Below are 142,370 nucleotides of genomic sequence, written 5' to 3'. Positions count from 1 at the left end.
CATGGTGCTAACTTGGGAGCCAAGTGAAAGATTCCGCGCTCTATTCCTACTGAGCAGCAAAATGGCGCAATGTTCTCGCTGCGACGGCACTGGGATGATCGGAAAATTCAAATGCCCCGGCTGCAATGGCGAAGGAGTAATCCCTAACGAGTGACGCGGGAGTAACGATGTGCTTTCGGGAACTGTGTCTTAGCAAATAATTTTCTGTCTGCATTATGGACACCGCGTGTTCGCAATCGATACTGCCCCTACGAAATATGACCTGCCCCTGATTAATCCGGTTGATCGGAACATGGCTAGGGATAAATAAAGCGGAACTATATTAGTCGCTAAGGACGACACGCATTTGTGCGTGGGAGAACGCGGTAAGAGCGACTCTGGCGATGAGGCAGCCCGTCTCTCCGAAATTAAAATGAGTACGAAGTACGAAGTAGTGAAGGCGGGCTGTACAGATTCTCTGGGGCTGTACTACTACCTTGCACCAGTAGCCAATCCCGTGCTGCCCAGGCCGGCCGCACACAGTAATGCGCCATAGCCTTCTACCTCTTTTTAGGATGGGCAGCACGGGATTGGCTACTGGTGCAAGGTAGTAGTATAGCCCCAGAGAATCTATACAGCCCACCTAGCACTACGTCCGTACTCATAAAAAATATAGTAAGTCCTCTCCATGGACCCTGGAACGTCCAACAGCGGTTACTGGGAAATCAGCAATTTTCCAAGAAGCGAATCAGAGAGTACCAGAAACCGCCCAACGCAGCAACCATCAGGAGTCTATAGGTAACCGCCGAGGCACACTCCCGGAATCATTCCAAAAAAAAAAATTAAGGGAATCCTAGAAACGTAGGGGCGTGCACGAGAAAGTGGAGCTCCTTCTCCCCGGTTTTGTGGGGAGCTAAAGTTAGACTACTGCAGCCACAAGGCTGCCGCCCAATGTTGCACCTGACGTGTCATTGAACCAGCTAACCATCTTCGAGTTTCACATGTAGCACATGAGCTTGAATAACTTGTCGCCGCGAACGGCGATGCAACTGTTTGTAGCGACGATGGCGCGCCGCCAGCGCGTGGACGCGCTTGTGCGGGGTCAGGGAGACTAGCTGGCTGGCACAGATTTTTCTCAATGACGCTCGCTGGCAGAGCCCGAGACAGCTATCCAACCTATCCCTTTAAGAGGTGCGAAGGCTGCAAGTAGGTACCTCTTAGGGATCTCAGCCACTCAGAACCGCTCGCTTAGTCTCGCAAGGGCTGAAAACGAAGGGTAAGGGTCATTTTCAAGTCTGTCCTCACTAGCTAAAATAGGGCGGAAATACCCTCTTCAATCAAAACCTGGGTTGTCCGCCAGATACTTGGTTTCGCTAGGCAGCAGCTTCCAACCCCATCGCCTCTTTTGCTCAATCCTCTGACGCATGACGTTGTCGAAAGCTTCTTTTCCACGACGTGCTAGATACTCTTCGTCGGAAAGCCCGACACCCGCCGGTTGTCGAGACCTGAAAGGGATGTTCCTGAGGTACGCGAGGACGGCGGGGGAGACAGGTCTGGTTTGTCTGTTGCAATAAGTCTCCAACCATGTAACGTTGTCATGCAATGGTCTTACAGCTGATTTCCATCCCAACGATATACTTGTACTTTCACATCTTGAGAATGCGTAGGCCCAGTGTCCAGAAGGAAGTAACATCGATTTCCGTCAACGGCGAATTGACCGGACGAATGAAAGGTGTCATAACGGTCATCTTGATTCCGTCCCCATTCGTGTTTGCAAATGATCTTCGCAATTTCTTTATCGCGGTATCGAGGTTCGCCAGGGATCCGTTGTGAATAGCATTTTACGACTATTCGGCTAGCCATGATAATTCCGAGGTTGAGGTTGACTCGTATGTCAACGCTGTAGGGATGACGTCTTCTACAAATATATATAGGGAAGGAAGTTACTAATCACGTCACATGATGCTGTGGAGATAGACCGAGGATTGCCCAGGGATTCGGTACATCCCTCAATGCAGGGGAAGCAGAGGGGTGACGGGCCCCACTAATTAGATACACATTACGCAGCGCGAGGCATTAGTAAGCCCTTCTGTACCGATTTGTACAAGCCTGAATCGCTAGGACTTGGGGGCTTTAAATTCAGCTTAGAGTCGGGAGGGGATTTGGCTGACATTAAAGCTCCCCTAGTAGTGGTATTTACTAGTTTATTTAGTATTCTTATATGTTATCTTTTTACTCCTACTATTAAAAGAGATTAGTAGGGCTAAGATAATAGAACCTGTAATGTTTTTACTGCCTAGAGATACATAGTAGTTGACGAGTAGCAACTGAAAAAAGTTGGTTACCTACGTAGCTATTCAAATGTACCATATTGTTACGATTACATAGTGTAATGGGTTGGCCCCCAAAGGCAAGTCGCACGTACTAGCAAAAGGGAACAGAATTAACAAGTTGCCGGCTTGTCAACTGACCACCAAAGGCTTCCAGCTCCGTGAGACTCGCCCCATGTTCACCCTCTGTTGCCGTCACGTAGTCGCACGCGTACCGCACACACACGCACCTTGCCATGACATTGTTATGCCCTCAATGCGCGGCGTTCTTATTGGATACGGCCCTTGCAAGTAACCTCTGCTCTAAAAGGATAACATGCAGCTAAGGATCCGAGTCCGGCGGGGTAATATACGCGCATTCCTGGCACTTTCCAGCATCCTCAACATGACGAGCTGTTATATTGGGGCATTGATCGAGGCCACCGTCGTCACACGCAGCCCATCCAGCAAAAATAATGTGGCCACAGCCACGGTAATCCCTCCACAGTTGGATACACATCTTTTAAGTGGTTAGCTGATGACATCTAAGACTAGTTAGGATGCAGTACTTGCCCTGTCACGTGAAGTTTTGGTGAAAAGTATTTAGAAGCAGGGCTGGACCGCGGGGTTGAACAGAGCAGGGCGCGGTCCCATGGATGGACTATGAACACTCTGTGCGCTTCCATTCAAATCAACGAGAGCCCAGACCTTTAAGTATTCCTTTTGCCAGCTGAGAACGCATCGTGTAATGTCTTGGATACATGCCAGGCAGCTCCTAGGTGGAAGCCCGGAATCCTTTGATGCGGCCTCAATGCAAATTTGCATTGTCTTTGCTGAGGATGCTGTGTCGGGTCCGTACAGTCAGCCTGGCACATGGCTGGTGCAAGATTGTGCCCACCACAAATTTGCATTTTTGAGATGTGGGGTCGGGCCGTACCCGTGTGTGTACGAAAGCACTTTTGTGCGCAGTCAGATTGCAACACACAGCACTGAGTCAACCAATTCGGCGATCATCGGCGCTGCCGTCGGCCAGTGATGCGATGCGGGCCCGTGGTTCGACCGTGGACGCCTTCCGTCCTCATCCGGTAGATGACTGGCAATTCCACAAGTGCCCGACGAGGTGCCAGCTACAAATAAAACGCACTGCCGGAACGACCAGAACTCTTGCTGTCTCGGATTAGCAACTCAAGTTTCCAACAAACAATAATTAGGCCTACTTTTATTTAGACCCGCCTCGTGGATACCTCTCCGTGTTTGTTATCGCCAAGATGAACGGCACGGTCAATGCAACCCCTCCCTGGGTCTGGGATACTCAGCCGCCATACCGTCCATTGACTCTACCGAATTTCTCGCCTGGTATTTCAGGCGTAACGGCCGCACAGCTCTTGGCCTTCTGTTTGAACAGCTACACGCCATTAGTTTGCCTCTTTGAGCTGTTTTCCTTTCCCAGAACATACGTCAGTTACCTACTATTGTGGCTAGAGGAGCATTTCAGTCAGTTTTCACGTCCTCAGATATTGGCCGTCCTCAGCTGATACCCTTGCAGCCTCCACAGTTCATATTAAGGGGTCAGACGAGGCGTACGACATGGTTCTGACCTAGCTTTCGACTCATGGGCTGGAGAATGCACCTCGCTCGACCATCGCTCGAGCAGGCTTCAAGAGAGACATCCCAGACGCGCTTCACGGCGACGTCAAAAAGCCACTTACCTTTTCTCCTTGGAACGGGAGTTTTCTATTCTGGTTCCGAAAGCACTTGCTCTCCTACCAAACCGAGCTCAAAGACGCGGGATTTTACAAAGAGGAGGAGATCTCCATCACTTACGTCGGCCGATCATGCGGGATACTAACGGAATTCCTTGGCAAATGTCGCAACGAATACTTGCATCAAGTCAGGAACAAGACCACGATATTCGAAAACCGCGGCGATAGTTGGAAAAAGATCGCGACGAAAAAGATCAGGCCACTGTCGACTATCATCGTCAGCGAGAAGCAAAAGCAACAGCTAGTTGCTAACGTGAAGAGTTTCCTGGATCCCGAAACGCGAAACTGGTTCGCCAAGCGCACGATTCCTTATCGAAAAGGCTATTTGTTGCATGGTCCCCCAGGAACAGGAAAATCTAGTTTCAGTTTGTCCGTGGCTGGCGAGCTCGATGTCGACATATACATTGTCGGCATGCCTAGTGTGAACGACCGCACGTTGAAAGACCTCTTCGCCGACCTTCCACAAAAATGCGTTGTTCTGCTGGAGGACATAGACGCTGTTGGAATGGAGCGCTCACCAGATTCTGCTGATTCTGACGAGTCTCAAAAGTCAAAAACTGGGGTCACGATGTCAGGACTCTTGAACACCCTTGATGGCGTGGCTTCGCAAGAGGGCCGAGTTCTCATCATGACAACGAACCACATTGAGAAGCTCGACGAGGCGCTTATTCGCCCCGGTCGCGTGGACAAGAAAGTTGAATTCCAATACGCTGACGCCGCCATGACTTCCCAGCTCTTTGGGTTCATATTTCAGCAAGACGCTGGAGAAGATGGCAGTAGCAACGATTCGGCGGCTTGCGACCTTGCTGCAGATTTCGCCACGAAGGTGCCGGAGCTTGAGTTCAGTCCAGCCGAGATTTTGTCGCATCTACTACAATATAGGAAGTCGCCGACTGCCGCCGTAGAGCATGCCGAGGAATGGGTTGCAACAATGCGACGCGAAAAGGTGCGCCTACCCAACAAGGCAGCATCCCGACTACACCTTGAGGGGTCGACGTGCAACAGCGAAATGGCGTCTGTCCAGAGACGACCAGCTTTTGATGATGGCCAGGACAACGAGACTAAGTCCGGCTTGGGATTTTCCAACACTCCGCCAAGTTCACCTACGCAGGAATCAACTGGAAACATTTCTGCCTCGTCTCAACGCGGCGGTCTGGCCCTTTCGGCCGTTGGAGAACTCCGCGACGAACTTGCAGTTCAAGGCCCAAGCCATCGACATCTAAATCCCGAAATTTTGAACTCGATCTCGAGCGTACCTACCCACGAGTGCGCTCCTTGCAAGACACGCGCATATCAAGAGCCAGGGTCGCCGCAGCAATCTTTGAGTTCAAGGGACGACTTGGACGAGCCACCATCTCCTCGCCCGCTTCTTGCACCATCCCCCGAGCCAGCATCGTCGTCTGAGGTAAAGAGGACCACCAAAGATGTATCACAAGGCCCTGCAGAGCATCGACAGCGGAGATCAATGTATAACTGGCAGGTGACGAGTCGGCCTATCTCTCCAAGTAAGCTGGCGTGGTGGCAGAACCACGACAAAACCCAATTGAGTGACAGGGGTGCAGCCCACAGTTTGGGGGCAAATGTTCCAGCTGAAGTGAGTTGTGCGTCCTTCCTGTCATGTCCACACCGCTAACGTAGGCGAACCGCAGTGTATATGCTCTTGCTGCAGGAACAGTTCCTTGTGTGGTGATGAAGCCAACAATAGATGGCATCATATTGCAGTAGACAAGACGGCATTTCAGATGATGCGATGAGCGGCAGGCTTGGCAGAGTGATGATCAGTTCGAAACCGCGTGGCTTTGCGATTCGTTCTTTTGGTCTCGTGGGTCCATAATAAGTGAGCTCCTGCAAGAGAAGTCCGCCAGTGTACTGCGCTGCAGTTGTTGCAAGACGGTCTGCTTTCCCCTTGGAATCCACGTGCCCGGAGCACTTCTCAATTGAATGCATTACAAAAGTGTCCTACGGCCCCATAAGTCTGCCAGCAGAAGCATCCGAATGGCTGCGTAGAGATATTGCATGGGCGAGCCGCAATTCGACGAAAAGCAGCCAGCACGATTGTCCGCTTCTATACGTTGTCGCGCCGAAGCCTCGTCGGCGCCCTGTCCGCAGCCTTTTGTTTCTAATAAGTTTATCCCGTCGATGAGAGCGACCGCGAGGCAGGTTATGGCATAGGGCGCTAGAGGGCGCTGTTTCGGATCTAGGTACATTCATCATCCAATGCCCACGAGCTGTGATGAGAATTGCTGTCGAGCCTCGCATCCCAAATTTGACGATGCTGCGAGCGTTGCCCGGTGTACATTGCGCGGCATGGCGCTGATCAGTGACGAAATGAATAGATGCTCTTGTGTGTGTGCAATGGTCATATCAGCGCGACAAGTTGGAAGGATTCAACATCTAGACAAGGCCGCTGTGACCCTCGGAATCTACCACATCGGAGCAATATTCTTAGCGCATTCTACAGTTATGACGGTACATGATGATGAAAGAGGGCAATTGGGTTAAAGATTTTAGGGGGCCACGGGCGCTTCATATAGGCGCCCGTCGGCGAACGTTGTGCTGACCCAACTCCCGAGTTGTGTCGGCACAACCCTGAATAATTGGCCAGCTGTCGCACACATGGCCTGCGTCACAGACTTCGGCGCGCTGGCAACAGCACCAGCCGCGTCCATTCTACCGTCCCCAAGATGGGCCGTGGGCAGCGCCACCATCGTGCGTTAATCACTAAAACGTTAGCGAACATGCCAGCTCACGCTAGGGCGTTCGCCGCCTGGGTGTCACGGGTACTCTCCCCACTGTGTCCAGGAGCCCGAGCAAGGCCGGGGGCCGTGTCGCGGGGGCCAGGCCTCTGGCATGCCTTTTGAATCTTCGGGAAGGATTCTTACAATGTGCCATGTTGCAATTGCTGAAACGGGCTTGCGCTCCTTTCGAGATTTACGTGCCCGGCACCTTTCTCAAAGGAATGCATTGCGAAAGGGTGTTCCCAAACTGCTCAAGCTTGCCAACAGAGCTGATATGTTCTTCTTCGTGACATTCAAATGGCTGCTTAGTCTCGGATGGCCAAGACATGGGCGTGTAGAGACGCAATTCGAGGAAGAGGAGCAAGTACGATTGCGCACGTTTAGTGTTATTGCGAAGAAGCATTCTCGACGATATGTCCGGTATGGTCCTGGCAGGTTATCTAGTTAGCGAGGCTGGCGAGATGCCGGGTCGTTGTCGCCCGTTGAACTCAGGTAGCTGCGACGGCGGCGACTGCAGGCATTAGCAAACGGGCGGGAGTTCCTCGTCCTCTTGGCTTGCAGACCGGGGTTCCACAGCAACCCGTCGCGACGATGCGCGGTGGTGTGTCATGACCTGATTGGTCTGAGTTTATGTTGTTGGTCCAAGGTCAGGTCTCATGGTCCGGGTAGCTGCACGGTGGCTGGATGATGATGCTGCATCAGCAAGCATTGACAAAATGTCTGAGTTGGCCAGCAGCAGAAATGGTTCGCCCAATGCCTGCCATCCAAGCTCATGAACGAAGGCACCGGTATTACACCGCCTACCCCATTGGACACATCTGCTTTGATGGGTTTAGCCACGCCTGGATGACCTAAATCGGACCTTGTGTTTGCCTTGTTCTTCTGACTTCGTAATGTGACGAGGCTCATCCGATTCCGAATGCACAAGTCCTTTAAGGCATCAAAGGCTAATTCAGCAGTTTCGTAGGTCGTGTTCCAAAGCGGACTGTCAGAAGGAAAGATCACCTCCCATGGTTGCCCATTCCAGTGCTCAGAATCGCGCAAATCGTCTTGATCAAAATCACTGGATTCATCAGTGGAGTCAACCGGTAGGGATTCGCGGGGTTCAGGCAGTCTTAGAGGAGGCGCTAGAGGCGGCGCTGGAGAAGCCATAGCCATAGCTTCAGTTGTTGCATTGACGGTCGTCATTGAGGACAATTTTTGCGAGCTACTCGGGGGGTTGAGGGCAGGAGAGGGGGCCTACTAGGTACGTACTCAACCCCCCGAGTACTTGCAGCCACACGAACGGTTCGGAGTATTAGATTTTCCGGCCGACCGGCGTCAACACGGGCAAGGCGCTTCGCGCCTATTCCCAGACACGGTCCCCAACCCCAAACAATGACTACCAGCTCCCTTCACGTCTCCGCAAATGATTTGGAGACACGGGCCCGGGCTTCCTCGACGAGATGAACAAAGAAGAACCAAAGCCCGTTGAGGGAAGTCCTATCCGGACTGAACTTGCTGCCTTTCGCGCCTCGTTTAATTCGGTTTGCAAAGATAGAGACATCTCCTGCAGCCTAGATACCCTGAGTCAGCTTAGCAATACAGGTAAGGCGGACTGCCCACGTCAGCGGACCCTTTTGACTGTTGCAGACCTTCGGCGGCTTTCTCTCAATCTTTTGGTTGCGCTGCAGAATCTCCCAGCCGCCAGCCTGGTACCTTCTAGGACGGGACGTGGGACTCTCGAAAGCGACCTCCGAAGACTCCTTTCTGCTAAGTCAGCCCACCTAAAGTCCGGCACACCCCAACACCGGCACTCTCTATAACACCATCGCGTCGTTAAATACATTACATTGCAACCGCGTTTTCTCGTGCATCTCTTGCCCTATAATTATAAAATAAATACTATTTACATTAGCAATGCCTCGGCTTTCTAAGTATACCGAAAACCAGCTCTAAGAAGCACTTAAAGCTATTAAAAACGGGATACCTTAGCTTTATGCTAGTCGAAAGTAGGGTATTCTAAGAGGGACCCTCCACACACGTCTTAAAGGGGCTCTGCCTATCAAGGAGGCAAAAGAGGCATATTAGAGGCTTAGCCGAGGGCAGGAAAAACACCTTGCCGACTGGGTTCTTATTACGACCACGGCCACTGGGCCGCTGACGGTCGACCGCGTTAAGCACGTGACACGGTCTAACGGATAAATTGTCGGCACGACTATCTAATAGATATAAGATCGAGGGGATCGTAGAGATCTAAGTAATCTAGGATTAACGAGATCACTACGCTCTATACGATCTAATATTAAGGATTATAGCTATGCCTATAATCTAAGGATAGTGTCACGGGCTGTGCCCGGCTGGTGGACCCGGTTGTACCGGGTCCGGTGGGTCGTGCTCCGGTGGCAACACCGGCCCCGCTCCGCGGACCCAGAAGCTGCGAGAACATTCCGAGAAGGGTAATATAGCTCACTCGAGGCTACGCCTCGAGTTCAGCTTCTTTCCTCCTTAGCTCTAGATAGACAACACCTAGGCACCTGCTTGTTGAATAAACTCCGGGCCAGCCTTTCACATATCTAGAGCTCCTTCTAAATACCGCAAGCTGCAGACTGCTCGTCAGGATGGACCAGCAGAGTGAGAGCCCAAGTCTCCAGCAGCAATGGATTGACCAACGCATTCAAGAAGCGGTCAATGCGACTCTCAGCCCTCTACAGGACCAACTTTCCTTGCTGATGGAGCAACTCGGGCGAGCGCAGCCGCAGAGCGCCGACTTGCAATCGCCGCCAGTGGCACGAGGATTGGGCGAGAGCACGCCTGGCTTGGGCACGCCCTCCCAAAACCTGCGGTACTGGAATGCGGAAACCGTTGCCCAACCCACCCAAGCATGACGGCTCACGGAAGAGCTACTCCGCCTGGGCCAGGCAGATGCGAGACAAGCTGGACCTTGATGCACACTACTACAGTGGAAATCGCGAACTTTGGTACCTCATCAACTCATGTTTGGACGAGCGACCACAGCAAGTGGTCGCTACCTTTTACGCCGCGGGAGGCCCTGGGGGTAGCTACGACCCCCAAGAGTTCATGCGATACCTCGACCGAACCTACCAGGACAGCAACATCCAATCCCGCGCTGCTGCCACGCTGAGAACTATGCGGCAGCGCGAAGACCAACCTCTCGCGTCCTTCCTTCCCCGATTCGAACAGGCATTAGCTGAAGCCGGGGGAGCAGACTGGCCGGACAGTGCAAAGATCGTATTTCTAGAGAACGCAATAAATGCACGCCTCCAAGAGAGTTTGGTCACAGCCGTCCTACCCGACGACTACCAGGGATGGCTTGCGAGAGTTCAGGAAATTGCGGGCAGATAGCCGAAGGATGAGCGCCGCTGCTATCGCTGTGGTCGGACGGATCATCTTATCGTGGACTGCCCAGCCCAGGTGGTCTTTCCTGGCGAAGGGAAGCAACAGCGACCTAAAGCTGCGCGCATGAAGAAGCCCGATGCCGCAGATGATTCGGAATCAACCGCAGCATCCAGTGAGGACGAGTCGGCGGGAAAAGACTAGCCCCGGGCGAAAGCGGGCGCCGGGGCCTGCAAAGGCAGACATCCGGGACTGGGAAGCGTTCAAGCCACGAATGAATAGTCGGACTGTATTAGTCAACGCGCGGGTAAACCGAGGCTATCGAATACGCGCCCTTGTCGACTGTGGATGTGACTGCTATGCCGTGATCGACGAAGCCCTTGTTCGGAAGCTGCGGATACCCTTCGTCGACTCGAAACCACGAGAAATTGGGGATTCTCAGAGTCAGCGAAGAGTGTCATATCCCCAGGGTCGTGGCTGTTGTGGTCGAGACAGCTGGATTTGACGAACGTGTCTTTGCATACGTGATCCCAAGCCTGGGCCAGGACATGTTCCTCGGCCGGCCTTGGATGGAGAGAAATCACGTCGTGTACGATGCTGCCAAGCAGCGAATGTACCATGGGAGGGCAGGTGTGACGATACGCCTCATTGGGCAGGAAGAGCCCGCCAAGATACGCGCGATTCGAAGCGCAAGACTCGTGTCGGCAGCCGTATTCACGGCGGAATGTCGACGCGCAAAGAGACGCAAGAAGTGCAACGCGATCTCGATTCATGCAATCAGTTTGTCGGATATAGAGGGCGCTTCAGCCGAAGCCGCCAGTCGATCCGAGCGAGAAGGTCCCGGCAGAAGTGCTGAAAGAATTCCGCGACCTATTCTCACCAGGAGAGGCAATGAAGCTGCCGCCACATCGACCGGGTGTGGATCATGAAGTCAACCTGCAGCCTGACAAGAACGGCAACGAGCCCCCTTCCGTGGGGCCCACTCTACAACATGTCACGAGAAGAGCTGTTGGTCTTGCGAAAGACCCTGAAAGACCTGCTGGACAGAGGATTCATCCGAGCGAGTAGCTCAGCGGCTGCCGCGCCGGTGCTGTTCGTGCGGAAGCCGAATGGAGGGCTGCGATTTTGTTGCGACTACCGAGCGCTGAATGCAATCACCAAGCGCGACCGATACCCACTGCCCTCATCGCGGAGACCCTGCAGAATCTGGCCAAGGCTAAGTGGTTCACCGTTGGACGTGGTGGCCGCTTTCCATAAGATCCGCATGGCTCCGGGACATGAGGGAAAGACTGCATTTCGCACGAGGTTTGGGCTCTACGAGTGGCTCGTGTGCCCTTTCGGCCTGAGCGGCGCCCCGGCATCATTCCAACGATACATGAACAGTGTATTGCGCGAATGGCTGGACGACTTTGTCACAGCGTACCTGGATGATGTACTGATCTACTCGAGCGGTTCGAAGGCGGATCATGAGGCTAAGGTGCGACGAGTTCTCCAAGCACTCGCCGACGCTGGGCTGCACCTAGACCCAGCGAAGTGCGAGTTTTCGGTACAAGAGGTCAAATACCTTGGGTTCATCGTCAACGCAGGGAAAGGAATCGCCTGCGACCCCGAAAGCAGCGCGCCATCCGCGAATGGGAGGCCCTGACCACGGTGAAGGGTGTCAGAAGCTTTCTGGGCTTCGCCAACTATTACCGGATCTTCATCCCCGACTATGCCAAGATCACGCAGTCTCTGGATGCCCTGCTTAAGAAAGGAACTGCCTTTCATTGGGGACGAGCGGAGAACGAGGCGTTTCAGGAGCTGAAGCGACGATTTTGCGAGTCACCGGTGCTCAAGCAGTGGGACCCGAGCCTCCTGACCTTTTGGAGACGGATTGCTCAGGCTACGCATTGGGAGGCGTCCTGTCGCAGGAAGGCCCAGATGGACGTCGACACGCATGCGCCTTCTTCTCGAAGCGACTTTCGCCAGCGGAGTACAACTATCCCATTCACGACAAGGAGATGCTTGCCATCATGAGATGTCTCGACAACTGGAACGCCGAACTTAGGAGCTGCGGCCCATTTACAATCCTTACCGATCACCGCAACCTGGAGTATTTCATGACACGCCAGAAGCTCACGGAACGGCAGAGCCGTTGGGCAGCCGAATTGTCCCAGTTCGACTTCAAGCTCGAGTATCGACCGGGAAGCGAGGCTGTCGTGCCTGATGCGTTGTCCCGCCGTGAACAAGACAAGCCACAGGGCATTGACGACGAGCGGGAACAAGGAAGAATGATACAGTTGATACCGGATAGTGCCATTCCATCATCGACAAGAGCATGTATCAACGCGATGAGTTCTGACTGTTCAGAGGCATCCACCCTGCCGAAGATGAAGGTCTTCGAGGTAGCGGACCTGCAGCAACTCTGGGACGAAACGGTGGCGAAGGACTCGATATTCCGGGCAGCCTATAAGGCAGTCCGCGATCGCGAGCGTGCCTTCCCGCCCTCGCTGGGCCTGAAGATCCAGATTTCAGAATGTGCGATCGACGCAGGCAAAGGCTGACATTCAGAGACCGTATTTGGGTGCCGGGTGGATCCGGAGAGGAGGGTAACCAGGAGGAAGCTGAGAAAGACCAGTTGAGAACCCGCATTGTGCAGCAGTCGCATGACTCTGTTGCGACCGGTCATCCCGGCAGGGAAGGTACGCTGGCTATTGTGGCTCGGCGATTCTACTGGCCTGGGCAGTCCCAGCTGGTTCGCCGGTACGTAGCCAATTGCGACACCTGCGGCAGAGCACACATCTGGCGCCAGTCGAAAAGGGGATTTCTCAAGCCTCTGCCGATTCCAGATCGACCCCGAAGCCATTTGTCCATGGACTTCATCACAGATCTGCCGCCTACTGGACCGAGCAAGGCAAGGTACCTGTGGGTGATTGTGGACAGACTGACAAAGGCTGTGGCCTGCGAGGTGATAAGCAACATGCAAGCTGAGCAGTGTGCAAACCGTTTTCTCCAGTGTCATTACCGATTTCACGGAATGCCACGGTCCATCGTCAGCGACCGCGGAGCAACTGGCTAAGTAGGTTCTGGAAGAGGTTCTGCCGTCTTGCAGGTGTCACGCAGAAATTGAGCACGGCCTATCATCCTCAGACGGACGGAGGGCCAGAGAGAATGAACCAGGAGATCGAGGCCTACCTGAGAGCCTACGTGTCGTACGTGCAGGACGACTGGGGAGAACTGCTCCTGCCGCGCAGCTGGCACTCAACAATCGTGAATCCGCAGCGACCAAGATCAGCCCCTTTTCGCTGAGCATGGTTACCACGTCGATCCCATCAGCGTCGAGGAATCGGAAGAGCCACCGAGGCATAGAGAGGAAAGCAGAGCTGATAGCCTACTCAGTCGCCTGCAGGAGGTCAATGAGTACATGCAAGCAGTGATGGCCTCTCACAGCAACAACAAGAAGAGGCTGCCAACGCAAAGCGACAGCCTGCGGAGCGATTTGAAGTTGGTGACAAGGTGTGGCTCTCGATGGCAAACTACAGATCGCCACGACCGTGCAAGAAGCTCGACTGGCTGCATCACAAGTACACAGTCACGAAGGTAATTAGTTCGCACGTTGTTGAGCTCGATGTTCGTGGCTCAATTTACCCGCGATTTCATGTTGACCTTTGCGGCGGGCGCATCAAGATCCGGCTCCTGGCCAAAGGTAGATGACGCACAGCCACCACCGGTACAAGATGAGTCCGGCACGAATCTGTGGGATGTCGACGAGATTCTCTGCGCGAGATGGAAGAAGCGGGGACGAGGGGAATTCAGGCAAGCACTAGTGCGATGGACGGGCTACGCAGAGCCGACTTGGGAGCCAGTTGAGTGGTTGCAAGGAACAATTGCGATGAAGGCATTCGAGGACAAGTACGGGCCAATCAAGACCAATGATGGCCCTAGGGAGAGGTACGAGACGCTGGCAGGAACGCAAGAACCCCGCAGACGCCGACCTGGTCGGAGGGGACAAGGGGGGTAATGTCACGGGCTGTGCCCGGCTGGTGGACCCGGTTGTACCGGGTCCGTGTTAGATCCGGTAGAATCCGGGTAGATGCAGCTACGATAGCGTCAGGCTACTAGTGGCAGCGCCAACGGTAGCGCAGACGATAGCGCACCAGGTAGCGCAGCTGATGAGGCCACGAGGACATCTATGAGACAGTTACAGAGATATGACGTGATGGCATGTCATAGGGATTGAGGCCATCGCCCTTTGATATAGGGCTTGGGCAGAGCACCCCCAAATGGGGGACACAGACAGACACACACATCATACCTCACTTCATCCGATCGTACCATTCTTGCTGTGTCCGTGACCTATCCGACGAGAACCTCATCAAGGTTCTGACAATTAAGAGTCTCAATTCTACCAATTGAGTGGAAGAACCCGCATCTGAAAACTAAGCAATTCAATTTTTTTATTAATTTTGGCGATGACTTCATTCGCAAAGACTCCGACTTCTGAAGCCTTCCTCCGGCAGCCCAAGGACTGGTCTCTATGGGACACCAAATTCCAGGCACTTGCCATCGATTACAAGCTCTGGAACTGGTTTCTGGAGTCGAAGGAGCAAGCCTTCTCGAAGAACCACAGCCAACTGCTAATCAAACGGGAGTAACCACTGAGCAGCTGACGCTACTCTCAGGGACACCACCAACGACTGGCGTATGTTCCAGTTCAAGGTCTGAAAGCACGAAAAACAAGAGGAAAGCATCAAAGATCTGCGAGCCTGGGTGGCAAAGACCGTTGATGATCCATATTTTCAGACCTGTTGTCTTCCAGCCAAGTCCTCAAAGACTGGTACGCCAGCCTGAAGAAGCAGGCCAAAGGCAACAAGAAAGAGATGACTCGGGCCTTGCAAAATAGGTATCGAAAGGCGGTTACACCTCTCACCAAACCACCGCAAGACTGGGAAAGCTGGATCCAGTCATGGAAGAACGTGATGCACGAGGGCATCAGAGAGAAGCTCGCGGAAGCGACACACCCAGCTATATGGATCAGAGACTTCTTGAGGCTGTGAAACCTCAATGTTCCGGCTGGGTAACCCAATTCTACCTCTCCGAAAAAGATACTGACGATGATTTTGATATACACACCATGACGAACCATTTCACAAACTATATCGATTCCGAAATGATTCCTTCTACGATTAAGCCTGGCTCCTTCGGCCCAACACTTGACGAGACGAGAGGAAATAGAGGAAGAGGAAGAGGAAGAGGCCGAGATCGAGGCCGGGACAACAGAGATACAAGAGACAGAGATACATACAAGAGGCCTCGAGATGACGAGCCAAGCAGAAGATTCTGCAACCTTTGCGAACAACCAGGCCATACATTCTCGAATTGCTACGCAATCAACCCAGATATAGCCCCAAAGTGGTGGGCTCCAAACGAAGCGGTCGAGAGAAACTCGAAGCTTGAAGAAGTGAAAAGACAAATGGACAGATACCGTGGAAAGAGGCAAGAAAGGGAATTCATGCCAAGCACGAAGCGGGAGCCAGCTTCAACCCCAGCTCCTGCTCAAGATCTAACTCCAGCCTGACTTGGAAGAGCGATGGGGAAGTGCTCCGCTTCATTCGCCATCGCTCATCAACCTGGCCAAGCAGCTTTCTCTGTCGAGTCATATCCGCTGTGCAACTCGGCCCTGCTTGACTCTGCTTCGACCATCCACATCTTCAACCAAATTTCACGATTTCTCAACTTCAGGAGAGCGACAAAAGGCGACTTCCTCTGGGCAGGGAGAGCCAAGTGCCTATTCAAGGCTATGGTGATGTCGACATCAGGATCGAAGGCCCTCAAGGCCCACGCTGTCTACGGCTGACTGATGTCGCGTTTTGCGAAAATTTTGCGTGCAACCTAGTCTCCTACAAAACCCTGAAGAGACACGGCATCTGGTGGGACGAAAGTCCAGGCCAACAGTCGTGCCTTCGAGCTTCAGATTGAGCATCATCGGCCTGGTCAGCCAGGAACACGACCAGTTTGTGCTGGAACACATCCCCAGCGACGTCACTCGAAGGGCATTCTTCAACAGACGAAACAAGTACACTTCGATAACACAACGAAGCCCTCAGAAGGTATCTGCAAAGCTCTGGCACCTGCGGCTCGGGCACCCAGGCCCCAGAGCCATGGAGCACCTCGTGAACTGCTCACGAGGAGTGAAGATCAAAGAATCCTCCGTTGACTGTGATAACTGCGTAATGGGCAAGTTGAGAAAACAGATACGAAGAGAACCCCGCGAAGACTGCAAACCTGGAGAAAGACTCGGAATCGATTTCACGACTTCGAGCCTTACAAGAAGGGATATAACTCGCTGATGCTGGTGACAGACAGAGCAAGCGGGTTTGCCTGGGATTTCTACCTGCAAGACCGCAAACAGAGACTGTCAAGGCTTCGATTGAATACCTTCTGAGCAACCTGAAACATCAATACGAATTTATCACAAAAATCGTCGAGTGCGACAATGAGCTGACTACGGGGAAACCAGAAATTCTCAACTACCTCGTCCACGAGAAGTTCCTCAAGGTCGAGCCATCGGCCCCAAACACCCAATGTCAAAATGGATTGTCCGAACGCTCAGCCGGGACGATCAAAGACAAGGCTCGAGCGATGAGGGGAATGCTTCCAACTCAGCTGTGGACAGAGATTTACAGGCCGCGGTGTATCTCAACAACCGCACCCCAAGATACGGGAAGAAATGGAGATCACCTTACAAAGTGCTCACAGGCAAGAAACCACCCCTCGAACACCTCCGCGCCTACGGGTGCAAGGTTTTCGCCATGACAAGGGTGGCCCAAAAGAAAGAACAACGACTCAAAAGCTCAACCCAAGGGCTTGGATTGGCCATCTCGTCGGGTATTCCTCCTCAAACATCTACAGGGTCTGGATACCTTTGACAGGCGAGGTGATACTCACACGAGACGTCGTTTTCGATGAGGATCAAGTGTTCGATGGAACGCTCCAAAGCCTCGCTGAATCGGTCAGGAAGCCGACCTTGACAAACTGGCAGACACTCACCCAGATTGGCCTCCCAAAGAATGATGAAATTTCTCGCTAATGACAACGCAGGCTCCAGATGAGCCCGTCTTCGATTTCAACGACGACGACGAACAAATGGTCGATCCACCAAACGAGGAACAATTCAATGAAAAATACACTGAGGCACGCTTTGAACTCCTGCCAACGCCTCCAGACTCCTCCGGCTGCTCTCCTTGCAGCCTCAATACAAATGATACAAGACCCTTTGTGGAAAGAAAATCCAGGACAGACCCTGGTGGCAAGAGAGTCATGATGACCTCACAATGCCTGAAACATCACAGAGCTTGACAGATGGGCACCAGGACGGGCTGTCACCCTCCTGTGAGCCAGAACCACATCGTCAAAAGAAAACTCTGCAAGACAGACTTGGGCGTCAGCTTTCCTAGCAGGGACTGTTGCAAACCCCATTTCAAAAGACAAGACAAGTGGGAAGCCTCGAGACAAGGCCTACCTAGAAAGACTCATCTTCAAGAAACAAATCGATCGAAAAGACCTACCGCCTCCCAAAGAGTCACCACGATCTCAAGACACACACTTTCCGCTACATGTTCGAGCAAGCCGAACGAGACCACCTCCAGAGCCACCAGAAAATGGGTTCTTGGAAGGAGGTGGCCTCAACACAATCTCAAATGGAACACAAATTCTTGACTGCATGTGGATTTACGTCCACAAGTACACCAAGCGAGGCAGGCTGGTGAAATGCAAAGCTCGCCTTGTGGTCCGAGGCGACCAAGAACGTCGAAACACCCAAGACACATATGCAGCTACGTTGGCTGGAAGAAGCTTCAGATCACTGATGGCAATTGCGGCAAGATTCGACCTCGAACTGATCCAATACGACGCCGTCAATGCATTTGTGAATGCCAACTTGGACGACGGGATTTACATGCGTATGCCGCCGGGTCACAGGAAACACGGCATAATCTTGAAATTGTTGAAAGCACTCTACGGGCTGCGAAAGTCGCCTCTGTTGTGGCATCGCGAGCTGACCAATACGCTCAAGAAAATTGGCTTCAAGACGGTTCCTCATGAGCCCTGTTGCCTAACCTCGACGGCATATTCGTCTTCTTTTACGTTGATGACATTGTGTTTGCGTTTCGGAAGGAAGACGGACTGAGGGCAAAAGCTCTAACCGACCAACTGCGTTCAAAATATGAACTGACCGGAGGAAACGACCTCCAATGGTTCTTAGGAATCGAAATCATTCGCAACCGTGATCGACGCCTGATTTGGCTGTCACAAGCTTCATACATTGAGAAGATCGGCCGCCTAGCAAACAAACGCAGAATTTTTAACACACCAATGGGGACTGAAGAGCTACTCCCATTTGAAGGCATCGCCACGAACGGAGAAGTAAACTCCTACCAGGTGAAAGCGGGATCTCTCTTGTATGCAGCAGTCATCACAAGGCCAGATGTAGCCTTTGTCGCCTCAAAACTGGCAAACTTCATGTCCAACCCCAGCCCTCAACACCAAGACGCTGCTGACCGAGCAATTTGCTACTTGGTCGAGAGAAAGAATTTGGCCTCAGGCTGGGAGGTGGCGATGATTTTGAAGTGGCAAGCGACTCATCATTTGCTGACAACTCGACCGACCGGAAAAGCTCGCAGGCCTACGCCATGAAGCTGTTTGGAGGTCTCATCGGGTGGCGGGCAAACAAGCAAGATACCGTCACAACCTCGACAACTGAGGCAGAGCTTTTGGCATTGTCACAAACCGCCAAGGAGTCAATATACATGAGCAGGCTGATCGACGAGCTGGGTGTCAAGCTGGATGCCTCACACATTCGGATTCAATGCGACAATAACCAAACAATCCGGCTCGTCAACGCAGAGATCGCAGCGCTGAAGACAAAGCTTCGTCACGTCAACATCCACAACCATTGGCTTCGTCAAGAAGTAGCCAACGGCACGATCGAAGTCACGTATACACCCAGCGCCGAGCTGATGGCCGATGGTTTGACAAAGGCGCTCCAAGGACCTCACTTTGAAGCATTCGTCAAGCAAATGGGCCTCGAAGACGTCACCAGCCTCCTCGCCGGCCGGTCGCTCCCCGAAACAGATGACGAAGAACTCCAAGAACAGATATATGAGGTGTGGCACAAGGAAGATAAGGAATGACCAGCGACGAAATCACGAAGAAGGCGCAATGAGCCGCGAGCGCATCTACAGGCACGATACTCGCCCCGGGAGAGATGATGTTCCGGCCCGAAAGAACAATTCACATACACAATGGCTTTGGACGATTTGGGCGGATCATTGGCAGCTTCCCTCGCGATGCGAGCTCAGCTGGGAGGGTGTGTTAGATCCGGTAGAATCCGGGTAGATGCAGCTACGATAGCGTCAGGCTACTAGTGGCAGCGCCAACGGTAGCGCAGACGATAGCGCACCAGGTAGCGCAGCTGATGAGGCCACGAGGACATCTATGAGACAGTTACAGAGATATGACGTGATGGCATGTCATAGGGATTGAGGCCATCGCCCTTTGATATAGGGCTTGGGCAGAGCACCCCCAAATGGGGGACACAGACAGACACACACATCATACCTCACTTCATCCGATCGTACCATTCTTGCTGTGTCCGTGACCTATCCGACGAGAACCTCATCAAGGTTCTGACAGTCCGGTGGGTCGTGCTCCGGTGGCAACACCGGCCCCGCTCCGCGGACCCAGAAGCTGCGAGAACATTCCGAGAAGGGTAATATAAGCTCGCACTCGAGGCTACGCCTCGAGTTCAGCTTCTTTTCCTCCTTAGCTCTAGATAGACAACACCTAGGCACCTGCTTGTTGAATAAACTCCGGGCCAGCCTTTCACAGATAGTCTCTATAGGTATATATAGCTACCTACTTTTACTCCTTTTAATAGATAGCTCTCTAGCTTTTAATATAATTATTACGATCTCTATTACGATCTTATCTTTAATTCCGATTACTTAATTACCTAGTTATAGTCTACGGTCTATAACCTCTAACTTATTACTAACGTAATATACTTATTATTACTTAGACTACGCCCTATTATATCTATTAATATAAACCCTTTAATAGGTTTATCCCTTAAGAATAATACCGGTCGTTATACGTTAAAAGCTCTTATTTAGTATAATACCGCGTTACTTTAAGTAATATTATAACTATTAATATACCTATATAGTAAGCTAGATTAACTAACTCTAGAGCTACTATATTGCCTTAGGATATAATACGCGAGATTATTACCCTTTAATATAAGGTATAGTTACTTAAGAATAAAGGAAGTAATAAATAAGTTAAGGACCTTAAAGAAGTAGTTAAACTAAAATAGCTAGGACTATTTAATAGTACTTATAGTATACTTTAAGACTTTCTTACCTAACTTAAGGCCTACTATTAGTTTTACCCTATTAAACTCTTAGACCTAGTTAAAAAGGTACTCTATATAGGAAATTATTTATTTAGAATAGTACTTACTTAGTTTAGACCTATTATAAGGGATTTTCTCGATAACTAACTAGTGCGATAAGATAATAAGATAGATAAAGTCTTTGTTAGTTTCTAAGGATTTAAAGAAGCTATTATAAAGGTATTTAGAATAACTAATAAGGAATAAGAAGCTAAATAGAAACTTCGAGAACTTTAATAAAGGATCTTAGTATTAGATTATACTATGAAGTTCTATTAAGTTACCTTAAAACTTAATTAAGATAATAAACCTCTTATATTATAATTCTATAATAAGCTTAAAGAAGAAGTTAAGGATAAGCTTTATAAGGAAAATCGACCTAATAACCTCTTAAACTATATTATTATAGTAGTATAAATTAATAATAGATAGTATATATAACGCTAAGAAAAGAAATAAAGAAAAGGAAATTAAAACCTTTCTTATAAAAATAACTTTAATTAACGCGCTAACTATAAAAAAAGCGCGAAACTCTTATTACCTATGCCTATATAACTAACCTAGGTAAGATAGATTTAGATATAATATAGAAAAGTAAAGAAAAGTATTTTAACTATAAGAAACTTAGATATTACTTTAAAGAATATAGATAACCTTATAAGGAGAAGAAAACCTACTAAGTACTAGCCTTAAAAGGTAAGAAATACCTAAACGCTATTAATAGATAGGAACTAAAGTATAAACTCCTTAGTTAAACTATATACTATAATAACGAATATATAGTATACTTAAGCGATAAGAATAATATTAAATAGTTCTTAAAGCTATTAAAGAAGACCTTTATAATAATATAATAAAGGGATCCTAAAATATAGAAATAAGTTAAATTTATAGAACTAGAATTGTCGCGTATACTATATGCGTTAATTGACGCTGTCGCTTGTATCTGACAGGCGGCCACATCTTTTTCGTGACAGTTATGAGCCCGGGCGGAGGGGTTACCCCTCCGGGAACTTCCCGGTGACTGCGCACGCACTTCTGGCTAGCCTGGCGCGCATTACCCGAAGGCCCGTGGTTCGAGTCCCGCCAGCGCAATTAAGCGCGGTTTCAGCATGGGGCCTGCCTATATAAAAATTCCCGCTGTGGTCTAGGATATCCAGGTATCCCGGGACGAATTGACCCGATATCCCTGAGGGGGTGTGTCGCGTATACTATATGCGTTAATTGACGCTGTCGCTTGTATCTAACAGGCGGCCATATCTTTTTCGTGATAAGAATACCTTTATCTTAAAGGAGTCTCTTAAGACTAAATTAAGAAGAATGGTAAATAATTCTAAGAAGATATATAAAATAAAAATCGATAATAATAATAGGTAGTCTATAAATAATATAATAAAGAAGATATAAATATAGCCCTTATATTTATAAAACTTAAATAATAACCTAAGGAGGAATAATAAAATATCGATAATATAAGCTTTAAAGAATAAGAAATACTTAGAGAAATAAAAGATAAGAACGAACTTATACTACTACCCTTACTATTAAGGGAAAATACTATAATTAAAAAATATACTTTATACTTTAAAGAATTTAAAGAAATACTTAAAATTAGAACTTAATAAATACCTTAAATTCTTATAGAAACCTAATAAGCTATATTAATTTAGTATTAACTAGTACTACCTAAAAGAGACTATACTATAGCTATCGCTATAGTCGATACCTTTATAGCTCTATAATAAGAATAGTAACTATAAAGAGAATTTAAAGATAATCTATAAATACTATTTACTTATAAGTACTATAAGTATATTTTATAGATATTATATATTTACTTAGATTATATAATATACTTTTAGATAAAGGTATAATATAACGCTTTCTTAGTTAGGCTTAAGGGATAAGTACTTTCGAAACCCTATTTAAGTATAAAACTAAACTACTAGAAAATTAATTAACGCTACCTAAACGACTAAGTTATATTATTAAAACCTAATTATAGTACGCTACTTAAATACTATAATAATTATAGTTTATTAATAAGATATCTTTTAAAGATATATAAAATCTATAAATACGCTAAAGTAAAAGAATAGTATAGCGCTACTTACTTTAAGGTATCTAAACTATTAATCTTTTAAAGGTTTATATAATAAGTTAAATATAATAAAAAAGATTATAATAAATATATATACTTAAACTATAGAGTTTATAAATATAAAAAAGTATATTATTATTAAGATTATACTAGTAACCTATTTAGAGGTATCTAGAACTTCGATATTAAATAAGAGGGAAAAACTAAAGTACTTAAAGGAAAACCCTCCCTTCTTTTATAGCTAGTCCGCCCTTATACTAGGTCGCGGTTATAATATATAGGAATCTTACGCCGGCTATCTTAGGTATCGTTATAGTTAGTCGTAATCGTATTAGCCCCGCTATAAAGTAACCTTAGAAAGTAACTCCTTTATATACGCGGGGTATATAGCGTTAATTAGTAGTATAAGCGTTTTTAGTTAATAGTTAATAGTTAATTATATAATTATCTCTAACCTTATCCTATAATAATATCTTCCGGGCTCTACTTTATTTTTCCGCTATTAGGCTTAGCAGGCTATTTTTTATTAATACTAGCCTTTAGCTAGGCCGGTAGTCGGGTTATCGTACTAGCTTTACGCTATACTTATCGAGTTACTAGTATCGGCCCTAGGTTTTTATTTTCCTAGTCGGGGGGCCTATACTAAGGTTAAGGGGAGGTCCTAATAAATTTATTGCTAGGTCTAAGTAGGCGAGGTCCGGGCCGGCCTACTTATAGCGGGGCTAGATTAAGATTTTCCTTATAATAATAGGTTTTACCTTATATAAGGTTATCCTATAAATAATTATTATAACTATAGATTTTTCCTACTATAGGTTTTTCTATTAGTATATACCTAAGGATTCTTTTTCCTAAGAAAGAATAGGTTTTTATTTATCCTATTAAGGTATAAGAATAGTTTTCCTAAATTAGGTTTTTACCCTATATATATACTACTATAAATAAATTAGTAAAGAGTATATAAATCTACTCTTTAAGGGAGGCTATAAGGAACGGTATTCCTACTATAAATAAAGTAGCTATAATATACTCTCCTAATTATATAAGCTAATAAGTAGTATATTAATTATAGATAAAATCCTATCCTATAGACTAAGAATCGCCTGTTATTTTATATATTATTATATATTAAATAGGTTGCCGGTTATTATATAATCGGGAATCGAAGGAATAGAGCTAGCTTAGAATACTAGCTAAGACCTCTTAAGAATACTAGTATAACTAACCTCCTTTAAACATAAATATTAGTAGAACTAAGATACTTTTAGATTTACTCGAGGTATTATAAAGTTTATTAGTCTTAGGGCTATATAGTAGCCTAAATCTAGTCCCGAAAGGTTCTTCTATTTAGCTATAACTATCTATATAAGATAGTATATCCGCTAGTAGATAAAGAGATAATTATTAACTTTAATACCTCTTTTATATATTAATATACTATTAATTAATTCCGTTAAAAATCCTACCTTATACTCCTTCTTTCTATTTATTATATAGTCTTACGTAATTTCTTAATTTCCTAAAAATCCGCCTTTACTTATATACCTTAAGAGGAAGCTATTACTACTTTTACTTCCCTTTATACCCTTACCCTCCTTTTTCTACCTCCTTTCTTCCTTTTTTTATACTAGGTATTTTTAGCTTTCTTAGTCCCTCTTACTAAGGGATATCTCTAAGAACTATAAAATTAAGCTATACTTTGCGATATACCCCTTTAACTATAGCTTACTTTTATAGAAAGGGTAAAGCTAAATAATTAGGCCGGTAAGCGTATAAAGAAGGTCTTAGTCTATACTTATCTTTTACTTAAGAAATCTAGGTTTTAGCCCTAGGCTCTTTTAGACCTACTTTAGAAAAAAGGGGCTTAAGGAGGAAATTAAGTCTTATAAGAAAGGGGGGCTTCTTTAAAGATAAGTCCTTAAAAAGGGGGCCTTTAAGAAAAATAAGTCTTAATTAAGCTAAGGGCCCTCTATTAAGATAAGTCCTAGTTCCTCTTTTTAGCTATAAACGTCTCCTTCCTCTTATATACTATTAGCTCTTCTTATAGACTCTTAAGGTAGGCTTCTAAGGATAGCTTCTCTTAAACGTCTTTTAGCTTAATTTACTATAAAAAGATAGCTAGCTTTTACTTTAATAAGGGCTTTATAAGACTATTAGCTTTTATCGTTATTATTAAAACTTAATAGATAGATATAAGTCCCTTTTAAACTTCTTAATATAATTAATATTAGTAGATATTAATATATTATAGCTAGGTTAATAGCTTACTATTTTCCTTTATAATAATTTATATAGTCTATATATTATTATATTCTATAGCTAATAGGGTCGGAATTTATAGTCGTAAAGATATAAGTAGCTAGCTAAGGAAAATCGCTTTATTTAATACTTTTAAAAGAGCTAGTAGCTTTACCTCTATACTTAAAGTTATAATAGTAGCTTATTTTAAAGCTCTTTAAGTAATAGTTCCTTTAAAAAGGGATATAATATACCCTTATAAGCTTTTTCTATTTAAGGAATTATCTATAAAGGATAAATTATATAAATAAAGGAAGATTTTAGTAGCTAGTTTCCTTTCTTACCTTCCTAGGTATAGACTATATAATCTTATTAAATAGAGATAAAGGATAGCTTAGTCTACTACTTCTTAGTGCTTAGGGCTAGGATTTTAGTTATACTTAGCTAGCTAAGAGACCGTAAAAGAGATATCTAGTTTAGTAAAAATAGCTAGAAAAAAATTAAGGAGCCTACCTTCTATTAATATTAGTATTTCTCTTACTCCTTAGCTTAAAAAGATAGATTAAGTAAAAGCTCTTTATTTAATATAAGTATAAAGGAAGCTTCTTATTAAGGGAATTAAGGAGGAGTTTATAAGCGACCTTATTAATATAGGCGTCTTAGGTAAGCTAGATAGTTTATTAAGACCTATTTTAAAGGATTTAAATCCCTAGGAACTACTTTAGCTCCCTTAGCTTAGTTATCTTATACTTTTATTATAGGCTTTTTATAGCCTCCTTAGTAGTTACTTCTTCCTCTTTTAAGTAGGCCTAGATAATATTATCGATATAGAAAAAGACTATAATTTTACCCTTTTATATTATATACGGTTTCTAAGGGACTTTCTTAAAGCCTAGGGCTTTAAAGGAATCTATTAAATACTATTAGTAAAGAAAGGGTAATCTTTATAGTCTATATAAAGCTTTCCTAAGCTATAAAACCTTTCTTAGTTATTAAAAACTAAGAGGAAGTTATATATAAATAACTTTTTTTAAGGGGGCAGTTAATAAAGGCGTTAATAGTATCTATTTAATTAAGCTTAAGGTCGAATTCTACTACTATAGCTATAAGGGTCCGAAAAAATATCCTTACTAAGGTAGTTACCTTAATAGGTAAATCCCCTTTTTCCTATTAATTCTTATAAATAACTAGCTAAGCCTTATACTTTTAAAGGAAGCTATATTTATTAGTCTTATAAATAAAGACCTACTTATAGCTAAGGACTTATTTTCCTCTTACCTTTTCCTTAAGGACCTCTTTAAAAGACCCTATCTCTTTATATAAGGCTAGATAGTCTTTCTAAGCTTAGAAAAACTAGTTTTTAAAGGGGTATTCTTCTAGCTACTTTAAGTTTACTAGTAGGTCTAGGACGTCTCTTTTATATACCTTCCTTACTAATAGAGACTTAAAAAGCTAGCCTACTATAAATACTTTATAAGAACCGTCTTTTATAGGCATTAGATAAAAGTTAGAAAAATAATTAAAATAAGGGTAAGGTTAGTTTTCTTTAGTAACTATATTAAGCCCTATACCTTTCTTTACTTCTTAAAGTAAGGATAAAAATATAGCTAGGTAATCCTTTAAGAGAGGTGCCTTTCCTACCCCCTTAAAGGTTAAGATAGAAAGACTAATAGAAAAAGCTACTTTTAAATATTTTTTTTATATAAGAGGAGGCTTAGGGAGGTAAGCGTATTCTAGCTTTACTACTTTTTTATAGTCTCCTTTTTTATTTAGATTATTTAATTTAATAGCTTCCTCTTCTTTAAAGTTAGCGTTATCTTTAACTACTTTAATATTAGTTTCTTCTTTAATTTCCTTATTTAGGACCTCTTATTAAGACTATTAAAAAGAGGGGATTTAGATCTTTTAAATTAGCTAACTTTATAAGAGTAAGAGGGGCTATTAATCCCTCTTTCTATTAAAGGAGCTAGATTTATTAAAAATTATATCCTTAGTTAAAATAACCTTTTATAAAAAAGGAATCTAGATCTAAAAGATATTTATAAAACTATAATTAATAAGGTAACTAATAAAGGCTCTAAGATTAAGCTTTCTTTTCTTTTTTCTTTTTAGCTATATATTAGTAGTTATAGTATATACCTTATAGCTATTAATATAAAGGTAAGCTAGTAAGGCCCTCTTTTTTATAAAGAGCTTAAAGGGGGATTTCTAGTTTATTTCTTAGGTAGTCCCTTTAAGGGTCTAGTTTTATAAGTAATAGGCGGTCTTAATAACTTCCCTTTAAAGGTTATATAAAAGCTTTATAGTAAGTCTTTATTAAGGGCTAGCGTATACTTAGTATAGTAGTATAAGGGTAAATAATTATTTATTTAAAGCTAAGGAGAAAAGAGGAAAACTCTATCTTAATCGCGATAGTTATCTATCTTTCTTAGTCCCTAGCTTAACCTATATTTAAGTACTATTTAGCCTAAGTTTAGGTTAAGCTCTACCTATATATAGGTCTACTTTAGCCTAACTTTAGTATAGTCGCTATAGTATAACCTTAGCCTTCTATAGGTATAGCCCGTAATACTACCCTTACTCTCCCCTTCTTATTAATAGTACTCTTATTCCTCTCTTACTACCTTTCTATTATTACTATCCCCTTTTTCTTAGCGCGCGTAGTTACTTCTTTTTACCTTACGCTTACCCTATCCCTTTATATACCGCCCTTTTATACGCCCGTTCTACCTTATCCTTCCCTCCTCTATATATATACCCCTATACCTTACTAACTATACGCGTGCCCCGCCGCGTATAAATACCTCTTTTTTATCCCCTCTCCCTCTTCCTTTCTTTTTCCTCCTTTAAGCTTTACTCCCTCTACGCGCGCGCCCTTACTCTACTTAACTTCTATTACCGCGCCGCGCTATATTATAACTACTATAGGCCCTTATACGCCCGCCGGCTTCTCTACTCTATATAGCGGCGCCCCGCCTCTTAGTACGCCGGGCGACTATACTCTACTACCTTTACGCTAGTCGATACGTCCGCCTATATCTCTTAGTAAGCATAGCGCGACCTATAGTACTATTATATAGCGGCTACCCTATCTCGCTTATATAGGCTAAATAACGTCGCTAAGCGTTAAGATATAATATAGTACCTATTAAAATTAAGCGTCGCTATATACTCGTAATTACTTTATATATACCTATACTAGATTATACTATCTTCCTATTTATTACTCTCCCTTAACTTTATTTAATAAGATACTAATACGATAGTAGTATACTAGGGATATAATCGCTACTACTAATGCCCTCTAAGACTATATATCCTTAAGGACGTTTAATAACTATTAAAGCGACCTTTATATATATACTTTATTCTTCTTTTAACCTTATCTTACTATTTATCTCTAACTATTATTTTAGTATACTAAGCTTACCCGCGCCGCTATATTTATATACTAGGCCTAGATATACCTTAATATCTTAAAGTAATTAAGCGGTAGTTAAGGGGCGTCTATAGTTAGTTAAAATTAAGTCGGTATCCTTAGTATATCTTACTATATCTATATCTTATCTTATTATATCTTACCCTTATCCTTATCCTTATCTATCTTTTATCGCTATCTATCTTATATCTATCCTTTATTTATCCTTTATTATTTTCCTTTAATACTATAGTTTTTTTCTATCCTTTCCTTATTCTTTAATAAGCGTCTCTTATTTCTTACCTCTTTCTCTTTCTCCCCCTTCTATCCTTTATTTCCCCTTCCTTATCTTCCGCCCTCCTCTTTATCCCTTTCTCTCGCCCTTCCTTTATCGTTCTCCCTTATATTTCCCTACTATCTCTTAAATCCTTCTAGGGCTTCCGTCTCCTAGAAGTCGTTTAGTAGGTACTACGATAGGTTTATATACCCTTACTATTTTATAAGTATATATTACTATCTACCCCTCCCCCTTTACTTTTACCGCGCTTACTAAATCTCTTTAATAATATACTTAGGCTTATTATCCTCCTTAATTACTAGTAGCGGTTAGTAGTTATTAACTACCTATCTAAGTAATAGGTTCTCTACTACTTAGTAGAGAAATTCTATATAGAGCCTTTTATATACCCTTCTTAGTATATTAAGCTCTACTATATATAAGCTTACTACCTTTATTATAGTATACTTTTAATATAGCTAGTTAAGCTTCTTATATAGCTAGTTAGTTATATATTTAGCTATATCTACTTATACCTTATTACTTACTTTAAACCTCTCTACTAAGGCTTTTTTTTAGTTTACTATCTCCTCTTATCTTACCTATACCGCGATAATAGCGGTTTATAAGAAGTCGGTTACCTCTCTTATCCTTTAAGCGAGCTCCCTTGCCCCCTTTACTTTTAGCGTTAGCGGCCCCTCCTCCCTTACTATTTAGACCGGCTCGATATCGTATCTATATATTGCGAAGAATAAGCTTATACCCGTTATTAACGCTACGCGGTTATTTAATATAGCTTATATATATAGTAGCTATGCTCCTTAGTCGTCCTAGCTATAGTAGATATATACCTAAAGGTACGCTTATACTTCTTAGTTCGCGCGCTCGGTCGACCTATCTATTTATAGGTAGTATACTAAACTTAACTTTTTTTATACTCCCGTTTATCTATAGAACTCCCTTTAAAAGCTTCCTATTTAGTTCGTCCCTTTATCTAATATAATTAATTAACCTTAGTATCTTATAGAAGTAAAAGTAAGCCTAGAAGAACCTTATTATATATACTACTACCCCTATTATTAATATCGCTTTAAGCGTTACCGCCTTTATTAGCCGGTCTATAATTACTTAAAGGTACTTTACGCTTTATATCCCTATTAGCGGTAGTTTAACTATAAAGTCTATCGATAGGTATATAAATAGTTAGGACGGCGGTAGTAAGGGCTTTAAGAGTCCCTTTTAAAGTTACCTCTATATATACCCCCTTTTATATAGTCTATAGTTCGCGATAAGCCGCTTTACTATCGCTAACTAGCTAGGCTAGAAGAATTCTTAGGCTAGTATTACTAGGGTCCCTTCTCTCCCTAGGTATCCTACCGCTATTAAGTTATATATTTATTAGGCTATCTATACCTAAAGTATATCTTATTCCTTAGCCCCCTCTCTTTTATTATACTTTAGTTTCCTCGGTACCTATAGCCTCTCCTAAAAGCGTAACCGTCTCCTAACGTTAATTATATATTTACTTAGCTATACCTTTTATTACTATTTTAGTGCTAGCGATCTCTCCCCTTTACGTATTACTTAGAATACCGCTTAGTATTCCTTATCTTTCTCTAACGCCTTTATTTATTTCTTCTATAGCTCTTAGTTATTAAATACTAATATAGGGTTAGCTTATTCCTAAGGTATATTTCGGCCTAAGTTTAGGTTAAGTTTTAGTTAGTTATTGCCCTTATTTACTTCTTTCTTAAGTTATCTAATAGGCCCCCCCGCTCCGCCGATATACGCTATCGCGCTTACCCTTCCTCTACCTACCTATAGCGCCGCTACTACTACTTTATCTCGGGCTAAGCGTCCTAGTAAGTCGGCGTATTAGCCCTTAGCGGGGACTAAGTAGCCCCGCGGGTATATAGTTTCTAGAATTATTTAAACTACCCGCCTTATTTCCTTTTTATCTATTTCGCCCGCTAGCCGATCTTACTCTTAGCGGGATAGCGCGTTAGGCACCGCCGCTAGCCTCCTTAGCCGGAACTCTAGTATAAAGTTATAGGATATAAGCTCTATTACCTATTAGCTTTATCTCTTATTTAACTTCTTCTTTATTATAAAGTACCTTAGGTTATTATAGTTAGTTAGTACTATAAAGGTAGGTATATTTTAAAGTTCTACTCCTTAGAAGTCTAAGCACTATATAATTATAAGTATCTCTTTATTATATATTAGGTAGTTATACTCTACTAGGTTTAGTCTCTTTAAGAAGAATCTTACTAAGTATTATATACCGTCTAGCCTTACTTATATTAGCGCCCCCCCTATCGCGTATCTAAAATAGTCCGCCTCTAGGTATATTTCTCTCTTTAAGTTATAGAGTTATAGTACTAGGGCGTTATAAAAGGTATTCTAGATAAACTTAAACGCTACTTAGTACTTATTTATTTACTTAAAGATCGCGCCTTTCTTATAAAGGCCGTCTAAGTATATTAATACCTCTACGTAAAGTAGTATAAAGGCTTAGTAGTAGTTCGCGAAGCTAAGGAAGCTCTAGACTCCTCTTACGTTATAAGGTACCCGCTATATCTATATTACCTAGATCTTTTCTAGGTTATATTAAACCTTGCCCCCTACTTATATAATAAAGCCTAGGTACTTAACCTCCTTTATTATAAAGTCGTACTTCCTTAAGTCTAATATTAAGCCCGCCTTTTATAGCTTTTAGAATACCCTTACTACCTTCTCTTAATAGTCCTAAAAAGACCTTAATAAGTAGATTAAGACGTTATCTATATACGCTATAACGAACTTATATAAGTATTCCCTTAGTACCTTATTAATATATTATTAGAAGGTAGCTAGCGTCCCTATTAAGCTAAATAAGTATACCTACTACTTAAATAATCTAAACCTTATTAAAAAGGCTATCTTAAACTTATAGCCCTTTACTATTTAAATCTTATAGAACGCCGCTATAATATTAAGCTTTATAAACTACTTTACTTTTATAAGTATTTATAGTATCTTTATAATTAAGGGTAGCGCGTACTTATCCCTCTTTATAATCGCGTTTAAAGCCCGGTAATTATAGTAAAATCGTAAGTAACTATTTAACTTTCGGGTAAAGAGTACTAGGGCTACGGCTAAGGAGCTACTTAGGCGGATTAGGTTTACCTTTATTAGCTCGCTTAAGGTCTTCCTTAGCACTAAGAGTTCCTCCCTTAATATATTATAAAGGGGTCCCTATAGTAGGGGGGGCTCTACCCTATCTTTATCTAGTATTAGGTTAATCTTATAGTTTACCCTTAGCCTATATAGGGGTATCTTTAAAGCCTTCTTTAGTATAAAGAGGTCTAGGTATATATCTAGCGCTTACTTTAGGACGTAGTCTACTAGGTCTACTACTATTTTTAGCTAGAGTGCTCTCTTTATATCCTTTATCGTAATCGCCTAGATATCGACTATCCTCTACCTTCCCTTATTATCCCTTACCGCCCTCTCCCTTTAATATTCCGCTATAAATACTACCGCGCTAACGATCTTTACCCCTTAGATTTATTTTACCCTCCTTACTACTTTTAATCTTTATAGGCCTATCTAGATCTTAGCCTTACTATACTAAATCCGATCCCTTACTATATTATATATTACTTAGTTCTTTTTTATCTATAGCCTTCCTAGGAATACGTTATAGCTTAGCCTAAGGACTATATATATAAAGGTCTACTTTATATAGCTATTAATATCTATCTTAAATACTATAATTCCTTTTATTTATAAGGCTAGAGTATTTTTTAAGAATAGCCTTAGTTATCTTCTCCTCCTATTAGCGAGAGGTATCTATAGCTTCTTTACTACCCTCTTACTTACTATAGTATAGTAATTATAGCTAGTATCTATAAGCGTATTAAGTCCCTTTTTCTTATTAATACTTACCCTTAGCGTTACTAAGCTTAGCGTAAGATAGTCCTTTATTAACTTTTAAGCTTCTTACTATTTCTCTTTTACCCTTAGCGCTTAACTTTATACTAAGGTTCCTTTTTTTCTAAGTTATTATTATCCTTAGCGTCCTTCTCTTTTTTTATTACGCTTACCCTTTAAGGTTCCTATCTCCTCTTCTTATAATAAAGCGCGATATATCCTTTAACTCTATAGTTAAAGTATATCTAGTTCTCTAGCTAGCTCTGCCCCTTTTTTTATCTATCTAGGGCGTTAATACCGGTTATTAAGGTATCCCTATCTTTATCCTTCCTTTCTTAAGGGTATATATCCGCTAGTCTCCTTTAGTTTAAAGGGGGTTATCTTATTTACTAGACCCTCTCTAGCTTAGCTACTATTTACGCTACTTAATTAATATAGGCGGCGAAGCTTAATATAGGGAGGTCGACTATAGCTAACGCCTTATAGAGTTAGATTCCTAGAGCCCCCTCTAGGAAGACAATCTAAATATCGTATAGCTAGGACCCGCCTCTAGCCTTAAAGAGTCTCTACTCGAACTTTAAGAGGAACGCTATAAACGTCTAACTTTCCCTTTATTTTATTATTTAGATCGCCGCTACCGTATATAACTAGATATCTACGTTAAAGTAAATTAAGTTAAGGTACTTTAGGAATTCCTTTTAATCGTAGCCCCTCTCCGCCCTTATTCTATAGTATATAGCGACCGTTTATTATAGCCTAGCGTTTAAGTAGTTATAGATAAGGTAGAAGATTTCCCTTAAGCTTAAGAAGAATTCTTTATTAATCTTATACTTCTCCTATATATATCGTGCCTATAAGGTATAGTGCCGTCGTTATCTATTAAATTTTCCTAGGCTTAAGAGAGGCTTTTTATAGCTATTCTTTCTTACTACCTCCCCCTTAGTTATAGGCGTCGCTGCCCCCCCTTATAACGACCGGTATTATTTTTAAGGGATAAACCTATCGAGGGGTTTATATTAGTAGATATAATAGGGCGTGGTCTAAGTAATAATAAGTATATTACGTTAGTAATAAGTCGGAGGTTATAGACCGTAGACTATAACTAGGTAATTAGAATTAAAGATAGAATCGTAATAAAGATCTATATTAAAAGCTATCGAGCTATCTATTTAAAGGAGTATTCTATTCTTTCCTTATATATCTTAAGAGCTTCCTTAGATCGCCGAGAGCACTTAGTAATCCCATCGCTTAGGATCGCTAGGGCGCTAGAGCGATCCTATAATCTAGCCGTAGAGCGTTAAAGCGCTAAAGTAACCTATCGCTCTAAACTTAATTAGCCCGTTAGTCTATTTAATATTCCTTGCTCCCTACGTTACGTGTCCTCGTAATATATACTAGTCCCCGCGGTTTACTAGACCGTAGTCGTAATAGGATACCTCCCCTCCTTTTAGTCTTACCCTTAAGACCTACTACCTTAGCCGCCGTATATAAATATACCCTTATCGCGTCGTGCGTAAGTATATCGTTCCTTATTCTTTTATCTTTTTAGGATATACTACTAATAGTATATCTAGTTATATTTAAAAATCCTATTCTCGTAATTCCGATAAATCGCGTTAACGATCGGAGCTAGTATCCTAGACCGAGATCTATCGTATTAAAATATACCTTGCTCCTATTGTTTTCGGTTAGGCCTAACTTATAAAGTCGGCGAGCGTTTTAATCGGTATTCCGAATATACCTCTATAGGCCGTTCTTATAATAGGTATAATATAGCGTCTGCCTATTTATTTTATCCCTTTCCTTCCTTATTATTCTTTTTTACTAATATTTCTTCTTTTTCTAGTTTATTATATTATAAATTAATAGTAAAAGATTAATTTAAACGAATAGAAAGTAAAAAAAGCGTTAAAGGAAGCGATAGCTCGCTTAGCTCGGATTAGGAAATAGAAGCGTTTCTTAAAAGACTAAAGTAATAAGTTATTTTAGCGGGGTATATAAGCTATTAATAAAGAAGATAGTATAACGCGTTCTTCTTAAGACGAATTAGTTCGTTTATTAAATAAGGAAACTATTACTATTAGCGAGGTTTAATAGTTTAGTGCCTTAGATATATTAGACTAAGATACTATTCTTAATAACCCTATATTTCTAAGTAAGGGTTCGTTTAATAGAACTATCGGAGTAGAGAACTATAGTAGGTTAAGTACTTAAGTAGTTCCTAGGTATTTTCCTTTAGTTTATATCCTTTCTACTTAATAAGGTATTCTTATTACTAACCTTATTTTCTTATATTTAGTATTTATTCTACTTTATATTCTTAATTATCGTTAACTTCGATTTTTTCCTATAGTTTAGCGTTTCGTAGCGCTAGTTTTAATAATAAGATATAAAATATCGGGTATATCCGTATTATTATTAGTAGCGAAAGTTTATAGTTAACTTTTAAAATAGTTTTCTTAACCTTAAATAGTCTAAGTTTCTTAAAATCTAATTTATTACTTAGTCGTTTTATTTTAATATTTCGTCGTATAAGGTAGACTATATCTCCCTCTCGAAAGATTAGTCCCTATAATCTTTTCTAATTATAGTAAGTAGATATTCGTTCTTTAACGAATTAAAGTTCTTATTATATTTCTTTATATAATTTTTATAGCTAATCTACTTATAGTATCGCTTGTTTTACTTATAGTCCTTATTAAGTAACCTTAAATACTTCTAGGTTATATCTATAATTAGCGTATACTAGTAAGAGCTTAGTTATTTCTATAACTAAGCTATTATAAGCTAGTTATACTATTAGTAGCTATTTAACTTAATCGTTTTATTCGTAGCTAATATAGTATCGTAAATATTATTTAAGCGTTTAGTTAAGTCGTTCTATTTATCTATCTATTTATAGGTAATAAGCTATACTAAGCTTATATTTCGTCCTTAATTATACTATAAGAGCTTACTAAAACTTAGCTATAAACGTACTTCCTTTATTAAAGATAATCTTATTTAGTAGTCTATAATTATTAATAATAGTTCGTAGGAATATATATACTAGCTTTTTTATATTACTTACTTCTTTATACGGTAAAAAGTATCTATACTTTATTAATCTATTAGTAATAATAAATATACTATTATACTTAACGTTAGTTATAGGTTCTTTTAATAGTAGTAGCTTTATAATATAGTTAAAAGCTATCGAATCCTATAGTTTCTCTAGTACTAGTAGCGGTTATAATTCTCTATATAGTTTATATCGTTTAGCTTTACTTTATATATAAAGTTTATATTCTTTAATAACTTATTATACTACTTTTTTAAGCTATAGGAAGTTATATTATCGTTTAATCTATTTTATTATTCTTTAGATTCCTTAGTATCTATATATTAAATATTCGTATATATCTTATATAACTTTATCTCGTAATTCTAGTAGTATCTAGATTTTATTTTTATATATTAGAACTTCTAAATATTCTATATTATATCCGTTTAGTACTTTATATTCTTTTATTTATTTTAGGATCTTTTAGTATATTAAGTTATTAAGTTATACTTTAAATATTATATTTAGCTATCGTTAGTAGTAGTTCCCGTTTTCGTTAATTTCTAAGAGCTATCCTTTCGCTATAGGTGCCCCTATATTATAGTTACTTCGTCGACTAAGGGCATTAGCTCGACCGTTTTCTATTCCTTTTCTATAGATTATTTTATAGTCAAATTCTAATAAGTATTTAGCCTGTTAGATCTATCGTCTATTTAACTATTATATTATTATAAAGTATAAGATATTCTTATAATCTATATAGACCTTAACTTTATACTTACTTCTAAGAAGGTAGTATCGAAATTCCTTAAAAGCTTAAATAATTATAAGGAATTCTTTATTATAGATAGGGTAATTAAGTTCTACGCTATATAGCTTTTTTAAATAAAATATAATCGGTCGTAGTCTTCCTTTATTATCTTTTTATCCGATTTATACTCTTAGAGTAAAGTCTAATATATTAGTTTTAAGTTCGATTTATCGTTTTAGATCGAAGGTAGTTAAGACTAGTTCTTATATAATTATAGTTTTAATATATTCGAAAGCTTTATTAGCTTTATCGTCCTATATAAATTCTTTTTCCTTCTTTATTAAGTCGTATAATAGTACTATAATCTTTCCGAAATCTTTAATAAATCGTCGGTAGTAATTTATAAATCCTAGGAAGCTTTATATATCTTTAACGTTCTTTAGCGTTAGCTATTCTTTAACTAAGTTAATCTTATCTTATTATATTTATATCTCTCTTAGTAAGATCGTATATCTAAAGAAGTCTACTTTTTATATATAGAACTTACTTTTCTTTAGTTTAACTAGTAACTTTATATTTTAAAGTATATAGAGTACCTTATAAATATATTCCTTATATTCTTCTAAGGTATCTAAGAAGATTAAGATATTATCTAAGTATACTACTATAAAGATATCTAAGTATTTATATAGGATATTATTAATTATCCGTTAAAAGGTAGCTAGTATATTTATAAGTTTAAATAGTATTACTAGATATTTAAATAGTCCGAATTTCGTTCTAAAGGCTATTATCTATTTATATCCTTTTTTTATATATATTAAGTTATAGGCGCCTTTAAGGTTAAGGGCTATAAACTATTTTTTACTATATAGTCGATCTTATAGTTCTAATATAAGCGGTAATAGTATTCGGTCCTTTATTATAATATCGTTTAAGCGTTTATAGTTAATAACTAGTTATAGTTTACCGTTTTTCTTTAAAATAAATATAACTAAGTAGCTTACTTTAGATATTAACGTTTATATATATCCCTTTTATAGATTCTCGTCGAGGTAGTTATATAGTATTTATAGTTACTTTTCGTTTAAGTTATAGATCTTATAGAACGTCGGCGTTATTCTATCCTTAAGATAAATTTCGTAGTCCTATTAGCTATATTTAAGTAACCCTATCTTAAGTTCTTCCTTAAAGAGTTTATTATATTTCCGGTATTCCTAGGGGATATTCTTTATTCTATCTTATAGGCTTTATTCTTTCTTTTAAGAGCTAGTTTCTCTTAACTTAAGCTCTTTATTAATTTATTTAAGGTCTTTCCTTAAAGTAGTAATAACTCTTTAAATCTTTATATTTATATTATATCCTTTATTCTATTTATATTAGATACTAGGTTATATAGCTATATTAGTTAGTATATAGGTCTTATTAGTCGATTTTATTATATCCGCCGGTTTAGTTATTATTTTCGTTTATATCGCTAAAGCCTATAATAATTTACTTAAATAGGTATCCCTTTTATCCTATTTAGTAGCTAAATTATCGTAAAATTTTACTTTCTTTTAAATCTATTAGTCTTAGAAACTTATATCTTCGTTCTAATATAGCTAGCTAGTTTTCTAGTTAATTAGTAGGTTACTCTCTTATAGCTATAGAAGCCTTAATATAAGGTCGTATTCTTTAATATCTATAATATCGAAGTTAACTTATTCGTCGTAGCCCTAGATATTAATATCGAGGTAATTAATCTCTATATTAATAATTCCGTTATTATAGTTAAAGGCCTCTCCTTCGATATTTATAAGTTTATATAGATCTATCTTATATCTCTATATAAGTTAGTAACGATTAACGACTCTAGGTAAAACGTAATTGCCTATCGCGCTATAATCTAACGGTATATATATATAATATCCCGCGATTTAAATATCTAATACTACTTAGTTACTATAGCTTACTATTGCTATATATAGGGTCCTTAGATCTTATTATATTATACTAGTCTATAGCCCTTTTATAAATAGCGTACCTTGTTTTTTACTTAGTCCTTATTTATTTTATTTAGGTATTCTTCTTTAATTTATTATTAATATTATTTCTTTATATTTTCATCGCGTAGTATTATATTAGGGCTTAAGAGACTAATTTCTTATAGCTAATTAAAGATTTCTTATTTCTCGACGCTATATCGTTTATATTATACTACTTTATAGTTAATTATATACCGTACTTTATAATTCTATTTGTTTTCGTACTAAAGATTGAGTTTTCGTTCTATATCTTTTTATTTTATACGTAGTTCGTCTACGTTAATTTTTCCTTAGTCGAATATAGCTTATAGCCTTTATATATATTACTAGTAATCTTTTAATATACCGTTATATCGTTTATACTATACTTATACTTTTTCGTATTTATAAACTCTATAGTTCGGGTATATATATTTATTATAATCTTCTTTATTATATTTAATTCGTTACGTAAGTCTTTAAAAGATTAATAGTTCGGATACCTTAAAGCGAGTAGCGTTATACTATTCCTCTATTTTAGTATATTTATAGATTTTATATATCTCTGAAAGATATCTCGTTAATAAACTATAATTATCGCGGTATTTAAGTAGCGTATTATAATTAGGTTCTAATAATATAACTTAGTCGTTTAGGTAGTATTAATCGATTTTCTAATAATCTAGTTTTATACTTAGGTAGGGTTTCGAAAGTACTTATCCCTCGAACCTAACTAAGAAGGCGTTATATCGTGCCTTTATCTAGAAGTATATTATATAATCTAGGCAGATATATAATATCTATAAAATATACTTATAGTACTTATAAGTAAGTAGTATTTATAGATTATCTTTAAATTCTCCTTATAGTTACTATTCTCGTTATAGAGCTATAAAGGTATCGACTATAGCGATAGCTATAGCGTAGTCTCCTTTATATAGTACCGGTTAATATTAAATTAATATAGCTTATTAGTTTTCTATAAGAATTTAAGGCGTTTATTAGGTTCTAATTTTAAGTATTTCTTTGAATTCTTCAAAGTATAGAGCGTATTCTTTAATCGTAGTATTCTCCCTTAGTAGCAAGGGTAGTAGTATAAGTTCGTTCTTATCTTCTATTTCTCTAAGTATTTCTTATTCTTTAAAGCTTATATCGTCGATACTTCGTTATTCTTCTTTAAGTAGTTATCTAAGTTTTATAAGTATAAGGGCTATGTTTATATCTTCTTTATTATATTATTTATAGACTACCTATCGTTATTATTAATTTTTACTTTATATATCTTCTTAGAATCGTTTACCGTTCTTCTTAATCTAGTCTTAGGAGACTCCTTTAAGATAGGGGTATTCCGGTTTTATAAATTTAACTTATTTCTATATTTTAAGATCCCTTTATTATATTATTATAAGGGTCTTCTTTAATAGCTTTAGGAACTATCCGGTACCGTTCTTATCGCTTAAGTATACTATATATTCGTCGTTATAGTATATAGTCTAACTAAGGAGTTTATACTTTAGTTCCTATCTATTAGTAGTATTTAGGTATTTCTTACCTTCTAGGGCTAGTACCTAGTAGGTTTTCTTCTCCTTATAAGGTTATCTATATTCTTTAAAGTAATATCTATATTTTCTATAGTTAAAATACTTTCCTTTGCTTTTCTATATTACGTTTAGATCTATCCTACCTAGGTTAGTTATATAGGTATAGGTAATAGGAGTTTCGCGCTTCTTTTTATAGTTAGCGCGTCGGTTAAAATTATTCTTATAAGAAGGGTTCTAGTTTCCTCTTCCTTATTTCTTTTCTTAGCGTCGCGTATACTATCTATTATCGATTCGTATTATTATAGCGATATAGTTTAAGAGGCCGTTAGGTTAATCTTCCTTATAAAGTTCGTCCTTAACTTCTTCCTTAAGTCTATCGTAGAATCGCAATATAAGGGGTTCGTCGTTCTATTTAAGTTTTAAGGTAACTTAATAGAATTTAGTAGTATAGTCCGATACTAAGGTCCTTTATCGGAGTTCTCGAAGTTTCTATTTAGCTTCTCGTTCTTCGTTAGTTATTCTAAATACCTTAGTAATAGCTTCTTTAAATCCTTAGAAACTAGTAAAGACTTTATCTATTTCGCTATTTCGTTATACTAGTTAGTTATCGAGATAGTCCCTTATAATAGGTCTAAACTAAGCGAGTGCTATTCTAGATAAATAATTTCCTATATAAAGTACCTTTTCGACTAGGTTTAAAAGTTTTATTAGGTAGAACCGGTAGTAGGCCTTAAGTTAGGTAAGAAAGTCTTAAAGAGTACTATAAGTACCGTTAAATAGTCTTAGCTACTTTAGTTTAACTACTTCTCTAAGGTCCCTAACTTATCCGTTACTTCCTCTATTCCTAAGTAACTATACCTTATATCGAAGGGTAATAATCTCGCGTATTATATCCTAAGGCGATATAGTAGCTCTAGAATTAGTTAATCTAGCTTACTATATAGGTATATTAATAGTTATAATATTACTTAAAGTAACGCGGTATTATACTAAATAAGAGCTTTTAATATATAACGATTAGTATTATTCTTAAGGGATAAACCTATCGAGGGGTTTATATTAGTAGATATAATAGGGCGTAGTCTAAGTAATAATAAGTATATTATATTAGTAATAAGTTAGAGGTTATAGATTATAGACTATAACTAAGTAATTAAAATTAGAAATAAAATCGTAATAAAGATCTATATTAAAAGCTATTAAGCTATCTATTTAAAGGAGTATTCCGTTCCTTCCTTATATATCTTAAGAGCTTCCCTAGATCGCTAAGAGCACTTAGTAATCCTATCGCCTAGGAGCGCTAGGGCGCTAGAGCGATCCTACGATCTAGCCGTAGAGCGTTAGAGCGCTAAAGTAACCCGTCGCTCTAAACTTAATTAGCCCGTCGGTCCGTTTAATATTCCTTACTCCCTACGTTACGTATCCTCGTAATATATACTGGTCCCCGCGGTTCGCTAGACCGTGGTCGTAATACCCTCGTTGCCCTTAAGAGCGGCATTAAACTACCTACTCCGCCCTTAGCCCCTTCCTATATACCCGTCTATATTAGTTTATCTATCCTTTAGTATATCCTCTTAATCTAGCTAATTAGTTACTATATTTATAGTTAGCTCTATATTACTTAATACCTTATCTCTACCTCTCTTACCTATAGCGAGAGTATCGCTTACTTTATTATTAGCTAGGCGTTTAGCCCTCCTATTACTACTCCTTACTATCCTTAGGCCTATTCTCCCTCCTCTAGGTCGTTAGGATATCTATATTATATCCTTTTAGTCCGATCTCTCTTTAAGCTTTATAGCCTTATTTAAAAGGAGCTTTAGATATATTAAGGGCCGGCGTATACTTAGTATAGTAGTATAAGGCCGAATAATTATTTATCTAAAGCTAAGGAGAAAGGAGGAAAACTCTATCCTAGTCGCGACGGTTATCTATCTTCCTTAGTCCCTAGCTCGACCTATATTTAGGTACTATTTAGCCTAAGTTCGGGTCGAGCTCTGCCTATATATAGGTCTACTTCGGCCCGACTTTAGTACGGTCGCTATAGTATAACCTTAGCCTTTTATAAGCGTAGCCTATAATAGTCTTATTATATAGGTCCTTTTTATTATAGTACCCCTTAATCTTTTTACCCCTTTATTTTAGGCCTAGGTATTTAGTACTAATAAGAGGGGTAAAATACCCTTTTTTAAAGCTAATTTAAAATATCCTTTATAAATAGCTCTTTATTAAACTATATCTTCTTTACCTTATAGCTAAAGTAGGATTTTATTTAGTTAACGAAGTCCTAAAAGGTAAACTAGTTATACTTACTTAAGTAGGTCTATAAGAAATAAGGGAAAACTATCCTTAAAAAAGCGTCTATAAAAAGCATTACCTTAATAAAGCTTTCTTAGTCCTTAGAAATATCGGTTTAGTTAACTTAAATTTCCTTATATAGCTAGTTTAGCTATAAAGGTATTCGCTTAAAAACTTATCTCTTAGTCTTTCCTTAGCTATAGTATTTATATTTAATAGTCTTTAGGCCCTTTATTAATACGCCCTATTATTAGCCTAGCTTATATAAAGCTAAGGGGCTTAGGTAACTAAGTCGTGTATACTAAAAAAGACCGTCTCTTTAGGCTACTAAAAGAAGGTCCTTTATAGTAGACCTATTCCTCCTTTAAGTAAGGAAAGCTAACTTCTTAAAAGATTCCTTTTTAAGGATAGGTTAGAATTTAGAATAAATTAACTGAATTTTTCCTCGATAATCTTAATCGTCTAATCCTTTTAGACTAGCCTTATAGGCTTAGATATTATTTCTTAAAAGATTCCTTCCTCTCTAAGAAAGCGGAAGGAAATTAAGCTTACTAAAAATTAAGGGTAAAAAGCTACCCTTTTTTATCGAAGAATTTATATAGACCTATTAAGTAATTTTATTATAAAATTCACCCTTTTATACCCCTCTATCTATATAGTTAATTCCCTAGTAATAAGATATTCCCTTTATACTTTCTTAAAAGACTAAAACTATAAGAGTATATTATAAATATTATAAGAGTCTTTAACTATTATAAGTTATAGGCTTAGGCTATAGCCTAAGCTATATAGTTATATATAAAGGGCTAGATCCTATATATATATATACGAGCTAGCCGTATATAGGAGAGCTCTATATAGCTTATTAATATTATCTTATAAATAGTACCTATATATACGCCTCTACTTACTCTATAATAATATAAGCTATTAACTAATAGATCTAATAGATATTTCTTTAAAGAGGGCGCCTCCCCCTTAAGTCTTAAGGTATATAAGTAAAAGCGGAATTTTAGGAAATTAAGGAATTACGTAAGACTACGTAATAGAGGGGAAGAAGGAGTATAAGGTAGGATTTTCAACGGAATTTATTAGTAGTATATTAGTATATAGAAGAGGTATTAAAGTTAATAATTCTCTATCTATCTACTAGCGGACATACTATCTTATATAGATAATTATAGCTAAACGGAAGAACCTTTCGGGACTAGATTTAAGCTGCCGTATAGCCCTAAGACTAGGGAATTCCGTGATATCTCGAGTAAATCTAAAAGTGTCTTAGTTCTACTAATATTCGTGTTTAAAGGAGGTTGGTCGTGCCGGTGTTCTTAAGAGGTCTTAGCTAGCATTCTAAGCTAGCTCTAGTCCTTCGATTCCCGATTATACGATAACCGGCAACCCGTTTAATGCATAATAATATATAAAATAACGAGCAGTTCTTACTCTATAAGATACGATTTTATCTATAATTAATATACTACTTATTAGCTTATATAATCGGGAGAGTATATTATAGCTGCTTTATTTATAGTAGGAACACCGTTCCTTATATTAAGGAAGTACTCCGCCCCTCCTTAGATAGATAGGAAGTATTATAGCTATCCTAGAAGCGATTAAAAGCGCGATAGCTAGCGAAAAGGATAAGGTTCTCGCTATACTAAGGGAGCCGTCTACGAGACTAGCTTTAACCCCTACGACCTCCGTAACGCTAGTTACGGCGGCGATACTACTAACGTAGAAGCCGCTCCCTTAGCCGACTTAGGATAGTAAGCTAGAGTCTTTTTACTTCTTCCTTAGCCGGCTATAGATAAAGTTTATAATTAACGAGAAATAGGGCCTAAATAGCTATCGCGATATAGCGTAGTATTCGCTCCTTTATACGCTACCGAAGCCTTAGATATAGCGGATCTCTAGATTCTAGGATAAGGGTGGCCCTAAGGGTAAACGCGACCTATAAGACTTCTTCTAATACCTTATATATACGTTCGGTAACGTATAGGAGCGGGAGAAGGCGTAAGATAAGCTATAGACCCTTAAGTAAAGAGATAGATAAACCTTTAGCGAATTCCTTCTTAATTTTAAAGAAACGCTCTTATAGGTAGCGGGGACTATAGTATAGGAAGATAGCGCGAAGCTTATATAGCTATAGAATTCGATTATACTAGCTCTATAGGAGCTACTTATCCCTATAATTATACCTACTAACTATAGTAAGTATATAAGCCGGTTAATAAAGGTAGCTTAGGGCTATAAGTAGACGCTATATTTCTAGAAGCTCTATAAGCGCACGCTATATAGCGGCGATAGGATTACCGCCCCTCTATAAGATAAATAACCGGCTATTAATATAGACGCGGACACCCTAATATCGGCTACCCGCACGGACCGGGCTAAACGCGGTAAGAAGACGCCGTCGACTACCCCCTATACTGCCCCGCACTTTAAGTAGCGGGCGAAGTAGGTAATAAGCGAGGAAATCGGAAAGAGGAAGGATAACAGCCGCTACCTACTTTAGCGGTAGCTACGGTATATACCTAAAGATATACCTACGCTAACGGCAATAGTAGTAGCTAGATACTAAAGGACGAGGGGGTCTAAGGGGAACGAAGGAAAAGAGAAAGTACTAGGTAGGGCAAGGCAAAAGTAAAGAGGGCTAAAAAGGTATATTAGTAAAAGAGGATATAGAAGAAGATAAAAGAGATACTAATAGAAGAAGATACTATCCGCTAGCTAAGGAGGAAAAGAGACCTCTTTTATAGACCGAATTTTCCCTCCTTCTTCCTTAGATAAATAAGGGCTAAGGGATTATCTAATTAAGAAGAGGGCTAGCTAGAGACTCTACTAAGGACCCTACTAAAGACTTTACTACGCGGGCTATATATATTCTTTAGGGTATAGATGCCCCTATTAAACTACGTTATAGAGTATCTATATACTTTATATTAAAATGCCCCTTCCTTTTAGCTAAGCGGCTTATAATAGTTTAAGTAGCGAAGATAGAACCGCTTCTTATCTTAAACGATAAGGAGGACTCCGCCCCCCTAGGCTTAGAGGGAAAAGAGTAGCTCCGGAGTAAAGATAGGCTCTAAAGCCTTAATTACTAATACTAGTAAAAGAGAAAGAGGAATTATCTGCCTATATAAAAGAAGAGCCTACTTTAATATAGGTTATAATTAATAACTCCTTACTTATTGCCGCCCTTATAAACGAGGGCTACTAGTACTACGCTATAGTTAACGAGGCGCTTATATAAGAGATATAAGTGCTAGTAGAAAAGATCGCTTTAAGGCGAGTAAAGGGCGCCTTAAGCGCGATAGAGGGTACGGTAATTAAAGGCATTATATAGCTAGCTATAGAGGTAGATAGTTACTATAAGCTTATTATAGCCTATATAATCTCTTAACTAGAGTTTCCCTTAATCCTTAGGAAACCTTAGTTATTATATATAAAGTTATACTTAGTTTTATACTAAAGGAAGCTATAGTTTGGGCCTATATAATAGTAGGTCTACTATAACGATGGTTTTATAGGCGTAGGACTAAGCGTATAAGCTTTATACTTAGTATAAGAAGTCCTTACTTTTATTTTTATAGGAACTATACGATAGGTAGAGTAAGGGTAAGGCTAAGTAGCGGCTAATATAGCGGTCTATATAGTTAGCTTAGCGGATATTAATAAGGCCCTTTAAATAAAGAAGCTAAAGTCGCCCTTTAAGCTATAATAGTAAATACTAAAGCGCTTTTATAACCTCCTACCGCTATTTAAGTCCTAAGAACTAGATAAGCTTAACTTATATAAGCTAAGGGTAAACTATAAGATTATACTTTATACTAATAAGAAGAAGTAAGAACTACCTATACTATTTAGACCGCTATATAATATATTATATATAGAGCTACTAGTACTAAAGAAGACGCTAAGGGACCTCCTAGATAAGGGTTTTATATAAGTAAGTAGCTCTAAAGTGAGAGCGCTAGTCTTATTTATATATAAACTAAAGGGCGGGATATAGTTTTATTATAACTATAGGGCTCTAAACGTAATTATAAGGCTAGACCGCTACCCCTTACCCTTAATCTTAGATACGCTTTATAACCTCTTAAAAGCGAAGTAGTTTATAAAGCTAGATATAAAATAGGCGTTTTATAAGGTATAGATCTTAGAGGGTAATAAGTAGAAGACAGCGTTCTATATATACTATAGCTTATTTAAGTAGCTTATAACGCCCTTTAGCCTCTTAGGAGCGCCCGCTACCTTCTAGTATTATATTAATAATATACTTTAAGACTTCCTTAATAAGTTCGCCTTTATATATATAGATAATATCCTTATCTATATAAGTATCTCTTATAAAGACTATATATAGAAAGTATAAAAGGTCCTTAAGCGCCTTTAACTTTATAGGCTTTACCTTAACCTAGATAAGTATAAATTTAAGGTTAAGAGAGTTAAGTACCTAGGCTTTATTATCTATATAAGTATAGGTATATAAGTAGATCCTATAAAGATCTAAGCGATCTAGGACTAAGCGGCCCTAACTATATAAATAGGTATATAGAGCTTCCTTAGGTTTACGAACTATTATAGGATATTTATTAAGGGCTTCTCTTATATTATAAGTCCTTTAAACGAGATTACTAGGAAATAGACCGCTTTTTATTAAGGGCCTATATAGGAAGGAGCGTTTTATACGCCTAAGGACCTATTCTTATAAGCCCTAGTACTACGTTAGTAGGACTTCGACTAGTCTATATTAGTCGAAGTAGATTATAGCGGCTAGGTACTTAAAGGAACGCTCTCTTAAGAGGTAAATAAGTAGAAGTAACTATTAACGTTCTACTCCTATAAGCTAACCTTAATAGAGCGGAATTACGCTATTTATAATAAGGAGATACTAGTAATTATTAGCTACTTTAAGTAATAGTAAGCGGAGCTCTAGAGCTATAAGAGCTTTAAGGTTTTTATAGACTATAGGAACCTTAAGTACTTTATAACCCGCTAGTACCTCTTAGAGCGGTAAGCCTACTAGGTAGAGTATCTCTTATACTTTAACTTCTCGATTAAGTACTAGCTAAGGTAGGACTCTATAGTCTTAGATATACTTTCTTAAAGGGATTAAGACCGGCTAATAAGAGTAGATATTAAGGCCTAGGACCTATAGCTTATCCTATAAGAAGCGCTATAGACTTATATAGGAGCTTCCCTAGTAAAAGAAAGCGCGGCGCTAACGGATAAGCCTTCCCTTATACCTTTACCTTAGCCTAGTAAGGAGGGATAGACCGGCCTAGGAGCGCGTATAGCGTAGGTATTTTAAAATAAGGTCCTTTAGCGCTTATAGGATAGGATATCGTCTTTAGACCGTACCTATAAGAGTATATACCGCGCTATTAAGTCCGGCGCTTAACGCCTTAATCTAAAGCTAAAGCTAAATATATAAGTAGCTAACTATTATATCGACCTATAGGGGTATCTACGTTAGTAAGGGAGACTATAAGAACTAAGCGCGCTATATACTATAGAAGCTAGGGAGAAGGATAGACCGCTAGAGCTAGATAAATAAAACGAGCTCTAAGAGAAGCTAGTCTAGCTTATCTATAACTCTAGTATCGTAGGCTACCTAAGTAGGCAAGGTATAGTAGTAGGCCTTACGAGGGATTTCTACTAGCCCCTCCTATAGTACTACGTTCGCCGCTTCTTCTATAACTATAATATCTATAGCTATATTAAGATTTAAAGTACGTAGCTTAAAGGGCTACTTAAGTAGCTTTTAGTACTTAACTAGTTCTATATATATATATAGATAGACTTTATAACGGACCTCCTACTTATAAAGGGCGGCAACCGCTATATATAGGTAATTAAGGACCGACTTAGTAAGTCTATAGTATTAAAGCTAATACTATCTATAGATATAAAGTCTTACGTAGAGCGCTTTCTATAGTACTAAGCCCGCTTATATAGCTAGCTAGCCTTTATTATAAGTAATAAGGGATCGAATTAAACTATCTGCTTTTAATAGTACTTATACTAGCTACTTTAGATTATATAGCTACTTAGTATAGTATATTACTTATAGACTAATAAAGGGCCTAAGAGGGTTAACTAAGAGGCGTAGGCTTACCTATAAGCTATTATAGCCTATAACTAAGTAAACTAAGACTAGTAGCTCCCCGCGGCCTAACTTACGTTAAATAGTAAACTATATACTAATATTAAGATAGCTCCTTTCTTTATAATATATAGCTTTAAACTACCCTTATTAGTTCCTTTTACTATAGATATAGTAATAAAGTAGTATAGTAATTTATTATTAGAGGGCCGCGCCTCTATATTTATATAAAAGCTATAAGAGACTATAGATTATTACTAATCCGCGATAGCCGCTATAGTATAGGATTAAGAGTAGTACGCTAATAAGACTAGGGCCCTAGTAGATAGGTTTATAGTAAGAGATAAGGTATAGCTAGACCTTTATAACTATAGGTCGGTATAGCTAAAAAAGAAGCTTAACTAGCTATATATAAAGTTTATAGTATAAAGGGTTATTAGCTTATAGGTTATAGAGCTCGATAGTCTCTTAATAGGGGTCTATAATAAGATTAACGTAGACCTCTTTTATAGAGCCTCCTTTAACCTACTACTTAGATAAGAAGTAGCGGACGCTTAACCGCCTATAATTAAGGTAGAGAAAGAGGATAAGTTTAAAGTTAAAGAGATATAAGCTACGCGCTAGAAAAAGGTTAGTAAGAGGAAACGCTAGGAGGTCCTTATTAAGTAGTATAAGTATCTTAACCCTATATAGGAACCTATATATAAGTTTATAAGAACTATAGCCCTTAATAAGTTTAAAGTTTATTTAAAATAATAAATAAAAACGATAAACTAGCGGACTACTAATAATAGCTTAAGCTAGGACTATAAAGTAAGTAAAGTAAAGTAGGTAATTATAATAATATAAGCGTAATAATATAAGCAGAGATAAAAATAGCGTTTATTTTAAGGTAGAGCCCTTAAACTACCTAGACCTACTCCTTATCTTTATTATTGTTTTTATCCTTATCCTCGTTATCCTCCTTTACCTTATTAGCGGCGGCGGCGCTCTTTAAGGCGCTTAGGCGGCCCTTTAAGCCCGCGAGCTAGTTAGTAGTAGCGGCGGCTCTAAGGGCTCCGGGGGTAGAGGGGGCCTAGCTAGTAGTAGCGGCGGGGGCAGTAGCGGGCACGGCTAAAGGGACCGCTAATAGGGCGACGGAGGTAGTATCCTTAGTACTAAGAGAGTTAGTAGCGGAAGTAAAAGAGCTAGAGGAAAAGAACTTACTTAGGGATAAGGCCCTAGCGCTTAAGGGCGTAGAGATTACGGTAGGCGGTAGCGGCGGCGGTAAGGCGCTTCTTAGTAGCCCCTTATACCTACCTATACGCGCTAGCCTTCTAAGCTAACGCTATAGCGAGTAAGATAGGAGGCGCCGCCTTATAAGCGCGGCCGGTATACGCGTATTAGTAATAACTACTACTATAGCGGCGCCTAACTTAGTTAGCGTAAGGGAGCTCTTATAACGTATACCGTATATAGGGGGCTACGTAGGCGGCTCCGGCCTATACTTAGCGTTTATACTTTAAGAAGTTAGCGGAAAATAGCTACTACGCTCGCTAGGTAGTAGACTTATAGGGGTAGTAGAGGTAGAGGTAGGGGTAGAGGGGCCGGGCGTTATAGCCGGCGGCGGGGATAGTATCGTTACCTAGAAGGGCGACGTAAGGGCGGCTAGCGTAGTAGAGGTAGAGGCGGCGGCGGTAGGCGCGGTCGCGGGGGCGCGGGTAGGAGTAGCGGTAGTAGCGGAGCTATCGTTAGCTATACCTAGTATAGCGTCGACGAACGACTCTATATACTCTAAGAAGGAGGAAGTAAGGGAGGGGGAGGTAGATATATCTATCGCAGAAGTTAGTATTATAGATTACGGCCTCCCGCTTTATAAGGCGGAGAACTTACTAATTAAAGTTATTATTATTAAGGCTATTATTACTACTATAGCTATTACTATAAGTATATATTAATAAAGCGGCCTATATAGCTAAGAACGAACTAATACCTTAAGTAAAGTAAAACTTACTTATTATTACTATTACTATAGTTAAAGAAGGAGGAGAAGGAAAGGAAGGAGGAAAGGGGGGATGCCGCCTTATATACCCCTAGGTAGAGGAGGCTACCTAAGGCCGAGGGGACGGGCAACCTAAGGCTTACGTAGGTCCGGGCTAGCTACTAGCTACCTAAGGGTATATATAATAGGTTACGCTCCTATTTAAACGGCTAGCCGGCCGATAAGTATAGAGCCCGGTTCCGGCTACTTAAGCTAATAGGCGCGGGGATAATAGGGCTAGTAGGGCTAGCACGATTAATAGGAAAGGGTAGGGTAGAGCTAGTAGTACGGGCCCTATAATATAGAAGCCGTTAATTAGGTAATACCGCGCCGCGCTTAAGGGAGGGTATTATATAAGAGTCTTTAACTATTATAGGTTATAGGCTTAAGCTATAGCCTAAGCTATATAGTTATATATAAAGGGCCGGATCCTATATATATATATATAGGCTAGCCGCGTATAGGAGAGCTCTATATAGCTTATTAATATTATCCTATAGATAGTACTTACGCGCACGCTTTTACTTACTTTATAATAGATATTAAGGGAAGTACTAGAGTTAAGGATAGCTAATTTTTATAGGGGATAGTTAAAGGGTCTTAATAGGCGGTCTTACTAGTCTATAGGAAAGATAAATACTAGGTTTACTATACTAAAGATTTTCCCTTAAATTTATAGCTTAAATAAAGGTAGCGGTATTAATTACTATTTCTTAGTAACTTAAATCTTATTTATCTTCTTTTATAATAAGGGGTCCTCCTTAAAAGACTATTATATTATTTCTTATAGCTTCTTTAAAAGGTTAAATCCTTTAGGTCGGTTTTCCTTAAAGACTTACTAGTATTATAATAACTAATAGCCTAGGGATTTATAGGCTAGGCAGCCGTTTCTTTTAGTTTTTTATTTCTTTAAGGAATCCTTATCTTAATCTAAAGGTCTACTTAAAAACCCCCCCTTTTACCCCTTATTACTAATTTTAATAAGGTTTAATTTCGACTAGTTCCTTAGTTTTTCGACTAATAGACTAAAAGGTCTATTAAGGGACTAGTTAGGATAGACGGACTAATAGGGCTAGGCCTAGAGTAGTAAGCGGAGCTAGGGCCGGGACTAGGGCAGCCGTTAAAGACAAGGTTAAGGCTCTTAAGGGAGGAGGAGCTAAAAGGGTAGCAGCTATAATAGTAGTAGTAGGGGCTATAGTAATAAAGGCTATAGTAACTATAGGGGCAGTAGGTCGAGCTATCTAGGTCGAGCTATCTAGGTCGAGTGCTAGCCTTAAAAGAATAAGTCTACTTATTATTATACTTTAATAGCTTCTTTATTTAGTTCCTAGCTAGCTTCTTAAAAGATAGTCTAGTAACTATTACTAATAGGCTTTATTAATAGAGATATATCCTATAGCTACTAGCTAGAAAGAGCTTTTATTAAGAAGTATTAGTTAGCTTCCTTAAGGATTTCTTCCTACTTAGCTAACTATAAAGAAGCTAGTAGGTTCCTAGTAGAAAAGGCTCCTAGGTATACTATATAGGTCTTCTTAATACGGTTAGTTATATAGCCCCTCGAGGGAGCTATTAAGGTCTCGAGCTTTAAAAGTATAAGGAACGGTGTTCCTACTATAAATAAAGCAGCTATAATATACTCTCCCGATTATATAAGCTAATAAGTAGTATATTAATTATAGATAAACTCTTATCCTCTAGAGTAAGAATCGCTCGTTATTTTGCATGTTATTATATATTAAACGGGTTGCTAGTTATCGTATAATCGGGAATCGAAGGAATAGAGCTAGCTTAGAATACTAGCTAAGACCTCTTAAGAATACTAGTACGACTAACCTCCTTTAAACACGAATATTAGTAGAACTAAGACACTTCTAGATTTACTCGAGGTATTACGGAAATCCCTAGTCTTAGGGCTATATAGCAGCCTAAATCTAGTCCTAAAAGGTTCTTCCGTTTAGCTATAATTATCTATATAAGATAGCATGTCCGCTAGTAGATAGATAGAGAAATCATTAACTTTAATACCTCTTCTATATACTAATATACTATTAATAAATTCCGTTGAAAATCCTACCTTATACTCCTTCTTCCCCTCTATTACGTAGTCCTATATAATTCCTTAATTTCCTAAAATTCCGCTTTTGCTTATATACCTTTAGAGGTTATAAGCCCGGCTTACTCCTTTTAAGCTAGGAAATTAACTACTTATACCTTTAAAATTCCTTATCGAAATACCCGATTAAAATTCCTTTCGAAAATCCCCCTAACGACTTTTTCTACCTTCCTACGCTCTTAAACTCCCGCCTAGACTTCTCGATCCCTACGAACGAAATAATACCGAATTTATATAAAATAGGTAGATAGAAAGAATATAAATTCTTTAGACTTAAGGGAAATTTAAATTATACTCTTTAGACTATAAGGATAAGAGCTATCCTTACTAAGGAAAAGCTTATCGCTACCTTAGAGTAAGAAAATTATATAAAGACTATAGAAGCTTTATCCTAGATTTTTCTTTAAGTCGAAGATAGCCCTTTAATATAAATTAAGCATTTAATAAATACTAAAGCTGCTTAGGATAAGCTTATAAAGCTATATAATCCGTCGAATTTCTCGTCGAATTATTTGCTTATAAAGTAGCTCTTTAATCTTAGTCCCTCGGGCTCTAATTTAGAGAAATACCTTTATAAGGTAAAAGAAATCTATAAGGATTTAAAATCCCGTAATATAGAAATTCTAGAAGTTATCCTTATAGCATGGATTCTTAATTACCTTAATAAGGAATTTAGAAGCTATATTATAAATATTACGTAGAGCCTTAGGTATAATTCTACGGCGTTTACCTATGAATCCCTAATAGCTAATCTTTTAGACGAAGCTAGAAGAATAGAGGATATAGATAAATCTTCGGAGAAAGCCTTCTTAATATAAAGGAAGCCTTAGAAATCCTATAGAAATTCTATAGATACTCCTTATTATAAGGAATGCAAAAAACCAAGGCATTTTATAGTAAATTACTATAAATTATACCTAAATAAGGCTCCTACTTATTAGGTTTTAAATAAAGAAAAAAAGGACGATAGGACTCGAATTTCTAAGAAGAGAAAATCTTCTTCTTTATCTTCTTCTTTTAGGAAGAAATCCCCTTTTAGTAGTATTTCTACTACTAATAAAAAAAGGAAGGATCGAATTATAGAGCTAGAGTCCGATTCGGACGATAGTAATAAGGTCTTAAATATAGCTTTATAAGAAAATATAGACCTAGATATCGACCTTATAGACCTTTCTAGGGCTCTAACCCTTATATAAACGTCTAAGGATTTAGAGGTAATTTTAACCTCTATAAATACCCCTATAATAGAAGCTAATAAAGACTCTCTTTTAAGACCTTTAGAAGCCTTAATTCCTAGAATAAAGGAATTAGTTTTAAAGGTAAGAGAAGGAGGATTTCCTAGTTATAAGAATAAAAGGATCTTTGATTTTATCTATAATACCGGAGCTACTAGGTATATAGTATCTAATAAGAATTTCCTTATTAACTATAAAGAAATTAAGTCTAAAGTTTGCTAGGGGAAAGCTTCCTTTATATTAGTAAAAGGAAAGGGGGACTTAGTATTTAAGTTCCTGTATAGTAGAAAAGGTATATCCTTCGAGACTGCTTTTATATACCTAAATTAGGGTAAATATACTATCCTAATCTTATTTTAATAATACCTATGCCTTAATAGGAGGAAATAAAGTCCTTTTATTAGATAATAAGGCTAAGGTCCTTACTAAAGGACTTCTTAGAAATAAATTATATTATATTCTTATAGAACCTTTATTAGAAAGCTAATCGATCCTTATTACGTCTTTAAAAGTAAAGGATATAGATTTTTATACTTAGTACTTACGCTTAGGGCATATAAATAGTAGGGCTATTTTAGAAATATTAAAAAGATATAATAAGGATATAAAAATGCCTCTAAAAGAGGAAAATAAAATAAGGTAATACGAAATATATATTAGAGCTAAAGCAACGAATAAGGTTAATAAACAACCTTCGTATAAGTCTTATTTATATTTAGAAAAAATAGTATTAGATATTTAGGGGCTAATTAAAGTGCCTACTTATAATAAATATTACTATTATATTTCTTTCCTAGATATAGGAACCCGATATCTAGAAATATACCTTCTTTAAAAAAAGGGAGAAGCTTTAGATAGGTTCCTAGAATTTAAAAATAGGGTAGAAAATAACCCTAAAAATACTAAGATTAGAGAAGCATTTTCTAATAATACTAAAGAATTTATATATAAAATAAAGCTTTATTACGAAAAGAAGGAATTACCTTTAATTCTAGTCCTCCTAGGACGCCGGAATCTAACGGTAGAATAAAAAGAATAAATCGTACTATATTAGAAAAAGTACGAGCTCTTTTATTTACTACTAGGCTTCCTAAATATCTATAGGGAGAAGCTGTTTTAATAGCTACCTATTTATATAATAGATTACCGTATTCTACGATAGGATTTAAAAGTCCTATAGAAAAGAGGGATAATATAATACTACCCTTTAAGACCTTAAATAAAATTAAGACCTTTAGAAGCCTTATATATTATAAGAATAAAGACCTTAAAGATAAGCTAGATAATAGAGCTTTTAAGGGAATAATAGTAGGCTATTTAGAAAATATATATAAAATCTAGGATTTTTCTAAGAGAAAGATTACTATCTCTAGAGATATTACTATACTAGAAAATAAATTTATAAAAAATCTAGAAATCTCTAGTAGTAATAATACCTTTAATGTTAATTCTATTCTAAATAAAGATAAGCTAGAAAGCTATATCCCTATAAAGGAAGCTACTAAAGAACCTAGAGATAAAAGTCCCTCGCCCTCTATAGAAGAAGAGTCTCTAAATAACGATCCTATTCTTACTACTAGTAAAATAGTAGTAGAACTACCTAAGAAGCCGGAAGGGTTTAATTCTAACTATATCGAATACCCTAACGTTAATTTATTTTTAAACTACGATTTTATAGAGTTAATTCTAGCTAGTATAGAAAATCAGGATCTAAAAATTCTAAAGACCTATAAATAGGCAATAAATAGCGGTAAAATAGTATTTTAGAAAGATACTATAATTAAGGAAATTATCTAGCTAATTAAATATAAAACTTAGGAATTTTCCTACCTCCTTAAGGATAGGGAGGCTATAGGAGGCCGCTAGGTCTATACTATTAAGAAGGATAGTTAAAATAATATAATAAAATATAAAGCCCGTTTCGTAATATAAGGATTTAAGTAGATCTATAGCTTAGATTTCTTAGATACCTTCTCGACTATAGCTAGACCCGAATCTATTAGAATTCTACTTATTTTAGCTATTATCTACGAATTCGAAGCTTTATAAATAGATATAATAAATGCCTTCGTATATACCGATATAGATAGCGAAGTATATATCGATCTTCCTATAGGCTACGAAGAATACGCTCTTAAAGAATATTATTTAAAATATAGATTAGCTTATAGAGCTAAAGGAATTAAATTAACTAAATTCCTAGACCTATATAAAACCGGTTAAATTAAAGCAAAGCTAAAGAAAGCATTATATAGCCTAAAACAAAGTCCTAAGCTCTAGTATAATTATTTAAAAATTATACTAAATAAACTCGGATTTCTTCCTCTTTTAATAGATAAAGGAGTATTTATAAATAAGGACTATAGTATAGCCTTAGCAATTTACGTCGACGACTTTCTTATAGTAGGGCCCTCTAAATCTATAATAGAAGAAATATTATTTAAAGAATTATCTAAATTCCTAGATTTTACTATCTTAGGAGATATAAAAGACTTCTTAGGTCTAAATATTATAATAAACCGAGAAAATAAAGAGCTATATATATCCTAAGAAAATTATACCTTAAATAAATTAAAGGAATTTAATAAAGAAGGTTTAGGAACTTCGAATTTACCTACTATAGTAAGCTTTAAGCTTATAAAAGTAAAGGAATTACCTTTTAAGGAAGATATATTATAATTTTAGAAAGAAATAGGATCTTTATTATACTTAGCCTTATTTACTAGGCTAGATATCTTATATTCTATAATTTCCTAGGCTAGATTCGCGGCTAAGCCCGACTAGACGTATTTTAAGGCTTTAAATATAATTTAGAAATATTTAAATAAATTCCCTAGCCTAAAGATTAAATATAATTGCAATATCCCTTTACCTATCTATATATAAAGGGTTTTACCGACTCTAGCTAGGCGTCGGATTTAACGGACGGAAAATCCTTTTCCGGTTACTATTTTATATATATAATAATATAATAAGCTAGGCTTGCTCTAAGCAGAAAGCCATTGCCCTTTCTACCTACGAAGCAGAGTATATTAGCCTTAGGGAGGCAAATAAAGAAGCTATTTATTTAAATATGCTTTTTAAAAATATTACTAAGGATCTATCTATTAAGATTCCTAATACTATACCTCCTATTTTAACGGATAATACTACTGCTATTAAATTAGTAGAAAATCCGGAATTTTATAAAAGGTCTAAGTATATAAGATTAGCCTATTACTATACTAGAACTAGTATAAGAGAAGGGGAAATTAAAGTTTTTTATATTAAATTAAAAGATAATATAGCTAATATTTTTACGAAGGAATTAAGACCTAGATTACTCTATAAATTTAGAGACGGTCTATCCTTAATATAAGTTCCTAAGCAATTAAAAGGGTTTTAGATATTTCTTATACTTTCTATATCTTCCCCTACTAGGTTTTTCCTTTTAGGTTTCCTAGAGAAATATTTACTAGGTTTTTATCTATTAAGATTTTCCTAGCAATAATAGGTTTTACCTTATATAAGGTTATCCTATAAATAATTATTATAACTATAGAGTTTTCCTACTATAGGTTTTTCTATTAGTATATACCTAAGGATTTTATCCTAAGAAAGAATAGGTTTTTATATATCCTATTAAGGTATAAGAATGGTTTTCCTAAAATTAGGTTTTACCCTATATATATACTACTATAAATAAATCAGTAAAGAGTATATAAATCTACTTTAAGGAGGCTATAAGGAACGGTGTTCCTACTATAAATAAAGCAGCTATAATATACTCTCCCGATTATATAAGCTAATAAGTAGTATATTAATTATAGATAAAATCTTATCCTCTAGAGCAAGAATCGCTCGTTATCTTATATGTTATTATGCATTAAACGGGTTGCCGGTTATCGTATAATCGGGAATCGAAGGAACAGAGCTAGCTTAGAATGCTAGCTAAGACCTCTTAAGAATACCGGCACGACCAACCTCCTTTAAACACGAATATTAGTGGAACCAAGATACTTCTAGATTCACTCGAGGTATCACGGAATTCCCTAGTCTTAGGGCTATACGGCAGCCTAAATCTGGTCCCGAAAGGTTCTTCCGTTCAGCTATAATTGTCTATATAAGACAGCATGTCCGCTGGTAGATAGATAGAGAAATCATTAACTTTAAAACCTCTTCTATATACTAATACACCACTAATAAATTCCGTTGAAAATCCTACCTTATACTCCTTCTTCCCCTCTATTACGTAGCCTTACGTGATTCCTTTATTTCCTAAAATTCCGCTTTTACTTATATACCTTTAGAAAAAGCTACTACCTAAGGGTCTCTTCCTCTTAAAGAGAGATTAGCTTTATAGCACTAACGGATTCTATTATCGCTATATATATAGTAGTTAGTAGCTTTATCTTATAAAGGTATTCCTTATAATAACTCTTATAGTTACCTAAGGTAGTAGAAAAAGCTCTTTACTATATAGAGGTTAGCTTAGAGAAGAGGGAAGCTCCCTCTATAAATTCTATTACCTTAGGATAAAGAGGGGGCTTAAGAGGGTCCTACTTATTAAAGAAAACTAAATTATAGATAGTTCTATTTATACGAGCCTATAGCTCCTTTACCTACTTATCTTAATCTTAAGGCTTTATAAGAATCGTCCTATATATTATAGGGGCGGTAGAGTTAGTTTTTAATATTATTATAAAAGAGAGGGTAGAAAAGTTAGTTAAAAATTAGCTTTTCTAATAAGAAGGGTAAAATAAAGCTATAAGGTATATAAGAAAAGTACCTTTTATAGTAGCTAGAAGGTATAAGAATTCTATTCCTCCTAGGCTTATAACTCTTATAAAGAGAGGTATAAGAAGTATATATAGTAATATATAAAGGTAAAAGTAAAAGTAAAGGGTTAGATAGGTAAGGTAGAGATATTTAATTCTTATAAGGGTAGTAATTATAGTAAGGGAGTAATTATTATATTGCCTTAATTATCCTTCTTTCCTTTATCTAACGCCCTTCTTTATACCTATTTAGTATCTTAATTAATAAAGAAGATCCTACTTAAAGAAGCTACTAATATCCTCTTAACTACTAAGCTTTTTACCGGTTTTTCCCCTCCTTTCTAGCCGTTACCGGTATATCCGTCTTATTTCTCGCTACCTCTATAAGAAGCTATCGCTACTTCTACTTCCCCTTATACCTCTACCCTCCTTTCTATACCTCCTTTCTTCTTTCTTTTATAACGGGTGTTTTTAGCTTCCTTAGTCCCTCTTACTAAGGGATATCTCTAAGAACTATAAAATTAAGCTACGCTTCGCAACACCCTTATTTTAAGATAACCTCCTTAAATAAATAATAAAGTAGCTAAATTTAATATTAAAATAGCCTTATATTTATTAAACTAAACGCTTCTCTACTTATTACCCTACTATTTAAAAGCTAAGGTAGTAAGAGGGTATATTAAGGAGAGTAGGTATAAGATACTATAGTAATACCTAGTAGACTTAATAGTTATATATAAGAAAGCCTACCTAACTAATATAACTCCCTTAGCTTAAGGATATTATATAGGCTTAACTTAGGTATAGGGATATCTTAATACCCTCTTTTAGCTAGCTATATATAGCTACTATACCTTTATAAGCCCCTCCTTTATCTTAATAGATAGACTAAGATATATATTACTAAATTTACCTTTCTATACCCTTATTTCTTTTACTATACTCTTAAGCCCTTACTTAAGAGTAAGGGTATATATTAAGAAATAGCTATAAGAGGCTAGAGCTATACTTAGTAAACTTAATAGCTATATATATAGAAGCTTACTTAATTAATATAACCCCCTTAGCTATAAGATATAATATAGGCCTAACTTAAGTATAGGAATATCTTAATACCCCCTTTAGGCTAGCTATTTATAGTTACTTTATATATATAAGCCCCTCCTTTATTATAATAGATAGACTAAGATATATATTACTAAATTTACCTTTCTATGCCCCTATTTCTTCTACTATGCTCTCAGGCCACTGCTTAAGAGTATCATTCTTTTGCCACGTAAACACTCATCCATTTTAGGACGACGAACTTCCTCCTAAGAGTGACTAATGAGTCCCGGCACGTCTTAGTAACGGCGATCAATTCCTGGGCAGCGCCGCGAGGCTGTGCCTTCATCACGTTGCGGACTCACAAAGAGAAGAGTGGAAAGCTGACGATCACATACGCTTGTGATCGCTCTTGCAAACCCTCAAGCAATTTGGAAGACCGACAGCGACGCACTTCGACACGGGGCACTCGCTGCCAATGCTCATTTTTAGCAAAGCAAAGTCTCGACGGGTCTACATGGACTGTGAAGTATCGTTTAGGCAGCCAATTCGCTGTCCATAATCATGAGCTAAGCTGGCACGAGTCGGCTCACCCGACGCTTCGCAGACTAAGTCCTCAAGATATCGCATTGGTTGGCACCCTTGTCAATGCCGGGGTAGCGCCAAAGGACATCAGAACTTGCATTCGCCAGAACTCAAGCGCTCCCATAGCACAGCAAGACATCTATAATCGCATTGCGGATTACAGACGGCAGCGCAGCGAAGGCCAAAGCTCTATCCACGCCCTTGCTAAACAACTCAATGACGAAGGGTTTATAAGCAAGATACAGCTAGACAAGGACAACCGCGTCACAGCAGTCATATCGCCCATCCAGAGTTACTAGCATACACCAAGAACTACCCGGAGTTGTTTCTCTTGGATTGCACATATCAGACGAACAAGTATTCAATGCCGCACCTCGACTGCGTTGGCGTTGATGCTAGCCAGCAATCCTTCTGTATCGCTTTTGCATTTATTCGCGGCGAAAGCGAGGAGGACTACGGCTGGGCCTTGGACCAGCTTCGATCAACTAAATGCATAGAATGTCCCTTCCTGCTGCAGACTGGGCAATGCCCACTTGACCATCCAATTGGACGTTAAAACCGCCTGTATATCGAGTCGCTCTTCAGGTGGGAACTTGAGCATGCCTCGCATCAAGTCCAGGATTGCCCGTGTCTCATCATCGCCAAACACGCCAGCTGCCTCTCGCCTTCTTCTGTATTTCTGCACAAATTCTTCGAAAGCTCTTTCTAGTGGCGGCCAAATCTCTCTGTCAGTAGTAGGCCGGCGAGGTACTCTGCTTCCGGGATGCATCTCTTCCAAGCCAGGCCTCTCCCATCGTTCTCGCCAGCTTTCTGGAAAACTCTGGTGACCCAGGACATCGATTTGCTGAGCCACTATCTCATCCTCAGTCTCGGATTCGCTGAAGATAAACTTCATGGCCAGAATTTCCCAGATGGCAGTTCCTAGGCTCCAAATGTCTGATGAATATGACAGCGCAGCTTCCGGCTCGAATAGCGCTTCCGGTGCTTTCTTAGCAGTGGGTGTGTTGCAGTTCCTGCCAAGACGCAGTTCTGTAGTCGGGTTGAAGGACTCCCCAAAGTCGCTAAGGACAAGGCCTCGCGCATCTTCGATCGTAAAATCCGGCGCTCTTTTGCCGAGATATAGGGAAGTCACTGCTTGGCTTGGAACATTGGGCGACAACGGCTTACCATCAACGCGCCTAATAGGCACCGTTTCTGGCTCGCCGAATTTTTCTCTAAGTTGTAAGATGGAGAGATTGTTAAAGCTCGGTGAAAGCTTGACTAATGCATTTCGAAGATGAATATCTGCTCCCAAGAGTTAACCTCGCGCAGCTAGGCATTGACAGAGCATAACAAACCTCCATGAACAAAGCCTTTCGAGTGAACAAAGGCAACGGCTACCGCTAGTTTCGCCGCCAGGGCTCGCGCAACGTGAATGGGGAAAAGACGGTTGAACGATGCGTCTTTGATGTTCCCTTGAGCGGGACCAACTGCGTAGCATTTGTGCATGCCATTGGGTCCTCGGACGTCGAACTCGTCCAAGATACTCGGCAAAACATCGTTTGCGGCGATGGACGTAGCTTCACTGACTAGGGGTGGAGTGACTCTAGGCTCTGAGAGGGCGTGCAAAATTGAAGTCTCGCGTCGAAGGAGTGTGGTTTGAGAAATTGCCACCTTGATGGCAACGTAGCGATTGAGTCGACCATCGTGCGCAAGCCAAACAGTCGAGTAACCGCCGTATCCTAGCTTGTCCACAATGCGATACCGAGAGTGCAAGACATCATCAATCATAATGGGATGGTAGCCTCCGGGCTCATACATCTCGAGTCGCTCAACGCCATCGATCCACTCGTACTCGATTGACTTAAGAGGCAGCATTGTCGAGAATCGTGAACGACAACAGATGCTAGCGGGTGCGAATCTAACGAGAGAATAACACGCGAATGAAGGACGAATGGACCTCTCAATCACTTGGCGGAGCATGGTCAGGTCTGGCCAGCTTTTGATCGAAAAAATACAGGTACAGTTTTGAGAGATGCGGGATTGAAGATCGAGGCGGCGAAAACACGCTTCCGCGCCAACTTGCCGAGATTCGGCTTACTCATCAAAGTCATACAAAGTTGGACCCTGTGGAAGAAGGAAGGCACAGTCACACCTGACTGGTACGTGAGAAGAGTATTGCTATTTGTACACACACCTATCTCTATTCGTACAAACGCCCCATTTTTAAGATACGTACTAACGCCAGCCCGCCCCGCCTATTTATACCGCGCCCCCATGGCAGGTAGCGGTACCGCCTAAATGCCCGCGCCCGAGCCCGCCCACACACACACACCACACATACATATAAGATCCTACCTATATTCTATATATATATACTAAATTTAAAGCTATCGCCGCCGCCGCGATGGACCCCCTTCTCTCCCTCCTTAATGCACCTACGCTACCTTAAGGCGATAATAAATCTTACGATGCTAACGAGGAACGCGGAGACACTATCCCGCCCTTGCCGCCGTCTCTAAGCTTCGAAACCTATGATAAGGCGTATAACTTCGTCTAGGGCTTCCTTCGCGAGAACGGTGCCGCCGTCGTTAAGTAGTTAAGCTTATATAAGCGAGATATTAACGAGATCTCCCTTATAACCCTAGTCCTCTTTATATACGATTATAGCCCGCGGCGGGCTTCTACTAGCATAGGGCTATATAAGCCGTCTACCTAGAAGCTTAACTGCCCTTTCCGCCTCGTTATAACGGCCTTATATAACGAGGAAGAAGGAGCTTAGTAGTAGACTTTTCGAGTTACTAAGGGCTACTATAACTACGGGCTATATCTTAATCCCTTAGCGTATAATATTTATCGCCGACGGACTATAATATAGTAAGCTCTTAAGTAGAACCTTTTTTAATATAAAGCGCTGCCGGCTTAAGAGATATTAACTATTTTACGTAAGGCCGAGCCTTCTATATATTACGACCACGGTCTAGCGAACCGCGGGGACTAATATATATTACGAGGTTACGTAACGTAGGGAGCAATTATATAGACTAACTAATTAAGCCAATTACTCTAGCGCTCTAATCTAGGATCGTAGGATCGCTCTAGCGCTCTAGCGCTAGACGACGGGATTACCTAGCGCTCTCAGCGATCTAGGGAAGCTCTCGAGATATATAAAGAAGGAATAAAATACTCCTTTAAATAAATAGCTTAATAGCTTTTAATATTATAATTATTACGATCTCTATTACGATCTTATCTTTAATTCTAATTACTTAATTACTTAGTTATAGTCTATAGTCTATAACCTTTAACTTATTACTAACGTAATATACTTATTATTACTTAAACTACGCCCTATTATATCTATTATATCCTTAATAGGTTTATCCCTTAGGAATAATACTAGTTATTATATATTAAAAGCTCTTATTTAGTATAATACCGCGTTACTTTAAGTAATATTATAACTATTAATATACCTATATAGTATACTAAATTAACTAACTCTAGAGCTATTATATTACCTTACGCGAGATTATTACCCTTTAATATAAGGTATAGTTACTTAGGAATAAAGGAGGTAATAAATAAGTTAGGGACCTTAGAGAAGTAGTTAAACTAAAATAGCTAGGACTATTTAACGGTACTTATAGTATACTTTAAGACTTTCTTACCTAACTTAAGGCCTACTACCGGTTTTATCTTACTAAACTCTTAGACCTAGTTAAAAAGGTACTTTATATAGGAAATTATTTATCTAAAACGGCACTCGCTTAGTTTAAACCTATTATAAGGGACTTTCTCGATAACTAACTAGCGCGATAAGATAACGAGATAGATAAAGTCTTTATTAGTTTCTAAGGATTTAAAGAAGCTATTATAAAGGTATTTAGAATAACTAACGAGGAATAAGAGGCTAAATAGAAACTTTAAGAACTCTAATAAAGGATCTTAATAGCGGATTATACTATAAAGTTCCGTTAAGTTACCTTAAAGCTTAATTAAAACGATAAACCTCTTATATTACGATTCTATAATAGGCTTAAAGAAGAAGTTAAGGACGAGCTTTATAAGGAAAATTAACTTAATAACCTTTTAAACTATATTACTATAATAGTATAAATTAACGATAGATAGTATACGCGACGCTAAGAAAAGAAATAAGGAAGAGGAAACTAAAACCCTTCTTATAAGAATAACTTTAACTAATATATTAACTATAAAAAGAAGCGCGAAACTCTTATTACCTACGCCTATATAACTAACCTAGGTAGGATAGATCTAAATATAATATAAAAAAGTAAAGAAAAGTATTTTAACTATAGGAAACTTAGATATTACTTTAAAGAATATAAATAACCTTATAAGGAGAAGAAAACCTACTAAGTACTAGCCCTAAAAGGTAAGAAATACTTAAACGCTATTAATAGATAGGAACTAAAGTATAAACTCCTTAATTAGACTATATACTATAACGATAAATATATAGTATACCTAAGCGATAAGAATAGTATTAAATAGTTCTTAAAGCTACTAATAAAGACCTTTATAATAATATAACGAAGGGATCTTAAAATATAAAAATAAGTTAAATTTATAGAACTAAAATACCCTTATCTTAAAGGAGTCTCTTAAGACTAGATTAAGAAAAACGGTAAATAATTCTAGGAAGATATATAAAGTAAAAATTAATAATAACGATAGGTAGTTTATAAATAATATAATAAAGAAGATATAGATATAGCCCTTATACTTACGAAACTTAGATAATAACTTAAAGAGGACTAATAAAGTATCGACGATATAAGCTCTAAAGAATAAGAAATACCTAGAGAAATAAAAGATAAGAATAAACTTATACTACTACCCTCGCTACTAAGGGAAAATACTACGATTAGAGAATACGCTCTATACTTTAAAGAATTTAAAGAAATACTTAAAATTAGAACCTAATAAATACCTTAAATTCTTATAGAAAACTAATAAGCTATATTAATTTAATATTAACTAGTACTATATAAAGGAAACTATACTATAGCTATTACTATAGTCGATACCTTTATAGCTCTATAATAAGAATAGTAACTATAAGGAAAATTTAAAGATAATCTATAAATACTACTTACTTATAAGTACTATAAGTATATTTTATAGATATTATACGTCTACTTAGATTATATAATATACTTTTAGATAAAGGCATAATATAATACCTTCCTAGTTAGGTTTAAAGGATAAGTACTTTTAAAACCCTACCTAAGTATAGAACTAAACTACTAGAAAATCGATTAACGCTACTTAAACGACTAAGTTATATTATTAGAACCTAATTATAGTATACTACTTAAATACTATAATAATTATAGATTATTAACGAGATATCTTTTAAAGATATATAAAATCTATAAATACGCTAAAATAAAGGAATAGTATAGCGCTACTCGCTTTAAGGCATCTAAACCCTTAATCTTTTAAAGACTTATATAATAAGTTAAATATAATAAAGAAGATTATAACGAATATATATACTTAAACTATAGAGTTTATAAATATAAAAAAGTATAAGTATAGTATAAATAATATAATAGTATACTAAACGATTATTAGTAATATATATAAAGGCTATAAGCCGTATTTAACTAAGGAAAAATCGATATAGAAATACTATATAAAAAATAGAAAAACGCTAAACGAAAACTTAACCTTTAGTATAAAATAAATAAAATTATAAAGTATAGTATATAATTAACTATAAAGTAGTATAATATAAATCATATAGCGTTAAGAAATAAGAAATCTTTAATTAGCTATAAGAAATTAGTCTCTTAAGCCCTAATATAATACTATATAACGAAAATATAAAGAAACGATATTAATAATAAATTAAAGAAGAATACCTAAATAAAATAAATAAGGACTAAGTAAAAAATAAGGTACGCTATCTATAAAAGGGCTATAGACTAGTATAATATAATAAGATCTAAGGACCCTATATATAGTAATAGTAAGCTATAGCGACTAAATAGTATTAAATATCTAAATCGCGGGATATTATATATATCTACTTTTAGACTATAGCGCGATAGGTAATTACGTTTTACTTAGAGTTATTAATCGTTACTAACTTATATAGAGATATAAGATAGATTTATATAAACTTATAAATATTAAAGGAGAGGCCTTTAACTATAATAATAGAATTATTAATATAGAGATTAATTACCTCGATATTAATATCTAGGGCTATAACGAATAAGTTAACTTTAATATTATAGATATTAAAGAATACGACCTTATATTAAGGCTTCTATAACTATAAGAGAGCAACCTACTAATTAACTAAAGAACTAGCTAGCTATATTAAGATAAAGATATAAGTTTCTAGGACTAGTAGATTTAAGAGAAAGTAAAATTTTATAATAATTTAGCTACTAAATAAAATAAAAGGGATAACTATTTAAGTAAATTATTATAGGCTTTAGCGATATAAATAAAAATAGTAACTAAACTAGCGGATATAATAAAATCGACTAATAAGACCTATATACTAACTAATATAGCTATATAACCTAGTATCTAATATAAATAGGATAAAGGATATAATATAAAGATCTAAAGAGTTATTACTACTTTAAGGAAAGACCTTAAATAAATTAATAAAGAGCTTAAGTTAAGAGAAACTAGCTTTTAAAAGAAAGAATAAAGCCTATAAGATAGAATAAGGAATATCCCTTAAGAATACCGGAAATATAATAAACTCTTTAAGGAAGAACTTAAGATAAGGTTACCTAAATATAGCTAATAAGACTATAAAATTTATCTTAAGGATAGAATAACGCCGACGTTCTATAAAATCTATAACTTAAACGAAAAGTAACTATAAACGCTACGCGACTACCTTAATAAGAATCTATAAAAGGGATATATATAAACGTTAATATCTAAAGTAGGCTACCTAGTTATATTTATTTTAAAGAAAAACGGTAAGCTATAACTAGTTATTAACTATAGACGCTTAAACGATATTATAATAAAGGACTAAATACTATTACCGCTTATATTAGAACTATAAGATCGATTATATAGTAAAAAATAGTTTATAGCCCTTAACCTTAAAGGCGCCTATAACTAAATATATATAAAAAAGGGATATAAATAGATAATAGCCTTTAGAACGAAATTTAGACTATTTAAATATCTAGTAATACTATTTAGACTTATAAATATACTAGCTACCTTTTAATAAATAATTAATAATATCCTATATAAATACTTAGATATTTTTATAGTAGTATACCTAGATAATATCTTAATCTTTTTAGATACTTTAAAAGAATATAAGGAATTCGTTTATAAGGTACTCCGCGTACTTTAAAATATAAAGTTACTAGTTAAACTAAAGAAAAGTAAGTTCTATATATAGGAAGTAGACTTCCTTAGATATATAATCTTATTAAGAGAGATATAAATATAATAAGATAAAATTAACTTAGTTAAAAAATAGCTAACGCTAAAGAATATTAAGGATATATAAAGTTTCCTAGGATTTATAAATTACTACTAATAATTTATTAAAGATTTCGGAAAGATTATAGTACTATTATATAACTTAATAAAGAAGGAAAAAGAATTTATATAGGACGATAAAGCTAACGAAGCTTTTAAATATATTAAGACTATAATTATATAAGAACTAGTCTTAACTACCTTTAATCTAAAATAATAAATCGAACTTAAAACTAATATATTAGACTTTACTTTAGGAGTATAAATCGGATAAAAGGATAATAAAGGAAGACTACGACTAATTATATTTTACTTAAAGAAGCTATATAGCGTAGAACTTAATTACCCTATCTATAATAAAGAATTCCTTATAATTATTTAAGCTTTTAAGGAATTTCGATATTACCTTTTTAAAAGTAAGTATAAAGTTAAGGTCTATATAGATTATAAGAATATCTTATACTCTAATAAACTATGAGACGGCGGATTTACCACCCGTTTGGACGGTCTCTGCCACCAAAGGTGGCGGCCAATTTGCCAGGAATCCAGAGCGAGAACGGACAAATGTATCGCCGGGCTCATCCCTCCAAGTATCTCCGATGTACTTGGCATGTCACCCATCATGCTCAGCCCGCAGAGCCACGCCGGGACGCCTCCGCGGCCCGTTTAAGCTGTGTGCCTTCCGACACCTCTTTCTAGCCTCAAAAGAAGGAGCCACAAAGCGCTCAGAACGGTGGCGTCGCATAGGTCATACTTAAGAAGCTCTTACTCCGCCTCAAATTTTGGTAGCATCTTACCTATTACACAACCAAGCATTACTGTGGAAACTCTTTCCTCTTGCCAGCTCACGGAAAGCCGCATCCCGCTGACTTATACGATCCATTGTCAACCATGACGCGCCGAGCACGCCATTCCGCCATCTCTTACGACTCGGACGCGTCTTACTCCCCCGAGAACGAATTTGACGATGGTGGTCTCTTTGACAAAGTTGAGCCCTTCACTCGGATACGTATGCGGAGGCAACGGATGTAGAGGACTTGAACTTCGATGACGCAGACGGATTCGTCGACGCTGACGTTGAAGACCAAGTCCAGCTCTTCGGTGGCAACGTTCATCCACCTGAGTACTACCGGGAAGCCGTTGAGAAATTCAACGAGACCGCCTACGAAGCTCAAGACTATAGCGACGGTAGTCTACTGCTCCTCGATGCCTGCGACGCACAATGGCGCCAGTACGTCACCAACGACATCATGTCCCTTATGACTCCCAGCCTCTAACATGTAATGGTCCTACCCTCAGGTACTGCGAGGTGCTGGGTTGTGACCCCCAAAAATGTTTGGAGTCTGTCTCCGAGTCCAGCTCCCTGCGGCTTTTGTATAACTTTTTTGACTGGTCCCTCAACCAGAAGGTCGGTAAGGATGGCAGGAAAAGGCGAGGAACGAGGAAGAGCAGCTCTTTGAGCACATACTGGAAAGTCTTCCGACTCGTCTTCGAGAGAGCCACTGGAGACAAACTCGACCCGAAACTAAATCGGCGTATGCACAAGGTACAGCCCGATCCTCCGAATAATAGGTCAAAGGTAACCCTGCAGGTTCTCCGAGACCTCTCCAAAAAACATGACTTGAGCGACCAGAGGCGAGCGAATCGATGCATGACGATCGAAGATCTCAAGGAGCAAATCGAAACGACAATTAGCACGACAAAAAAATCGTTCAGGCTTGGGGAACTTCGGATCCTTGCTGTTCTCTTTCTCCTTCTTCTTGCACCCGCTGGAGCTCGCCCCACATCCATCCTGCGTCTCCGGTTTGGAGACATCCGGCTGCACTGGTGAAAGACCCAGAAGGTGGACCGCATAATATTTTGATTCGCTTCACCTTAGCCTTCACGAAAACGTACCTCGGTGTCAAAGATGCGTAAGGACGCCAGAAACGCCGTGCTTCATCTGCTCGTAGGATATGGCACTGACGCGAATCTAGGAAAACATTTCCTCTTCCAGAGACCTTGGCCGACCCTTCCTTGCTACTCAATCCTCACATCTTCCTGCTAGGCATTCTTTTCCGCCATCGCGCGTTCCGAGCAACAAGTCTCAATTCACCCGCACAGCTTGCCAATCTTGATATCCACCCTGAGGAGCGGAGCTACCTCTGCCGCTCAAGGACGATCTAAAAGACACATATATATTCCGACGGGCTATGAAAACCTTTACCGGCTATGAGCTATCCCAGGACAAGCCTCTTTCTTACCAGATGATTGCACAATGGATCAGAAGGGTTGGCGAAATATTGGGGTTGGAATACCCCACCATCCCCTACAACTTGCGTTATAATGCGGCCAATGAGTTCGATCGAAGTGGTTCGTCAAGTCCTCCAATCACGATAGCCTTGTTGCTTACTCCAGCTTCAGCCGATATCAGCGAGTCGCTGCGAAATCTTGCTCTAGATCACGCCAATTCGAATCCCTTTCAGAAGCACTACCTGGGACGGGAGGTTTGCGCGGATACTTGGGGTATTCTCCGGCGACAAAAACCACAGCAGGCGCTCATAAGGCAGGCCTGCAGCGTCGGCCACTCTATCAGCAAGCGGAGACCCACGGATCTCACAGCTGAACAAATAGCATCCGTGTCTACTGATCCTATCATCAAGCGACTAGAGCAAGACCTTCGGCATCATCGCCCAGGTTCAAAGAAGCACATGGAACTCCGCCGTCGACTGAGGAACGAGAAGCAAAGATTGAAGAGGGTGCTTAAGCAGAAGATTCGAGATGAATGGACTGCAAGACAGGCGGTGGACGACATTGAGGGCAATTGCAAGGTATTGGGTTTGTCAAACAAGCGACTGTGAACACTCCCATTTGTCCTCAGCGACCGGCTCAAAAGCGATTGGTTGAGGCCCTCGCCGCTCCACTTGGCAACACGCTCGAAGGTCAATATCGACGGAGAGACAATGCTATCGCCGCCATCGTAGCTTATTGTATGGTCGAGGAAGGGCAGACGATCCGCGGCGCTCGAGCGTCGGTCGACTCAACTAGGCCTACTCTCATGAACGAACCGCCTATCAACAGCCCTCAACACACGGCTCTGATGTCCACCTTCATTAAGACAGTCACGGACAGGCCTCGAAGATGCTTCATCTGTGTCGGCAAGGCCCTTGATTTGACATCAGATGATGGGGCCGTGGAGGTTCTCATTCGCGAGTTTTACACTCCTGGAGACCTGTCCAAGCACTTCCGACGCAAGCACTTGTCGAATTTACGCGAGGGCGATGAGATTAGATGTTCGATCTGCGATTTGCCACTGGACCATATGGAGCATCTGCGGAACCATGCTCTACGAATACACGGAACAGTGTCCTAAGCTATGCCTTTGACCAATCGAAGTTGTTGGTCTGCAAGGTAGCAAATCGAATGTATCGCTTGGTATCTCCACGGTCAACCTGCATCGCGCGAAATCTATGTGTGTGGCTAAAGCAGTCACCTTGTTCTCAACCAGACTTCCTAATCAGGAGAATATCTTTCTTTTAGTATGAGACAAGGAGAACTTACGTTCCTCGAGCTTCAGCCTTCTAGTTGACGTCCATTTTCGCGCGGTGGTGATAGAGGAACTTTTGCGGTGGAAGTGTTCCAATCGTTCTTACGAGGAATGTCGGAGTGTTAGGCTATTAGGTGTTATCAAGGACCACCTGAAAGATCATTATAAGGCCATGTATCAGGACCTATAGTGACCTCACGTGTATGGCTAATTTGGTGCCCATGGAAGTTACCCAACGGCATAAATAGGACCGTTGGGCCGCACCTTTCTAGATCTTCATAACAACTTGTGTACTTGGCTCCTACCTCTTCCAATGTGTATTGGCGTAATCGTCGTTAAACATTAATTCTGTCTTTCGCTTGAACGGCCGTCGGGCCACCTAAAAATCCACACCTAGATAAAAGACGTGCATGATCGAGCGTCCAGCGTCCTTTGCAACAAACCAATTGTCAAGGACAACCACGTGGGCGGCATCGTATCGGCTCTCAGTCGCGGAAGTGCATCGATCGTCAATGTGACTAGAACACAACGTAACTAAGGAACGAGCATTCTTGAAAAACGTCAATTTGCTCCTCGAATGTTTGCCTGCTCATTACTTCTTACGGCATGATGGAGGTCAATTGGGCTATCGTGGTGCCTTTAACAGTTACCTAGGGGAGGCACGCAGCTATCTTACCTTTTCCCAGCAAGCTAGCGAGCAACCAGTCTGCCATGAAGGGCTGGCCGCGAGAATCCTCCCGAAGCTTCAGGATACACGCTCCTCAGATCTATTCCAGCCGCGCGACAAAGCAATCATGGTCTACCCTTGAAAGTTCACACTATTGTATTTCCATTAACACCACCTGATCCACCTTGAGTAAGTACGTGCCGAACCTGAGCAGGGACTGAGCTACCCTGAGCAGGGGCTGAGCTACCCTGATCTGCCCTGAGCTGCCTGAGCCGCCTGAGCCTGTCCTGAGCTGCCCTGAGCTGCCCTGGGTTGCCCGCTCCGGCGTGTGGAGCATCGAATAAGCCACTGCCAAGCGGTTGAACGAACATTGTACAGCCGCTGCATTTTTCGCTGCCGCAATACTTGTGATATCCTGGCTTACACGCGTCGCCAAGTTGTAGCGTATTTAGGAATCTGGTGTACCAGTCTACGCTTCACAGTCTTCGATGCTGCGCGAAATACATATCGTGTAATTTTTCCGGCCCTTCCATAATCTGCAGATACTCCTCTCATGCTCTTTGAACTCTTCAAATAACAAAAATTCGAGATGCGAAATTACAGTATCACGCATCGAGGAGAAAATTAACTTACCAGTTGGCAGTTGCTTGCCGTAGGTACATCTCAAGGCTTTGACCGTACCGTACTTGCGTTCTGGCGAAAGGTTTCTACCGCCCTGTCAAGATCAAGACGCTCATTCACGGTGCTGCCTAAAAGGCAGCAAGCAGTTCGTAATGCCATATTAGTGATGGATTCGAACCTTCTAGGTGACATCGTCATCTATGCTGTGTGATGGGTTCTAATAGTGTAAATTACAGCTATGTAGTCCTCGTGCGTTCTACATTCGAGCTGAGGAAAGAAGAAGGAAAGGAAAATAGAAGGACAGAAATCCTCCAACAAAATAGACTAAGCCGTTACTGGAGCAACAGTGCTTAGACCGACAAGGCACTGCCTTGTCCAGCAGGGCCTAGCCCGTTACATGCTGCCTAGGTGGCGACATCGCCACTCAGCCCAAAATTCCAAGTATAAGAAGCCAACTTTTCACCATCACTTAGATAGAGAATCAAGAGTCTTTCGTTGCCCGATACACAGGGATCTTCTTCCCGATCGTTGTTCAGTCATCCACACCAACCGTGCCCCTTGTTGTGTGACCCCTGTCTCTTACGATCTGTGACTGACTGACTCACTCTGTTCCGTCCCGCAGGTCCTAACGGCCATCAGGTGCACAGCCTCTGATGCAGCTTGGCGTCACTTGACCAATCATACGCGCAGCCCAGAGTTATTGATGTTCTAAGCTCCAGTTCTCATTGGTCAAAATCGCTTCTACTAAGAGGACAAGATGACGCCATCCAGACGTGCGCCGTCTCTCGAAACATGCATGAAGTTTGTGCAAAAGCCCCTCCCTGCCCGGCTGAATTCTGCCTCCTCCTGGTAAAAGACCAGCTCAAACGGAAATAGTACTGTAGTGTACACTATGTTACATAGTAAGCCAGTCAGGACAATAAAGGAGCACTTCGGCGCTCATTAGCTCCACAGGAGTATGAACTACTCGCGCATGTCCACGACCGTTGCCCACCAGACTTACCTGAGCCTGCTTTTGCCCAATCTAGACGCTATATTCTTGGCTCGGCGGGCGGAGAGCCGGAAAAGCCTATGTCGCAGAAGAAACGAAAAATGTCTTAACCTTCTTCTGGGCGTAGTTCACAAGCACGTTTCAGATCAACAGACAGTGTTGGAGCCGCCAAAAGCGGCAATTCTGGAGGTTGGGGTAGGTAATAGCCCTTGCCGCACCTCGAACGTCATCGCGGTTTGTGCCGTAGTGTCGCTGAAATGCGCCCAAAAGGACGCGGTTTGGTGACGCAAGTTGTGGCCCTGACCATTCTCTCGCATACGTCTCCGAGACCCCACATCTCCCACCCTCGCCTTCACTCTTCTCTCTAGCTCTACTTTAAAGTACTTCTGCACTATCCCGCTTCATCGCGCTCCAACCGAGCTGCTGCCACGAGACCCTCCACTACGCCCACCTTCGGGCCTCCATATGCCTCTAAACGCAGCCATCTCAAGAAGAGGGCGTAGTGCCTGGTACAACGCAAAATCTGGCAGAAAAAGTGCTAAGAGAGGTGGAAGCACACTGTGGCTGCGGCATAGCAGCTCGTAGAACGAAGACGTCAGGTCATTGCTGTGTACATATTGCAACCATCTCGAGAATGTCGGGTGAAGCAGAAGCGCGATTCGGCCGGCAGTGCAATTTCATGGTTAACTAATCCTTTCTGGGCTGTGGCGGCAGCCATCCGAGAACAGGTGGTATGGAATGGTATGGATTTATTCCGCCCGGAGGGAGGTCCCTATAGGGCCTAGACGCTCTGGCTATTGACGGTTCGATACACTGATGCATGACACCCCAAGCCCCACATATCATCTTACGCTGCGCCAACCATTCCACTGTTCGCTTCATGACAGACCTGCTTGAAGGTCAATTTCTCCAAGTGTTCAGCATCCTATTCCCAGCAACTGAAGCGCGATGTGTCGAAGTTGAAGCGTGGTTGTGTTAGTCATTGATGGTGGTTGGTACGCCGATTGTGTTCTCTCATGACGCTGTTCCTGTTGACGGGCGGGAACCCGGGTGTACCCTGTTCGCTCAGGGTGCCTCCAGCCGGCTTCGAACCGACCCTCTGCGACGCAGAGGCTCCAGACGTGTCACCACTACGCCATGGAGGCAGAACAGGTGGTAGGATTGATGACCTGCAGCAAAAGATGCAGGACGCTGCTGACCAACGATCCCCATGTGCAGGGCACCCTTCTTAAACGAATCATCACCTATGCATGGCCCTAAACCAGGACCCCCTTAATCGTTCTATGCGCGATATTTATCTTCCATGTGTCTAGCCGTATTAGGCAAGGGCGCCTCACACCTAGCGGTAACTTAGCATGCGCGTTTCCCCTCTGGAAATGGCGCTGTCGTAAGTCACGATTGGTGAGGCGCACTTACACTATCGACAAACATGTCTGACATAACATAGAGGTGTCGCGAAGCCAGATACTTAGTGTCATCTGAATCATTAGACAGTAGCTCCAACTTTTCGTAACATAAAGTATCCTGAGTATCCGTACCTGGGGTTGCCTCGAGCTAGTGGCGGTGTGTCACACACAATACGAGTCAGGGTAGCTTACAAGTGGGGTCTAAAGACCCCGCCCTTGGGCTAATGATCGGCTGCAGTGAGATCGTGCTCGAACTACCCTGCCAATTAGTTTGGGCCGCCACGACATGACGGGGGACAAAGACGAGACAAGGCAAGACAAAATGTAAAGCGACCCACCTGCGCGCCATCGAGGTCGGCATGACGTCTGCGATGTTGTGTTGCAGCACGTCGGTGCTGTAGTGACCCAAACACCAAACCTTGTTCCTCTACTCCGAGCTCATGCAGACCAGGGCAACCATATGTACATACATATATACATACATAAATACAAGATATATATGCATGTACGTATGCACAAACATGCCTCGGGGCCGGCACGTTAAACCTTGCCATGGACAGCACGTGGCGATCGCGGCCCTGACCACCATCTCGCCGTGACGCCTAAGCCATGTTGTCTTGATACCTCAGGGTCTGACCTCGACTGGCCCCGGGCACGATAGGCGTACCTTACATAAGGAGGCGGTTCCTTTCCACGGGCCCCTACTGCACTTGGCAGCAAAGACAATGCCCCGTCGAATGCTGATACGAATGGCTTGTCAGAGGTGCCGCAAGAAACGAGCAAAGGTCAGTCGATAGCCCACACGAAGCCAAAGCCCAAAGAGCCCCCAGTCGTCTGTCTCATCCCATATCCTGCCTAGCTGGATACTTTCACTGATTGGTTTCTCGCTCTCTAGTGTGATGATGGCCAGGCACCGTGCAAAAGATGCGACGAGGCCGGAGAAGGACGCGTATACGACCACCCGCGACGCAAGTCCAAAGACGATCTACGGGCCGAGATCGATAGTCTACGGCGGTACAACGAGGAGCATGACCGACTACTCCGCGCAATATGTTCAATCAACGACGTCGAAGTCAGCAATGCCTTTATACAATACTTGGTCGAGGGGACCAAGTCTCACCAAGCCATTCTGCAGGAGCTGGCGCACCTGAACGGTGAAAACGGGCGTGGCTCGTCAGATGGAGGTGAACAGGAATCATCGGCGGGCTCTTCCAGCTCCATTCTCGACGAAGCCGTCTGCCCGCACTGCCTGAGCCGACTGCCGTCGCCCACCATGCACCGTTCTGCCTCGGGCTCGAGCGACCTCAGCACACTGACCGAGGCTCCCAAGGCGACTTCGACACCGGCCCTGGCGGCTCCTGTTTCCCGTCATTGCCCTTTGACGATGCATCACACGCGCAAACCGACAGGTGGACGTGCGCCGGGTGTACGGTGGCTTCGGTTCGGCAGATCCTCGACGCCCTCCTCACCTGGGACTACCTCCCTTCTGCCTCATGTGCAAGGACCCCTTCTTCCGAGACTATTGCAGCGGCTCGAGCCGGTACTGCTCCTCTGCCCTGGTAAACGCGCTCATCGCGCTGGCAACCCGGGTGGTCCACGAGATCAGCGACGAAGCGGAGAGCCGGGGCCTGGCTTCAAGTGCGGAAGCAAACCACTTTCGACAAGGCCGAGGCCATTATCCGCAGAACCGGCCCCTCGGCCAACCTCCCAGATATACAGGCCATCGGGATTCTCTCGCTCTACCAGATTACCTGCGGGCGCGAGGCCGAAGCTCAAGCGCTTGCCGACTCCTTTGCCGCTAGGATAGTCAATCTTTGTCCTCAAGAGCCCCTGATGGGCTCCGAGGCCGAGAAGTATGCCAAAGTTTGGGCTACTTCGTACCGCGGCGCCGTGTCCCTGATTCGGTCTGTAAACCGCTTGCAGCCCCTGTTCCCGACTCCTCCGAAGCATAAACTGATGGGATTCCGCACACAGCATACTTCGTCTCACGACGGGCCAAGTCTTCACCATGTCTACGAGTTGCAAGCTACAAGACGACTCAATATTTCTAGACCAATCCGCCTGCAGTGCCGAGTACCTGTTTGGCGGCCAGTGCGGCAGCGGAACTACACCAGGTGAATGCATCAAGTTAGGTATACCCAGGAATTGTATCCAATCAGGAGTCGCACCGTAACACGGCTGCAGACCCTGCCCTGAAAGCACGCGGCTCGCAACTGCGCAGTCTACAGCTCATTCCAGCAAGAGTCTTCCAGCTCACGGAATGGGTGTACAAGCTCCTCTCATCAGCAACCCATACCCCAAACGGACGATTCGACACAGCCGAGGTCATGGCAGTGTATACCGAGTATCTCGATTGGTACGAAGGATTCTTCTCCCTACCCAAAACCGGCGGCAGTGACACCCCCTTTGTACTCTTTATCCAGTGTTGACTTGGTATGAGACATGGACCAAGACATGTTTAGGCAGCACTTACAAGTGGTGAGTCACTGGATAGTGGCACGGACGTGCCACTATGTATATATATGTTGAGAGCTGTCAGACAGAATTGAATAGAAGCAAGTTCAATCGCAACAAGTATGTACACAGACACAAGAACCCGGCTCACAGGACTCGGGAGGGGGCCGAGAGACACAGAGGGGAGAAGAGACAGCATTATCCGGCTGACTGCCCGCATGTAGCATGTACTATCAGTTCTGCCTACTCTGCCTGTTCCGCCCTCTCGCCAACCTTGTCCTGGCTGATTCCGACGTCCGACCCCGCGAAATCTGTCTCCAGGCTGCGGACTCTATCCTCACCCTGTCGCAGTCCTACAGCAGGCTCTTCACCCTTAGACGCGTCTCCCCATTCGTCCCCTATTTTGTTTGTGCCTCTGCCCTTGCATGGTGTTACGGGGTCAGCACTGTTGGCACAGGTGCTGGGCGTAATTGATGTAAATTGAGCTACAAAGAGTGTAAAGGGGAGACGTGTCTACATCGCTCCCTTTAGGAGTCGTGTCCGTGGCGCTCGCACGTGACTAGTCTGGCCATGCCAGATCTACACATCGGGGCGTAGCCCTTACATTAGCCCCTACTCCTCTCTGGCGCTGGTGCCCTTTTCCTGTTCCTGGTCCTCTACAACGATCGTAGGGCCGTCGTCTATAGGGTCTGGTGCCGTTACTATCGACGGGGCGTCGCCATTAGTCCTAGCCCGTAGTGGTCCGCGTATTCTCTTGCCCTGTATCTGCAGCTGTGGTTGTATTCCTTCGACTTGCCCCTGGATTTGGGCCGGCTGTGCTTCCGTTGCCACTCGTCGGTGCTGGTATGGTCCATCGTTTTCGAGAGCCGGGCCGTATCTCTGTTCGTACTTATCCAAGGCCGCTGTCTGTTGCATATTGTCTAAAGAGGTCCAGGTCGGGTCTTGCCAACCTTGCCAGCGTACAAGGACTTCCCGCCTACGGCCGCGGCCGGTTCTCTTCCACCTAGCGCATAGTATTTCCTCTACTACTTGGTGAGCCTCCCCGTCTACTTGGATAGATGGGGGTTGAGCGTCTGTGCGTTGCTGACCAGGCATTGGGTCCGTCCCCGCTCTCCGGAGTTGGTCGACGTGGAACCTATTATAGCAGCCCCTCGGGAGGTCTGCTAGTTCAACCGTGTACGGGTCGAGTACCTTGCTTATCGTATACTTAGCGTGCAGCCAGTCGAACTTCTTCTTAGGTCGCTCTGACGCGTAGTTCCGTAAGTCAAGCCAAACCTTATCGCCTACTTCGAAGCGTTCTGCCGCGTTCCGTCGTCTGTTAGCGAAGCGTTCTTGTTGCTGCGTAGCTGTCGCCATTGATGCTTGGCAGAGGTCCGTAATCTGTTGTAGTTTGGTAACAAATTTCTTTGCCCTGGTTTCTGGCGAATGCTGAGGATACTCTTCCGCATATGCTTCCGTAACGAGGGGAACTGGTGACTTCGGCTCATAGCCGTGTATAGCGAAGAATGGGGACATCCCTATAGAGGTATTGACCCGACCGTTTAACGCCATCTGAGCCGCGGGAACCCACTTATCCCAGTCGTTCTGGTTCTGGTTAATCACGGCGCGGAGGTATGCCTGTACTTCTTGGTTCATCCTCTCAGGGCCTCCGTCGGTTTGGGGGTGGTACGCCGTGCTTAGCTGCTGGTCGATCCCCAGTAACTTGCACATGTGCCTCCAAAAGCGGCCTACCCAATTCGAGCCCCTATCGCTCGTTATAGCGTCGGGCCACCAGTGGTAGCGGGCGAAGCACCATAGAAAACGCTCTGCACATGCTTCCGCTTCCATCGTTGGCATCGGTTCGAGTATAACTTCCTTACTTAGCCGGTCCTTGATAACCCAGAGGCAGCGGTTACCGTTCGCAAGGGAGGTCCGTAATAAAGTCCATCTGTATCTGGCGGAAGAAGCGGTCCGGTACGGGTAGCGGTCTAAGTAGACCCTTTTATGCTCGCGCCATATCTTCGTACGGCCGCAGACATCGCAGTTACGCAAGAAACGTCGGATATGCTGTTGCATTAGCGGCCAGTAGAAGTCCCTGGATACGGCTTCTATCGTCCCTTCCCGTCCCGGGTGGCCTACTACATGGGAGTCATGAACCTTCTGGATTAAGGAGCCCCGTAATTCGTTTAGCGACTCCTGCTCTAGCGGTGCTGCCTTGGCTGCTGCTTCTGTCGTGATCGGTGCGCCTGGCACCCATAAGCGGCCACGTAGTCGTAGGTGCCCCCGAGGATCAATAAAGCACTCGGCGACTTGTACCTTCAGCTTAAGCTTGGGGTCGAGGACCGAGATCCGTTTCGTACCGCGTTATAAACGCTTGTAAAGACTGGATCCTGGTTTGCCGTTTGCTGCCATAATTGTTGTAGCTCTGGGTCGTGGAAAACCGTGTGTTCTTCTTCGCCTTCTCCCGCTTGAGTCGACGTTACTCCGACGTAGGTACGTAGGGCTGCTTCTGGAATAAGCTGCATATCTCGTGCTTCGTGATCCGCTTCGTTTGGTCGGTCCTGTTCGCGGCGAGAGAGCGCGTCTGGCACCACTGCTTCCGTCCCGGACGGTACTGGAGCTGGAAGTTAAAACGCGAGAGATATTCAGCCCAACGTGCCTGCCTTTCCGAGAGCTGTTGGCGCGTCATGAAATACTCGAGGTTCTTATGGTCGGTAAGGATAACGAAGTTATCACAGCTTCGTAGCTCGGCTGACCATTGTTCGAGACAACGAATAATAGCGAGCATTTCCTTATCATGGATTGGGTAGTTGCGCTCAGCCGGTGATAGCTTCTGCGAGTGGAACGCTACTGGCTTGCGTTGTCCGTCGACTTCCTGCGTAAGTGTGCCCAAGCGCCCAGCCGCTACAGTCTGCTTCTACGAAGGTTGGCCTCGAAATCCCATTGAGTAAGAATAGGGCGTTCGTAAATAGCGTCTTTAGTGTCTGGAACGCCATATCGTGCTCGTCCGTCCACTTGAACTTAGTCCCCTTTCCTGTTAGTGCTGTTAGGGGTGCAGTTATTTCCGAGGCTTGCGGTATAAATATCCGGTAGTAGTTAACGAATCCTAGAAAACTGCGCACCCCCTTCTGGGTAACGGGGACTGCCCACTCGACTATTGCTCGTATCTTGTCGGGATCTGCCTGAATGCCAATTCCTGCGTGAATAATGAATCCTAGGTACTTAATCCGCTTGACTCCAAATTCGCATTTCTCCGGGTCTAGGTGTAGTCCATGCTCGGCGAGGCGTTCTAAAACTAACCGTACCTTCCGGAAATGGTCTTCTCTGCTCCCGCTCGAATAGATAAGTATATCGTCCATATAAGCAGAGGCGAACTCGTCGAGGTAGTCTCGTAGGATACCGTTAATATACCGCTGGAAGGTTGCTGGCGCGCCACTTAGCCCGAACGGGGTAACCATCCATTCGAAGAGACCGTACCGGGTGCGGAACGCTGTCTTCCACTCGTCTCCTTCTGCAACCCGTACTTTATGGAACGCTTGTACCACGTCGACCTTAGTGAACCACTTCGCATCTTTTAGGTTGCGAAGTGTGTCCCTATTAGAGGAAGGGGTAACGGTCCGACTTAGTGATTGCGTTCAACGCTCTGTAGTCACAACAGAATCGCAGCCCGCCACCTGGTTTCCTCACAAACAGGACTGGAGCTGCTGCTTCTGAACTGCTTGCACGGATAAATCCTTTATCCACTAGGTCTCGTAGAGTCTTCTTAAGAACCAGGAGTTCCTCTCGTGACATACCGTATAGTGCTCCATACGGTAGTGGTAACTGCTGGCCATTCGGGTCCTCCTTGATTCTGATTTCGTGGTCTATGCCTGGCTTATGAGGATTCAGCTTATCAGCTTCCTTCTTCATAAATAGAGGCAGTAAATCGTGGAACCGCTGGGGTATCGTTCGGCGTAGCTCTGCTTCTGACATGGGTTTCTTTGGTGATAACGCCCTTTCGATATCCTTCATGCTGATAGCGAAAATCGCCGTGGCAGCTGCCTCTCTTCCTTCCTGCTTGCGGATCCTTTCAAAGTAACCCACAAAGGTACTGGCTAGTACGTGCTTTGCTTCTTCGAACTCCTTGGCTTTCGCAGAATATTCTCCTTCCCGAGGTGATCTACCCAGTCTTGTGTAGGTTCATGCCATAGTCGTTTCTCGTGGGGCACTGAGTACGACTTTGTGTGGCATAACCAGGGTTTTCCTAGGATTAGGGGGAATTCCAATCGGGGCACCACGTAGGCACAGATCGTCTGTATGTGGCCGTTGACCTCCATTGATAGCCATACGAGGCCCCTAATCGTTGCTCCTTCCATTGCCCCTGATGCTCCTGTAATAGCTCGCGGTGCTATTTCCACTATAGGAACTTCCAACTTCTCGACGACTTCTTCGTCAACCGCGGCGTAGCACTGGCATCCCTCGTCTACGAGTGAGGAGAAGAGATTGGTCCTATTGATAATGCTTCGAATTATTGTAGGACCAACTTCCATTTTCCTGAGAACTTCTCTTCTTTGCCACTGCTCCGTTCTTTGGCCTCGAGACCCGTCTTTGTTTCGAGGCTACGCATTTCCGAGAGGATGGGGTCTCGCTAAGTCCTGACTCTTCCTCACTAGAGTCGTTACCATCATCTTCCAGCAAGGGCATGATCCTAGCGGTGCGGACTTTACATCCCTCGACCGGCTAGGGTCCTGTCCTGGCGAGTAGGGGCAAGCGGCAATGAAATGGGTGTTGTCGCCGCAGCGGAGACAACGACCCTCGTCACGGCGTTTATTCCGTTCGTCCTCGGATACCCACCTCGCCCGTTGCTTCCGTCCTGACCTAGGCTGGAAGCGAACCGTCTTGCTCGTTCCACTTGACCCCTGGCCGTTCGCCCGTCCTCTCTGACCCTGCCCCTGAGTGCGTGTAACCGTCATTATTACGTCGCCGTCATGGTCGCGTGCGTCACGTGCGTTCTGCTCGGCGGGTAACGTTGCTGACGGTGCCGGGGTGTTGTCGTTACCGGCGACCTGGATGTTGCCGATGCCTGATGCCTGCCCTTGGTCACGTTGCCCGCGGGAGCCCTGCTTCCTCTGCAACGCCTTAAACTTCGCGGTGTGCTCGAACGCCCAAGCAATCGGGTGTAGACGTTGGATGTACTCGTTGTAGTCCTTCGGCATGATAACCGGGACTAGTTGCTCACGGAGAGCAGGAGAGATCGAGTTCCGTAGCCATGCGAGCTTGGAAGCATTATCCCAGCTCGCGCCGCCCGCTTTGGTCAATGTTTCCTCGAATTCAGGAGGAACTTCCCAAACTCTTGGCTGTCTCGTTGAATGAGGTGCGCAGCCTGTCCTGCGCCCTCTCTGTCTGCTGCACGCTGCCGAACGTCTGGGCTAGGTGCGAGAAGAATTTCCGGGGGTCTGGGTTGCCCTTCGCGCTCTCTTGCCTCCAAAAACCCTCGACTCTCCTCATCATCTGATCCGGCAAGGTCTGCAGGATCTCGTACCACACGACGTTGTTATTGCCGTTTAGGCCCTCCTCTTCGTCGGTATTGTACTTAAATACCAGACGGTCGAGGTAGAAGTGGAAGGACTCGGTTGACCGTTCCACTTCGGCCAAGTCATCGGCTTGCGCTTCTTGCCACGGTCCATTTCCTGGGCTGCTTCCGGCCTCGGTTCGACGGGTAAGATCGCCGGGGTACTGAGCACCCCCGGGCTGGGTGTCAACGGTGGCGCTGCTAGGCCTAGCCCGGTGAACATCTTCCGCAGTTCTTCGTCTCCCGCGATCCCAGATAAGATCTGCAAGAGCTCTTGCTCCTTCCTCCATCGGCTCGTTGCGCCGCCGGTCGCGGTGCCCCTGCATAACTACTATTGTCCTCCATCTTGTTCGTCCGTCTCGTCGTCCGATCGATCGTCCGTCTCGTCGTTTAGCCTATCGCCTGTCTTGCTGTCTGTCCTGCTGACTGTCCTGCTGTCTGTCCTGCTGTCTGTCCTGCTGTCTGTCCTTCTGTCTGTCCTGTCTTTTGTTAACTGGTAGCTCAATATGTTAGGGTCAGCACTGTTGGCACAGGTGCTGGGCGTAATTGATGTAAATTGAGCTACAAAGAGTGTAAAGGGGAGACGTGTCTACATCGCTCCCTTTAGGAGTCGTGTCCGTGGCGCTCGCACGTGACTAGTCTGGCCATGCCAGATCTACACATCGGGGCGTAGCCCCTTACACATGGCTTACAATTGAGTCAACATGCAACTCTGTGGCCTTGGCTGGCTCGCAACCTTTCCAACCAAGAAAGTTGTCCTTGGCGACCATCTCGGATGTTTCAAGCGTGGACGGGTTTAGCACCTATCAAGACGTGTCCCTCCCCGACTGCCGCCAAAGTGCCCATAATGGCCCACGCGAGCCAATTGCTGGCAGAGATGAGCTCCAACCGTCGAATGGCCTCATCCATAGAGAAGATGCTTCGAGGATATCTTACCGAGTTATGGTGATGCAGAGTAGACTCGACAGAGTCTTGTTGTAACTTAACGGGTTCTCGCATCGGCCGGGGTCTTTTGCGGGCGCGCTTCAGTACGGTACAAGTAGCAAGGCAATCGCCTCACCGGGTTCGAACGCCGTTGGACAAGGCAGCCACAGTGCTTTTGCTCTCTTGCCAAACGCCGAATCTTGATAATTACCCACCCATTGCGTAAGTCTTCAATATGCATACACATATTTTCTAGTCCTGTTTTACGCGTTTGACTGTACTATGCCATGCACTGTCCGAATCCACCCTTCTCTTCGATGAATCGACGGAAATATTATCAGGGCTCGGGAGCTCAACCGCTTCCCCCCCGTTTTCCTGTTGCCTCTGATCTGGGCTGGTGGCTTGAATGTCCAAAGAAACTGAATCGACGCTAGGAGATCGCCTTGATGTCCCAAGGCTTGATGACCAAGCCAGTGCCTGTGACCTCGCAACCTCCTTAGCCAAGAATTTTCTTCCCTTCGCAATTGTCAGGTATCTCTGAGCATTTTTGAGCCATTCCTGCAGTTCGTCGAAGCTAGTGGTAGCAGTGAACGAGCGATCGCCATGTATCTTCAACACTCGTGGAAACCGTAGAGTATAGTACCGTGCATTTGCGGGCTTGTCGAGGCCAGATCCCACGAGTTCTACTATAAATGGATGCTGAAATAACGCCTTTGGGCGTAGTCCACGGTCGGGTCCAAGACCACGTCAAAATTTGGCGTGGACTCAATGAAGGGTATTTGTGTGAAATATCCATGTCGGTTGAGATATTGCATATGGTCTTTCGGGATGCCATGTTTGTCGATGATGTCGATGATGCGAAGTCTTGGCTTAGAATTATAACGGCAGACCTCATCTTTATTTTCCATGCATCCGATAAAAAACGACGTCCACCAGAGCTTGCCAATTCCAATCTCTTGTTCGTCCTCCGCGCTATGGTTGCCACCGACAATAGTGAAGTCGGCAGAGTCACCGAGGCCTGGAATGTAGTCTTTCTTGAGTTTGATGGATGACTTGTCGCAATCGGAGGTGAAGTAAGGGTCGTTGCAACCTTTCAGCACCAGTCCCTCCCACCGTTGTGTAATGGCTCGTGCGAATAGTTCAGTGAGCCGCTCAGCAGCATTGGCTGAGGAGAATGCAACCACTTCGCGGAACCCGACCTCGGCAAGACCAGGGATCCGGCGAACCAGAGACCGAAGTAGTCGTCGCCGCTTAGCATGGCTTTTTCTAGCGCAGACCGTGTCGTCCAGCAACAGAAGATCGTAGAACATAATCATGAGATGTTCATTCATATTGAATGGGGGGTCTTGGGCCGCTCCAAGGAGCCGTCCTGATCGTCTGACGTGTTTACGAATTTTGTGGAAGGGCTCGATTACCCTACTGTCGTCGTTCCATACCAGCAGCTCGCCCTCCAGTATGCATTGTTTCTTGATCCTGCAGCCTGCCGTGCCAAGGTCGAGGCTTTCTCGTAACGCGCGATGAAGGCCAATGCGGTCGATGGTAGAGTCCCTCCCACTCTTGGAGAATATTTTGATGCAGGCTCTGGTTTGCTTAAGTCAACATGAAGTTGACAGTATTCTCCATCGTATTTACGCTCCACGCTCATTAGTCTTGAGCCAGCCAAGTGGCAGCAATGCTTGATGCTCCTTGCTTTCGCATAAGCTGGCCGTTCAATCATGACTCCAACCTGCGGCTGTAGGACTTTCCTCAACTCTTCCCAGGGATTTACCACGGCCTGTAGGGGTGTATTCCGGATCTCAAGTCCCCCTAGGATACTTACGGCAACTTGGATTGAATTCTGAAAACGGAGGAGATTCCACAAAAACGGATGAAATCTGCCCATCGCCAGTCTTTCTGGGACAGAGGCCGGGTTGTAGTTTTTGGATAGCATGCGAACCAGCCATTTGGCCTCAAAGCTGTTCAATCTTCGGAACAAACTGATGAGCAGATCGTCCGAGCTGCTGCAGGGTTGACGGTATTTCCGCTCAGTTTCTTCTCGCAGATCAGCGGACGAGAAAGGTGAGAAGGCTGCAATCCGATCGAGCACATCGTCAAGTTCTTGCAGAGTCACTTTCGGACCCATCCTTGGTTCGCAGTCCGTTATAGCCATAACGCGCTCAACACAAGTTGCGAAGTCCGGGCCGTTCCTGGTTTGCCATATCTGTAGCTCCTTCATTCGGGACGATCCAAGACATTGTGCTTGTTGGACAATCCTTTCGAGCTGAATTTTTGACAAGCCGAAAACTCGGTCCGGCCTGCGTTCGGGAAAGAGGCATGACAAGAATGCCACGGCTTCTGACCCTAGACGTGGGATGGCTGTATCATGTTTGTCGAACCAGCCAACAAGACTGCGCACATCGAAGTCCTGGGTCTTCTGAATACTGAAAGACCTCGTGTGATTTCTTTCGAGTTCACTGAGGAGTTCACATAAGAGATGCAACGGAAATGGCATATTGGCTGAATATTTGTAGTCCAGGGCTGTTCAACCAGAGGATGGCGAATGTATGACGGAATGAGTCTTAGCACAAGCTCTGGGATGAGCGGAGGGAGTCGTAATCCAACTTATAAACGATGTCCTCCCTGCTCCATTTCCACTGCATCTATGGCCCTCGAGGCGAACTCAGACTTGTAGCATGCGGGTGGGTTGCTCCGTCTAATGACGACGTCGTGAATCTCGTCGCTGCGGCTGACAGCCCTTGCGACATAAGTACCCATTCTGCCTTACCAAGTTATTTGTCGTGACTGGATTCGGCACCTCTAGTTCGAAGGTTAGGGTGGGACTACTGGCCTCGCAACGCAATAGCCATGAACGGCAAAACATGTTCACGGCTGGACGCTCGAATGCGACCTCCTTAGCATCCTGTGCCAACCCAAAACGGCTTCACGGCAACCGGCGCATGTATATTGTCACTTGATCTCTGCCCCAGCGCTATTTCCAGAAAGTAGTATCCCACTCGTATCTGCAACAAATGCTGCGTCTCGTTGCAAACCGTACAGTACGACTAGGCTCTAGCAGACTATTGTGATCCGTTGTACTCATACTTGACAAACCCGCCAATCCCTACACGCCTGATAGGGGTTGCAGAGCATCTCAAACATCTCGTCGTAACCGATGAGGAGATTCATTTCCTCAGCATATCCTGCCCTCGAAGGCTTCGGTCTCGTCATTCCATTGCAGCGTTATGGGAAAGTGGCTGCCGCCGTTAATCTCGACTTCAAGAAAAGAACGTCCGTCATCAGCGCAAAATGTACTCCTTCCAGCGTGGTATCGGCCCCGATTGTTTCAGACCTCCAGAGCCCTCCGGCCCTCCACCATGCTCTCTTGGGCCTTTCAACGTATACTCATGGCGGGCACTCCTTGGTTATTTCGAGCCAGACCCGTGAGAGCTTGACTTTGTTCACTGTTTTCGCGGCTCCGCTCGCCCCTCTGGGCAAGTCTTCCGATGCCTTCCACCGCTTCGGCGACGCGCGCGTGGTTCGTCATCCAGCGCCTGCTCTGCGGGCCCATGAGGTGGCTGGTCTCGCTGCTGCTGCGGGTCCTGTTTGGCATGCCGTTTGCGATCCTTGGTGCTGTGGCACTCCTGACAGACGGGTTTGCTATTGGCAAGTTGAGCTTCTAAGGCGCCGAGACGAGAGCTGATGTCGGCCAGCTGATTTCGAATTTCGCAGTGCTCGTTGTAGCAAAGGTCTCTGATCTTGCGGTCCGTCACAGCAAAGAGGCTGCCACATGTACAAGTAGTGCTCGCAGCGGCAGTTTCATTACAGCCGACATGATCGATTCCACTGTCTGCTGGCATGTGGCAGGATTTAAGTGCCTCGTTCACATAGGTAAGTTCTTCCAATTCGATGTGACCTTCGAAAACGGGATCACAACTGGAGTCGTCGACATTGTATTCGCGAATATATTTCGGCCCGGATTGACCTCTCCACCCCGGGCTGACCAGCCGGTGAGTTTGTCGCTATTTGCTTCTTTACTTGCCATGGCGCTGTGGACGGGGAGAGTGGAGAAGGATGGAAATACGTGACGAGGATAGTGTAGAGGTAGGATGAGGAGACGAAGACACATGGAGTCGGAATGTATGGTCTTTATAGGCAAACCCTCGCCTAAGGACATCTCGTGATCTTCTCCTACACGGATGTCGTTCCTGTGATGTCGGCGCAATGGAACTTCGCCATGTATGTGGTTAGGGGGCACCTCCGCCTATTTTCGTTCTCCTGCGGGTATGCGAGTCGCTGTGGGCAGCCCCGGAAATGGTGTGATACGAGACGCAAATCCAGAAGCCCAAGCCATTCTCCGTCCGGCGTATCTGGCTACCATCTAGAGGCTAGCTCTAGACCGCGCCGTCACGTCGCAATTCATCGCCGAGCAGACCTTTGAGCTGGCAGCCCTCCACCCGCCGCACTGACTGCTGTCCACGACTGGCTCGCCGCCATACCGCCGTAGGCTCCGCCTAGCAAGCCTCCGGGCCGAGAGATGTACGATGAGGTGACAATGTGCTCCAATCAGAAGTGTCTGCGGCTTTGTGAAGCGGTATCAATCTGACTGATGATGGATCAGTGGATGAAGTCGTTTCCCAGACGTGGCGGCCGGTCTATGGTCCAATGGCCTGCGTGCTCCTCTGCACCCATGCCAGTATCGAGAGATACTTGCCCCGTTAGGGCCAACAGGCGTAATGAAGAGGCGATCATTCAGTGCGAGATAGCACGTATAATGGAACTTGTAAAGGCAAATATTGCTCCCGCTGATCGGTTGGAAAGCTCTATAGCCCCGCCAGGCAGTCATTGTAACGCCTCCCATGTCTCCGCTTGTAGTGGAAACGCAGCTGGGCTCGCGCGAGGTGTCATCGTCGTTCGCCGGTGAATACAACTGCCTGACGCTTGCTGGTTTGTGCGAGGCTGTCGTCCTGTGAGAGCTTAGATGGGGCCGTGCCCTCGGGTTGTCAGCCTGAGTATCGACACCGCTTTCGAAGTCGTCGTTATTGTCGTTGTCATTGCCTCATTTTCTGGGAAGCGATACTTCTGGCAGGGTCGGCCAGGCAGGGGACTCTGCTCGCAGGGACTTGGCTGGCCGCGGTTGTGATTGTGCCGCCGGTATGAGCCTTTGAACATGTGCCTTTGGACATCTAGTAGCGGCTCTATCCTATGGCTGAATAATGGTGAACTCAAGTGAGTGGTTGGCGGATGATTGGTACTGTAGGACAAAATTACCAGCTGTCGCAAAGAGAAGTTCGGGGAGAAGGCTGGGTACAGAAAACGCGGGGTGTCGCTCCTAGACCCTTCCGCTCATCATGGGTGCCTGGATTCCCGTTACCGTACCTGCGGCCGATTCTGGCTTCACAACAGTGCAGCAAGTCCTCGTCTTGGGCGATTGACAGCATCCTAGCTTCTGGCTGCTTGGTAGTACTGAGCTGTAAGGACTGCAACCCCTTCTTGGTAAGCAAAATCGACTTCACTGCAGCCAGAAAGTGAGCTGGCGCCGAGCACCAGGCAGCAGCGGAAGGGTCTAGGAGCGACACCCCGAGTTTCCTCGACCAACCCGTTCCCCCCACTCGCCTCTACAACAGTTGGTGATCTAGTCATGCCAGTCCTCCGCCAACCTCTTGACTTCACCATCACTCTACCACGGCGTTGCAACAATTCTCCGCTCATAGATCAGCGTCCCGGTATAACATGGAAATATGTTCTGACGAAGATGGCGCATGGTATGACCAGTGCGTCTTTCTCCCGCCAATCCATCCGAGACTGGCCATGGACGAGCCGGTCCGCTTGGTTGGCAGTCACACCTCGACAAGATCTCTGGCCGTGTTCGCGGCCGCCCCTTAGTCTTTGGAGAACCCGCAGGTGGAAGTGGATCGTGATACTGTTGATGAGCGCTGCGGCAGTCCCTGATGTCGCCGTGATCAGCAGGCGATTCGAAAGGCTCCTCCTACTGAACAACTCGACGAATGCCTCGATGATTCGCGACTTGCCAGTCCTGCCCTCGCCACCGACGAACTGGCAGAGTTGGCCGACTTCGCCTCCGTCGTTTTGTCGCATCAAATCGAGCTGGCAGCATATGATTGGGAAAGCGATCGACTGCGTTTTGTTCAGCGTCGGCCGTGTTGCCAACTCTCTGCCCGCCAAGCCTGCATTCCCGCCTCTACGTCGTCTGCGGTCTCGTCGAAGTCGGCCATCGCCATTTCGACATCGACCTCCTCGAAGCCAGCTAAGCCGACCATGACCCTCCGCAACGCAGCACGGCAGTCGCTTTCTCGGACCACGGTTATACTTTGTATGCCTTGGATCATCCTCTCCTCTCTTTTGAGGCACTCATCTGCTGCGACTTGGTGGCCCTGACCTGATCCTACGGTGGCAGTGCGACCCCGGAAAATACCCGCCCCTACATGCTTATCCGTCTCGCCCCTTGTTCGGGTACTGTACCACGGCGGCCTGCAGCTCGGCCGTCGAGGAAAGCGCTGCTGTTGCATCATCGCCATTGCTCCGGCGACGTGGCCGTCACCTGATTCGAGTCCAGTGCACCTCGGACGACGTCGATCAGCTGCGTTGCGTTTCCGATGCTGTTTGGACTGATACGTCGCTGTTGATTCTGCGCCCGCCTCGTCCGTCCCGCCCTTCCACGTGTGCGACCGTCGGATAGGCATCTCCGGATGAGGATGCCCATTGCTTAGCGTCGCGTTTTGCGTCTTCGGCTGATCGTCGAACCAGCCGCACGATATCGGCACGATGTCGTCGAGACATGATATTCTCGGAGCCAGCGCCTCTAGCGCCCGCGCCCAGATGCTGTTGATGTCGCCCATTTCTTCGCACATGAAAGACTCCCATGGTACAAATAGCACAAAGTGCTGCACGGTTGCCCTTTCAAAGGTGGAAAAATTAGCGTCTCCCATATCCTCCGGCGAATCGGTTTCGCGCAAACCTCCGATGACACGAGTCCTCGTCGTGGGCAAAGTCTTGCTCAGGTAGCCGTCAAGGCAAACGGTGGCCTGCTTTCCCGGCCGCCTGAGCACCTGAACCCAGCGTCTTCCTGGTGCCAGCCCATCATCGAAAGGCACCTCCCCCCTAGCCCCACAGCTCCCGTTGTTGCTGTTGCGTTTGAGTCTGACCAGCGATACGTAGTCGTACAGGCATAGGCCTCCCAGAAGATCTCCACGGTGCTGATATGCCTTGACGCGGGAGATCCTGGGGCCTGCTTCTTCGACGACGACCGACTCATCCAGGGGATCATCTGTGACCCATGCGCTACTTGTCGCAGATGCCGCAATCGTCGAAAGACGTGCCAGTACAGCTAGTACCGGTATGTGTTTAGGTACGCCTAGGCGCTGCCATTGGAAAATTCGGCTGGATATCCTAGAAGATGAGCGACGACCTCGACCTGCGACAGGGGACGCTCCGTGAACATACGGTTCGTCACCCTCATCAAGAACTGTATGGTCCGATCCGTGCTCCATGGGGTGTATATTGCATGTCACCATCTCGTCTGCCGGTTCGGTTCGGCCGACGCAAGCACTAGATCAATCGTGCTTTCCGGGTCTTGGCCCTGCCACGTCTTGGTGCCTCGCGGCAGGCTGCAGAGCCCACAGTCATTCATCAGGTCGATGATCGGCTGCGCTTCCCCTTGTTTTCTTGTTGCTACCTCATCGCCTCCCCAGAGCAGATCGTGGCGATTAAAGTCCCCCGCGACGACGTCCAGTTCCACCACGGAAGCCCACCACTAATCCATGCAGTTCTCTTACCGCTCTCGATAGCACCTCGCTCTTCTACTCTACGTATACCGACACTACCATCAGATCTCGGTCCGGTAGCCGAAGGATTACCGCCGTCAAATCCGCTGACTGCGTTACCGCTTGCTCCGCCTCGAGGTCACTCCGCACCCAGAGCATGCTCCGGATCGGCCAGCCGGTCTCGTGTATCGTCGTCAGTATCATTGTCACCCAACTGCTGTGGCTTATTGAGCTCGTAATTACCCTGTCGTTTATCCTCCTTGCGTACGGAATCCTGCGCGGCACCATGAACGGCAGTATGAGCGACAGTAACGGCAGTATGAGCGACAGTAACGGCAGTATGAGCGACAGTATGAGCGACTCTACCGCCGGTGACGGCATCTTGTGCTCGATGTCGGACCAAAAGGGGATAAATATCATCAGTAAAGACGGCGGTATAGTGCTGGAGATCTTAACATTAGATCTCAACTACCGTGGCTTCAAGGTCACGCGTCATTTTCACTGGGTCTAACCAGACAGAGAAATATGGTTTTGGATGCTATACGCCAAGCTAGACCTACGAGGGAGCACGAGCCGACAACTCCACAGGCTAAAAATCTCGAAGCTAGTAGCCTCGAGAAGACTTTGAGAAAGATATCTAGAGTGTTTGAGCGCAAGGAGCAGAGTTGGTGTTGAAGGATCAGAGATTTCAGGCCTCGGCGGCTACGCTGCATCGCATGAGGCCAAGGAAGGAAAGAATGATCCCCAATCCTAATACTATGTTCATAAACCTCCGATATATATTAGGGAATGTCTATATGCTTCCACAGGGCGATGAAGAGGTGCTATATGCGATTGAAGGTGCATTTGGTCAGGTTGAAGAGGAGGAGGGGAAGGGGAGGGTAAAGCCACCTGATTCGTCGCCTTCTTACACATGGGCGGAGACAGACCAGAAACCCAACAGTCCACGGCAATTAAACATTGAAAGCACTACAGAGTAGTATTTCTTTTATAATTTATTATGGGCTAAGAGCTTCAATTCAATTGATATAGTTTGTATGGTAACAGGCGATGGGTGGGGCATGGTAGGCCCGGTCGCCCTCGCTAAGCAGGCGCCGAGGGTGGGTCCGAGTACTCTTCGGCTACACGAAGAATATATATCGAGCACGAATCTGTCATTGGGAAGATGCCACGTGATCACGGCGTAACAGTCACATCCACAGTCGACGAGAGTGCGTATTCAGTAGCCTCTGTTGACGGGTCGACCGTTCATTGGTGGCTTGAACGCTTCCTAGTCGACCATGCCGGTCACAGCCCGTGACAGATGGCCAGCTTAGGATGGTAGCTTAATACTACAAAGGAACCCCAAACGAGCGGCAACACTCTGGGCACAGGGAGCAAGACGTATCAGCAGATTGAACAACTGGACGCACGTATACAGGCACGCCGCCATGAACAGCAACACTGCATGCCTGCCTAACCAACAACCGCCTGTCAAGAAGAGATAGTCCCTTGCGTGGTCCAAATCGACAATGATGCGGCTGGCCACGGCCTGCCCCCATAACCTCGTCCGCAAAAGTCAGTTTACTTTCCCGAATAAGATCCAGGAGATTTGGGTGTATCAGAAGACTTGGGCGATAGCATGAAGCCTCGCCCGTACCTTGCCCCAAATTGGGACCTGGCCTCTGTTTTGGCACCGACATCAGGTCCAGGATATGCATTGTCTTGCGATTGAGATTCCTCCTCCTTGGGCCTTTGGATATTAAGTGTGATCATGTCCCGTGATATCTGCCGGACCGTTTCATCACGAAGGTGACCCCCTACTTGCCTGCTCCTCCATCCAAGTCCCTTGTTTTGTCCGTGAATCGTCTTTCCGTCAGTCGAAACCATGAACTGCATGGCGTCGCCTGTAGCGTAGTTGTCAATAACGCTAATGTTTTCCTTTAAGCGCTTGTTTGCTTCAGAACAAATGCTCAAGCTTTGGCGCGCGTTTTCCCATTCTTCACGCAGCCTCGCAATCTCGGAAGTATCCTCAGAAGCAGGCACTTTCTTTATTTTCCCATCAAGCGATCGAACAAATCCTTCTCGTGTTGTCCCAGTTTCACGACTGTGTTGTCAAGGGTCTTCCTGCACCCATTCAGACCCTCATTGACGACCTTTTCGGGGAACGTAGCTGGCTCTTCATTTTCGGACGAGCTTCCACTGCGTTTGGTGGCCAGCTGAAATTCATCGATATGCTTCGACAGTTGGTCACAAATTTCAAGGCATCGCTGCGTGCTCAATCGCTCTTCCTGCATGGTTTGCAATTCTGGCGCGCCTGAGCCGGTCTCCGATATGGCGTCTGCGAGAAAGACACCTATTTTCTCGTCGATACTTTCGAGGTGAGCCCGGAGGTCACTGTGCGCTGTCTCGACAAGGTCTTTGTAGCTTCGAATGGTCTCGGCGGTGGCAGAGCATACGCGGCTACATTCACAGCATAAGCATTAGAGTTGTTACTGAATGGTTTATTTTATGGAGGGTGGTGGCTTGCAGACCGTGAAACGTACAGATTGGCGTCAGTGAGGGCAATAGTGATTGTCGACTTGTAGCCGGATAACAACCGCCTAAATCCGTCGATATCATCACCCATGTACTTGAGTTTAGCCCACCCCCGAAAGGTCGTCTGAGTCCCCCCGGACTGCGACACGCATTTCATGAGTTCCTGATTGAACTCTGCACAGGCATGGCCGCATCGCAGCAACGGTCGATCGAGCGCTGAGAGGTCGACAGTATGGACGGCACTGACCGTCTCCGTAAGTGGGCCTAAGACTCCGCTCAAAGCTTCAAGCTCGTCAATGAGATCGCGCACACGTTTGGGATGGTCTCGAAAACTCTGGACAGTGCTGTAAAGCGTAATGCTGGATTGAAGGCGAACGTAGCCAGGGCCAATAGCCCGGAAGCCAGTCTACCGGCTCGGCCATCGCGGTGGACGGCCTCAGGCATGAAGAGCGTGTAGGAAGATCTCAGGAAGGTGTAACAAATAGTTGTGGGGTGATCGCTCGTTTTATGATCTGCGAGGCGGTGCCTAGAGCTTCTTTGCCATACTTGATTGGTTCATCTCAGCCGAATGCCCCACGTGACCTGGCAGGTGACCTACTCCGCCCTTCCTGCTCGCGTTCCAACAACATGCTATATTACCGAGATTCTGCCTTTACGACAATAAGCGGGAACGCCAGTGCGCCAATCAGTGGAGTTCGTGCGCCAGGGGGGTACCATGATTTGCCGCTTCTTGACTGGCTCAGCACAGAACAAGGCGAATACGTGCAAAAAACAATTCTTTGACTTTCTGGCCAAATTTTCGAAACGGCCACTGAAATCCGAAACACCCATACCATGAAAATCGCCTCGACCGCCGTCCCCTGCCTACGGAAGTGCAGCCGCGCGCACGTTGTTGCGGGTGCGCTACGTGGCTGCAAAGATGGCGAGAACAGGCGGAAAATTCGCTCTGCTTGCGCTTATTAGCGTCATGCGCCAACCCGACGTGACTTAATTCAGGGCTGCAGATATAATCGTAGGCTTTAACCGTGCCGTACCTTCCTCTCTCCACATTCTGCTCCACTTTCTTTCGTCCCATGCAGAAACCTGATTCCCCCCCCCTATAAGTGCAAAATATGGTCAAGGACGAGGAAGGCAGCGGCAACAAAGAGTGAACCCCGTGCCGCTTTGGTTATTCATGACTCGTGATTGGTGAGCACTATCGTTGTGTTGTTGGTCTGCTGTGCTGCTAATGCATCATCGCAGTTCGTTGTTGGGCTCCACTTTAACCTACTAGGATGCACCAGCGTACCACAGAGCGTAAGGAACGTCATCTGGACTACTCGGGGTTCCCTGCTAGTCAACCCCGAGTATGGAGGCTTCGTGCGATCGATAAGAGCTAGCGTAGGATTTTGAGAGTGACAGGTCAGTCTGCAGGTCCAGGCAGCATCCAAAACACATTGTCTGTAGATTAGTTGGTTCCCATCGACTGGAGTAACCCTACATACATTCGATGTGTAACACGTGAATGCGGCTCGCTGTGCGACTGCGGCAAAGTCGCCTCCTTTCCTCGCTCCACCTCTTATTGCGAAGCGGCAGTTGGGGCAGTATTACTCGTCCTCGCTTATCGATATGGAAGCCAAATAGCTCACGACTGTCGCCCGGTTCTAGTTCAAAATACGACATGCTCCCATGTAGACGCAGTCTTCGCCGAACAGGGAACCATGCGCCTCGTGTATGCGTATGACTCGTTACAGTACTAGTTACAGGGCTACAACAAACCCAAGAACCAACAACCGACCTCTAAGGCCAATCGGAGGTGTCCCGCCCCTGTAGGGCATTCACTGCCCACCTAACTATCATCCTTCAGCACGAGCGTGCATCATGAAAAGGATGTGGGGCCTGGCTGCAGCGCAATGTCTTGCAGAACAAGTGCTATTGGAAGTGGAAGCACAATGTGGCTGCAGCGTGGCAGCTCGCAGAGCGATGACATCAAAGTTGTTACGAGCCCAATAAGCCACAGCGACGAGGTGAAAATGTTACCGCCGACGACGCACGAGACAGGCTGGCCGATCCGGAGCATGCTCTGGATGCGATGTGACCTTCAGGCGGAGCAGGTGGCAACGCATTCAGCGGATTTGACGGCGCCACTCCTGCGGCTGCCGGATCGAGACCTGATGGCAGTATCGGTGTACGCAGTGGGGAAGAGTGGGGGAGGCAATGTAGATATGATCGTATCGAGGTACTATGAAGTACAACAGGAGAGAGGAGGAGGAAGGAAGGGAAGCTGGGCGACGCGGGGTCTCGGAGTCGTTGGTGATAAAGTGACCGGGAGCCAGAATCTACATTGCCAGACAGCGTCCGCTTCGAGATGCATTTCAGCAGCTCTACTTTTGGGTACATGTACATAATCACCCATAGTTCGTGTTGCTCCTAATACTGCAGTTGGTTCTCAATGCGAGGTGGTGACCGCAAGGTGGATGTGCGTTGCTGCAAGTGGGTGCTTCTGACTGTCCCCGGCACGGGTGGTGTGAGTCATTTGGACGGCATTGCAGCTGCAGATCGTAGCCCCGTCACATCCTCTCCCTGTGCATTAGCGGATGTTTGCCTGCATCGAACTGCAGCCACCATTGCGATGGATGCCAGTCTTTCTGCATGAACCCCGGTATGTACATACAGTACAGTACGAGCCTTTTAACGTGTCAAATTACCAGCTGTCGCACAAGAGAAGTTCGGGGGAGAAGGTTGGGCACAAAAACGCGGGGTGTCGCTCCTAGACCCTTCGCCCATGGTGCCTGGGTTCCCGTTACGTACCTGCGGCCGATTCTGGCTTCACAACAGTCCTGCAAGTCCTCGTCTTGGGCGACTGACAGCACCTTCACTTCTCGCTGCTTGGTAGTACTGAGCTGTAAGGACTGCAACCCCTTCTTAATAAGCAATATCGTCTTCACTGCAGCCAGAAAGTGAGCTGGCGCCGAGTAGTATTGCTGCCCCCAACCAGGCAGCAGCGGAAGGGTCTAGGAGCGACACCCCGAGTCTCCTCGCTCAACCCGTTCCCCCGCAACTTGTCTCTACAACAGTTGGTAATCTGGTCATGCCAGCCCTCCACGAACGTCTTGACTTCACCATCACTCTACCGCGGGGTTGCAACGTTTCCCCGCTCACAGACCAGCGCACCGGTATGACATGGAAACACGTTCTGACGAAGATAGCGCATGGTATAACCAGCGCGTCTTTCTTCTGCCAATTCATCCGAAACTGGCCATGGACGAACCGATCCGCTTGCTTGGCAGTCGCACCTCGTCGGGATCTCTCGCCGTGTTCGCGGCCGCCCCTTGGTCTTTGGAGAACCCGCATGTGGGGTGGATCGTGATACTGTTGATCCGGACTGCGGCAATCCCTGACGTCGCCATGATCAGCGGCGATTCGAAAGGCTCCTCCTACTGAACAACTCGACGAGTGCCTCGATGATTCGCGACTTGCCGGTCCCGCCCTCGCCGCCGATGAACTGGCAGAGCTGGCCGACGTCGCCTCCGTCGTTTTGTCGTATCAAATCGAGCTGGCGGCATATGATTGAGAAAGCGATAGACTGCGTTTTGTTCAGCGTCAGCCGTGTCGCCAACTCTCTGCCCGCCGCTGAGAAAGAGGTTCCCGCCATTGTTGTTGCATTCGAGCCTGACGAGCGATACATAGTCGTACAGGCATAGGCCTCGCAGGCGCTCTCCACGGTGCTGATACGCCTCGACGTGGGAGATCCTGGGGCCTGCTTCTTCGACGACAACCGACTCACACAGGGATCATCTGTGACCCCTACGCCACTTTCCTGTCGAAAGACGTGCCAGTACAACAGGTATGTGTTTAGGTACGCCCAGGCGCTGCTGTTGGTAAATTCGGCTGGAGATCCTAGAAGAGCGACGACCTCGGCCTGCAACAGGGACGCTCCGTCAACACACGGTTCGCCACCCTCGTCAAAAACTATATGGTCTGATCCGTGCTCCATGGGGTGTATGTTGCATATCACCATCTCGTCTGCCAGTTCGGCCAACGCAAGCACTAGATCAAGCGTGCTTTCCGAGTCTCGGCCCTGCCACGTTTTGGTGCCTCGCGGTAGCAGGCTGCAGAGCCCACAGTCATTAATCAGGTCGATGATCGACTGCGCTTCCCCTTCTCTTCTCGCCGTTACCTCGTCGCCTCCCCAGAGTAGATCGTGGCGATTAAAGTCACCAGCGACGACGAAGTCTGCTCGCCGTCCAGTTCACCGCGGAAGCCCGCCACTAATCCATGCATCTCTCTTACCGCTCTCGACAGCGCCTCCTCGCTCTTCCCCTCTACGTACACCGACGATACCATTAGATATCAGTCTGGTAGCCGAAGGATTGCCGCTGTCAAATCCGCTGACTGCGTTGCCGCTTGCTCCGCCTCGAGGTCACTCCGACCCAGAGCATGGTCCTGATCGGTATCATTCTCACCAGCTGCTGTGGCTTATTGGGCTCGTAATTATCCTGCTGTTTTATCCTCCTCGCTTACGGTTCAGAGATGGCCAATGCACGGTAGCCCTTGAGATCTTCGTCGTTCATCAGGCTCAGCTGCACCGCGTGTTGCTTTCTAATGTTAAGCCGCAGCATGCGAAAGCTCGTGCACTGTTACGTGATGACCGTTTCGGCCAATTCGGGCTGAATGAGGAAGGCAAATCATCCAGGCTTTTTGAGATCTAGTGGCAAATGTCGTCTAAATCTGACCCACGAGAAGGCAATTATCGGCCAGATTTGAGATGTCTGCCTAGAAAACCGGCAGGAGACTAGGTAATACCGCGCCGTGCACCCTGCTGCTCAAAAGCGATCGCATCCTCCACAGCTTTCCCCGCCAAAAATTTGTACTCTTCATCTAGTCTCTCCGTCGCGACAATAACTGCATTCTCCTTGTTTTGTAGCTCCGTTCTCTGGGCTGCTATTTCCCGAAGAGCTTCTTTTGACCTTGACCGCAAAACGTGCTTGTTACGCTCCAGTTCCTTCATAGTCGCTTGCGTCTTCTGTCGGAGCATAGCAATCTCCATACTGCGCCCGAAATCTCTTAAGAGCGTTGCCAATGCCTCAGCATCCAGCAAGAACTTTTCCATGCCCTTCGTGTTAACTTGACGCCGATGAACAGCGCTATGCCGAATGTTGGCAACAGAGCGGAAGAGGCTGTCCAACTGCTTTCCATTGCTCTCCATATCCGAGAAGCCTTTCTGGCGCTTTGAAAGTTCACCAATCCAGCGATTTAGCTCAACTGACTCCGCGCAATCCCATCCACGTTGGTGAAGAGTATCAGGCATCACTCGTTTTCCAAACTCGAAGCAAGTCTCTTCCAAAACATGTTGCAAGTGCACCAAAAGCTGTTGCTGAGTCTTGAAGGGAGATAGGTCGGCGTCGCAGTCTCGTAGGGTCGATGAGTGACGTCTCCATGGGCAGGCGGCAGCGGGACCAAGCCTGCACCGGTTTGCAAGATCATATAATCGTGTTTCAGGGTACGTTCCGTATGGGAAATATCTGACGCAGAATACCGCGCCCGGAGCTCGGTCGGCTCGACCGCCAATTTGAGCTGTGTGACCTGCGTCTCGACGGAAACATCATGCGAATCCCCATTCACCTCCCGAAGGTTATTGCCATTTTCAACCAACCTTGATACATCTCTAGTGAGGGCATATGGGGCTCGGGCAAATAGGTCCAACGTCCTAGGCGTGTTGCTGTTGGTATGGTTCGTTTGTGTGGAATCGTCGTTTTCGCACCCTTCGTCATTGAGCGGCGGTCGTGCACCTTGGTTCCTGCTTCGTACAGGAGTCGTTTCGAGTGCGGCCACTTGCTCCTCTGTCGTGCACAGTTCCATTGTCGATGCTTCTGACTGATAGTTGTTGCCGTGCTTGCTCGACGACTCAACCGACTGTACGTACCGAATATGTCAGTTTTCATCATGTGAGACCTTCAACTTGGCAGCATACCTACAGAAAGCTGTAAGGTGTGACAGTCAAGAGCTTGTCGCCAGTGAAGCGCATCCGGAATTCGATCATCGCCCGACCCCATCCAATGGTGGACAGTTGCTCGCATAGCAACACTGACAACGTTAATGACATCCACTAGGGCATCTGTAAGTCCTAGTAATCACTGAGAATACCCATGTTAGGACAGTCTCAACTCACTGTGGTTCGAAGCTATCAACTCATTGTGGCTGTAATGAGGCGACAACTCTGATACCAGCTTCTCGTGATCGACAATATTCGCAGGAAGTTCATCCGGGGAGTACATCCAGCAGACGCGCGCATAGACGTGAGACTCGTCCGATGCCCTGATCTCGAGGATCTTGGCCACCCAACAGTCGGCGAGGCCCAGCACGCGTTGATGTTGAGGATCCTCGCTAGCAGCCTCTTGTCGTTCAACACTTTTGTCATTGGCAATGTACACGAAATCGTCGCTGTGGTACTTGACATTGTCTACTGTTGGGAAGACTTCAATACCGAACTTTTTTCCTGTGAAGCAGTGAGAAGTTCTGGGATCGCACTCACAAACAAAACTTCTGTAGCGGGTCATACCGGACCATCGCTTGTACGGCTTGACGGTATACAACGTGTCCAACGACTGACACGTCTTGAACTTCCCAATGGGCTCGAATGGCGACACCTGGACGAGATATAACCTGCTTTTGTTTGGAACGCCACGCTTACGCTTTTTGGAAGCTTGGTCCAGCTCCTCACAGGACCGCGCCGCGATTGTGGCCACAGTGAAGGGGCATTCTGCGCGGTTGTTTTCGATGGCGCGATGTCTCTTTCTTCCCGAGCTCATGACCGACACTACTGTCGTGCGATGGAAATTCCGGGCGATTGCACGCGTGCGTTGCCGATTGCAGGCAACAGGCAACTGTCAAGTTGTCTGCTGCGGTGGTGTTGTTTAAGGTTAGGGCTGAGCTGGATGAGATTTGCTAGAGATCCGGCCACTTCTGCCTCAACAAGACCAGGCCGCTGCCAGGTTCTTCCGAGCCTCCTGCTGGATAACCCGATCACGTGCCATGTACCTTTTGGGTTGCCTAGGAGGTAAGGGATTTTCCGGTGATCTGCCGGATCTGGCGATTCGCCGGATTTTGGGCTCATTGCATTCCAGCAAAGAACTGAGAATAACTTCACGAATACTATTTGAATTGTTCTAAAATCTTATAAGAGCAGTTAATAATGCTCAAAGATGCCACTCAATCTTTTGAAGTCATCCAGCCATCGAGGTCGTCTTCTGTTACTCTCCGATCGCGCAAGTCCCCGAAATGCACCCATTGCCTCCCGATCACTATCAACAGCTAAAGAGGGCCTTTGAGGACAGGATATGTCGTTTGAAGTTATCATTGCCTTATTATTTGCGTTATTATATAGTGTGTTTGGTACCTGCAATGCTATGGCCCGCTCTGGTGTGAACGGAAGAGTGACAATTTTTGCAGCGTGAACATCCTGACCTCTCGCGACCCTCAGAAGCCACCCGTCGCTCATTCTGCATTTTCTGTGGCTTTTCCACTTTCAAAATCTTCAGCTCTTGTTAATAATGCCAATTTATCTCCTTATTTTGCTTCACGGCCTCCGTCATCCGTCGTTTTCTCCCAATTTCCGCCTCTCATTGCTTCCTCTTCTAGAGCGAGAGCTTTTGCTCCGCTGCCTTCTGCTGTCGCTGAAGCTTTCGGGCCTCCTTCTTCAGAGCCTCCTCTTTCTTTTGGAGTCCTTTCACTGTCATTTTTTGGCGAGCTTGAGCCACAATTTTAGAGCTAAACACCTCGTCTGCACTAGAATCTGTACAGCAGAAGAGATCATCTTTGAAGCCTTACCGGTCTGCCTGCGCTGGTTCTTGTGACTACTTGTTCTCTGCATACTTTAACTCTCATATCAAGCACTTAAAACTCATATTGAGGGCTCCGAGGGTGCTGCTCAGCCTTCGGCTGTTGCGGCCAGCATCAACAGAGGACTTCTCGACTACTTCCTGAAATGCGTTCCAAAACACAGTCTAGATCTTCGATTTCAGCAATCCAATGAACCTTTTGATTTGTCTGTGTACTGGATAAGATCATGCGTATACGCTGTTGAGAGAGGCTGAATAACGATACATCAAGGGTTGCAGCCGATGAATGGATTGAGGGGGAAACACCACAACGATCACTCGGTGCCGGTCACACCACTCCATAAATTCGATACTAAAATGGTTAAGTGGCCATCGGGAACCAAAAGGCGATAAGCACAACCGTTTCGAGCTTTCACCCTGGTAAACCGGTCGAACGTACCGGTGAGCTGCTCATTTCCAATATTGTGATTCGTCCACCTCGTTTTTGACGTGTTAAAAATATTTATTGACGACTTGATTCACGTTTCACGAACCAAAAGTCCAGAGTTTGTGCTGGCTTGTCTTGGTGGATGAGAAATGGGGCAGCGATGCCATCTCTTGACTGACGCACATCTTGAACGTAAGGGAGGATGGGTTGCCATTTTTTAATACGCCGAGCAATTTTGCCTTGTTTTCTTATAATAAGAGGAATACCCTGTTCGTTCAAATGCTCATAAGGAATAGAAAGCCCATTTCATCCATGTTATACGTGTTTTAGGGTAGGGTGTCGAATTTCTCAATTTTCGTGCACGTCTTTCCTTGTCAGGTGTGAAAGCGGAGCCTCGCGCACTGAATTTCAAGCTAAAAATAAACCTTACATTCAGATGCATAGATAGGTTCTTTTCAGAAGATGCTTGTACCGTCGAATCACGTTCAATCTGGCTCATTACGGGTGCGTAGAATGAAGTTATCCAGCTCGCCCTTCCAACCCCATTTTTGCAGTATCCTGAGCCAAGTTCTGCACTATGGATAGAATGGGAGAATCCCACATGATTAAAGCCTACGATGAAAGCCAATAATGTTCTGTTTTTGCTGTATTGGCTGAAATGACTTACACAATCTGTCGGCATCCTATTTTGGCCGTTGCTTGGTTTGATGTCAGCACCGCAGCGCATTGCCCCTAGATAAAAGTTCTAAATATATGCCAGACTTTCACTGCTTCTGATGATTCAGGAAATCAAAGGATACGTCAATTGGCACCGTTGTTGTTGAGCTATTGTCGATTGATGTTGAGCGTGCGAAGTCGCCGCAATCCGGCAGATCACCAGATCCGGCAGATCATCGGAAAATCCCTTACATAAGTCGCCCCCACGAGCTTACCCAAGCTCACCACCCCCCACGAGCTTATCCCAAAGCTCATCAATCCTTTGGCTTGCTAACCAGCTAACCTTGTGGTGCGACCGACACCCTTGACAGCTAGCAGCCAACATTTCTTCACCCTCGTGATAACGCTATAGGGTCAATACCGTTGCATTAAGGTGTCTTTCGCTCGTGACGACTTTGGTGATAGGAAGTTTTGCGAAAGCCCGTGTAATCGTATATCACTATCGCAAGTGTCAGCTGGCAAGCAAACCGACCACACAATGGCCAAACCGACCAACGAAGGAAGCTCGGTCAAGCAAGCTGACGATAGAAGCTCGCCACGCCCGGCTGAAGAAGATGATGGACCCCGGCTACCGGACGCAGTCCAGCAACGCCGCCCGAAGCGCAACAGAGTCTCTCTCAACCCCAAGGACAATCATTCGCAATTGGCAGACCAATTACAGCAGCTCCCAGAAGCTCTCAACGCGTGGAAATGGTCCATCCGATTCCTCAAGCTGATGCGAGACAAATCTAAGGAAGCTCTCGATACCTTCACAGTCCGTGACAAGGAAGCATGTGAAGCCTTGGAAGATCTCCTTTCCACGTCTGTGCTCATCAAATCAGCCTACGCGAAGTATTGGCTGTACCACAAGCCGGCATCTCGGACCTCGAACATGTGCCTGCATGGAGAGCAGTGGTGGAAAAGCCTATATTGTGCCGGAACCCACAGAGGACAACATGATGAAATTGATCTCGAAGATCACGCCCAAGGAAGTTGATTCGAGGTCAATGACATCCAATTTGGTATATCTTCCGGATGCCGACCAACAACTTCCCACGGAACAGCGAGGTATAAATTCTCAAGCTATGTTGCAGTCAACGGAACCCCCAAAGGCGCCAACTCAGTCACAATCACCTTCAGGCGTGAGGAAGCAGAAAGGAAGCCGGCATAGCCACCACAGCCGCCGCGACCGCCGCAGTCACCACAAGCATCGCAGATACCTACGACTAGATGATTCAAGCGACTCGGAATCTTCTTCTTCCAGCAGCAGCAGCTCTGGAAGCAGCATTGGCATTGGATACGCTCACAGCCGCCGGAGCGCCTCTCCCTACCACACAGACCTTCAAACCTCTAGTGATGTGGAAGCTGTTGCCAAGAGGCTCAAACGTGACAACATGGGTGTTTTCAACCCCAATCACAAGGATCCTCATAAACAAGGCCTTGTGTCCCTCTCAAGCGGCAGCAATGTGTACACGGATGTATACCTCTTCTGCGAGCGCCTGCGAATGTACAAGGATCTCGACTCCTACGCCTTGTCGCAGCACTATATGTCTTTCCTTGCCGGCGGAGCTCTACAGTGGTTCATGAATGAACTTTCCATCGAGCAGAAGGATCGCCTTATGAAGTCATCAGTAGAGCGTTTCTGTAAAATGCTCATCAAGCGATTCCAACGCCCAGCAGCAGAGGTCTCAAGGAATTACACGGCATTCCGTATACCGTGTCAATGTGGAATGCTGGTGAAGTCTCCTTGCCTCAATGGATTCAACGGAAAGTCTCCTAGCAAGGCAAATCAACATCGAAAAGGACTACCAAATCATCCAAAGCATCCACCCTTGATTGCGGTCCAAATCGCTACTCACCTCTCTGTGCCCACTAAACGCACGCCAATTGACAAGTGGGTACGAGAAATCGAGGAACGCCGACCCCTGATCTCCGCGGCATTGGAATTTCGCGGCAGATACGATGAACGCCCCCAAGGCCGTGACCGTGACCGCAACTACCAAAGTCGTGATCGTAGTAGTGATCGTGATCGCAGCTTTAGGAACGATAGCCGCGACCGCGACCGCAGCTATCAGCGAGATCACTACCAACGCGATCGTAGGGGTGATATACGAAGGTGAATTTTTTGAAGATTTTGAATGAAGGATGAATCAAATGAATTGAATTTTTGGGATCTCGATTCAAAATCTTCAAGCTCCAATTTTCGCGATTCAAGTTGGGTTTGGGCCAATTCAGGCCATTCATGAATGGTTTGAAGGGATCCCCTAAACGAAGTGAATTTGGTGTGTACCTAAGCGATTGCAAAAATACCTCAAAACTCCAATAAGTAGTACCATGCCCCACCCCCCTTTCGGTAACACCCACCTTTCGGTAGCGCAATTGAAAAATTCTCCACCAAAAGTCTACCATTTGAACTACATGAAATATGATCAGAACTTAACATTATAAACACAAAAAAAATGGACGCTCTTATATGTACCGGCGCTTTTTACCATTCGCCCGGATCTGGTGGTGACTGGAAGGGCTTCGGTGCCACCTTGACTTCGATCACTGAAGCTGTCTCCACCTCTGAGACCGCCTCCTCCTCTGTGTCAGAATTCAGCACAACGGCTATCTCTTGGCTTTTAATTTGGGAATGGCTTCTCAGCCACCAAAGCTTCACTGAGAGTCATGAACCGTCTGTTCGGGTTCGGAATTGCTCTCCTCTTCTTGCCTCTCTGCAGCCGGGCCACTTCTTCCTCTAGCTTCGCGATTCTGTTGCTGTGCTCGGCAAGCGTCTGTTCTTGGGCTTCAAAGCCTCTAGCTATCACGGCGTATCGTCTCCGGGTGCCAGGAGTCTTGTTCTTTCCGAAATCGCGAATCTGGCGGCTGTTTCTTGGCGTATCATCAGAACCCAAAATGGCGCGGACTTTGGAGACGTCTCTACAATGTCCGCGTGAATTTCTGGATGCCGCAATGCCTTGGATCGTGAGATCGGCCAATTCCCAGTGACCCTCCAGCCGGACAATATATTCTTTGCCGTCATTCCAACCTCGCGCGCTTTAGCATATGCCCGTATAAAATTGACCTTATGAACAGGCGCAGAATCGGTCAAACAGGTCAATTTCTGAAGTTCTTTCCGGTAAGCTGCCTTGGAGGCATTGAATACACCGTTATCTAACGGCTGGAGGCCATGAGAGCAGTGGGCAGGAAGGTAACAGCAATAAACGTTGTTCAAAAAGCATGTGGCCATCCATGCATCCTGGTCCCGGTTAACGGTAATTCCTACAGAGGTGGATAAAGAAACGCACCGTTGCATGACTTCCATGTCCATCTAATATGATCAGTCTAGCATCTGAGGCATCGGCTGGTCGCGTCTGGGGCAAATAGACCCTCAAGCCACTCAATAGCGATATGGTTGTCCGTCCATCCGTTGGGCGACGTTATGTAATGCCAGTCGGCTATTTTGCCGAATTCCGTCAAGAACCACTGTTTCTGAAGTTCTTTGCCCTTAAAGATAATGCCAGGGTAAGGACACGGCCGTCCGCGGTGATAGCTTCAATAAATGAGGTCCAGTTGCGGGACTGTGGCCCTTTCAGAAGGGCCTTCCGTTTTGGGTCTGCACTCCCAACCACAAGACTATCCAAACCTGGCAAAAGAGTCTGGTTAGTAAAAGTAATGAAAGACAAGCCAAATACTCACCAAAGCCAGACATAATACCGCCTTCGTCAACATTCACGGTATTTTCTGGTTTAATCCATCCATACTCCTTTTCCTGATATCGAAGAACCAGTGAACCGCACGAGGCGTAAAAGCATTAAATCGGTTAGCTTCCTGACGTCTCCCACGCTTGTTCTTGATGTCCGGATGGCGATTGATGAATTTAGAGACCCAGTTGCGCCCCACTGTCCGCTCGTTGTTCAGTTGCTTCATAAGAGCCTCCACACATGCGCGGATCTGACTGTGGGAGGAGCATAGCCGAGAGACTCTTGGCGGAGGATCCAAGAAACCAAGCGAGCTTCCTGAGACTTACTCAAGAGTTGACGAGGCTGGATCTGATCAGCCAGGGCTACCTGGCCTTTGAGTCTGTCGGAAATAGACTGCTGAGGTATGTCATACTTTGGGCGGCGCGGTACTGCGACAAGCCGTTTTTGTGACATCAATTATCGCATTAGCTATAATATCCTCCGTATAAATACTCCGAGGCCGCTTTAAGGTCATTTTGGTCATGTGGTGGAGGAATAACGAGAAGAATCATCGTCAGGAGGCGGAAGGAGATTAGGGGTTGGATGGTAATTTCGCGTGCAAGGTACGCACAGGCCACAGACCCTGTACAAACATTCAACCATCGAAAAGTAGAATTCAATCAATCCTCTATCTACTCCAAGTGACGGCTTGTGAATATCTTCAAAGCTGGCTGGAATCGGTGTAAGTGAAATTGATGGGTTTTGGTGGGGATATTTCCTAATGCGCTACCGAAAGGTGGGTGTTACCGAAAGGGGGGTGGGGCATGGTATGTACGGGCGACTGTAGGCCAGACTGTCTCAAAAAGTACGGGCGACTGTAGGCCAGACTGTCTCAAAACGCATTTGGGAAGAAAATTTGTCATTACGTATACCCTACTGTGACCATAAGTCATGCTCCGTCCTACATGGAAGAACTCATAAAACTGGGTGCAATGAGAAGTACTTTCTAATACGCACTAACACTAGCCTTACCTTCGGGCCTTCCTGGGATAGCTACCCGGCAGCAAAGACGAAAAGCATCCGTTCGGTGCCGGATCGACCTGACCAAGGTAGCCAGGTCGATATTGTGAGGATGATGGTATTCATGATGGAATGGAGTAGATAAACTGGCAGAAAACTGGTCAATAAGCCCTACAGATGACACTGGAAACATCGCCGCTCGGATTCTGCCTGGTCATTCTCCGCAGTGAGCCTCTTACCTGAGCTTATTTTTAGCGTTACTGGTATGATTCGGTATACCGGTAATACCAAGTTGCCGCCCGGATATGAATTCCATAATCATAAATGGTGTTGAAGCATATCGCACGGAGGATGAGCAAGTGGGCATAAAGATCAGGGACTGGAAGACTCTTGATTCTGCTATCTAAGGTGGGAAAGAGGCGAGATCTTTATAGACTGCCTGAATATGAGAATGGAAGGGAATGGTAGTGAATGGAAGCATCTGATCGGATCATCTGGAAGCCACTGATGCGTTGATGATGCCTCCTAGAAGTTTCTGTGGGGAAATGTGGAAACGGACTGTGCGAATAGGGGGTCAGACTGTTGGAGGCTGATATCCTATGTGTGACATACCCCCCCAGGTTGTGCTGGCTAGTGGGCAGTGCAAACTGAAGAAAGAAACTAGATCCCTAGCAACGTAGAGATATCGACGAGACCGAGTTGTTTGACGAAAGTAGCAAATTTCTGGCCTGGCAGAGCTTTGGTGAGCGGGCTGAGCGCCGTGGCTGAGTCACTCGGACCGGGGTCCGGTGTCGGATATGGGTGCTGAATGTCATGAAACTCATCCTGATCATCCGAGTCCTCATGATCAGATGGTTCGGGTTGTACCACAATCGTGGTGGCGTCTCCTTGGTCTGAGGTTGAGGGAGATTGCTCAACGGGGTCAGGTTCAGGTTCATCGATTTGAGTGGGGATTTCCTCGTAATCCGACTCGTCCTCGATGTGGGCTGGAAGCTGTACTTCCACGCGCTGTGGGATAGGTTCTGGTGGCTGATCATTTCCGTCATAGAAGATGCTTTCATTGAAGGTCACATCTCGGACCCTTCGGACTTCTGATGTGGACGGAATCCAGATCCTGAAAATGTTCGTGGAATCATATCCAACGAGATAACCGATTTCTGTGTGAGGGTCGGTCTTTAGGTCCTTCTTCTGTCTGTTCTGAAGGGCCTGGGGTGTCAAGGGATAGGCTCTGCAGCCGTATGCCTTGAGAAACGTGATGTCAGGCTGGTCTTGCTGGTAGCCTATGTCTCTGTTGTTGTCTCGCAGCCACTGATGAAGCAGCTGGAAAGGCGTTCGGAAGCTGTGGTTCTGCATGGGCGATCTGTTGTGCAAAACACTGCTGCTTTCCAAGTCTCTGGCCAAAGATCAGATGGTAAATTGGCATCAATTCCCATTGTTCTGGCCTGGGCAGATATTACCCCCAGATCGCTCTGCAGAACCGTTTTGAGCGGGAGTGTAAGGGCAGAAGGTTCATCTTGAATCCCTTTTCCTCGATCCAGCTCTCATACGCACTCTGAAGAGAACGATCGTTATCACGGTGGATAATGCAAATGTTGAGATTCCATTGGCGTTGAACCATTGCCTCGTGGTTTCTCAAAGCAGTCATAACGGACCCTTGTGTCGCGTCATTCAGAAGGTAGATGAAGATCATGCTTGTAAATTCATCTTTGATAAGAAGAACAGCTTCCTTGCCGTTGAATGAGGTGTTCATACTGAAGATATCAACGTAGATTCTCCAGAATGGTCTGGGGCTCGGTTTTGAGGGTTCGGCGAGAGACGACCTTCTTTCCTTCCCAAGGGAACACGCGGTGCAATCGATGGTAACTGGGCCTTTGATCTTCGAACCCGTCGTGTTCTCAACAAGATGCTCTAGGGCTTGAGCGTTCAAGTGACCTAGGCGCTTATGCCAAAGCGTAGCATCTGCTGTTTTCACTGTGCGAGGTGCAGATGAAGATGTGAAATTGGAGGCGTGAGAGTCCTCCTTAATCGGGTTGAACTCGATGACCGGTTGACGAAAGCGGCGTTTCGTATGAAATATAATCTGATCGTCTTTAGAGACGCGTCCAGATAGTGGATTCCAGTTGTATCCCTTCGCAAGAAAGCGGTCGAGGGATGCGATGTTGGTGTGGAATTTTGGCACGAAGGCAACTTCGTTGAGCTGAAAAGTCCTCCTTCTTCAAGCTTCATACGGACTGTGCCGTAGCCAAGGATCTGAAGTTGACTATCGCCTGCAAAGAGCTCTTCTGGCTCTGCAGGGCGGTGTAGTCAAGAAAACGGGATCGGTTGTTGCAAATGTGTGTGTCTGATCCGGAATCAAGGATAAAGGAGTCATACAGCGGGTAGACTGCCTTTCCCGTCGAGAAACTGGTTGATGGAGGTGTTGAGGAGGCGGTGTGTTGTCAGGAGCTGGTAGAAGACCGGCAAACGCTGTGCCTTTAACGGAGGAGTCGGACGATTTCTCCATTTCCTTCTTCTTGAAGTCTTGTGCTTTCTCCGTCATCTTCTTTGCCCATGGATTGGAGTCGAGGATTTCCTTGATCTTCTTCTCAACCTTCTGATCAGGAGTCCAGCCATCAGGCCGAGCTGATTTGATGAGATAGAAGCAATCTACGAAGCGGTGATATTCTCCGCAGACACACATAGGAACACCATCAGCGTTCTTGCTTGAAGACCACTTAGGCTTGTCCTCTTTCCTCTCCGATTTCTCTCCCTTGCCTTGGAAGGCAGCTCCGAATGATCCTTTGCTGTTGTTGGCGGCCTTGATTCGGTGAGCTCGTTCAAAGATCTCACTGATCTTAATGCCGTCCGGGAAGTCCGTCTTCCAATCAGGCTTGCCGAATACGGCCTCGTCTTCCATTTTGTTGACCCAATAGTCTGTGAATGGGGCGTTGATGGACGAAACAGCCTGTAGGAAATCTTGGGTAGGGCGAAGGTCCTGGACATCAGGAAGCCCTAATTGCTTTGCCTCAGTGAGGACTTTCTGCCATTGGGTGACCCAAGCTTCGATCTTGGTCCTGTTTGGCGACTGAAGGGTGGAACGATAACGCTGAACAACTTCCTCTCGAGTGCCCAGTCGGTTGGGGCCACACGAGCCTGAAGCAAGGCAAGTTGCTTTGCAACGTCGTGTTCCTCGGCAATGGTGCTGTAGTAGTTGCCGATGGTCTTGACGATGTGTTGTTGAAGGCTGGCGAGTGCCTTCACTTGATCCCTATACCCTTGAAGCTTCGAGCGGTATTGGGTGTGGAGGAATTCGAGACGGCGAAATTCCTCCGAGGTCAGATCCACGAGATCAGATGCTTCGTGGTTGATTTGTCGGAATGTTGGTTCAACTGGCTGCTGAAGAACCGGCTTACCCTCCTTGACGGCAGGGTCCAGAAAGTCCCAAAGACTGTGGGACGTGGCGAATTTCTTGATGATAGAAATCCATTGTTTCCAGTCGCAAGGGCCGTTGAGCACGGTGCCCTTGGAAGAGCCATCAAGATCTAGAGCTGAGCTCATTGTGGAAGCTATTCTGCGCAGCGGAGTGAACAAGAATAAGATACCCAGTCAGTGGCAGACCGGGCTCATAACTATCGCACGGAGGATGAGCAAGTGGGCATAAAGATCAGGGACTGGAAGACTCTTGATTCTGCTATCTAAGGTGGGAAAGAGGCGAGATCTTTATAGACTGCCTGAATATGAGAATGGAAGGGAATGGTAGTGAATGGAAGCATCTGATCGGATCATCTGGAAGCCACTGATGCGTTGATGATGCCTCCTAGAAGTTTCTGTGGGGAAATGTGGAAACGGACTGTGCGAATAGGGGGTCAGACTGTTGGAGGCTGATATCCTATGTGTGACAAAGCACCTTGCACCAACGTGTCGTCTTCTCCGTATGCGTGGACGCAAGGGATGCGAATCGAAGTGTTACTTTCGATATATCTGCGTGGGTGATTTCGTCACCAGAATTCCATCGAACAGGTGATGAGATAGCTCACCGCATCGTAGCCACCTTACTCAAGAGCTTGTCCCATGCATCACGAACCATAGGCACGATTGGAATCCTCAAAACCCACGTCTTTTCGTTGGGCTCGAAGCGAACAAAGAAGCAGATGTTAAAGCTGCCTTGATTCTCATCAATGATGCTGCAAGCTCCTCCTCCACAGTACTTAGAGGCCACATGGCAGACGGCATCCTTGTCGATTAGTTGGATGAATGCACCGTTCTTGGCTTCAACTTGCTCCTCTGTGAGGGGGAAGAAGATTGAAGCTTCTTGTTCGATCTGAGCGCTGGATACCTGACTGTCTGTGGCAGCGGGGTCGTTTTCCTTGTCCTGGCTTGGTGGTGTCGATGGCAGAGTCGATGGCAGGCTGTCCGGGGAGTCAAGTCCAGCTGACTCGCGAGCTCGAAGGCCAAGGAACAGCCTTGCCAAACGTGCGGACAGTGACTTGACGAAAGAAAAGTGGCGCACGGCACAGTCGTATGAACTGTGCGGACAATGACGTCCATTGCGCCTGGAAAAAGCGTAGTGGCATGGATGCCATTGTCTTGCTCGGCTGCCTCTGGTAAACTGAATGGAGGGAGTCGAAGTGTCCTTTGCTTAGGCAGGAGCTACCCCCGGTCACGAGATCCAAAGCTACGGAGCTACATCTGTACTAACGTAATCCACCCCCTTCCCGGTCAGACCCCCTACTCGGTCAGAAAAATTCCCCACCGCCGCGACCCACACTTATGGCAAGACAAACCGAGCACAATAACCACGACATATTTACTCCAAGAGACAAGTAAGTCGATTTAGGACTATCTATTACACGTACGGGCAGTGTGTTCAAAAGACCTACATTTACTACACCGTGGTGGTGCACGCTGTCTTGGGACACTTAGCTTCTCTTCTATCTGTCGTTGGACCCGCTCCTCTTCTTCCCGCCGTCGCTTGGCCCGCTCATCTTCCTTTGCTCTCTGTTTCTTGACCCGCTCCTCTTCCTTTTCTCGCCGTAGCTTGAACCATTCCTCGTTCTCTTGTCGCCGTCGCTCGGCCCTCTTCTTCTTCTTGTCGTCGCTTGGCCCGCTCCTCGTCCTTCTCTCGCCGGCGCTTGGTCCTCTCCTCTTCCTCCACTCTCCGTCGCTTAACCCGCTCTTCTTCTTCTTCTCTCCGTCGCTTTATCCTAGCCGTGCCCTCTGCAACCGATAGAGTACCGCCGTCGCCAATGTATTCACGGCGCTTTTCTTTTCTCTGCTTTCGCCGCTGGTTTTCTGACCGAAGTTGCCGGTTTTCGTCGGCAAGGAGGGCGGCGCCATGCATGGCCATTTGACATCCTTTGATAAGCTGGTTGATAGATTGTGAGACTGGCGAGTCTGGATTTTGTGGCCGGCGTTGAAGAAGGCTTTCGGCGTGAGTGATAAGCTGGTTGACGTTATACGGAGTCTTGGCTGCTTCCAGGCTCTTGTTGGGGCTTGGGGTATTCTTGTCGCCGTGATCGTTACCAACTTTGTCAACCTGAACTTGTAACCGCGATAATACCTTGTTTGGGTCGAACGGAAAGAGGCCTGTTGCCATAAATCCGCTTCGGATATTCGACGGCGAAAGTGCTTGTCGGCGAGCCTCTAAGTATATAGGAAGGAAGTCCTGCTTGTCGATATGATGGATCCCAGCGAGCATTTTCTCTTGAACCTTCCGGCCATATATTGTTTTCAACGGCGAAAAGCACCCGACATCAAGGGGCTGCAAGAGATGTGAGGAATGTGCAGGCATTTGGAGTACCACAATGGAATTGGCCGTACAGTACTTGTCAAATTCCGGCGTGACGTGGCTACCGTGCCCGTCGAGAATAAGAAGTCGATGCGTACCAACCGTACGGCGCCGTGTATTCGGATCAAAGACTTCTTTAGCCAATTCAAAGCAAGGTCGTCGGAAGTCCAGCCGTTCTCACTAACGGCGATATGCCAGTCATCGGGCACTCCTGATTCGTACCAGCTTGCTTGGTGTAACTTGCCCTGGAAGATAACCTTCGCCGGTAAAGCCCAACCTTGGCAATTGATAGACTCGATCACAGTAACCCATTCGCGATTTCCAGGCTGCGTGAGTATTGCCCGACCTCGCCGGTCAGACCGGTAAGGACTCTCGCCGTTGCGGCGACTCCCATTTGAAACCCCGTCTCATCAAAGTTATAGACATCCTCGTCAAGAATCCCCATTTCTGTTTCGTCGCCGCGACTCGATCGTACCATCCTTGGATCTTTGGGGTCTTCGCATTTGGCGCGTTGATAATCGTATCGGCGAGAGTACTTTGCCTTGATTTCGCCGTGGCGGCCAACAAACTTCCGCACCCAGTTCTCCCGACAGGATCTTTGCCTCGCTCGGATAGCAATAAGTTGGCCATCCGACGAGTGTAAGCCACTGTCGGCGGCATCCTCGCTCGTCCATCGACAAGATCCATTGTACCAGGGCAGTCTCTTCCGTCGCCGTCAACTTTAGGTTGTTCACCTGAGCGTCGCGTCGGCGAATGACACCGCGCAGTCGATCAGATACTGTCGATTGAGGACGTCGTATGCGGCCGCTGCCTTGCGGGTACTTTCGAATTGGCCCTGCTGATAGGCCCTGACGGCGAGCAGGACCCGTTCTTCGCGTGGAACCAATTGGTCTCCCGTCGCCGTCATTGTGCTCGGTTTGTCTTGCCATAAGTGTGGGTCGCGGCGGTGGGAAATTTTTCTGACCGAGTAGGGGGTCTGACCGGGAAGGGGCGCCCAAATAAAATTGCGCGCCCGGGCGCGCCACTAAGAACCGCAGACTACGGTCGCACATTAAGGGATTTTCCGATGATCTGCCGGATCTGGTGATCTGCCGGATTGCGGCGACTTCGCACGCTCAACATCAATCGACAATAGCTCAACAACAACGGTGCCAATTGACGTATCCTTTGATTTCCTGAATCATCAGAAGCAGTGAAAGTCTGGCATATATTTAGAACTTTTATCTAGGGGCAATGCTGCGGTGCTGACATCAAACCAAGCAACGGCCAAAATAGGATGCCGACAGATTGTGTAAGTCATTTCAGCCAATACAGCAAAACAGAACATTATTGGCTTTCATCGTAGGCTTTAATCATGTGGGATTCTCCCCATTCTATCCATAGTGCAGAACTTGGCTCAGGATACTGCAAAAATGGGGTTGGAAGGGCGAGCTGGATAACTTCATTCTACGCACCCGTAATGAGCCAGATTGAACGTGATTCGACGGTACAAGCATCTTCTGAAAAGAACCTATCTATGCATCTGAATGTAAGGTTTATTTTTAGCTTGAAATTCAGTGCGCGAGGCTCCGCTTTCACACCTGACAAGGAAAGACGTGCACGAAAATTGAGAAATTCGACACCCTACCCTAAAACACGTATAACATGGATGAAATGGGCTTTCTATTCCTTATGAGCATTTGAACGAACAGGGTATTCCTCTTATTATAAGAAAACAAGGCAAAATTGCTCGGCGTATTAAAAAATGGCAACCCATCCTCCCTTACGTTCAAGATGTGCGTCAGTCAAGAGATGGCATCGCTGCCCCATTTCTCATCCACCAAGACAAGCCAGCACAAACTCTGGACTTTTGGTTCGTGAAACGTGAATCAAGTCGTCAATAAATATTTTTAACACGTCAAAAACGAGGTGGACGAATCACAATATTGAAATGAGCAGCTCACCGGTACGTTCGACCGGTTTACCAGGTGAAAGCTCGAAACGGTTGTGCTTATCGCCTTTGGTTCCCGATGGCCACTTAACCATTTTAGTATCGAATTTATGGAGTGGTGTGACCGGCACCGAGTGATCGTTGTGGTGTTTCCCCCTCAATCCATTCATCGGCTGCAACCCTTGATGTATCGTTATTCAGCCTCTCTCAACAGCGTATACGCATGATCTTATCCAGTACACAGACAAATCAAAAAGGTTCATTGGATTGCTGAAATCGAAGATCTAGACTGTGTTTTGGAACGCATTTCAGGAAGTAGTCGAGAAGTCCTCTGTTGATGCTGGCGCAACAGCCGAAGGCTGAGCAGCACCTCGGGAGCCCTCAATATGAGTTTTAAGTGCTTGATATGAGAGTTAAAGTATGCAGAGAACAAGTAGTCACAAGAACCAGCGCAGGCAGACCGGTAAGGCTTCAAAGATGATCTCTTCTGCTGTACAGATTCTAGTGCAGACGAGGTGTTTAGCTCTAAAATTGTGGCTCAAGCTCGCCAAAAATGACAGTGAAAGGACTCCAAAGAAAGAGGAGGCTCTGAAGAAGGAGGCCCGAAAGCTTCAGCGACAGCAGAAGGCAGCGGAGCAAAGCTCTCGCTCTAGAGAAGAGGAAGCAATGAGAGGCGGAAATTGGGAGAAAACGACGGATGACGGAGGCCGTGAAGCAAAATAAGGAGATAAATTGGCATTATTAACAAGAGCTGAAGATTTTGAAAGTGGAAAAGCCACAGAAAATGCAGAATGAGCGACGGGTGGCTTCTGAGGGTCGCGAGAGGAGTCAGGATGTTCACGCTGCAAAAATTGTCACTCTTCCGTTCACACCAGAGCGGGCCATAGCATTGCAGGTACCAAACACACTATATAATAACGCAAATAATAAGGCAATGATAACTTCAAACGACATATCCTGTCCTCAAAGGCCCTCTTTAGCTGTTGATAGTGATCGGGAGGCAATGGGTGCATTTCGGGGACTTGCGCGATCGGAGAGTAACAGAAGACGACCTCGATGGCTGGATGACTTCAAAAAGATTGAGTGGCATCTTTGAGCATTATTAACTGCTCTTATAAGATTTTAGAACAATTCAAATAGTATTCGTGAAGTTATTCTCAGTTCTTTGCTGGAATGCAATGAGCCCAAAATCCGGCGAATCGCCAGATCCGGCAGATCACCGGAAAATCCCTTAAGCAACAAAGGCACGCACCGCAAAAAAGAAATCGCGCTAAACCGCCACGACGCCGCCTGACCCCTCAACCCCGCCTGCCTCAAGGCACAAGACCGTATGGAGCCCTCGTCCGACGTCAAATAACCCAATTGAGACCACTGCATTGCTATATCTGCGATACAACGATGCCTAAACGCAGTGTTGATCTTGAGCCCTTCCGGGATCACATTAATGGTCTCTTCCTGTCAAGGTCTACGCAACAGGAAATGCTGCAATCGTTGAACAGCCTGCTCGTCGCCCAAGACTCTCCGACAATCAGCTTACGGACCCTTCAGACCCAAATTGCCGCCTGGGGACTATCTCGTCAATTACGGCTTGATGACTTGTTCGAAGAGATCGTTGAGATGCATGAGTTAAAGTTTACACTTACGGGTATACTGGCTCAAGTCAATGATACCCTTCGTGCAAGAAGCAGGCAGAGATCTCGTTACGCACATTAAAGAGCCATCTGGCCACTCTGGGTCTTTCACGGCAGAATATACACATCACTGAAGAGCTTATTGAACGAGTTCGCTTTTACTTCTATACATACGGGTATAGTGACTCTTCAATCGCTCGTGACTTACGGACCAAGGATGGAATGACGGTATCCCTTCACACAGTCGTACGCACTCGACTACAGAATGGAATGAAACGCCGTTATCGCACGGACGACGAACGGCAAGCAGCTCTTCGTGCCGCGATTGAATTCATTGGAAGGGACCTCCAAGAGACATCTGCGGTTCGTTCATTTGGCAGAGGCTATCTCTACAACTATGTCCGACTAAAAGGTGGCGTCTTGGTATCGCAAAACCGTCTCTATGATTTTATCGTTCAGTCTTTCCGGAGGAAGTCCAAAGGCGCCGCGAGGGCAACTTCAAGCATCGTACTGACTTTACCGTGCCGGGACCAAACTTCCTTTGGTGCCTCGATGGGTACGAGAAGCTCAAGCGCTTCGGCTTTCAAGTCTATGCTTGCATTGATGCATATTCGCGCTGTATTGTCTGGTTCTTCTTGGGAAGGTCAGCGACTACAGCGTTAAGCACACTCAAGCAGTATCTTGTTGCTGTACAGCATCTGGAATGCGCCCTTTTCACTCGCTGTGACTACGGCGTCGAGACTCCTCTTTGGGTTGCGGCACAAGCGGCGATTGCAAGAGCTGGGTCAGCACGATTTACGTATGAGGATATAAATGGTATGCGTCACATGTATCGCCAAGGAGACCTTATTGAGTCTTGTCATATGTACGGGCCAAGTACACGGAATGTGCGAATCGAGTCATGGTGGCGAAGCCTTCGAGTTGGAGCGTCAGACCGATGGATTGTAAGTCAATCTGTCACGGGCTGTGCCCGGCTGGTGGACCCGGTTGTACCGGGTCCGGTGGGTCGTGCTCCGGTGGCAACACCGGCCCCGCTCCGCGGACCCAGAAGCTGCGAGAACATTCCGAGAAGGGCAATATAAGCTCGCACTCGAGGCTACGCCTCGAGTTCAGCTTCTTTTCCTCCTTAGCTCTAGATAGACAACATCTAGGCACCTGCTTGTTGAATAAACTCCGGGCCAGCCTTTCACATATCTAGAGCTCCTTCTAAATACCGCAAGCTGCAGACTGCTCGTCAGGATGGACCAGCAGAGTGAGAGCCCAAGTCTCCAGCAGCAATGGATTGACCAACGCATTCAAGAAGCGGTCAATGCGACTCTCAGCCCTCTACAGGACCAACTTTCCTTGCTGATGGAGCAACTCGGGCGAGCGCAGCCGCAGAGCGCCGACTTGCAATCGCCGCCAGTGGCACGAGGATTGGGCGAGAGCACGCCTGGCTTGGGCACGCCCTCCCAAAACCTGCGGTACTGGAATGCGGAAACCGTTGCCCAACCCACCCAAGTATGACGGCTCACGGAAGAGCTACTCCTCCTGGGCCAGGCAGATGCGAGACAAGCTGGACCTTGATGCACACTACTACAGTGGAAATCGCGAACTTTGGTACCTCATCAACTCATGTTTGGACGAGCGACCACAGCAAGTGGTCGCTACCTTTACGCCGCGGAGGCCCTGGGGTAGCTACGACCCCAAGAGTTCATGCGATACCTCGACCGAACCTACCAGGACAGCAACATCCAATCCCGCGCTGCTGCCACGCTGAGAACTATGCGGCAGCGCGAAGACCAACCTCTCGCGTCCTTCCTTCCCGATTCGAACAGGCATTAGCTGAAGCCGGGGGAGCAGACTGGCCGGACAGTGCAAAGATCGTATTTCTAGAGAACGCAATAAATGCACGCCTCCAAGAGAGTTTGGTCACAGCCGTCCTACCCGACGACTACCAGGGATGGCTTGCGAGAGTTCAGGAAATTGCGGGCAGATTGGAGAGACTGAAACCCGGTAGGCAGCCGACGTCGACTGAGCGGACGCCTCAACAGCTACCAAGGCAACGACCCAAGGAGGAACCGGAGGACCCCGACGGAGATGTTAAGATGACGGACATCAACCGTATTGGCCACGAGTCGAAGGGTCGTCGACATGTCGATAAGAAGCCGAAGGATGAGCGCCGCTGCTATCGCTGTGGTCGGACGGATCATCTTATCGTGGACTGCCCAGCCCAGGTGGTCTTTCCTGGCGAAGGGAAGCAACAGCGACCTAAAGCTGCGCGCATGAAGAAGCCCGATGCCGCAGATGATTCGGAATCAACCGCAGCATCCAGTGAGGACGAGTCGGCGGGAAAGACTAGCCCCGGGCGAAAGCGGGCGCCGGGGCCTGCAAAGGCAGACATCCGGGACTGGGAAGCGTTCAAGCCACGAATGAATAGTCGGACTGTATTAGTCAACGCGCGGGTAAACCGAGGCTATCGAATACGCGCCCTTGTCGACTGTGGATGTGACTGCTATGCCGTGATCGACGAAGCCCTTGTTCGGAAGCTGCGGATACCCTTCGTCGACTCGAAACCACGAGAAATTGGGGATTCTCAGAGTCAGCGAAGAGTGTCATATCCCCAGGGTCGTGGCTGTTGTGGTCGAGACAGCTGGATTTGACGAACGTGTCTTTGCATACGTGATCCCAAGCCTGGGCCAGGACATGTTCCTCGGCCGGCCTTGGATGGAGAGAAATCACGTCGTGTACGATGCTGCCAAGCAGCGAATGTACCATGGGAGGGCAGGTGTGACGATACGCCTCATTGGGCAGGAAGAGCCCGCCAAGATACGCGCGATTCGAAGCGCAAGACTCGTGTCGGCAGCCGTATTCACGGCGGAGTGTCGACGCGCAAAGAGACGCAAGAAGTGCAACGCGATCTCGATTCATGCAATCAGTTTGTCGGATATAGAGAGGGCGCTTCAGCCGAAGCCGCCAGTCGATCCGAGCGAGAAGGTCCCGGCAGAAGTGCTGAAAGAATTCCGCGACCTATTCTCACCAGGAGAGGCAATGAAGCTGCCGCCACATCGACCGGGTGTGGATCATGAAGTCAACCTGCAGCCTGACAAGAACGGCAACGAGCCACCCCTTCCGTGGGGCCCACTCTACAACATGTCACGAGAAGAGCTGTTGGTCTTGCGAAAGACCCTGAAAGACCTGCTGGACAGAGGATTCATCCGAGCGAGTAGCTCAGCGGCTGCCGCGCCGGTGCTGTTCGTGCGGAAGCCGAATGGAGGGCTGCGATTTTGTTGCGACTACCGAGCGCTGAATGCAATCACCAAGCGCGACCGATACCCACTGCCCTCATCGCGGAGACCCTGCAGAATCTGGCCAAGGCTAAGTGGTTCACCAAGTTGGACGTGGTGGCCGCTTTCCATAAGATCCGCATGGCTCCGGGACATGAGGGAAAGACTGCATTTCGCACGAGGTTTGGGCTCTACGAGTGGCTCGTGTGCCCTTTCGGCCTGAGCGGCGCCCCGGCATCATTCCAACGATACATGAACAGTGTATTGCGCGAATGGCTGGACGACTTTGTCACAGCGTACCTGGATGATGTACTGATCTACTCGAGCGGTTCGAAGGCGGATCATGAGGCTAAGGTGCGACGAGTTCCAAGCACTCGCCGACGCTGGGCTGCACCTAGACCCAGCGAAGTGCGAGTTTTCGGTACAAGAGGTCAAATACCTTGGGTTCATCGTCAACGCAGGAAAGGAATCGCCTGCGACCCCGAAAAGCAGCGCGCCATCCGCGAATGGGAGGCCCTGACCACGGTGAAGGGTGTCAGAAGCTTTCTGGGCTTCGCCAACTATTACCGGATCTTCATCCCCGACTATGCCAAGATCACGCAGTCTCTGGATGCCCTGCTTAAGAAAGGAACTGCCTTTCATTGGGGACGAGCGGAGAACGAGGCGTTTCAGGAGCTGAAGCGACGATTTTGCGAGTCACCGGTGCTCAAGCAGTGGGACCCGAGCCTCCCGACCTTTTTGGAGACGGATTGCTCAGGCTACGCATTGGGAGGCGTCCTGTCGCAGGAAGGCCCAGATGGACGTCGACACGCATGCGCCTTCTTCTCGAAGCGACTTTCGCCAGCGGAGTACAACTATCCCATTCACGACAAGGAGATGCTTGCCATCATGAGATGTCTCGACAACTGGAACGCCGAACTTAGGAGCTGCGGCCCATTTACAATCCTTACCGATCACCGCAACCTGGAGTATTTCATGACACGCCAGAAGCTCACGGAACGGCAGAGCCGTTGGGCAGCCGAATTGTCCCAGTTCGACTTCAAGCTCGAGTATCGACCGGGAAGCGAGGCTGTCGTGCCTGATGCGTTGTCCCGCCGTGAACAAGACAAGCCACAGGGCATTGACGACGAGCGGGAACAAGGAAGAATGATACAGTTGATACCGGATAGTGCCATTCCATCATCGACAAGAGCATGTATCAACGCGATGAGTTCTGACTGTTCAGAGGCATCCACCCTGCCGAAGATGAAGGTCTTCGAGGTAGCGGACCTGCAGCAACTCTGGGACGAAACGGTGGCGAAGGACTCGATATTCCGGGCAGCCTATAAGGCAGTCCGCGATCGCGAGCGTGCCTTCCCGCCCTCGCTGGGCCTGAAGATCCAGATTTCAGAATGTGCGATCGACGCAGGCAAAAGGCTGACATTCAGAGACCGTATTTGGGTGCCGGGTGGATCCGGAGAGGAGGGTAACCAGGAGGAAGCTGAGAAAGACCAGTTGAGAACCCGCATTGTGCAGCAGTCGCATGACTCTGTTGCGACCGGTCATCCCGGCAGGGAAGGTACGCTGGCTATTGTGGCTCGGCGATTCTACTGGCCTGGGCAGTCCCAGCTGGTTCGCCGGTACGTAGCCAATTGCGACACCTGCGGCAGAGCACACATCTGGCGCCAGTCGAAAAGGGGATTTCTCAAGCCTCTGCCGATTCCAGATCGACCCCGAAGCCATTTGTCCATGGACTTCATCACAGATCTGCCGCCTACTGGACCGAGCAAGGCAAGGTACCTGTGGGTGATTGTGGACAGACTGACAAAGGCTGTGACCTCGAGGTGATGGACAACATGGAAGCTGAGCCGTGTGCAAACCGTTTTCTCCAGTGTCATTACCGATTTCACGGAATGCCACGGTCCATCGTCAGCGACCGCGGAGCAACTGGCTAAGTAGGTTCTGGAAGAGGTTCTGCCGTCTTGCAGGTGTCACGCAGAAATTGAGCACGGCCTATCATCCTCAGACGGACGGAGGGCCAGAGAGAATGAACCAGGAGATCGAGGCCTACCTGAGAGCCTACGTGTCGTACGTGCAGGACGACTGGGAGAACTGCTCCCTGCCGCGCAGCTGGCACTCAACAATCGTGAATCCGCAGCGACCAAGATCAGCCCCTTTTCGCTGAGCATGGTTACCACGTCGATCCCATCAGCGTCGAGGAATCGGAAGAGCCACCGAGGCATAGAGAGGAAAGCAGAGCTGATAGCCTACTCAGTCGCCTGCAGGAGGTCAATGAGTACATGCAAGCAGTGATGGCCTCCTCACAGCAACAACAAGAAGAGGCTGCCAACGCAAAGCGACAGCCTGCGGAGCGATTTGAAGTTGGTGACAAGGTGTGGCTCTCGATGGCAAACTACAGATCGCCACGACCGTGCAAGAAGCTCGACTGGCTGCATCACAAGTACACAGTCACGAAGATCCGGCTCCTGGCCAAAAGGTAGATGACGCACAGCCACCACCGGTACAAGATGAGTCCGGCACGAATCTGTGGGATGTCGACGAGATTCTCTGCGCGAGATGGAAGAAGCGGGGACGAGGGGAATTCAGGCAAGCACTAGTGCGATGGACGGGCTACGCAGAGCCGACTTGGGAGCCAGTTGAGTGGTTGCAAGGAACAATTGCGATGAAGGCATTCGAGGACAAGTACGGGCCAATCAAGACCAATGATGGCCCTAGGGAGAGGTACGAGACGCTGGCAGGAACGCAAGAACCCCGCAGACGCCGACCTGGTCGGAGGGGACAAGGGGTAATGTCACGGGCTGTGCCCGGCTGGTGGACCCGGTTGTACCGGGTCCGGTGGGTCGTGCCCGGTGGCAACACCGGCCGCCCGCGGACCCAGAAGCTGCGAGAACATTCCGAGAAGGGCAATATAAGCTCGCACTCGAGGCTACGCCTCGAGTTCAGCTTCTTTTCCTCCTTAGCTCTAGATAGACAACATCTAGGCACCTGCTTGTTGAATAAACTCCGGGCCAGCCTTTCACACAATCGAACTATTAGACTACATATATACGCTAATTATAGAGTAGTCTTTCTTCAATGAGCTTGCACACTCGGCTTTATTCATTGAGTCGATGCTAAGTGACCAGATTGCGCTATACGCAATCTATACACCGATGATCAGGGACGAATTTGCAACCTTCGTGGACCTTTGGAACTCTCACAAGATCCGCACACAACGAAATCGTCAACATGTAATAAGCGGCCGACCTATAGATCTCTATAATACGGATCAGGCACCGAACTGGGGTGTGCATCTTAGCGAGGGTGATGAGGGTATGGCCAGCGAGGTTCTGCAGGATTTACTCGAGCCGATACAAGATATCGACATCGATTCCTTCTTGCCACAAGAGACAGCAGACTGGTGTATGCAAGAGCTGACAGCGATGGGGTTTGACGGGTTGCTTGATTCAAGGCAAGATCACAAGCACCCCTTCTTTGAGGAATATATGGAACTTCGCCGTCGAATACGGCAGCATCATGAAAGTGGTCACCAGCCAATTCTTGCAGTAATGGAGCCGCCACGAGGCGGGCTGGCAAGATATGTGAGCAACTTCACTCTTGGTGTAAATACATGTGCGTATTAAAATAATATAGGTACAACTAGACCAAATCCTCGAACAAAACCATTCTCTCCGACGAGCTCAAGCCCAGCTTCAGGGCGATGCTATTCCACTAAGCGCTCAACACCGATTCCAACTATTTGGAGAGGAAGGCATTGATAATGTGCCTGAGCCGGGCACCAGTTAGAGTCGTCTCTTCTGGAGGTGCCTGGTGTTATAAGCTGGCCCTCTCGCCGCCTCTGTATCTGTAGAGGCCTCGCCTTCTCCCTCGTCCTGCCCCTCGTCTTGCTCCCTATCTTGCTCCTCGTCTTGGCCCTCGCGAGAGGAGAACGAGCTGCGGCGTGAGGATTGGCAGTGGATAGTCACTAGCAAGATCCCTTAGGTCCGGCAGTGGCGAACTTTCGAATTGATCAACCTCGATACGCTCCTTTTTGACACGATGAGGCGTGTCTATCGCATCAGGAGACGCATTTCTCTTCCTTTTCCCGCGGGACTTCGAGCTCGCATGGACATTGCGATCTTGTTCCCTATGAGATGTATCGTTCTTCGTTTTCCGTTTCGAATCACTAATAGACTTCGAGGCCGCACGAAGGTTAGGGTCTTCAACCTGAAAGCTGATCCAGACGACGATATGACCCTCGTCGACTGACCAACTCTTACGAGCCTTGGGAGAGTCTATAGCGTGCTGGAAAAAGAGGTCGTAAATAGTAACTTCAGGATTATCCAGTGGGATCCTCCTTAATCCTCTCTGCTTTTGCCAACTATTCCCAATCTCCCAACGCACATTATCCTGGAAGTTGCTCTCGAACTGTGGTCGGACGTATTTTCTAACCCATTCATCCACAGTCATTGAGAGACAATCGGAATACTCGTTGTGTGGGAGGGGATCGAGATCGACGCTACCTATACTGGCTCGTTAGTTACCAAGCGAAGGAGGCGCGTTTTCTTGTATTTTACCAATCTCATCCTGCTTCCGCGGAATAAAGAAGCTAGCGTACTGCTCCCCACGGCAGAGGATACCGTTAATACGGATTGGCAGCCCGAGTGGATGTTCGTAAGGGTCTTCTCTCTCTCTCGTCCTACAGGACGCAGTGGCTTCTTCAGCAGCCGACTTCCAATGTTGTCGAAAGTTGAGCGTTCGATCCCTCTTTCGAGCCGCTGGTCGAGCCGGGCCGATAACCTGGGCGGAACGTTGACTCGATAGAGTATTTGGTCCCGCAGGAGGTTCGTCGGCGTCTGATACAACGATTGACTGGGGCCATGGTTTCCCGCAGAAGGGGCAGAAGCAAGACTCTGGGTTCTCCTCTCGAACTTGCCCATGGAGACGTTTAGAACTTTAGCCTTAGGGCAGTTTACAGCACCCCAGTAAGGCGCCATGGGAGCATGTATTAGACGATAAGGAGCGCAATATAGCTATACAAAGGGAAGGGAAAAGAACATGGTAAAGCAATGCAAAGGAAGAGAAAAAAGAGCGATGCAATAGTGTAGGTAACTGTCGGCTAGTATAGGCACCGCTGTTAGTAGGTCACCTGAAGGATCAAGGGAGGGCCACCTGAAGGATCATTATGAGGCCATGTATCGGGGACCCATAAAGACCTCACGTATGGGGCCAGTTTGGTGCCTATGTAAGTCACCTGAGGGTCCCTCTGACTACGGCATAAATAGGGCCCTGTGGCCGCTTCTTTCTAGCTAGATCATGCATCTTTATCCCTTCTTGTGTTGCCCCTACCTCATGAGTACCAGAATGACAGTCCATCGACAGTAACTTAGTGGAAAGGGGGGGCTTTGGGCCTTTGTTTGTCTTGTAATTTGCCGGATTATCTATTTATCCTGGATTCTATCATGTGACTTACACTTACAAGCTTCCTCTAAGTCGCTTTAAGCACTACATCCCTCGACGGTACAGGAGCATAAGCGAGGTCGAATGTGACTTGGGCAAAATGATTGTTCATAAGGAGAGAGATTCGGAAAACTCCGACTTAAGTTATCTACGCAATATTCATAAAACGAGACTAAGCTACGGATACAGTGGTAAGCAGTTCGCACCACTATAGGTCGTCGGATAGAGCTACGATAGGTGTGCAATTAATGCAAAAGGCGATGAAGGTGCCATTGATCCGAACGTGCAAATGTTATTATTATTTGTATTACGCCCGGAGGAATCCCCTATAGGGCTACTGCGCTAAGCGATCTACGGTTACAGTACATTGCTTCATGCTACCCGGAGCACCACGATTCTTTTCGCTCGATATCCAACCTCGGTCGATGCTTCCATGACAGGCCCGCTTGAAGGCCAATTTCTCCAAGTGTTCAGCGTCCTATCCTCAGCAGCTGGAGCACGGTCTGCCACATTTGAGGCTCTTGAATGTTAGTTTCGTCTCGTCTGCTTAATGTGTATCTGCCCGTTGATCCATGTCGAACCGTTCGTTTTGTTGCCAACGCGAATTGAACTGTGGCGTGCACTGCCTTCATGTTCGGTTTCCACTTGTCGTCGTTCGATGCCGCTTTGCCTCTTAGGAAGAAGGACAAATTGCCCATCTTCGGTCGGGCGCAGTCGGCCATAATTTCGCGCCGCGTCGTCCACTTCTTACATCGGAAAAGAAAATGATCCACCGTCTCTACTGCTTGTCCACAACTGCACATATCCGAGTCCACTGCGGCGCCTTGTCGATACCGGTACGTTTCGAGTATTTACCGATCCCTCTGGGAGTCGTCCACGTTGTCGCTGTGAGGCGAGGGCCAAACGTAGTGTGGTAGACCTGCTCGATATATCGCTGTCTCCGCAGTGCGTCCATGACTTGTGGCTCCCTGTGCTGCGGCATTGGCCAACGGACCCAATAAAAGCCTTCATCCTTTGCTGGTACCCACAAGAGCGTAACGCCGCACCCTCTTCGCCGGAGATACTCGACGTGGTCGTATTAGTATATCTGTAGGATTGTACACTGGCCAGACTGTTGGCGTGGTCACCTGATAACTTCCAATGCCGAGTGGTTGCTCGTCATGCTCGTGAAATCTCGGCGACGCAGTCCAGCCGGTATGAACTCCAGCGCCATCGCCACTGCAGCGAGTTCTGCTGTGTACGGGTTCTGTTCATCCCTGGACCCGAGTGTGACCGAGTAGCTGGCCAGCACCTCGCCTGCGCTGTTGAGGGTGGTGTCGTGAACAACACCTCCCATACCAACCACGCCCTTTCTCTGCGAGCTGGAGGTGGCAATGATGATGCCTTCCACAATCCACATCAAGTGGGTTGGACCACCTGTACCGGCTCGCCCACTTCCTGGACACGGTCGTTCCACGGTGCCAGAGCGTACTCGCGAATGATCTCCGTTCGATCCGTGTCAGACAGCGCCATCATCTTGGCAATCCTCTGCATCGGCGGGATGAATCGCTTATTCGCTTTGATCTTCAATGACGCCAAAAATGCGCAAATGTGCAAATGTGCCAGTGCGGCTGTTTAGCGCGATTTCTTTTTTGCGGTGCGTGCCTTTGTTGCTTAATGTGCGACCGTACGCGCACTAAAAATTGGGTGCGCGGCTAATTTCCAAATGGGGTTTAAGTCTCCGTGCATGATTTGAAATCGTCCGTGCATGATTCACTACTCGTCAAGCGCGAGTGGTGGGGTGTACACGGGTTCGGGGCGCGTCCACACATTAACGTACCTCACTGAGTCATGCAACGCACCACGTCATGCAACAAATTGCCCGACCGGCAAGCCAGAGCGAAAATTAAGAGTAGTCCTATTTATACTCGGACATTTCCCTATTTGTACCCGGGATCCGACTTTTCTGCCCCCGACACTGCCACACCTTGTCACCCAAATCGCGTGCGCCCACATGGCTCGTACCGGTACCGCCTAAATCGCTGGCCCTGCCTCTCTCTATAGTGTAGTAAAATTCTTCCATCGCCTTACGCATACACGCACACCCCCAATTGAAGCTATCGTCAATCGATTGCCAATTGCTACAATGGACTACACCAATATCTTCCTCAACCAGGCCAACGAGGCCAACGCAGCCCACGAGGCCCACGAAGCCAACGAGGCCCATAAGGCCAACGAGGCCGAGGCCCTCGATCACAATGAGGCCCAAGAGGCCCTCCCATCGTGGCAAATTCGTCCTCTGCCGCCCTCGCAGGCGTATGACTCATACGATGAACTATATGACTTTATACAAGGATTTCATCGTGATAACGGCGCTGCTCTTATCAAGAGGTCTAGCTCCGAAAAGCGTGGGTAGTAGTAGTAGTTGTAGTTTATTACACTAGCTAGCCTGCAGGCTCTAGAGCCTCTACGCGTTACCTATATAGGAAAAACCCGGTGGCCCAGGAGGAAAACCTATATACAACCTTCTCATCTGCCTCGGCCCGCGGGCCGCCGTCGTCGCGATGTTGAGCATGTTGGGTCGCAGCCGCCAGCCTGGTGCAGGTGGGGGACCTCCGTCCCAAACTGGGCCGGGGCGTCAGGTCCCGTAGGCGCGTTGTACCCGAATAGCCGTCAACGCGCGCGCAGCGCGACGGAGAACTCTATCCCGCTTATACCTCCTTTCTCAGGAATTTCTTGCTGGTGTTCAGTCGGTCGTCCACGGCCCGCCAAGCTCCCGAGTGTGAGCCGTGGGGTCGTCGAGGCCCGGCAGTGCGTGCAGGCCCTTCGCGGCTGTTTGGGATTGGGAGCCGACAAGAGTAAAGACCTTCGCTGCTACCTTGTTCTCTATTTCTACTCTCGGTCCGCTCGTCGTTGTCGCGGCGCTGGCGGTCCAGCTTCTTGCGAGATCTGCTGCTACCTTGTAGTGGGGTATCGGCCGAAAGTTGAGAAACCATCGGACGAGGTATGGGGCTGTGTCGGGTCGCATAAGAAGCGCGCGGAGGTCGGCGTCAGTGCGGAGGGCGCCTGGGAGGAGCCTGCGGTTGTCAGCTTGTAGGGGGCAGCGGAGGAAGACGTGAAACACTGTTTCCTCCCCGCCACCGCACCGGCAGAGGGGGGTCGTCGCGCTGGGAACGTTCTTGTGATAGAGAAAGCTGTTAAGACCTATCTTCCCCGTGCGGAGCTGGATAAGCGTGGAACTCTCGTGCTTGTAGAGGTCGGCGTGGGCCTTCAGCCTTCTCCCGGGCTTCGGAGGGGGCGTTTCCGTGTCTGATGGTTGGAGGGCGCGACGAGGATGGCGTGCCTTCGCGTCTCGCAGCTCTCTTTCCCACCTTCTCGTCCATTCACGCCATAGAGCTTCACGAGGCTCCGTCGAGCCTATGCACCAGCGCTGTTGCCACTCCTCGCCGTCATTTCCGGGTTTGCGCCATGGACCCTTGCGTTTTCGAAGCACGCTGCTGACTTTTGCGCAGGCCAGACGCAGGCGCGCCGCCATCCCCGAGGTCTCGAGTCGACTCTGAAATCTCGCTAGCCGTTCGTTGAGGTAGAGGTCAAGCGGCGGGACTTCGGTCTCTGTTTCTAGGCTGCGGGTTGGTGTGGCTTTATACGCGCCGGCGACGGTGCGAAGGCACGTCGTTTGTAAGCTGCAGAGCGCACGAGCCACTCCCCTTGGGCGTCCGTTCGATGGCGTAGGCGTATGGAAGGCTGGGCCTCCATAGACGATGGCGCTGCGGATAACCTTGGTGTAGATCTCCCGTGCGCGCGAGAGTCGACATCCCCACGCAGACGCAGCGAGCGCGGTAAGTGCCACCCGTTGGCGCTGAAACTTGGTCTGGATTTGCTTAAGGTGAGGGCCCCATTGGAGCTTGCGGTGAAGCCAAACTCCGAGGAAGCGGGAGGACTCTGACGGCGCTATCGTGGTGTTGCCGAGGCGAACGCACGTCTCGGGCGGGGCGTGGGCGCGTGTGAAGTGCAGTAATTCGCTTTTCGCCGGTTCGAACGCTGCCCCTACAGCGCGCGCCCAGCCTTCGCATGCAGACCATGCTCCTTCGAGCCTTTCGGCGGTTTCGTCTGTGGTTCTGCCGAAGGCGAGAATGTTCGAGTCGTCCGCGAAGCCGACTAGTATTGTTCCCGCCGTTGCTTCGAGAGCGTCGTAAAGGGGGGCGATATAGAAGAGGAAGAGGATCGGGGAAAGCGGGGATCCTTGGGGGACGCCTGCGTGTATGCTGAGGGTCCGACGCGTCGCCGTCGAAGAGTAGGCGAGCTGTTCTGTTGCTTACGAAACTCCGGATCCAAGCTAGGAGCCATTCCGGGATTCCTCCCTTTAAAGCCTGGAGGAGGCAGGTGTGGTCTACACTGTCAAAAGCACCCTTGAGATCGAGTTGAAGAAGGGACGCGACACCGCCTCGATCCCACGCCGTGCGCGCCAGTTCTGCGACAATATGGACTGCTACTTCCGTAGAGCGTCTAGGCCGATTGCCCATCTGTCCCTCGGGGAGCAGTAGATGCGTCTCCGCAGTATCGGCGAGCCGCCGTGCGATCGTCGCCTCTATTATCTTGCCCACCGTGCTGAGGAGGGAGATTGGGCGCCAGCTGCCTGCTAGGTTAAGTTGAGCCTGGGTCTTGTTGGGTTTGGGGATAACCACCACGTCTGCGCGGCGAAAGCGCTCTGGGAAATACCCGAGAGCGCAGCTAGAGTTTAGCAATGTAAGGATAGAGATAGCGACTGGTTTACCGCAGGCTTTTATTAACCCCAGGGGCAGACCATCTTCCCCCGCCGCCTTCCATGGTGCCGTCCGTTTGATGACCTGCTCGACCTCCACGAGGGAGAAGTGGTTGCTGATCGTAACCGGCTCGCGGGCGGGGCCCCCGGTAGCGTCGGGATGGGCGGCCGAGGGTGTCGGGAAGAATCTTTCGGCCAACACTCTGGTTTTGTCGGCGCGCGTGCGAGCTGGGGTCGGGTCGCCTTCTACTCGTGAGAGGTCGGGGAGGCGTAATGGTGCAGGCGGTTGGGTGCTTCTAAGTCTGGCCCATCGCTCCAAGGCCCAGATGCCTTTCGTCTTTGAGGCGTCGTGGAGATGTCTCCTCCATGCGCTCCTGCACGCCTCGTGTACGGCTCGATTCTGCGCCGCTACGGCGTCGCGTCGCGCTTCCCAGTGGGCCGGGTTCCTGGTTCTTAAGTAGAGCCTCTCGGCCTGCTTAGCCGCCCGGGTGGCGTTTTCAACATCGCGGGTCCACCACTCTTCCCTGCCTCCATCAGCTCGACCGCAGACCTTGGGCGCAGCGCGATAGGCGATTTCTGTCAGTTGGTTGACCAGCCAGTCGGCATAATCGTCAATTTCTTTAGGGGATTGCGGTGTCGAAGGGGCAATCGAGGGCCTGAAACGCGCCGTCGCCTCCGCGCGGGCGCGTTTGGGTTCAAGTAGGCGCCAGTTTATTGGAAGTCCCCGGAGCCGTAAGCGGGGCGGAGGCGGTCCAACGTCGAGTTGTAGGAGTTGCGGGATGTGGTCTGAGCCTGTGATATCTGCTCTGCCGAGGTACGTCGCTGAGAGGTCCCGCGAGACCCAGGCGAGGTCTATCGTGCTGTCACGCTTACCCGGTCCACCAAGACGAGTGATTTCGCCCTCGGGCGTGGCGAGCGCAAGGTTCCATCGGCTCGCCAGCCCTAGTATGTCGTCGCAGTTGTCCGACGTTCGGTTATGGATATCCCAGAGCGGGTGATGGATGTTGAAGTCTCCGACGAAGGCGGCTCTGCAGCACGGCGTGCACGATGCGAGAGCGGGTAGCGGGCTCTTATTAGGCTCCCTAGCATAGATCGGGGAGTAGATGGAGAAGATTGTGATGTTGGGCTTAGTGAAGGTGACGCTGCACCAATCGACGCCTCCATCGCTGGTCCACGACCCGGTGTCGTGCCGTTTGTGGACGTAGAGCGCCGCGCGGCCGGCAGTAAAGACAAGACGGTAGCTGCTCCTGCTCGGGCATATTGGATGGCCAGTCTTAGCGTTCTTAGCCGGCTCTTGGATTGCAATGACGTCGGCGGCGTGCGGGGCTCGGAGCGCAAGCTTCGTGAGAGTGGGTTGTCGGTTCGTATTCCAATACATCACTGTAATTAACATTCAGCATTATCCATAAGGACGTCGGCGACTCTCTCTTGAGACACTCTTATCGTGTCAGCGGCCCGCTGGCTAACCGTAGACGCCGAGAGTGCCGATTGGCCCCGCACGCGTGCGGTCTTGGTCGAGGGGCGGCCCGGCCCGGCTGAGGCTGGTCGAGGTCGTTTGGGGTGTGGCGGCAGTAGCGAGTCGTCAGCTGGTTTGTCGAGCTCGGGTGGCCGAGGGCGCGGCGTCGGGTCGCGGCCGCGGCTTTCGAACCGCCTCGCTCTAAAGGCGTAGGCCTTACGCGCTCTGTCCCAGTGCTCTTTAGTCTTATTGCAGCGGCGGTCCCACGCTGGGTGTGCGCCGCCGCAAAGGGGACACTTATGGGGAGATTGGCCTAGGGCGGCCGGGCACTCGTTGTCTGGGTGCGGGTCAGTGCCGCACCGTCCACACGTCGGCTTCGCTTCGCAGTAGCGGGCGAGGTGACCCATCTGGTAGCAGCGGAAGCACTGTTTTGGGTCGAGCGAGTCGTCGTAGGGTTCTGAGTTGAAAAGTTCGGACTGAAGAAGCAGTCCCTGATCGCAAATCTTGTTCGCCGCATTTACCCCGTCTACTGTGAGTATGAGGGTCGTCTTCGTCGCTCCGGCGCCCTTTGCTCTACGCGCTCTAAGGCGGATGACTTCGACCTTATTTTCCGCTGCAATCGCCTTCGTCGCGGTCTCGTTGTCTCGGTCTTGTAGTGCCTTGATAGGAACTCCTTTAACAATCAGCGTGTAGCCGCCCTGAGAGAGCGTCGCTTGCGGTCCGAAGGCGTCACGTAGCCAGTCCGTCCTCATGCGATACTGTTTAGCGTCTTTCTCAAAGGTAATGACTGTGTCTCCGCTTCGAAGCACTCGGGCCGCGATCGCAACGGTAGCGCCGAAAGCGCGATTGACAGCCTGAACTATCTCCGGTGGGCGACGTTGTCTGAGATCTTGGGTGATGCCGCTGCCGCGGACTACTAATTCCCTGTCGAAGCGAGCAGGGACCGGTTTCTCCGCGGGGGCCGGGTGTAGGCGGGCAGTCTGCGCGCCGGCTGCGATCTCCGCCCAAGTCTTCTTCATGGTCTTGCCTCCCATAGCTGCTTCGACTGCTTCCCTGACTGTCGCCGAGAGTTCTGTTTTCGTTGTGGTGAGTTTATCCGAGGTTTGGCCGCGTGGCGCGTGCGCCTCGCGGTCGGCGCGTAAAAGCTTTTGGATGGCCTCCCAGACGCCTTGGAAGGTCTCCCCGTGCACCAGGCTGGCGATATGTCGGTAGGCTTCTCGTACGTGTTCCTCGAGCTGGTCTCGGTCCGCAGGAGGGTCAGGATTAGTGCGCGATGCCGTTGTGAACGCTCCTTGGCCGGCATTGGGGTGGTGCATGCTCTGCGCCAACCCTTTCTTGCCGCCGTCGATCACCATCGGCACCTCGTCCACCCCTCCGACGCTCTGAGCGCGGCGCGCCATTGCGTCGAGGGCGAATCGAGGGTGTAGATTCCGATGGAAGTGTCAAAAACGGTTTTAGGGAGTGCGTTGGCCCTCAAGCGTCTAAGTGCCTATCCCGTGATGACAACTGGAATGAGTTAACCCAGCCTCGTAGACTTTTTGAAAAGCGTTGAGGAAGTCAACCCGCGAGAAAGCAAGGTGGCCCTCTGCGAGTGTTTTTCGTAGAGCTTTCTGGTGTGCCGCTTTCAGTGGTTGGAAAACACCAACATCTAGCGGCTGCATGATGTGTGTGGAATGAGGGGGGAGAATGGCGATGATGATATCAAATTTGATGCAGTATTCAGCGAATTCGAGAGTCGTGTGCCCTGTGAAGCCATCTACAACGAGCAACCGGAAAATCCTATCTTTCTCGTCCCGTTGGGTCGGAGGTGCCTCAACCGTCGTCATCCCAAGGTTTGGAACACGAAGATGCTCATCACAGCCAAACCATTGTTCTAGTGACTTCCCAGAGCGTTGTGCTTGCGCTGAGGATGCCCAGGACCAGCGATTGAAGTGCCTCGCCCATTCGAGATGTATCTGAGCGTTGCTGAAGCCGGTTGGTGATTGAGCAAAGCGGACGCCACTATCAATAGCGATACCGGCCCAATTCGTGGTAGGAAATGCGCGAAGATGATCCAGGAGGAAGAGAGTCCCTGCAGCATTGATCGTGCCAATAACTGTGCAGGATTCTCGATTCGCCGGATCGAGAACTTCCACCCGACTCTTCACGCGTGTGGTGCGGGTCACGAGAACGGGTACGCGTTCTCGCAAGCAGCCGATCCGAATGCCGACTTCATCTTCATTCCAAATCTCCGATGCCCCAATGCGAAACTTCTTTGATAATCTCGTCGAGGTTAGAGAAGAAGTCATTCACTTCCTCAACACTCTGCGCTTCAAAAGACTTCCGTGCTCTCTCGACGGCCTTCAAGTAAGTCTTCTTGACCTCAGTGTAAGAGGCTGGCCCGGAGTTTGTTCAACTAGCAGGTGCCTATGTGTTGTCTATCTAGAGCTAAGGAGGAAAGGAAGCCGAACTCGAGGCTACGCCTCGAGTGCGAGCTTATATTGCCCTTCACAGAATGTTCTCGCAGCTTCTGGGTCCGCGGAGCGGGGCCGGTACTGCCACCCGAGCACGACCCACCGGACCCGGTACAACCGGGTCCACCAAGCCGGGCACAGCCCGTGACACTATGATAGCCAAAGGTCGACTGATTCAAGCGATCCAAGTCCTGAAGGAGTCACCCGGGACACGATCGTAGTTCAACCGCTGCCACCACGCCGGCGACCTTCCTCAGAAGGCAATAGCATGCAACCGGACAAGCAGCCGTCAGGTGACCAACCAATTCCTGAAGAACCACGCGGCAAAACGCGCACCCGCCGCAGTCAACAGGAGATTTACGGTGACCAGCCAACTCGCAAGAGTGACCGGACACCAAAGCCAAAGAGGAAGCACGATGATTACGTCAACAGCGTTTTCACGGCCCTGCTTCCAGCGGATCAACATCCAGAGGAAACCTCGAAACATTTCATAGTGTCTTTCTTGCCGCAGTCTCTAAGACGGCACGAGATCATCGATTTCACCGCGATGACCTTGTACGACTCCCTAAACGCTACCAGGATCTAGAAAACCACCCGATGGGCCCAGACAGTGTGGTTTTCGATCCAGTCAATCCTGATCAATCGATATTGACGGATTGATTGAATTAACCAGTAAGATTGTCAATCTTGTCAATCCATGTGGTGCCACAACTGCCATGGAGGCGCCACCAATTTAACAATCCATTTTGGCGGGACAACTAGGTGAAGGAGCGCCACAGCGCAGTATTTAGAAGGATGCTTGATTAACTACTCCGTACTGTCGTCTTCAAAGTCTAATACAAGGACTTCGATGCCAACTCTTCATACATTCTAGCATTTCAATGGTTTCTGCCGATAACTGCGCTCTATCCCACGAGATTGTACGACGCGCTCCTGAAAAAACTCGCTCTGCCTCGTCACTCATTGCTGGAATTGAGAGGACATCAATTGCCATGATCGAAAGCCGTGGAAAGCGTGTTCTTTGTTGGTCTTGTAGCCACCACTCAATAGCAGTCATCTTGCCGAGCCCGTGCGGTTCTTGGTTGCAATAATCATCGAACTCATCCTGGCTTCGTGGCCGACAGTAATCCTTTAGGCCTCGCGCGATCCTGTTGAATGCGGATACTGGCTCTCGGGTCTCTGGACTGGCTTCGGCTTCGTACGATGGCATAGCACCAAGATTGCTATCCCGATAGCTCCGCCAAAGCTCCCTGACGTTGCTAATCGCTTTCTTTTGCCAGGATGCTTTCCAGTTGCTTTGGATGTACTTTGTACGAAAATCTGGATTAAGTAAAATACTGCGCCACGCCTTGCACTTTAGTCTTTAGGGCTGTGGTGCAAGGCGTACAATCAGCCGAAGGCTGCGAGTCTGGCTACCAGTCAAGCAGTCAGTCACTGAACAATCAGTACAGTATCTACAATCATACATTCATCTGTGCCTTGAAAATGTCGATCTTGTCGCCGGTAGCATCAAGTGGAGTTACGTAGACCCGTCGCCTATCTTATACGGATTCTGGGTAAGAACCTGTCGTTTGCGAAGTTGTTGATCCTTCATTTTCATCTTAATTCCTTCCGGCGGCGACGCATAAGTCAGGTGATTGCGGTCAAACGGGGCATCCAGCATCAGACCCTGCAGCGTTTTCACACGCGAGACGGCCACGTAGCTCAAACCGGTCTGAAAGTCACGGCACGACAGATCCGTCACGATCATGTCTTCGGTGATGCTCTGCGACTTGTGAACTGTAATGGCGTAGCACACGATCAGGGGAAACTGCGTACGAGTGCAGAGTGTGGCTCCGACGAGGAAGTCCTGTCTACTGGCAGAATCGGGACAATCTTCCTGCCATCTGTGGTGGTCAGGAATACCGGCCCCGTGTACCGGTACTTGTCAAACTCCATCATGATCACGCAGGGAGGGTCTCGCATGGGGTCAGCTCCAGGCGCCCACGCGATATCGTATACTGTACCACGTGCACCGTTGCAGAGGCCAACCGGCTGCCAAAGGTTGGACGTCAGCATCAGACGGGCGCCAATGCATACGGGAATCTGCTTCGCAAGGTTGCCTGCCTTGTCGTCAGGAGCAGCAGCAGCACCGGGGCCAACGTTCTTAGCCATGACCTGGATGACAGGCCGGCCTAGGCGGTCGAGGTGGTAGTGGTTATATTCGTTCACCCTGTCTTTCGTGGCGTATACTCGTAGGGAATTGACGAACTTGGCAACCTCCTGATCGTCCAGCTTCGCCTGAACACGGCTGGAGAGGAGCTTCCAGGACTCCATAGAGAGTTGGAGCAGCCGCAATTCCTCAAGAGCTGAGCGAAACGCTGCCTGATCGTCGCCGCGCTGACGCTGGGCAACCTTCAAGAAAACCGTCTTGTCGAAGCGCCGATATGCGTTCCTGCCCTTGATCTCTACCCCCTGCACCTCCTTGTCGTAATAAAGAGGCTTCTGCAGTACAGGGGGAAGCTGAAAGAAGTCGCCAACCAGGAGGATATTAAGACCACCAAAGAACTCCTCATTTCTATTCGGGAACGCCTCACGGAGACGGTCATCAATCCATGACAGCTGTCGCAGACCCAGCATGCTCTTCTCATCGACGATCAGGTACTTGACATCCTTTAGCTTCTTCTGGAGCTGAGCTTTGTCGATCGCTGACAGGGGCTTGAAGTCCTTGTTGATGGGGAGGTGCAGCAGGGAGTGCAAGGTAGTGCCCGATATCTGATTTCCCGCAACGCCCGTGGGCGCGGCACGCCAAACAGGCGTCCTCTTCCGCCCGAGGCGGCTTGGAGGTGCGCCGAAAGCAGATTGATGAGGTATGATTTGCCCGTGCCACCGCCGCCGTCCACATGGAGTAACAACTGGGAACAGGCCTGGGTCAGAAAGTGGCCCATCACCGTATCGTACACTAGGCGCTGCTCCGGATTCAGGGAATCGCGAGCCTCCAGCGGCTGATGATCCACATCAAGGTGAAGGGGATTTTCGGCTTTGCGTTGCTTCCAGAAGTCGCCCTGGAGAATGCCGTCATCGGTATACCGTCCAACGTGGGAGTCCAGTCATAATTCACGTCGACATCTCGCCGGCCCAGCACGTCGATATCCTCCTCCTCCAGCGGATGGTCTGGCAGCATACGGGCGAGTTCATGCCAATCTTCCTCCACGACAGGCTCTTCGTGCTCCTCCCGCTGAAACTCATCGTCCTCTGCCTGCAGCTCATTTGCTCCCACCTCGCCGTAATGGTCGTCCTCATGGAAATGGTGTCGCTGCCGGCAGCACTGGTACGCCGCCGCAAAGGACTCAAACGGCTGCCCGTCCACAGCAAGCAGCTCCTCCGGAGAGCGATGCGGATGGGCCATCATCAACTTGACACGGCAGAAGTCATGAAACTGGGGTGATGCCTCCGCTGACCTGTGCCGAGGGAAGTAGGACAGGACCCTCTTCTTCGCGTTCGCACCGAGTCTCCTCCACGTCTTGAGATTGTAGGACTGCAGGTACTCGAGATAGGTTATACTCTCATGTTGGTCATTTCTCTGCAGATATTTCCGGTAGCTGCCGACAGCCTCACTGACATCCTCGTCGACGCGGAACGACCGCACATGCTGCTCCAACGGACGGCAGTCGACGTACACAACCATCCGAGTGCCTTCCTGCAGAGGATGTTGAGCAGCAAGTGGGAAATTTCCTGCGCTGAATAATCTCTCTCGGCAATCAACTTATTCATAAGGCGAGAGGAGAAGGACAACAGGGGCTGGTGGTGTGCTGTATGCGGCAAAACCTGATCTGCGAGCTTGCAGTAAGGCTCCGTCTTCTTCTCCGATTTGCTGCAATACTTGGCAGCATACGTAATGACTGCCTGTAAGCTGGTGCAGGGCGATATGTCGATATTGGCCAGCCAGCCCAGAATGATGGCAGGATTGAAGTGGTTCATGAGGCTGTCGTTGCGGGCTGCCTCGAAGATGTAATATGACTTACCTTCTTTCCTGATGACTGCGGCTAGCTCCCGCAAGGCACGGGGGAAGTTGAAACGACACTCCCTCTCCGGATCGGCGACATTGGCCGCCTCGATATCGGCTGCAGCCCTTGCATATCGTTCGCCAGGTCCCCACTTCTCTTTCGGACCCGCAAGCAGTACGCGGTATTGCATCTGTGGCGCTGGCAGCGGTTGACGATTTGCGAGAGCCGCAGGAATGTCATCTCTACGCCCAGCGGATCCACACTCAGGGATTCCCTTCACCCTGGGGCATTGTCCTGTTCGGCTCCGGGTTAATGGCAGTGATGTGGAATCCCACGTGCGTGCAAAAGGTCGCGAGCGGTTTCATCCCTCATGTCGGCTACCGGGCCATTCTCCATCCAGTACAGACCGTGGTTGTGTGGACTCCCACGCCCTTGCCATTCATACCGGCCCCAGTAATCCGTCACGTTAAACTTCGTTCTCAACACGATATCCCGAAAGAGACAGTATCGGCGGTGAAAGTGGAAAGCAGCAATGTGAGGGTTCTGCCGCAACAAGTACCGCGACAATGCCATCCTTTCCGGCTCGGACGCGCCCAGCCATTCTTCATATCGGGGCATGTGTTGGTAGAGGCTCCGCCAGTGTAAATCAGCCGGGCTAAATGTGATGAATGCGCCAGGACAACCCAAGCTGTAGGCATACGCCTCGAGGTCCTGCCTCTTTCTATTCCAAAGGGTCGCGTACCGCGAATCGACACCGCATGCCTTGTGATCGAGTTGATCAGCGCCTGCGCCCGTGGATCCTCAGCGTGTTCGAGCGCCTGAATAAGCTGCTCGCGTGAGCGGCTCACGGGTGCCATCGTGTTGCTTCACGAAGAATTTGGACCTCGCACGTGCTTGGGACCGCATCAGGGTGTTGAATGCGACAAAGCGGAAGGTTGGATGGCGCGCAAAACGGCCGTCGTGCCACCGCATCGCGTGCTCGATGTAATCCTTGTACTCAATGGACCGCAAGCGAGGCTCCACAAAGTCGGCTCTGCCGTCTGGAAACAGGCAGGGAATGCCAAGGAGAGCAGGGCATGAGAGTGATTGAACTCATTGATCGGCGTGTGCCGTATGTTGGGAAGCTGGAGCTCGTGCCTCGCCTGCCCTGGAGAGCCTGTGGCAAGGGGGTTGCCCGCATCCGCTTCGGATTCACCCGCGAGAATAGACCGCAGAGCATCCAGCTCCGTGTCCTTGGCCAACAGGTCAGGCACCGCAGCCGCATCCTCTAGGTCAGGCTCTGCCTCCTGATCTTCCTCCGGTCCCACATCGGCAGCCTCCACCTGACTTTGGGGGATGGCGTCCACCACATTGCCGTCCTCGGGCAGTTGGCTCAGTCGCTCGTCGTCGATCGCGATGGATCGATAGCCAGGATGATGATGGCGCAGGTAGTCTAGCCATATCATAACCGCCTGGCGACGCACGCGGAACTGGCGGGTGAATTGCCGGCTGAGATTAGCGTGTGACGACGTGTTGGCAGGACGCAGCAACACCGTGTTCAACTCCCGCGGCAGGAGGGAGCTGGTTGTACACCAAGCCAACCTCGCGGAGAAAGTGAACGACGTGCCCTCGATACTTGTACTGCTGCCCCCGCACAAGCATAATGTTCACGTGGACATGGACACGAGCAATCAATGCCTCTTCGGTAGGTGTGAGCTCGGGCAATCGGGTCGGTACGGGGCCAAAGTCGAGCTAGGGGTGATAGATGAAGGTGAATTTTTTGAAGATTTTGAATGAAGGATGAATCAAATGAATTGAATTTTTTGGATCTTGATTCAAAATCTTCAAGCTCCAATTTTCGCGATTCAAGTTGGGTTCGGGCCAATTCAGGCCATTCATGAATGGTTTGAAGGGATCCCCTAAACGAAGTGAATTTGGTGCGTACCTAAGCGATCGCAAAGATACCTCAGAACCGCCAATAAGTAGTATATAGTTTTATAGCCTTCTGAGAAACCTTTCGATAATCCAGAATACTACAAAAAGAATACTACAAAAATTAACTTACATAAATACTGATCCGCATGTCCTAGGAAAATAGACCGAAAATAAGCACTTTTCAAAAGCTTTGCCGAATCCTCAAAATACGTCGGTACAGCGCGTTCGAATCCGCCATTGTACACGGCTACACACTCGTAGAGCCTCAAGCCTCCGAAGCCTCCATTGTATCTGGGCGGGGGGTTGATATCGCAGATTCATCGGCTTGGGGGCAGGAGGTTTGGGGTAGGAGGTTCGTTGGGAGCCTCAGCCTCGGTGGGAACTTCCGCAGGAGCAGGGGGTTGAGAAGGAAGATTCTCGTCTGAACGCAGATTAGCATATACACATACAATGAGGGTATATTCATACCATCTACCAGCTTGCCCGGAATGTGGTCTGGTCTCCAAATAATACTATTGGCAAATGGCAGGATGTCATACTCCATGGCCGCCTTGATCAACGCCTGATCGATCTTATCTTCCTGAGTATAAGAACTCCGTAAAAGCGTTAGTACTCGCGCTGTATCTGCCTTCAAAGCGTGACGGCGGATCCCGAATTCGTCTCTACAACCACTGAAGAGGCGTTCCACGTCAACTTCAGAGCCAGAGACAGAGAGAATATCACGCGCCGCCGTAGCCAAAAGTGGCCACTCGTCCTTGTGTTCTTTCCACCACTTCCGTAAGAAGTCTGGAGACTTTGCAATAGACTCGTCGAACTCTGTTCGAGGAGTTGCAAACCACCGTTCAAGCTCCGAAATAGGGATCGCCGCGCCGGCCTCCGCCTCCTTCGCCTTCTTCATTTGGATGGCTCTCCACTGCGCAATGGAGACTCCTTGAGGACGCTCAGCTGGTCTGGATTGGCTCATAGATGAGTTTGTGGCATCCAATGTTGCTAGCTCCGGCCACTCCGTTCTGAAATACTTCTTGACTTTAGCTATAATCTCAGAGTATTGATCCGGTATCATCATTTCTAGTTGGTGAGTTTTATAACGCGGATCCAGGATGTGAGCTGCGAATAGCATCATTTGATCGTCAAGCTTCTTCATATATGTAGCGTGTTTTGTTTTGCCCTTCGAGAAGGCGTTTCGAATGGACACATCAAGGTCTGAAAATTCGCCAACTCCTTCGACTACATCATCAGGAGAGCTTCCAAATCCCAATAGATATCGAGACTTTGTGAGATCGACGGCATAACTTCGGAGACTTTCAGAGTGTGTTCTTTAAACGGCTTCAGAACCTTCCGTAGTTGGTAGAGAGCGACAATCTCTCCCGATAAGGGCAGGAGGCACTTGACTTGCGGGTGAGTATCAACGAACTCGGTATACTCTGCCTCAAGCTCAAGGAATTGGTCAATCATGTCGTAGGTCGAATTCCAGCGAGTGTCGACATCGTAGGTTGGCTTCCGATAGTGCGTGCGGGGCATGCATTTGAAGTCTTGCTCTCTAGGCCCGGATCTCAACATCCACAGATTGAGGAGGCGAATTTTGGCAATCCCACTCCGACTAGAGTCTCCCGGAATGGTGTAGTTGTTGCTTTTATTCTCTTCGTCCCACTTATCAAGCATCTTCTTGGCTTCCTTCGCTGTGCCTGCCTTGAGATCTTGCAAGACGCCATCACAAATGAGTGAGGTAATATGAGCTAGACAGCGGATCCAACTCTTCTTGCCGTGGAAGCGCATGCGGGGCCTCCCTATTGGACTCACCTTGTCGTCGAATTTGGTCTTGAGAGAATCGTACAGAGACTGACAGAGCGTCCCGTTATTAGCGGCGTTGTCTCCCGTAATGGCGAGAAGCTTGGGCTTGAGCCTGAGCTCCTCAAGTGTCTTCTCAACTATCTCAGCTAGTTGTTTGCCAGTGTGAGATCCTTTGAGCTCGATAAACTCAATAACCTCCTCTCTCCTCAAACTCCGGCGTAATCCAGTGCGCAATAATAGCGAAAATAGGCACCCGGTTCGGTGCTGTCCAGATATCGAGGGTGAACGAGATGGTATCACAATTGTACTCAAGCTCAATCTTCAGCTTCTCCCTGCGTTCGACAAAGTCTGTGTAGATGATTGCGTAACGTTATACGACTCCTGTACACACAGGTTGTATTGTGAGCCAAGAACATCTCTTGGAAAGCAGGAGTCTCGACAACAGAGAAGGGTTGTCGGTGTTTTACAAACCACCGGCGGAT

At 46.0% G+C, this 142,370-nt stretch overlaps 17 protein-coding genes across 17 annotated transcripts; 8 read left to right on the top strand and 9 right to left on the bottom strand.

The window, feature by feature from the left end:
* Nucleotides 1-3,556: 3,556 nt before the first annotated feature.
* Nucleotides 3,557-5,274, top strand: HRG_10923 (ATPase family associated with various cellular activities (AAA) domain-containing protein; the record flags this gene model as incomplete). The annotated part of the gene is made up of 6 exons (XM_044869393.1): nt 3,557-3,782; nt 3,835-3,878; nt 4,041-4,125; nt 4,180-4,339; nt 4,412-4,997; nt 5,248-5,274. 6 exons carry the CDS (start codon nt 3,557-3,559, stop codon nt 5,272-5,274), a joined length of 1,128 nt encoding a protein of 375 aa, XP_044715344.1.
* Nucleotides 5,275-11,116: 5,842 nt separating this feature from the next.
* On the top strand, nt 11,117-12,668 carry HRG_10922 (retrotransposon nucleocapsid protein; the record flags this gene model as incomplete). Its single annotated transcript, XM_044869392.1, has 4 exons — nt 11,117-11,221; nt 11,288-11,482; nt 11,743-12,039; nt 12,081-12,668. The coding sequence occupies 4 exons, from the start codon at nt 11,117-11,119 to the stop codon at nt 12,666-12,668; spliced, it is 1,185 nt and encodes a 394-aa protein (XP_044715343.1).
* Nucleotides 12,669-57,920: 45,252 nt separating this feature from the next.
* HRG_10921 (kinase) lies at nt 57,921-61,865 on the bottom strand (the record flags this gene model as incomplete). The annotated part of the gene is made up of 3 exons (XM_044869391.1): nt 57,921-57,940; nt 60,837-61,292; nt 61,346-61,865. The coding sequence occupies 3 exons, from the start codon at nt 61,863-61,865 to the stop codon at nt 57,921-57,923; spliced, it is 996 nt and encodes a 331-aa protein (XP_044715342.1).
* A 6,516-nt stretch (nt 61,866-68,381) lies between these two features.
* Nucleotides 68,382-69,656, top strand: HRG_10920 (uncharacterized protein; the record flags this gene model as incomplete). The annotated part of the gene is made up of 6 exons (XM_044869390.1): nt 68,382-68,499; nt 68,580-68,721; nt 68,790-69,036; nt 69,082-69,200; nt 69,266-69,403; nt 69,467-69,656. The coding sequence occupies 6 exons, from the start codon at nt 68,382-68,384 to the stop codon at nt 69,654-69,656; spliced, it is 954 nt and encodes a 317-aa protein (XP_044715341.1).
* A 26-nt stretch (nt 69,657-69,682) lies between these two features.
* HRG_10919 (uncharacterized protein) lies at nt 69,683-70,202 on the top strand (the record flags this gene model as incomplete). The annotated part of the gene is made up of 3 exons (XM_044869389.1): nt 69,683-69,842; nt 69,888-69,976; nt 70,140-70,202. 3 exons carry the CDS (start codon nt 69,683-69,685, stop codon nt 70,200-70,202), a joined length of 312 nt encoding a protein of 103 aa, XP_044715340.1.
* A 5,992-nt stretch (nt 70,203-76,194) lies between these two features.
* Nucleotides 76,195-77,639, top strand: HRG_10918 (nitrate assimilation regulatory protein nirA; the record flags this gene model as incomplete). Its single annotated transcript, XM_044869388.1, has 6 exons — nt 76,195-76,339; nt 76,413-76,578; nt 76,676-76,815; nt 76,886-77,123; nt 77,380-77,560; nt 77,613-77,639. 6 exons carry the CDS (start codon nt 76,195-76,197, stop codon nt 77,637-77,639), a joined length of 897 nt encoding a protein of 298 aa, XP_044715339.1.
* A 128-nt stretch (nt 77,640-77,767) lies between these two features.
* On the bottom strand, nt 77,768-78,982 carry HRG_10917 (integrase core domain-containing protein; the record flags this gene model as incomplete). The annotated part of the gene is made up of 1 exon (XM_044869387.1): nt 77,768-78,982. One exon carries the CDS (start codon nt 78,980-78,982, stop codon nt 77,768-77,770), a length of 1,215 nt encoding a protein of 404 aa, XP_044715338.1.
* Nucleotides 78,983-93,399: 14,417 nt separating this feature from the next.
* HRG_10916 (uncharacterized protein) lies at nt 93,400-94,043 on the bottom strand (the record flags this gene model as incomplete). Its single annotated transcript, XM_044869386.1, has 2 exons — nt 93,400-93,811; nt 93,895-94,043. 2 exons carry the CDS (start codon nt 94,041-94,043, stop codon nt 93,400-93,402), a joined length of 561 nt encoding a protein of 186 aa, XP_044715337.1.
* Nucleotides 94,044-99,575: 5,532 nt separating this feature from the next.
* On the bottom strand, nt 99,576-100,677 carry HRG_10915 (BAH domain-containing protein; the record flags this gene model as incomplete). The annotated part of the gene is made up of 6 exons (XM_044869385.1): nt 99,576-99,587; nt 99,677-99,781; nt 99,844-99,849; nt 99,958-99,974; nt 100,038-100,331; nt 100,401-100,677. 6 exons carry the CDS (start codon nt 100,675-100,677, stop codon nt 99,576-99,578), a joined length of 711 nt encoding a protein of 236 aa, XP_044715336.1.
* Nucleotides 100,678-105,317: 4,640 nt separating this feature from the next.
* HRG_10914 (DDE superfamily endonuclease domain-containing protein) lies at nt 105,318-106,061 on the bottom strand (the record flags this gene model as incomplete). Its single annotated transcript, XM_044869384.1, has 3 exons — nt 105,318-105,415; nt 105,492-105,703; nt 105,739-106,061. The coding sequence occupies 3 exons, from the start codon at nt 106,059-106,061 to the stop codon at nt 105,318-105,320; spliced, it is 633 nt and encodes a 210-aa protein (XP_044715335.1).
* A 2,113-nt stretch (nt 106,062-108,174) lies between these two features.
* HRG_10913 (GAG-pre-integrase domain-containing protein) lies at nt 108,175-111,051 on the bottom strand (the record flags this gene model as incomplete). The annotated part of the gene is made up of 5 exons (XM_044869383.1): nt 108,175-108,907; nt 108,972-109,602; nt 109,743-109,802; nt 109,972-110,505; nt 110,643-111,051. 5 exons carry the CDS (start codon nt 111,049-111,051, stop codon nt 108,175-108,177), a joined length of 2,367 nt encoding a protein of 788 aa, XP_044715334.1.
* A 2,528-nt stretch (nt 111,052-113,579) lies between these two features.
* Nucleotides 113,580-114,188, bottom strand: HRG_10912 (uncharacterized protein; the record flags this gene model as incomplete). The annotated part of the gene is made up of 2 exons (XM_044869382.1): nt 113,580-113,984; nt 114,042-114,188. 2 exons carry the CDS (start codon nt 114,186-114,188, stop codon nt 113,580-113,582), a joined length of 552 nt encoding a protein of 183 aa, XP_044715333.1.
* Nucleotides 114,189-119,974: 5,786 nt separating this feature from the next.
* Nucleotides 119,975-122,588, top strand: HRG_10911 (reverse transcriptase (RNA-dependent DNA polymerase) domain-containing protein; the record flags this gene model as incomplete). Its single annotated transcript, XM_044869381.1, has 7 exons — nt 119,975-120,047; nt 120,146-120,342; nt 120,601-121,548; nt 121,627-121,727; nt 121,980-122,008; nt 122,076-122,175; nt 122,246-122,588. 7 exons carry the CDS (start codon nt 119,975-119,977, stop codon nt 122,586-122,588), a joined length of 1,791 nt encoding a protein of 596 aa, XP_044715332.1.
* Nucleotides 122,589-127,672: 5,084 nt separating this feature from the next.
* On the top strand, nt 127,673-127,942 carry HRG_10910 (uncharacterized protein; the record flags this gene model as incomplete). Its single annotated transcript, XM_044869380.1, has 1 exon — nt 127,673-127,942. The coding sequence occupies one exon, from the start codon at nt 127,673-127,675 to the stop codon at nt 127,940-127,942; it is 270 nt and encodes an 89-aa protein (XP_044715331.1).
* A 2,223-nt stretch (nt 127,943-130,165) lies between these two features.
* On the bottom strand, nt 130,166-133,144 carry HRG_10909 (uncharacterized protein; the record flags this gene model as incomplete). Its single annotated transcript, XM_044869379.1, has 6 exons — nt 130,166-130,257; nt 130,331-130,625; nt 130,680-130,961; nt 131,046-131,074; nt 131,162-131,627; nt 131,756-133,144. The coding sequence occupies 6 exons, from the start codon at nt 133,142-133,144 to the stop codon at nt 130,166-130,168; spliced, it is 2,553 nt and encodes an 850-aa protein (XP_044715330.1).
* A 1,205-nt stretch (nt 133,145-134,349) lies between these two features.
* Nucleotides 134,350-134,783, top strand: HRG_10908 (uncharacterized protein; the record flags this gene model as incomplete). The annotated part of the gene is made up of 2 exons (XM_044869378.1): nt 134,350-134,362; nt 134,455-134,783. 2 exons carry the CDS (start codon nt 134,350-134,352, stop codon nt 134,781-134,783), a joined length of 342 nt encoding a protein of 113 aa, XP_044715329.1.
* A 933-nt stretch (nt 134,784-135,716) lies between these two features.
* HRG_10907 (PIF1-like helicase domain-containing protein) lies at nt 135,717-139,628 on the bottom strand (the record flags this gene model as incomplete). The annotated part of the gene is made up of 16 exons (XM_044869377.1): nt 135,717-136,050; nt 136,116-136,155; nt 136,204-136,231; nt 136,304-136,354; nt 136,409-136,591; nt 136,691-137,015; nt 137,138-137,241; nt 137,298-137,591; nt 137,664-137,714; nt 137,799-137,876; nt 138,005-138,381; nt 138,430-138,464; nt 138,629-138,661; nt 138,743-138,968; nt 139,032-139,223; nt 139,379-139,628. The coding sequence occupies 16 exons, from the start codon at nt 139,626-139,628 to the stop codon at nt 135,717-135,719; spliced, it is 2,601 nt and encodes an 866-aa protein (XP_044715328.1).
* Between the last annotated feature and the right edge of the window lie 2,742 nt (nt 139,629-142,370).

This window comes from Hirsutella rhossiliensis, assembly GCF_020360975.1.
Source record: "Hirsutella rhossiliensis strain HR02 chromosome Unknown scaffold00018, whole genome shotgun sequence".
Classification (NCBI taxonomy): Eukaryota; Fungi; Ascomycota; class Sordariomycetes; order Hypocreales; family Ophiocordycipitaceae; genus Hirsutella; species Hirsutella rhossiliensis.
Note: the sequence above shows the minus strand (reverse complement) of the source record. Positions and strands in the feature narration are given on the sequence as shown.